We start from the raw sequence: 129,993 nt of genomic DNA, 5'->3' as shown, positions 1-129,993 counted from the left end.
TTTATCGGCAATATCCAAAATTGTTAAAGGCAATCCGACAAATGGTTAGAGGCAATGTGGTCTTAAGAGCTATGCACATCTTCCTTCTTTTTCGGAAAAAAGTCATTGGTCAACCATCTCCGGTCGATGATTTTCAACCCCATTTTTTATAATAATTCTTCTTCTTTTTCTCTATCTTCTTCTTCTTTATCTTCTCAGGAATCTCAGTCGGTGAGCCCCTAAATAACAATTATACATGGACCAAAGTCCCTCTTCAAATTCTTACTGTTTTCATCTCTCTCGCTTACAAAATTTCTCTCGAATTAAGTCAAACCCTTATCATTTTCTCCCTTTCTAGCTCTGAGCAAATAGTTAATCTCTCTCTCTTTCTCTCTTTTTTTTTCTCTCTCTCTCTCCAACTATTCTCTCGCAACAGAGAACAATTTACAAGAACAACTAGTTAAACTCTTTTTTACTCTCGTTTTAAGAAGGGAGGAACTTAAGATTTCGTTTTAAAATTTAGCGCATCAAAATCAAGTAAGTTCATGTTTTGTTCTTCTAAAATTATACTATTTGAGTATATGGTTTTGTAAATATGATTTTGTTAATAATGTATTAGTTAAAAAAAGTTACTTCTTAAATCAAAAAAAATTTGGTTAGTTTTGACGTACTTCAGTTTTTGGATTAGAATCTTTTCGGTTGAATCGTATTAGGTTAGTGTAAACAGTTGATGTTGCCTTAATGTTGTTTGGGTGATCCATTAACTCTCCAGAAGAGTCTTTTCTTAGTTAAAGTCGTCGGTAGGTGGTTGTTAGGCGACAATTTTTTGTCGGTGAACCAGGAAGATGGGCATGCCTACAACCATACTTGGTCAACTTGTTTTAACCAAAATTTGAGTGAAAATGCGTTATTTTTAACCAAATTTTGCTAGCTTGGATGCTGGGTTGTTTTGAGCTCTGTTGATGTAGGAGAACTTGATTCTACTGGACTGCGGAATGAGATTTCTGACCTGTTGAATGTGGACATGCCTACAACCTTTGTATTAGCTTTATCATCCATGATCACCAGGCTCAATTCATGAAGTCAAAACGACAACACTCAGAGCTAGAACCAGTAAAGAAGGTGAAGCAAGAGCTATTTTGTTTGGTATCTGATGCGCAACGGCAAATAACTACAAATATGTTACTATAGAAAGCTATAATCAAAGTCTGATCCAACACTTGCACGATCCCAAAAAAATAATACAATGGCAATCGACAAATCATATTCAACATGTCAAAAATATCATTCGGCAGTTCAGTAGAATCAAGTTCTCCTACATCAACAGAGCTCAAAATAACCCAACAGACAAACTAGCAAAATGGGTCAGGGCAATAGATTCTGGAAGTACATTCCACATTTTATCTCTAAATTGTATTGTAATCACACGCTTCGTTGTTAATAGTATTTTCTTTTCAACAGAAAAATAATAATAAGCTTTGAACTAAGCCAAAAAAAATTCATGGTAAGATGTCAAAATGATAAATTGGAGTTTTCTTAGAACAACTGTAAAAGTTGCTTTCTGATTGGATTGGTTTTGTTATATATTTGTCCTGATTGGGTTTCAACCATGTATCACAAGATCCCACATCAATTAACTGGTCAAAAGTATAGGATCTTTAAAGACAAGAAACAAAACAAGAATCGAAAATTTCAGAAGCCAAGGTACGTTTCCTAACTCTGATCATTGAAGAATTCATTTTTACTCAAAGTAACTTTTTCAAGTAAGATATAAAGTTTTTGTACATTCAAATGCTGATACAGGGAAACCTTGTACAGTCCTTTACACTAAAGGATATTTTAGTCTTTTCACATGTCGGAAAAAGAAAAGAAGAATGAAAATACTTATTTGGACAAGGGAGTGGTAGAAGGAGGATATTTTATCATTTTCCTTCTACATTTTTACTCTCATCATTAACAAACATAAGAAAAAAACAATTGCCATTATTAGTTTAGTTAACTTACTCAAAAGATTGCGCCAAAAAGGCCAATCAGAGAGCACATTGCAACAAAAAGAGGATTGTCATGTCCATTCAAAATTTTCCATGACATCTAACCTCAACATTATTTTCTCCCGTGATCTCATATTAAGTTTCCTTTTTTTTTTTTTGTTAACTTTATCGTAGCCACAAAAACATTATGCTTCTTATAGGAATTTTGAAAGAGATTCCAAGAAATTCAGATTTAGTGTCATCTGTATCTAGTGGTTGGCCTAAGTCTAGGCAAAGCCAATTTCGAGCATCTCCCACGAGAAGAAGAGCCAGACTGAGTGGATCAAAAGAAAAAAAATGGTGTTTTGATTTTTCATGGGGTAATACCTATTTAAGCCAAAATGACATTCAAAATAGATAAAAAAAAAATAACAAAAAACTAATTATTATTTAGCTAATATTTAAAATTACTAAAATATCCTTTTGTGTAACTAATCAGTTTATTTTCTCTTTCAACTTTAAATATATATATATATATATATATATATATATCTTTTTCAATAGATATTATATTTCGATAAAACTTATATATTTAGGAAGGATTTCTCATTATCTTTCTAACAATATCGAGATTCATTACTATTTTCTAAACAAAACCCAAAAAAGTGACATTTTTTGCCTTTCCTTTTTTACAAATTGGGTTTGCAAACTTGGTTCACAAACAAGCTTGTTTAGTGATGCCTTTCATTGTTAAAAAAATGTGTTATATTTCTTCTTGAATTTTGTAGTTGTCTTGTTGTTGAAGATCTGATTTTCATATTTATCAAGTTTAAATCATCAAAATCCAACAACGAAAATCGACTCGGACACCTTCAAAGTCAACTCGATCTTTATCTTCAAAATCAACCCAAACCAGATCTAAACAAACAATGAACTAGATCTGCGAAGGAAAGTAACTCCAACCCCATCATCTTCATCGTCTTTGGTAAAACGTTGATCTAAACTAGAAAAAGAACATGATCTGTAATGATGTCAAAAAGTGGTTTTTTGTTATCTTCTTGATGATGAAGGATCAATGATCAAATGATGAAATTTCATTGTGTGATTTGATGAAACAATGCCTACAAAAAACTAAAAAATCAATCAGAACTCAAAAGTCAATAGGGTGTTTTTGCAGTTAAAGGAAAATGAACTCAAAGTCTGAGTTCAAAATCAACAAGAATTCGAGAGATGGAGATGGTGGTGGGGGAGGTAGTGGGCAAGATGAAGAAATTAAACAGGAATGTAAAAAAATTTGATGATTATGTAAGCAAAAAGAATTAAAATTTGATATTTCTTTCCAGTGTGTTACTATATCAAATCATCAAGCAATTTGAGGTTTAGGATGGTTGAATGTCCTTAGTTGTTTGAAATTGACTTTTTAGGGTTTTGTCTTTGTTTTTGTTTACGGATTATAGGGAGTAGTTAAATGCATGTTTTTGTTAAACGAATTTGCAAGGGTTTTCAGCTGGTTTTTTTGTTTCTGTGAAACAAATTCTTGTTGCTGCTTAAAATTCACTTTTTGGGTATTCAACTTGTTTATTGTTAAACAAAATTTCTGTTAAACAAACTCTAGAAAGAGTAAATTAAAAGCCTTTCCAAACAGTTTGCAAACCTTTACAACATCTTTTCAATAGTTGCAAGAGCTTCAAAATTTAAGCCTTTGAAAGAACTCGCAAGAGCCTAACAAAAGCTTTGCAAACAGTTTGCAAGAACTTGCAAAAGAGCTTGCAAACTGTTCGGAGAGCCTTTACAAACAGTTCGGAAGCAGTTTGAATCAAAGACATCGGTATTAAAAATATAAAATTTTATATTTTCGCTCTTTGAAGTGGCAAGATCAACTTCATAACAGAAAAACAGACAGGAATCTTATATCTAAGGTTTACAAGTCATTACAATCTTTCTTTACAAAGCATTATAAACTATCGTAACTCTGTCACAAAAGATTATAATTAGTATCCCAAGGATTGCAACTGTTGTTGCAAAGTATTGCAAAGGTTCACAAACTATCGGAAAACCTACTGCAATGCATTGCAAAGGTTCGCAAACAATTGCAAAACCTACTGCAAAAGTTCGCAAACCATCGCAAAACTCACTGCAAAGCAACGTAAAGGTTCACCATCACAAAACTTACTGCAAAGCATTACAAAGTGTTCGTTAACTATTCAAACTGAATTTAAGATTAGGTTCTTCGTTTAAGAGTATGAAAATGATTTAGGTTATCTTCCTTATGATTCAACCTTCAATGTTAAGGTTTAAACAAATTCGTATAAGAGGTTATCTTCCTTATGATTCAACCTAAAAGTGATTTTAAAATTTTGAGGGAGATTTGTTATTTGGACCCCCTTTAGTATAATTGGTTTGTTGTTTGGACTCCCTTTTTTCAGTGTTGCACTTTGGACTCCTTTTCGACGGAATCACCCGAGAATATTCCGTCCCTAAAGTTATACTTTAAAAAATTCCAAGTTAACCCTTGTATAATCAATATTGCACTTTTAACCCCCTAGTGCATTTAACTCATCTTCTTCTATCTTTAACTCATCTGCTTCCTCACAACCCTTAATCATTTAATTACCCAAACTAAATAATAAACTTACGTGTATTTTCTTCTCTGAGTCTTGCTTGAGCATCACTGTTGGGTAATATAAACTTAGGGAGATTTACACAAAATTGCACTAGATTTATGCAGAAATAAATCTAAAAAGCCCATCTTCTTGCTGGATTGTAACAAAAGGGAAAAGAATGGCAACCACCCTAATGATTGATTTTAAGGTTTACATTCTTACGCTAGTAAATGGAGGATAAGTTTTCTCTCACCAATTACAACATATGCTTTCATCTTTGTCTCTCTAGATGTCAAAAACCAGAACTCTTCTTCTACCATCTCAGATTTGAATGTTTCATTCAGAGCATTTCCATTGGAAAGTGATGTTTATCACTTGCTCTCCACTGTTCATGTTTCTTCTTTACTTTAATTAAATGGAAGTTTTCTGTGATGAAATTTATATGATGTTGTTTTGAATTTTGGGGTTTGTTTTGTTTTAATACTCCATGAAATACATGAAATGGGTTGTCAAAGAAAGTAGCTATTAGTGGTCATCTTTTATATTACATGTTATCACTTGCTCACAGTGTTCATGTTTTTATATGTTTGTTTTTTATCTTCTATTTGTCCTGTTATTTATAATGTAATTGCGAAAAGATTAATGGCAATTTGACGAAGAAAATGAGGGAAAATTAGAGGAAACTAGCTTGTGCAGTATTTTTTTATTTTGTTTAAGTTGTTTTTAGTGTCACAAGTCCTAATGACCCTTTTTTTTGTTTTGTTTCAATTGTTTTTAGTGTCACAAGTCCTAATGACCCTAAAATTTTAATTGATTGGAACCCCCAAAGCTTCTAAATTGGAATGATAAAGGAGATGATTCATGTGGGTTCAGTTAACTTGTGGGTTATGGTTGGATTAAGTTAAGTAGAGGGTAAAATAGTATTTCTACCTCTAGAACGGCTACATTTAACTTGTTTTTCTGAAAAAGAGAGCACAAAAAAAGGAGTCCAAACAACAAGTGAATTATACGAAAAGGGGTCTAAATAGCAAATCTCCCAAAATTTGAAGATCAAATTCTTACCTATATTAGAAAATCAAAATCGAAATGAAAATCAATAATCACTATAAATTCGTTCAATTTTATAGAGAAATCACGTTCGACATAGAAAAGGAAACTGACTCTCAAGGTTATTTTTGTCTTTTCACTAGAAAACATTAATGGTTTTCTTTTAACTAACAAAAATATTTAAGGGAGATTTGTCTAACCTAAACAAAAAAAAAAAGGAGATTTGTCTAATCTTAACAATAAAAAAAAGGAGATTTGTCTAATTTTCTCATGAAAAACACTAATAATTCTGCCAAATTCTGCTTCCCTTAGTTAACAACTGTATTTGGAAACTTCACAAGATTTAGCCTATCCCAATACACCGACAAAGACTTCCTTGTTTTTGCACTATTTTCTCATGCCACGCATAATACCAGTCCTTGATAATTCATTGTTTATACATACTCCGTAGCATTCATTAGTGCAGGAAACAAAATATGTCCAACTACTTAATCCAACAAGAAAATCCATTAAAACATCTCTGAACCCACAGTAAAACAGTTCCTTAAGTTTCATTCTTACAGTCCTCTAATAGCTGATTCCAAGTGTGCATTTTAAGATTTTGAAGAACAAGCCAGTATATGAGACTTGAACTTCTCCAGCTCAGCTAGAACCTCCTCTTCCGGCCTGTAAATCAGATCACTCATCCGCCAAATCTGTTCCAAACGTTAATAGATAACAAAAGAGTCAGTCCTGATTACAACTTTTTCAATTCTAACATAGATGTAGGTCGAGTCGAGGTTCAGTTAATCTTTGTATTTTAAAGGAATTTGTACCTGTAGAGTCCCACCACCACCGCTACTTTCACAATCATCGGAGACGCTAACAATGGTCCATGGATCAGATGTGTTCCAGTGGAAGTCGACTACTTTATCCCTACATTCATAAACAATAGAAACGTCATCAACTACAGCAAAAAAAGAAACATACTTACCTATCAGGAAAAAAGAACTTCAAAAAATTAAACACTGAAGGGCGGATCCACGTCCATAAGCTATCTAGTTAAGTTCCAAGTACCAGGCTCGAGACCACAAGCAATTCGGGGCGGGGATAGGTTCGGGATTGGTCAAGGGCCAATCTTCAATGCCCATTTTAGGTGTTGGGCATTGAAGAGGCAAGCCAGGATCCATGGATTAATCATACAGTTACATCTATATAGAACTGGGCATGCTGAGCAACTTCTGCATCGACAAATAAGTACTTGAGAATTCAGAATACCAGTTCTACAACGCATATTTTATTCTTCCCCTCGTCACAAAGGATCATTATCACTAACAAAGCAGCCTCAAACGTCAAACTGATGGAATAAACTTCAATACCTACCAGTCCCTTGTTTCGTGTTTCGGAGGATATATTTACTTAATGCTTTTATATCCTATTAAAGATTAACCTATGACAAAAGCAGCCTAACTGATTTATGGAACCAACACAAAAGATAAAATATGGATATGAATGCACAAAGGTATTGGATCTCCTGAAACCTGTGGCCGGCATGTTGGAAGAATAAGCCTGGAGGAGAATTCGGCATCCTAGTTCCAACACGTTCCTTCTTTTTCCCAACCTGGAAGTGAGGAGTAAATTCAAAATTGAAACAGTCATGATATATAATTAATAATAATACTTAAATCTGCAGAATAAAAGAAAAAGTAATAGGAAAATGAAAAAATAATGGTGTACACTACGCAGTCTAATTCGGCTGACTCGCGCGAGTAACTCGGAACTCGGTTCAGGCTCGGGGGTAGCCCGGTTGGTCCTGGCTGAGTCATCTTGACTCGTCAAGCCACCGAGTCGAGGTGAAACTTCTTTTTTGTTATTTCCTTCTTTTTCTTCTTTTCGAGTTATTTTCTACGTTTGCCCTCTCGACTTCTTCCTTTTTTTCTGGTTTTCCATCACAGATTCCTCTTCTTTTTGTTTTTGTTTGTCCTCCTCATTCTTTTTAATTTATTTTTTCTTCTTTCTTTTTCTTTCTTTTGTTAGTTTCTTTCGTTCTTTATATTCTTTACTTCACTTTTTTTCCTTCTTTTCATTCTTTCCTTCCAGACTACTATCCCTTCTTTTCTTTTCTTCTTTCATGTTTGATGGTCTCTGGGTTCTTTCTTTTCTACTTTTTCTCTGTCGTTTCCTTCTTCCTTTGTTTCCTTTCTAATTTTATTCTTTCCAATCTTCCCTTCATTTTTTTTCATTTTTAATGAAATTGAGGGTGTGATTTGAAAATTGTGACATATATACATAAGAGAGTAACATGTATATACTAATATAAAACTCAGCTAGCTTAGTTTGAAGCATATGCATGAAAATTACATAAGAACTAATGTGCCATTATATGGTCAAATTTGATCTTTAATTGCATATAAACCTGACGGGGCCTAACTCGTCCAAGTAACTCGGCTCGACTCAGCCTTGACTAGGGCTTGGCCCTTGGCTGATCCCGAGCCGAGTCCATAACAACTTGGACGCTACATCAAGAGAAGATTAGGAGAACAATAGAACATAGACAGGAAAATGCAGAAACCTATGCAACAACAGCAAGAACAGCAAGAACATACACAGATGGGTGGCCTATGAAGTTATTTGATAATGAGGATCATGCTGAAAACGGGAAACTAAAACTTCTGATTTCCGAATAAAAAAAAAAAAAAAAAACTTCTGATTTCCTCAGAACGGGATAGCCTATGAAGTGACACTAAATGCTTCAAAAACCTTGTTTGATATATCTAACACTGGGAATCTCCCTATATATGTTCCAAACTAATGCAAGAAAAAATAATAACAAAGTAGCCTTGCACCTTCTCGTGATCCCACACATTCAAAAAGCCATCCTCAGCAGCACTGCCAAAGACAGAAGCCTTATCTGGACACCACTGGACAAAGAACGAAGTGTTATTTAAGTTAAAGACTAAAAGGAATCCTACAGAAATACTTCACGATAAAATAGAACACGGAAAACTTCAACAAGAAAAAAGAAGCAAAAATCTAATTGCATGCCTGAACGCAAAGAACAGCAGCTTTGTGTCCTTCAAACTTATAAATTGGGGCACCAACGCCACCAGAAGTGAGATTTCGCCGATCAAACATGCGAACAGAATTGTCGGCCGACCTGATATAAAACAGCGGCATTAGTGTAACATTTGCAAGAGAACAGGTGGTTCAGGTAGCTCCATCACTTCAAGCTTTATATTCAATTCTCGGATTACACAATTACACCCCGTGTCCATTCTGAAAGTTCAAATTAACATGTTACTGAAATAAAAAGATGAAGAATCACATACCCTGTTAAAATAAGGTTTTCATCAAGGGGATTCCAATCAACACAGTGCAGGTCAGCATTATGAGCCTTCTCAACCTACACACTCAAGAAGGAAAAGAAAGCAAGACCCGTCAAATCTAGAGAATCCATACCAACTCTTCCCATAATGCACAAGATCGGTATATCTCTGGCAATTTAACACTACAATGTGGTTGCATTGGTGATTGAAAAGGCTTACAGGAACGAATTCATTCTTTTTTCAAATATAAACTCTTATGCAAGACTGTAGTGTGATGCATGGAAGTGTAATCCAGAAAGAGGATCTGATATGCAAAAAAAAATTGATACTAGATATATCATATATGTACTAAATAGGAGAAGTATGTGAGTTAGAGAATCAGAGATGAGCCCACCTAAGTCCTAACCCATAGTCATGTGATTTTTTGTAGTCCATTTACACTTAAGTAAATAATCTAGAACTGGTGTAACATAAAATCGAAGGAATCCTATAAAGATACTTCACAAAAAAATAGAATTCCTTCTAGTCCAATAAAACTAAAGCAAAATAAGAGCCGGACCGCTGGATTTCAGGACTTCAAGGGATCTCAGTAAAGAAAAGTAGCAATCAGGCTAGGTACTATGAGCTTACCATGCTGAATATTTCTAACAAGCATGGTTTTGGACGAACACCAAAATATACAGATTTTCACCTCTTAATTTTTACAACAGAAAAACAATACAATGCCGTTGATAACCTTTCATATGACTCGGGTCTACTATACATAATAAGGGTAAATTAACTGAAAGTTTTCACAAAAATTAAACCTGCAAATTTGGGATTTGTGTAATTTTATCAAAATATTGCCGTCTTCGCTGAGACGGTGACAAAATTTGCCTGAACTAAATACTGCATACCCTTGTCATACACCAATTTCTACCCGCCTAAAAGTGTGAAATCTGATAGGCTCATAGCTCAGCTAAGACCGGAGGGTTTGGCACAAGATAAACAGATATACATCAATATATTTTGCTCATCAATATTATTAGCTTAGCTTGGTTAGAGAACATTAGCAGAAGTCAAAGACGTGGTGAAAGTGGCAAAGGGTGGCATTAACCTTGACAGCAGGACTTGTGCCTGTACGAGCATCCCATAGAATAAGGCATGAATCGTCACCTACACTGCAGAACTCTTGTGCACTGCAACACAATTAGAAGATGGAATGTTAAAGAACAAAAGCATGTTGAAGTATCTGAAATCTTATGAAAAATTTGATAGACACAGAAGGGGATCCATAAGTGATCTTATTTATGAGAAATTAAGCTAGTCACCTTGAAGGACAAAACTGAACATCTTCAACAGTATCATCATGCCCTTGGTAGATACCACGTGGTCCAACAGAAAGGCTTTCAGATTTGTCGCCGCCAACCTTGGAAGGTTGTTTAGACCCTGGAGATTTAGCAGCCTCTTGATCAACTGCTGCGGCAGAGATATGATCTTGTATACTCCACAAAACAACTGACTTGTCTTTCCCTGCCATAAGAGAATCCTGATCAGAAGATGTCTGAAGGATAAGTGAAGATCAAGCTGAGAAGCCCAGCTGAAATTAGTAGGAATGAAGCTTTGAACTGCAAAGAAGTTTTCGGCATCTACTGTTCAACTAAGTCATTAAATTTCAACAAATGATACCGCATCTAAATCTAATGATCCAGAATCTTAACTGAAAATAGTTCAGGCTCAAACAACAATATTAGAGTATTAGACTGTGTCTGCATTCCATTAAAGAACGCAAAGAACTTTTTTTTCACTCTTGAGGCTAGTTACTACCCCTAATAAAATGATAATGAAGATAACGTTAAAAACTTCTAAAATGTGGCAAAAGCCAAAGGCTAAGTTAACATTATAGAGCAGCATTATTACGTTGTACACAGATAAAGAGTAACTATATCATGCCTTCCATTTAATAGAGTTTCAGTTGACCAGGCAATCAATAGACAAAAAATAAGATTCCACAAGCTATTTTTATGGAAATTGCAACAAAGCACAAATTAGATCTTCTAACCTCCAGATAATACAAATGGTTCAGTTGGGCACATAGCAAGTGCAAATTCTGCATTGTCTTGATGGCCAGTTAATATCTGCAAGATGGTGAAATATGAAGTTAAATGGAGATGTACCTTTAAAACGAAGTTATCATAGTGACTGTCACTTAAAAGCTTCAACGTTTACAAATCATAATCTCAAAGTTTGACTTACATAGAAGTACAAATGAAAAGATTTTTTGAGAAAAACTATGAAGTCTGTTATGGCCAAGTAATCTTTTACAACAGTAAAATTAAGATGATCATGTATTTTGCAAATACCAGATCAGGTCGTGATTCTGCAGCTCCCAGGACAGCATGACGATTAGGTTGGGCATCAACATCCCAAATTAGGACCTGGTTTTAGAGTCCCCACAATTAATAAAAAAAAAAAAATAGTTACTCAAAGTTGATAGAAGGCGGTGATATTATCACCTTGTTAGCTTGGTAGTAGTAGAAACTAATGGAAATCATTAATCACATGGAGTACTTACATCGGGACTGTCAGTATGAGTAGCAACAATCTTACTATTCTGAGGCAGTTCCCTGATCCTGTTGACCTGAAAAGGAAGTCACAGATTGAGGCGGGGACAGCTAAAGGAGAACAAATAATGTTTGCTTAAAACTCAAAAGACTAGATTGGATTTCGTCCATTGTGCCGGCAATCTATATAACTGAATGTCATTGCACTTGATCAGATCAATGGATATGCCAGCCAAATTTAAATTTTAACAGAATGAAAGGCACTTCTATCATTTGTTAGAATCATATTCATATTTGTCTCATGAACTCGGGAGCAGATTACTAGGATTACAGCGCAATGTACTTGAAATCAGACAATTTAAGCATTTGAATATCAAATAAATTGATAGACAGAACTAGTTAATACCTCTCCAGGATGAATAATTGTTTTGAACTTCTTCACAAAAGGAGAACGTGCTTCCTCATTGAACTGCAAAAGCAAGAAAGAAAAAAGAAAATATGGGGCATAAAGTATGATATTAAGAAAATAAAAATGACAAAGCAACATAAGAAAACAATAAAGCAGCATCACCTGTGATATGTGTTCAGCAGCTGCCACCCTTGGTTTTACAACTTCACAATTTGCAATTACAAGAGTATTTGGAACACTACCATCAGTCTGAAAAAGAAACCTATTATTTTATGTCGAGAGTAGATAAAGCAGTAAAGAATGCACAAAAGTCTATCACTTGTTCGGGAAGTAAAAAATATATTATATCAAGGGTTACATTAACTAAGATTTGAGAAAACCATGTAACCCTCCACTTCCTTCATACACTAGGATATGCAAGTGAGATGTCTGGAAAACACATGGAGCTGTAGTGATTAGGAACAAACTAGCTTAACAACTCTACACTTAAGTAGGGCAAGTTGTGTGGGTACCGACACCACACCTACTCAATGTGAAGCAACAAAGCTATATTTTTACTGACAACCCATCATTATTCTTGTGAAACTAGATTAACCCTCATGACATGATCATCACGGGTTGATAACGCACATTTACGGAGAAATTCAGGTGAATGGTTTAAAAGAAATTAGCATAGTCCATCATAGAATGCATGAATCTCAAATACATTAGACTAGAACTTGAGTCTATCCCCTAAAAAGTAAATAACTTAGAGAAAAATCAACACAGATAAGGTCAGGTGAACCCCATTTCATTTGGTGAAAGATTTAGACTTCAAATAAGTCAGATTAATACAAAAATGAACACATAACTACGTAAACGAAAATGAGAGGGAAAAAAAACTAAAACCAAACGATGATTTTGTTTGAACTGAACGAGAAGATTGTAAATTTGCCTGTTCAGAAAGGTAAAGACGCTGACGGTTCTTGTAAGTAGCTTGCTCGAGCTGAGGACCCCACCTGATAAATCATCCAAACAAGTTCAAAACAAGTGAAATTTGTGTATGAAATGACTAAACTCAAATTCATAGAAAGGAAATCTCAAAACAAGAATTTATCAGTTCTATGATTTCACAAGTAAAAGTAGCAAAAGAACAAAAAACAAACTAAAACCCTAAAAAGAACGTACTTGTTTTAGTGTTAGAAAAAGAAAGATATACGAAGAAGAGAAAGTAAAAGGTAAAGAAGAGAAAGAAACCCTAGAAATGGAGAATGTGTTTAGAGAGAGAGAGAGAAACAAACCGGCAAGAGAGTGAAGGCCAAACAAGGTTGTGGTTAGCGAGCCAGTCGTAGAGGACTGGAACCAGCGACTTCCATTGTGTGTATCTCTCGTCTACAGATGGCTGCCCTTTCCCTCTCTCCCTCATTCTCTCTCTCTCTCTCTCTCTCTCTCTCTCTCTAAACCTCTCTCTTTCTCTCTCTAAACCTCTCTCTCCCCTCTCTTTTGTACGTTTAGGAATCTCAACGAAGATGGTCAAAATTATTGATCGATGCTTTTGTTGTCTGAAGGGCAGGGAATCATAAATGGGCGGGCAAAAGTTGGGTGAAACCCCAACCTTGAATGATGCCCGTTAAATACCCACGAAACCAATAAAGCACTGGAATATCTATGTAAGAGGGGTTGGGCAAAAAGCCCAAAATCAGCCCAACAATATGTATCAGGCCCACTGCAGATAAAGAATGAGGGGCAGGTCCAAAAAAGTCAGGCTAGGGGTGGAATTTCCGAAACACCCTTCTTCTTTTTGAAATTTACGAAACGACCATCGAAAAATTCCCGGGAAACTCGAAAATTTCTGACAAGTAATCTGACACGCCTCCCATCAGACTGTGTACCTTCCATAAATTCACAAAATTGCCATCGAAAAATTCCCGGGAAATTCGAATTTTTTTGGAAAATAGTCTGACGCACCTGACATTAAACCTTGTACTTTCCATGAATTTACAGAATTGCCATTACAAAATTTACCAACTTGCCATTTTCGTTCTTTTTTCCAGATTTATTTCTTATTTCTTTTTTATTTTCTCCCACACATATTTCTCTCTCCAATCTCAACAAATTTCGTTCTTTTTTTCCAGATTTATTTCTGATCTCTTTCCAATCTCAACAAATTTCTTCATTTTTGGTAGTATTTCATTGATTTGTATAAAGAAATTTTCTTGTGTACCGGGAACTATTTAGTGTACTGGTCATTTTTTAGATATGTACTACACATTTTTGTACTGGGAATTTTCTTGTGTACCGGGAATTGTTCTGTGTACAAGCCATTTGGTTATGTACTAGAAATTTTTGTAGTGGGAATTTTCTTGTGTACCGGGAATTGTTCTGTGTACTCGTCATTTGGTTATGCACTAGACATTTTTGTACTGGGGAATTTTCTTGTGCACCGGGAATTGTTCTATGTACTGGTCATTTGGTTTAGTACTGGACACTTTTGAACTGGGAATTTTCTCCTGTACCGGAAATGGTTCTGTGCACTGGACATTTGGTTATGTACTTTGATGTTTTTAGAGATGAAGAAGATAAAATGTGAAACAAATAAGAGTGATGAAGAAGAAAAATAAGAACATAAAACTTTTAGAGAGAGAGACAGAAAACTTTGATGTTTATAGAGATTGAAAGAGATGAAGAAGATAAAATGTGAAACAAAATAAGAATGATGAACACCCAAAAATGAGAACATAAAACTTTTAGAGAGAGTAAGAACAGAAAATTGATGTTTTTAGAGATTGAAGGAGATGAAGAAAATAAAATGTGAAACAAAAAAGAATGATGGACATCCAAAAATAAGAAAATAAAACTTTTAGAGAGAGAAAGAAAAGAAAATTTATGTTTTTAGAGATTGAAAGAGATGAAGAAGATAAAATGTGAAAAACAAAATAAGAATGATGAAAAGAAGATTTTTGGATGTATAAATAAGAAGAAAGAAGGAGTTGAAACAAAATATAATGGGAGGGATCCAAAAAAATTGGCTGAAATTTCGTCAAAAAATGGCGCCATTTTTGAATTTTCAGAAAATCTGAATGTTTCTCTGACATGACGTCATGTACGGGGAATTAATCGATTCGCTGTCGTCCGTCAGATTGTCAGAAAACACAGAAATTTCCCGTGGAGGGGTAAAAGAGAGATAAATAAAATAAAAACCAGGAAACTGTGAGCTGTCCTGACAATTTGGACTGGGTTCTAATTTTTTTTTTGGGCTGGGGGTAATGCTTATTTACCCTCCATTTTTTGGGCCTCTCCCTCAAAAATCCTCTATGTAATGGGTAGGGGTGGGAATTGAGACGGGTACGGGCGTCCATGGGCACCAAATTTCAATGACTATTAGGGTAAGCGGGTTAATCAGGCAGGCAATTTTGAAATTCGCTTTGCCCATTACCCGCCCAAGCCCATTAAGAAGCTCGGGTAATTCGGGTATGGACGGGCGGGTAGTGGGTAAGCTCATGACTTGATTAAATTCACTTTTTCCTCTCCTTTTATAAAGTCTCCAAACACTTTCCCTAATTCTAAAGAGACAATTTGGGACTAAAACTAAACATTATTTGTGTTGTTCTTTTTAGAAATTTGATCTAACATTGATAACTAATGAAGAATTCTCGTGAGATACAATATAAATTTATCCCTATCCTTGCTCCTTCAAAGACAAACACTACTTCAGTAACCTACTAGGAATTCTCTTGGGTCATTGCAAAACAATGCATTGGGTTCGTATGGTTGCTATTAAACATATTGTTTACCATCTTAACTAGGCTTAGCAACATGGGCAGTTGGGCTTCATCAACCCAAAAAGTTGATGTAATTTGGTTGGTTATCATTGGGCGACGTTAAATGGGTGCGGGCATGGGCGGGTGCACGGGTAAAGGTTTTAACTCATGCCCGCCCACTAAAACTTGGCGGGTTGGGCGGGTTGTGCCCGAGACGGGTGCGGGCTCATGGGCAGAATTCCCACCCCTAGTAATGGGTATGTAAAATTTTGAATTTTGTGAAGAAAATCAAAACGACTGAGGGTAATTGGTCATATATTCATCTAATAGAGATTTAAAGCCCAATGAAAACCTAAAACCGAAATGAGGTCTAAAAATATGTTTTTGTGAATCTTAGCGGAGGTGGATCTAATAGTAGACCAGCTTGGACGATTGCCCAGACTGAATTTTCTACTTTTTGAAGCAAATTTTGAAGAAAGAGTAGGCAATAGTGAGTCTTTGCCCTGTGTTTTGTCGGTACAAGGATTAAGCCCTTTGGAAAACTACTTCACTTAAATATTTTCGTTGTGCTTTTCAATTAGGTTCTGTTTGATAGCCAATTTTTTCGGGGAAAAGATAAACAATTTCTCTTAAACAAGAATTTTCCAAGTGTTTGATTCACATTACAGAGAAATGGAAAAATGGTCTCACGTGACCTTTTTTTCCGACAATTCCCCGAAAAGATGATAATTTTTACCCACTGACGCAGCGGAAAACTAATAAAAGAGTCTTAGATCTTCGTCTAAAGACTATAGAACCAAATTAAGAAGATATAATACTAAAGACTGAATTTTATTGATTGATAAACTTGAATGAATGACTTGAAACAACTTCTAAGCCCTCTTTATACAGGCCTAGGGTTTCCTAATCTTAGTCAAACTTAAATAGCAACTTCTAATAAAATAAAATACTAGAACAGTAGTAACCCTAAACTGAAAACAGTTACCAAAAGATAGAAAAAAGTAGTAAAAGTCCGTTTTGAGGTCCTAAATGACGGAATTTGCCCCTCAAAGTGGTTCCGTTGTGGCGAAGGGACAACGAATGACCGGAACGCTATTTCGCGTCATCCCTCAAAGTTTTGTTCGATACCGACACCCGTAGCTTCGGTTTTGGCCGTTTTAGTCTGTCACCTTTATACTTGGCCGCTTTCTATTTCTTCCATGTATTTCTCGGCCAATTCCTCAACATCACCCACCTACCATTAGGGAAACTTTTTCTCTTAGAGTTTGTTTGATACATGTGAAATTATTTAGATGTGAAAACCATTTCTTCCTCATGGGAAAGAAAACATCTTTTTTCATATGAAAAGACCATTTTTTAGTGTTCGGTAAGGGTGGGAAGGTCTGAGAGAAAATACTAAGGGTGTCGGCCATTATTGCTACAAACACCTTTTTAAACCTGGGGTGAGGGTAGGGGTGGGAATAAAGCCCGCGGGCCCGAACCCGCCCGCGGGTACCCGTAACCCGTAAGCAAATTCGGTACCCGATGCCCACAATCGGGCTTTACCCGCCCGTACTGGTTAAGCTAAATGGGCGGGCTCGGGTTGGGACCTTGTGCCGGCTACCCGCCCGAGCCCGTACCAGATTGTTGGCCTATAGGTGCCCGACTTTACCCGCCCGCATTTTATAAAACCCACCTGAGACCTACCTGATACAAATCAATAGGTGGCTTCACCTAGACCGATGGATGAGTTTCAAAACTTTTGATGCCTTCCCAATCCAATTCCAACCATAAAACCCTAAGTCACTAAGTCCTTAACGCCTCTCTTTCTTCTTCAACCTAGTGACTCTCTTTCTTCATCTACAAGTCTACAACCATAACCCTAACAGTGCCTCTCTTTATTTTTCAACCTAGTTTTTTTTATTCAAGTTCACTCTTCATCAACTTCACTTCACCTTAACTTTTTTTTTCATCGAAAAACCCTAAACCGTAATACTATTACTAACGGTTCTCAAGCATCTTCACGGCTTCACCGACTATCTTCGTCGACAGTCTGCACCAACTATCTTCATCGGCTTCCTTCAACGATTCCATGGAATAGCTTTCGTCAACAGTGATAAAGAAGGTTTGGGTGGAGGTTATATGTAGTTCTCATTTAATATTGAATATTTTAGAACTGATTTCGTTTTAGATACTTTAAATCTGACTTTTGTTTGACGTATTATTAAATGTTTCAGATCTTATTATGACTACATATTATAGATCTAAAATATCTACATAGTTGTATTATTACTTCTGATATCTTGTTAGTTGTGTGTTGTTACATCTTAACAAGTTTAACAAGGCTTCTGATTTATTAGATCTAAACTATCTAAATATGTTGTTAGTTGTATGTTGTTACATATTATAGATCTGAAATATCTACATAGTTTTAGATAGTTTAGACCAGACTTCAACAGTTAAACAAGTCTTCTTAATTTTAGATATGATTTACTATTAGCTTTTTAGATATGATGTATTGTTAGATATTTACTTCTGATATGTTGTATGTTGTTACATCTTACATGTTACATTGTTCATTTATACGCTATTATATACTGATATTTTGATCTTTTATTTGCAGGTTCCTCTTAAACTCTGATTTCCAACATAAACAGTTTAACAAGTCTTCTAGCTCTGATGGTTTTTGTTAGTAAAAACTGATCTTGCATGAATGTAGAACCATGGTCTTCCCGTTCTCTAATCTTGTCTGAACATGTTATTACTTTGATTAATCTTATTCATATTACTCTGAAATATTATTTCTTAGATCTGATTTGTGAATATTCTTAAAAAAATACTTAGATATGTTTAGGTTATTTTAGATATGGTACATGTTACTTTAGATCTAATATTATAGATATGATCTGTACTTTTTTTTAATGAATGTTGTAAAAGTTTTCCTAGTCTTTTATGATCTGATATGAACATCTTTTGGTTGCAGATTTGTTTTGGAGTCTTGAGTCAGATGGATCAAGTCGAAGGTGAATTGGTCATTCGCAAAAGGAAAATGACTGCCGAAATATGGAAAATGTGGGACATAGTTGAAGTATCGGATCCTAATAATGCTGAGAGAACAATTGAAGTTGCGAATTGTAAAATTTGTGGTGAAAGAAAGATATACGATTATAAGAATGGTACGGGCCATTTCTTTAAGCACACTCAAATTTGTTCGAAAAAGCACAAGGTGGATTTTGAAACAATCTAACGGTGTTTGTTGATGTTCATTCAATGATGTTAGAATAGTGAATTTCTCATGAATCTGATATATTGGTGAAGTCGACGATGTGAGGTTGCTCTAATTTTTAGTTCTATCTTTTGTCGGCTTTGTACGTAATCTTAAACTCATGTATTTTGACTGACATCGTTTAGGTCAGTGGGTGTATTATGTTTGTTTTATGAAGGTCAGTAGACTCAGTACTCAGTAGGTGTATTATGTTGAATATTATTATATTTGAACTTGGAAAAACAATGATACTCATCTTTCGATTCGGGCTACCCGACCGTTGGCCCGAGTTTCCCGACTCTTTTGCCGGGATCGGGCGGGTAATGGCGGTCTAGAATTTACATTTTGCCCGCCCGGCCCGTCCGAATACCCTAATGGTCAGAAGACTAAGTTACCCGACCCGCCCGTGCCCGACTATTGCACTGCCCGCACCCGACCCGCCCGTCCCGATTCCCACCCCTAGGTGAGGGCGCCTATGTCAGTGATTTAGGGGCGTCTTTAGAACAAATCACAATTAAGTTGCCAAATTCTTCTCAATCCCTCTAGTAGATCGACCTTGCTATTAGGGTTTGTAGTAAGCAAGCAAGATCTTGTAATTAGGGGTTAGTGTGATGCAAATGGTGAGCAATATGTCGCACTGATTCTTGTAGTTAAGGTTCATGAGAAGCAAATCAAAAACAAGAAATTGAGGTTTATGGAAACTACAAGCTTCATCTCCTTGCTTACTGTTTCTCTTCTCTCTCTATGGCTTCCTCAACCTCCATTCCTTGATGTTTTGGGCTCAAGCTTAATTACTTGTTCCATATTATTCATCTCCTTACTTTTCTTTATCTCTCTAGATCTCTAATAGGTTGTAGTCTCCATCTGTGTGGGAATCAGAGGTGAAGTATTTTGTTTGGCTTGGTGGATTTTGAATCTGATTTTTTTAGTTGATCAACCTGAGTTTGTTATTGAGTCTGATCTTCTTTAATGAATCTAATTTTTTTTATTGATTTTCTTTGTTGAATCTAATTTTGTTATTGACTTTCTCTGTTAAATTTAAATTTTTTTATTGGTTTCCTTCATCGAATCTGATTTTGTTATTGAGGTTGATTTTGTTATTGGGGCTGATTTTGTTGTTGATATGTGTAATCTGATTTTGTTGTTGATTTGTTGAATAGTTGTTGATTTGTTGAATCTAGTTGTTGATAAAGAGAATAGTAGAGAGAACGAGAAAAAGTCTGAGAGAAGGGGAGTGAGAGACACGGTGAAAAGAAGAGAGAGCGCAAGAGAGGGAGTGAGAGTTAGAAAACGGTTTTACCACCTTTTTAGTGGTAAATCTTTTCTCTGTTTTCGCACCTATTTTTCCAACGAGAATTCGACTTTCCCATAATTTTTGTCCAACCAAACAACAGAAAATCGATTTTCGTAGAAAAATCGATTTTCTCGGCCTATTTTCACATGTATTAAACAGACCCTTAAAGTGTCTTGTATGCGTATTTCATGATGGTTCCTGTAGATGCCCAGAGGCGGGCCCACATAGGGGTCCGTGGGGGCCTGCGCCCCCACGGCCCAAATGTGAGATCTTCTAGTAGTAGTAATAGAACAAGGCTACAAGGGTGCCTTCAATATTATTTTATGACAAACTAACCCAAGACCAGCCCATTAAATTAGTTATTGAGTAAATATTCAATGGCCCACCACTATTACCACCACTATTATTTACTTTAGCTGAAGAGGTTGTCACTTTCCCACTTGAAACTTTACACGTCATTAACCTTTATCGAAACTTAAACACCTACAGATTGACCGTGTAACTGTTGCACCAATCCAATAAGGCAATAACCCCACTTACCTCCTCCTAATCATTAAATATTAATTAGAACGTTTTTCTCAAGTCATTATTTTTTTTTCTGGAAATTCTTATAATTATTTATAGTTAGCTATTTTATTTTCGTTTAATCCTAGATTCTTTTTTATCCTAATAAAAATTAGGTTCACAATCTACTGTTATATACCAATTCTAATTCTAATCAAATAAGAAACAAACAAAGATACAGAAGATTTAAAAGAAAATAAATGTGCATATTTCGTTCACTGATTTGCTCTTCAGTTTCAGTTAGCTGTTGTTGATGTGGCGAAGAACCATACCGAAACTAACGATTTATTTACTTTGGTTGCTAATGTTATTAATATTGTTGGAGCATCACCAAAACGTCATGATATTCTTCGCGAGAAGCATGCTGATGTTATTTTAGAGGCACTAGGTAACACTTCCAGTTTCAACTGCTACAGTAGAAAGAGTGTTCTCTGGTATGAGTATTATGAAAAATAGATTACGGAATCGAATGGGAGACAAATGGATGAGTGATAATTTACTTGCATACATTGAGAATGATGTATTTGATACTATTAGTAATGAAATAATTATGCAACGATTTTAGAAGATGGAAACTCGTTGAGGACAACTATAAATATGTAAATAAGTAAAATACTTGTGGATCGTTAAAAGTCATCTTTTTATAGCATATAAAATTGTTATTTCTATTGACTTCAATGTGCCCCCACATCAAAAGAATCCTGGCTTCGCCGCTATATATGCCCACAAAAATGTGGCCCGATCTCTTACACATGTATAGAGATGCTGAAACACGAGTGGGTTAATCCGAAAAACGGATGAGTTGTCTAGGGTTACAACTTGGGTCTGAGCGCATGTATTACTGTAAAATTTATTCATGCAAATTCTATATAAATTCATGTGGTAAAATACATAGTAGTTCTCCGCCTATGTCAAACATTTGGACTACACCTTTATATTTATCTTCAGGAGACTTCACGTGCAAATTAATGATGGCTTTAATGTTTATCCTAACTTTTTAAATGAGAATGTTTTAAATTCTTTTAATTATTCTCTTATTTTCTTCTAATATCAAATTCCACAATCTTGTTTACTTTGATAATACAATTCCTAACCACAATGTGATGCAATTAATTGAATGATGAATCAAAGCATTAACCAAGTTACATATCTATAAGTTCAAAAAAAAAAAAGTTACATATCTATAGCAATTTTATTATATATATTGACTCCCATTTATCATAACTAAGTAACTAACATATACTTACACATGTAAATCTCTATACAGAGTGAACATTGAGTGGAGGTGCTTATAACAATAACCTGCACTAGTATACCCTATGTCAACTCTTAACTGTTGAGAGAGAGAGAGAGGGAGGAGACACCCTTTTTTGTTGAAAGGAGGAGAGACCCTAGTTCCACTATTAAGTATTGTTTATTGAGAGAGACAGATAGACAGGGAGGAGAGAAAGGAAGTACTAGTACGATACTTAATTTGTGAAAGAGAAGGTATGCCCCATTTTTTAAAATGAATAGTAATAAATGAAAGAAGAAGGTGGACCCCACTTTTTGAGGATGAATAGCAATAATTAAAAGAACTAATGGGCCAACCTTTTTTGTTTCTCACATAATACGGGTCTCTGTTGCGTTGTTTATAAGAAAACTTATAGGCCCTCTCTTAAATGTGGCCCCATTTTGGCCCTATAATTTGGTGGCCCAAAGCGAGCAAACCCCATTTTGGCCCTATAATTTGGTGGCCCAAAGCGAGACTTTGCTCGCTTTGGGCCAGGGTCGGCCCTGCTTCGTCCTTATCAAGGTTCTTTTTTACTAATGTTTTCCATTGTGGTTCACTAAGATTCCTCTTCCCTAATATTTTTTTTTTTTATTAACCATGGCTTAGAGGTTTTTATCATGTCAGACCAACTATGTCTTTTTTTTTTTTTTTTTTTTTTTTTTTTTTTTTTGAACTTACTATGCATTAATTAATTAAAATGTTATTACAATATTTATCAACTAAAATACAAGGGACATTCTTCCACTTTTTGCTTCTATTCTTCTTTCTTGCCCATTTTGCTAGCTTGTCTGCTTGCGAGTTGAGTTCCCTTCTGGTGTATTTGAATTGAACCGCATCGAATTCTTTCCTGATTTCTCGTATTCTCCTGATATGGATTAAAGATTGCCAGTGCACCGAGTGATGTTTATTATGTATATGGTTGATGAGATTTATGTTGTCACTTTCTATTATAATTGACTTGTGATTCTGTTCTTTCGCCCATTCCATGCCATATAAGATAGCCATAGCTTCACTTTCTTCGCTATTTCTTGCTCTCGAGGATTTCACTTGAGCTTCTATGAATTTAGACTCTGCATTATGAGCAATTAAGCTAATTCCCGTATTAGAAATTACATTCATAAAAGATGCATCAACGTTAATTTTAATGTACTGATTTTCTGGTGGTTGCCATTTTTCTGTGTGGTTTTGTTTGTTTTTCTCAGGTTTTTTGTTGCTTTTCGGAAAAGTTTTTATCATTCTGATGATCTGATGAAGATCATTTATTTCATGCTGGAAACAGTGGTCACATCTTACTTTCCATAAAATCCACAAAATACTCGCAAAATGAATATTCTCTATGGTGTAACAAAGATCAGCGTTTTCTTCCCATGAGAAGATCCAATCTGAAATCGATGTAATGTTCTCAGATATAATATTGAAATTAAACCAGATGTTTTTTGCCATTGCACAGTGTAAAAGAGCATGTTCAATAGATTCAGTGTTCATACAATTTGGGCAAGTAGTGTTATTGTCGATGTATTTTCCGATTCTTTCTCTAACCGGGAGGGCTTTAGTACATATTTTCCAAATGAAGATTTTAATACGCGGAATGGTTGGAAGAGACCAGATGAACTTCCAGTTCTGAGTATTAAGATTTTGGATGATATTATTAGTGCTAAGATGTTGGTACATCGAAGCAACAGTGAATTTACCCGATTTGGTAAGCTTCCATTTGAGCTGATCTTTGCCTTCACTATTCACAGGGATAGCTTTGATCAGAGTTTGAGTCGTGGCATCAAAATTGGCGTTGAGGACTTCGTTATTCCAGTTGTTATTAGTAATAAGTTGGGCCACCTTGTTCAAACTGGAATTATTGTTGTTCGGCACTGGTCCGTTGATATCTGGGATCCAATTATCATTCCAAATGTTAATATCATTACCTGAGTGCACTTCCCAGGTGGCTAAATCTTCAATGAGATTGTAGTGTTTCCTGATAGTCTTCCAACTCCAGGAATGATGGGATTTTGCTGGACCCGGTTTCTCAGAGTGAGGGAAGTATTTAGCTTTGAGGAATTTAGCCCAAAGAGCTTCTGGTTCAGTTTTGAGCCTCCAAGCCAGTTTAGAGAGTAAAGCGGTGTTGTCTAGATCTGGCAGATGGATCCCTAGACCTCCAAAATTCTTTGGCAGGCAAATATATGACCATGCTTTGGTGCATATACCCTTCGACTTACCCCACCAGAAGTTCCGTTGAACGGACTTGATGCGTTTGCTAACTCCTTTAGGAATAGCAAAACATTGCATCTGGTATCGGGGTACGGCTGCAGCTATGGCCGAGATGACCACGGTGCGACCAGCTTGGGAAAGAAAGGAGTGATTCCATTTATTGAGTTTATTCTTGATTTGATCGAGGATATCATTGAAAACTTTTGTTTTTTGAGCTCCAATAAAGAGTTGGGCTCCCAGATATTTCTCAGAAGTGGAGGCATATTTGACTTTAAGGGCACGCATAATGAGACGTTTGAATTTAGGATGCGAATTCTTAGAGTAGAAGATGTTGGATTTGGTGTAATTTATCATTTGGCCGGAGGTCTCGCAGAAATCTAGAAGAATCTTCTTGAGGTTGTGGATGTTATCGATTGTGTTCTTGCCGAAGATGATGCAATCGTCAGCGAAAAGGAGATGGGATATCTCAAGATCCGAGTTGTTGGTCGGAAAACCCATAAATCTATCTTGGCTATTATTCGACGTCAGTTTACGACTAAGACCTTCCATGGCCAGCGTAAAGAGGAAAAGGGAGAGTGGATCGCCTTGTCTAATACCCCTAGAAGGATAGAAAGCATTTCCCAGCCGACCATTAACAAGAACTGACATAGAAGATGTAGAGATACAAGTATGAATCATCTTGATCCAATGATCGGCGTAGCCCAAATTTCTCATGATGTCCACAAGAAAACTCCATTCGATTCTGTCAAACGCTTTGGACATGTCCAACTTGAGACCAAAATAGCCAGCTGTACCTTTCATCTTTTTGAATGAGTGGATGATTTCTTGTCCCATGATTATATTGTCGGTAATCTGTCTCCCAGGGACATAGGCTGCTTGGAAAGGGGATATGATGGGGTTCAAGGTATGTTTAAGTTTGTCAGCCAACAGCTTAGTGATGATCTTGTAGGTGGTGTTTAAGAGGCTGATGGGTCGGTAGTCTGCTGGGGTTTGGGGGATGGGTGTTTTGGGGATGAGACATATGTGGGTATGATTAATCTCAGGGGGGAGGTAGGCTGTCTTAAAGAAGTTCTGAACTAGATCATAAATGTCACGATTAACCGTCTCCCAATTAGACTGAAAGAAAAAAGGGGGGTAACCATCAGGTCCTGGGGCTGCGTCCTTCTTAAGACTCTGAATAGCACGATCAATATCTTCTTTACTGGGGATGGCTAGCAGGTCCAGGTTTTGATCATGGGTGATAATAGAGTTGAAAAGGTTAAGAGTATTCTGGTCCTCCTTTGGGTTAATAGAGGTGCTAATGTCAAGAAGATGGGAGGTGAATGTCGCTTGGATATCTTTGAGGTCTTCCTTCCAATCTCCATTATTATCTTTAATAGCACAAACTTGTTAGTTCTGTTACGATGAATAGCTTGAGAGTGAAAGTATTTGGTGTTTTTATCTCCAAGAGAGATAAAGTTGTTTCTCGATTTTTCCTTCCATAAACTCTCTTGCTGGCTGTATAGTTCTTCAAGCTCGAGATTAAGGCGGATGTACTCCTCTTTGGAATTACTATTCTGAAGTTTTTCAAGAAACTGTGGCATGGGAAAACAATTTATCTTTGCAAAAATTTTGTATATTTTCTAGCACTATCTTAATTCTAACAGCATGTTTACGTTTTATAATTTTCTACCTTATTCATTAAATCATTTACATTTTCCTAATTTTCAACAGGGTCGTGTTTAAGAGAGGGCAGATAGGGCGCTCGCCTTGGCCCCCCATAAAAAAAGAGTTCATTTCCTATAAAGGGTCATAGTTAAGTCTTCTATAATTAACAATATCTAGTCAACCATGTAAAGTTTATTAGTTTTACTGGTAAGGAGTCTGGCAGCCACTCAACTGATGCGGATTCGAGTCTTATTTCCTAACATATTGTAGTTTGTTTTCTTTATTTTTTTGTGGTTGAGGGTAAGAGTATAATTGCTAAATCAATCTTTATTTTTGTTCCACAACACTTTTTCTTAACCATTTTTTATTTTAGGCGCATTTCTTTCATTTTTGAGGTGTTTCTAAAAATATAAAGCTAAATGTTTTTTTCAAAAATAAAATCCAACAATATACATGTGAATCATCTATGGTTTTGATAATCTACTAATAAATCATCTTTCATTTTGTTCAATTTTTCGCTCGTAACTTTTTTTTGTACAAAAGGTACATAATCAAATTTCGCCCAAGGCCCTCAAATTCTCAGTCACGACTATGATTTTCAATGAGCGAGTTTGTTTAGTATCCGACAATACCCTACAACTTCTTGTAGAAGTTCTTTGATTTTATATAAATTTTGGTAACTCTACCACCATTATCTAAACTCTGAGAAAATCCAATGTACTTTACAAACTTAACAGACCAGATTGTAGTTGTATGTGATCTTGCACATGGTGAAACTTATGGTCAAATCTAACTATAAGTATTTTCCACACGGAATCCCAGTTGAAGAGAGAACAGTAGAAGCATAGTGAAATTCGTTGAAAGAACTTTTGGTGCGGTTACTAGATGATTAAAGGACAAATGGTGAAAAAGTCTTTAAGTTATTAGTTGTTGTAATGAATTATGTTCGTGATAGATTATGTTGTAATGAGTTTCTCTTAAATTGTATCACTCTAAGTCTTACTATAGATGTCGTGAAATACATCATAAATGTTGAGAGCTAATGGAAAGATATCACTGAAATGCATACCACAACATTGTCGACAAAACTTTTGAACTCCAACAGTAGTTTTTGAGTTTCTACAGATTCACCAAGGTAAACTATAACCTAAAATGATACACATAAACCCTAAACCTTAAGCCCTCGGTCATAGATCCTCAGGGGAATAACTTTAAGTACCTCCATACACACAACAAAGAGAAACAATCAAGTTACTGTTATGTGGTTCGACCAAAATGAAAGAACCACCAAAAAGATGTTTACAAAAGTTTTGGAACTCTAACAACTTTTGGACCGTAAGCCACAAACCTTTAATAAAATCTTTGAGTACATCCGTATATACAAAAGGGAGAAAAAAATCATGTTGTAGCTAAAGGGGGATTAAAATGCTAGAAAATCCTAAAGATGTGAACACAATTTTCGAACTCTAACAACATTATTGAGTATCCACAGAAAATCACTAACGTGCACTATAACCTACGACGACATAAACCCTACACCTTAAGGTACAAACTTTTAGGAGAATAACTTTAAGTATCTCCATACATGCATAGGAAAGTAAAACTGTAAAAATAAAATTAAACAAAATGCTGAAAAAATACATAAAAGATGAAGTAGAAATACAAATAGCTAGAATATTAAGAGCAGTTGGCAAAATGCTCAAGGTTTAGTACAAAATGCTACAAACATTTAGCGATGCTCTAAACGCATCCTTAGCTCTAACAGCCTACATGGGCAGGGGTAGAAGTGACCGTGGGCAGCTTATGCTCGAGCTCGGGCAGGTCCAGTAGACTAGGTCTTTAGCTATTAGGGCAGTCGGGTATATCAGGCTGGTAATTTTCACTCCGACAATGATCAAAGCCCGCCCATACCCATTCAGAGACTCGGACAAGTTGGGTTCGGGTTAATCGGGTGTCGGGTAAATTCCATGACACCTCAACACAAATATTAAAATTAATTTAATAGATCTTGTTTATGCAGTCAACAAGTCTGACTTAATAGTACTAACATTTTATAAGATATTCAACACCATTCCCACTAGTAAATGAACAATGTGGGACTATGGAAAGTTTAAGTCATTTTTAAGTTTGAGGAAATAGTGTCACATTGAAGAGAATGGGTAGAACTTCCATCGGGTTGAGATTATAAGTAAATAACTCTACTTCTTCCAACCAAGCCGCGACTTATAGGGAAACACTTCCAACTCAAGGCCATTGACTGATGGGTTGGGAAATTTAGTCTTTAAGACTACATACTGTGTTGTTTAATGCCCAATAGTTAACATTACAAGTTGCGAGTCCCCAATGATGAACTTGGCGGACTCGGCCATGGACGAGACTGCGGGTGAGCCTTTCCACCCGAGCCCACCCACTCTTTTTTGTCTGGGTGGGCGAGATGGGCCCACGTTGGGCATGGACGCCCACAGACCATTTCGAACCCGAGACCTACCTGATACAAATCAATAGGTGGCTTCACCTAGACCGATGGATGAGGTTCAAAACTTTTGATGCCTTCCCAATCCAATTCCAACCATAAAACCCTAAGTCACTAAGTCCTTAACGCCTCTTTTTCTTCTTCAACCTAGTGCCTCTCTTTCTTCATCTACAAGTCTACAACCATAACCCTAACAGTGCCTCTCTTTATTTTTCAACCTAGTTTTTTTTATTCAAGTTCACTCTTCATCAACTTCACTTGGTGGATTTTGAAACAATCTAACAGGGTTTGTTGATGTTCATTCAATGATGTTAGAATAGTGAATTTCTCATTAATCTGATATATTGGTGAAGTCGACGATGTGAGGTTGCTCTAATTTTTAGTTCTATCTTTTGTCGGCTTTGTAATCTTAAACTCATGTATTTTGACTGACATCGTTTAGGTCAGTGGTTGTATTATGTTTGTTTTATGAAGGTCAGTAGACTCAGTACTCAGTAGGTGTATTATGTTTAATATTATTATATTTGAACTTGGAAAAAAAATGATACTCATCTTTCGATTCGGGCTACCCGACCGAACCCGCCCGTTGGCCCGAGTTTCCCGACTCTTTTGCCGGGCTCGGGCGGGTAATGGCGGTCTAGAATTTACATTTTGCCTGCCCGGCCGTCCGAATACCCTAATGGTCAGAAGACTAAGTTACCCGACCCGCCCGTGCTCGACTATTGCACTGCCCGCACTCGACCCGCCCATCCCGATTCCCACCCCTACCTATGCATGGGTGAGAGATAGGATCTCGTGACTCTTTCTTAGACTTTTTAACTATAGGGTAGATTAAGTATTAAGATATAAGAAAATGGTAAGAGTCAATTACTCCTAAAGGACCCAAATCCTATTTCAAATGATCTTTGGTCTTTTGACCGATTTACCCTATGATTTTGGACCAACAACCAATCCACCTTAAAAACATTTTATTAATAATGCTTTGTAAAGAAAAGAAATCCTTTGAACGTAAAATTCATTTATTATATTAATGAATATTTTGTGGTAAATATTTAGTTTATTGTGGATGACTACCATACTTTGAATCTCCCAACATTATGAGTTCTCCCCCATAACTATGCATTCAAGCACTATTAGTTTTATAATGCTTGTATTAGATGCGTAACTCTTTAACATACATACATAAAGATGTCTGTAGCTAATGAACATGATGTACCAAAGTAGATATATAATTTTTTACAAACATAAAAATAAAAGGCTGGTTTCTTCTTGTTTATTATCTGTCGATTTATATTTTCTTTTTTCTTCTTACTCACGTTATCATCACGATTCATTATAATGTAAATTGGTCTTGAGAGGGTATGCTTTAAACAATCCCACATCGGTAGTGAGACGAAGCGGGTTACTCCTCTTAAGAGGTTAAACACCCTTTCCCTAGTAAGGCCTTTTAAAATTGTAAGGCCCAAACGTGTCAAAGCGGATAGTATCACTAGCAGTTGGAGGGCTAGTCTGCATCATCCTATAACATATTCAAATTATTACAAGTAAAAATACGGTCGGCAATGTTTGAGGTATCCAGGATCTAACCATACTGTAAAATAGGTGAAAAAGGTGTAAGTTCGTAGGTGACATAATTACAAGTTCGAGTAATAAAAAAATTGAATGGATTAAAAAAGAAGGTCAAGTTCACAATTGTATTACCATTGTTTTGATGAAACTCACTTTGGTTGAGTGGTCATAGGATCGACCCAAATATTTGGGAGTTCAATTAAATTTTGGGGCCCTATATAGTATATGTTAGAAAGATACATAAAGTTCGAAAGTGTTTAGAAGAGTACTTGAACACCTTGACATCTTGAACACGATTTAAACTCTTAACCACTAAGCTACAACGTAAATTATGTAATGTACTAGATTAAAAATTAATTATTATTTCGAAAGTGACATACAAAATTTGAAATATGAGATACTTGATTACGTTAGGGCCCAAAACACTCTACTTGAAAGATCAAAATTAAAACTTAATATTTCATAAAATAAAAATGTACGCGAATATTTGTTCGAAAGGCGAGGCCAAGGGATAATATTGTCGTTGGTTGTAATGCTTTTGGTCATAACTTTGACACCACTTTCAAGAACGTTGTTATAACCTTTCTGTAATTATTTTAACCTTTCTGATATCAAACACAACCTAAATTAATTTGAAGTTGTTATTTTCAAGTCTTTCTTCCATTGTGCTATAAAGTTTATGTCTTCAATATACATTAAGTTGATTATGTTTCATATTCATTTATATATCTATATTTTTAGAAGTATATAAATTAATAATTTTTGTCAGAAATTAATGTCACTAAAATTTTAATAATAGAAATATAATTATTAGTTTTTTTCACTATAAAATATATATATATATTAATAAGTTATTATTTAAATATAAATAATTAGATTAGAATAATTATTTAAAATAATTTTGGAAGGATGATTGGTATTTCACCCATGAAGTGAAGCTCCGAAATATACACCTATTTTTGGAAAAGTACTATTATGGAGGGGCATATGGAGAGATCCACCCTTCTGCACGCTCTGGTATGAACCAAACCAATAGATCAAAAATATTTTCACTACCCAAAAGAACCAGAAGAAGACAAAATATGAAAGGTATTTTTCATACATGGGCAGATGGTAGGTCCAATTTAGGTTGGTGAGATCTAAATTGGTGTAATGGTAGAGGGGCTCACCTTTCTACTAAATGAAAACCTCATTAATAGTATCTAACATTTTCCTTCTATAGGCCATAGCAACCTCAAGTCATTTTCGGACCGCTAAACGAGTTCATCACTTTCTCTATTGGGGCTCTTAGATGGAGAGACATAGATCTAACTTTAATTGGGATAATGTATTAGGCAAATACAAGAGATATGAACTTTTAACTCAACTATAAGAAATGATAAACAAACAAGTCCAAATATATGAACTAGCATAGTTCAACAAGACGACAAAGAAGAGTTAAAATATACTTTCACCTAAACCCTTGTGAGAGTTTGATAGACCAATAGATAGATATATAGGTACAAATTTGATAAGTCATACAACTCTATATGATGAATTGATGTTTCGAGAAATTTCGATTCTTGCGTTTAAGTCGATATCGTATTTGCACAATCACACAATTAAGACAAATCAACCCAGGCCTAGTTTAGTGGTAATACGTATGTGTTTCCACTAGTCTACAATGATTTGAACCTCGTTTCTAAGAACAAAAAGAGTTAATTCTATTTTGCCCCTTCAATATGAATAATTCACTAAAATCACCCCTCAAAGATGACAATGGTTCTAAAATGACCATCTTTTCCATTTTTTCCTTAGTCATGTTTCCTCTTCTCTAACTATTTCTCGTTCTTTACATCTTCTTTCTCTCGTCTTCTTTATATGTTTATCTTTCTTTACTTCTCTTAATGTAACCTAACCTCGACAGATCAGATCTGTCAAGGGATTAAGAAGACGAAGGTGAACATTCACCTTACCTTCTCGTCAAAGTATAACAAAACATACGCTCTGCCGCGATGAAGACTTTTTTTTTCTTTTTCGTTGCGGTTTATCATACTTTTGTGATGGTGTAAAGGTATGATCCTAGTGGTGCTCAGTCGAAAAGTGTTGGGAGCAGAAGAAAGGAAGAAGAGAAAAGGAACCATCTCTCGGTGAAGGGTCACTGACCATTTGGCAATGACCACTTACGACGAAAAAAGAGAGATAACATAAGGTAGTTTTGGAATGAAAGTTAAAAATGAAAAGAAAATATTGACGATTAAAGTTACTAATTTGGAAGCTAATCATGGGGCAAAATGTAATTAACCTCCCAAAAAATCTAGGGGGCTCCCCGGTTTTTCTTTTCTTCTTGAAGCCTAATATGTTTATAGATAGTCTTTAATTCCCTCTCTCTCTCTCTCTCTCTCTCTCTCCCTCCTTTGGGTCTATCTTCCTTCTTGTAGGTAGAGAAGGTCTAGGAATTTCATCTCATAGCTATCTATTTCAATAATTTCTCACTCGTATTCCCCACAAATCCTCTACCTACTATGGGTACGTCTTACTTCCGATCTCTCTCTTAAAACTTTGCTGCATTTTCTGATTAATCATGCATGTTCAAGCTGTATTTTGATGGAATCTGGTGTTTTTAGATGATCCAATGATCTGAGTTTCATTCTAATTAAGTATTCACTCTTCAATTTTTGGGTTGTTTATAAATTCTAAAATGGGTAGTGTATTAATGGGTTTTAGGTTTTCTGAACTGTTCAGAGTATTTGTTAGTTTATGAGCAAATGGCTACTATTTTTGTGACTTCAAACTGTTAAATCATATAGTTAGATCGAATTTTTTTCTTGCTCCATTGAGGTGTGGACTTTACCCTTTGTGGATCAACTGTAACTAGAACACCTCATGCAATCAATTTTTGATTTTGGCATTTGGGTATGAAGTTTTCAATTATTGATTGAAAATATTTATAAAGACTTAGAATCCAGAGTAGACATGGGGGGAGGGAATAATCCTACTGCATGCAAATTTTCTTAAATGAAGTTAAGTTTGTAGACTTGTATGGTAATTGTGGAGAGTTGTTTGAAGATATTAGAGCTAGTTCTAATGAACTAGCAAATGATTATGGAATAATTATTTGATCCCTAGAAGCAAGAGCACCAAATTTCTTACTAACGGGATTGCCTCGGATGTTACGGTTCCGTTATCAACTTGAGAGTCTCTCTCTCTCCCTCTTACATTTCCAAGTTGAATTGTGAAGATCCTATCATTTTTTCTGGTGTTTTATTTGATCTATTTATTAAAGTATACAATTTAAGCTTTTAGAAATGTTTTTGGGCTACTTTTAATATGATTCTCTTTTTCTTTCAGAACAAATGGATGAATGTTGCTCCACCCATCTAATTGACGGAGATGGTACATTTAATGTCAGTGGCCTTGAGCAATTCTCCAAGGCAGTTAAACTGGGTGACTGTGGACTTTCTTACGCTGTGGTTGCCATTATGGGTCCACAAAGTAGTGGTATGCACCTACCAATTTTGAAGTCTCTTACTGTTAGCACACAACAGTGGTGTTTCTTCCCTTATTCATCTCGTCGTTACTTTAGGGCAGTCATCTATTTATGCACTCAAATCTTAGCTGTCTGTTTTTATTTTGTATGCGTTGTATGTGAAGCTCTTGCCTTTAACCACACTCCTTTCGCCATTTCACAATTTAGAAATTAATCAGATGTTTCTGTAAGCATGTTGTCATATCTGCCAGTTAATATGGTTTTATATGTTTGGACTCCGTAGTTAGCTTTTTGGCCCAATTATATGTGGTTCAGTGTTCCATTATTTCCCTTCGTTTCTACAATTTACATATGTAATGGTAAAATGCATGTTCTCTTTTGTGAATTGGACAGGAAAGAGCACACTCTTGAATCATCTCTTTCACACCAACTTTAGAGAGATGGATGCTTTCAGAGGCAGGCGAGTTACAGAAACATTGATTCTAGACTATGTTTATTTTATTATTTTTCCTCAGGTTTACCACAATCACAGTTTTTATCTTCAGATCTCAAACTACTAAAGGTATTTGGTTGGCAAGATGTGCTGAAATCGAGCCTTGTACGCTTGTCATGGATTTGGAGGGTACTGATGGGAGAGAACGAGGAGAGGTGTCTTTGCGAAACTCTAATTATTAATTTTTCATCTGACTTTGATGTTTATTTTCCCCATTTTTCACCGCTCTACTTGACGCTGCTCTATTATTGACTTTATCGATGAACACCTAATTATCCATTTGCTAGTAAGATTGCCAGAATTTCGTAACATTTAAAATTCCACTTTTAACGGCTTGCCTTGTTAAGCCGTGAACTTTGCAATATTGACCAGTGACCGCCAAGCATCGCTTTGATTGAGTTTATTGTTGTATATTTGGGTACAACCATATAAATCAATTTGTATTAGTCCACATTGAAATATTCAATATATTTGTCTTAAAAATTGCTATGAAAATTATCACCTAGTTCTAACCCAAGAAACAAAAGTCTGAGAAGTATTAATTAGGTAGACTAAGAAGGGACGCAGAGAAAATGGACCGCGGAGCCGTATGAGGTAGGAAACTCTCAAGTGAAGTACTAAGGGGAGCAATTGACCCACCTATTTCGACTGAGGAGAATATGACATACGATATGGATATACGGAAGCTTCGCTCGACCAAGTTTCTGATGCAGCTTTGGCAGATCATAACAAAAACACAATACTTTGTTTTTCTTCGTTTTGATTGCGACACTTTTCCATGACATAATTGATTTCTAAGATACTAACTGCATATTGACTCACTGTAGCAATTAGAGGCACCACCAAAGTGTATCGTAAGCTTAACTTGAGCCGTAAGCAATTGCGAATTCACTTCATACCAAGCAGAGCCTTAAGGCCAATATAGTGAAAACTTATTAATTTTCCTTGTAATATGGCCACATATGACAATTTTCTCTTTTTCATTTGTTACTCTTCTTTATATTGATTTTTCAGTATTGAATTAAAAATTGAGCGTTGTACATATCCATCCTTGGATCCTTATGCATTCCTCCTAATTATTTTGCAGGATGATACTGCATTTGAGAAGCAGAGTGCACTTTTTGCTCTTGCAGTATCAGATATAGTCCTTATAAACATGTAAGCTCATTGATTTACCATTCCAAACTTCTTTTTGGTGTAGACTAGCTTTTATCTGTCTATGGTTTCCGTGTTTGAGATCTCAAACTTTATAATTCTTAGGTGGTGTCATGATATTGGTCGCGAGCAAGCTGCAAATAAGCCTCTCCTAAAGACTGTATTTCAGGTGCTTCTCGTGTACAGTTAGCGGTTACTTGTACCAGCAAGTAGTATTGTTTGAATTTCGATTTCATTCTTTTGGCTCTATTTCTGTAACAGGTTATGATGCGGCTATTTAGTCCTCGTAAAACTACTTTGCTGTTTGTCATACGTGACAAAACAAGGGTGACTTTCTGAACTTTTAAGGACCTACTTAGAATTTAATAATTTATTATTGAAGGATCTATTTCGTTTTTGATCTTTTTCAGTCCAATTGACACTGTTTGACCTTTTTATGCAGACTCCACTGGAAAATTTGGAACCAGTGTTGAGGGAAGATATCCAGAAGGTATGCAAGCTACTGATTCTCTTTCTAGTGCGGATTGATTATTCTTTGTGATAGCTTCGTTTATCTGACATTTCTTTTGCAGATATGGGATAATGTTCCTAAACCTCAAGCACACAAAGAAACCCCACTTAGTGAATTTTTCAATGTAAGACACTATGACCTAACTCCATAGTTGTTAGTTGTTAGTTGTGGTTTTGTGTTATTACTAATATCATTAAAATACTTAAGCTGCAAATTATCATGTGTGACTACTTAATATTCAGGTTGAGGTTACAGCTCTTTGTAGTTATGAGGAAAAGGAAGAGCATTTTAAGGAACAGGTATCCATTAAATAACAGGAGTTCAGGACTACTTTCTGTGAAATATTTCTTACGTGTACTACTCTCTGTGATTACGGGTTTCATCTAAAGTCTGGCTTTCGATCTTTATTTCCAATATGATAAGAAGTGGCCTTCAGGTTGCAGGTGATCTTCAACACTGCTGACTTAGTTGTTCTTTGTTTGTAATGAAGGTTGCTGCTTTAAGGCAGCGTTTCTACCACTCGATTGCTCCCGGTGGACTTGCTGGAGATCGACAGGGTGTAGTTCCTGCATCTGGGTTTTCATTTAGTGCAGAACAGATCTGGAGAGTTATTAAGGAGAACAAGGATCTTGATCTTCCTGCTCACAAGGTGATGACACGAGTAATCTCTCGTTTTGTACCTACTTCTAAAACGGGGTAAACCTAACCTCCATTATGCTCATTTCATCTTGTTTGGTAGGTTATGGTTGCTACTGTCCGTTGTGAGGAAATTGCAGATGAGAAGTTTGCTCATTTAGCAGAGAGTGAGGTACTTGGTGTTAGTCATCCATTGTTTCTCATTTCCCCTGGCCTAAACTAGTGTGATGGATCATGCTCTTCATTCACGCTGAATGATGTTAAAATCGCATAATTTACGATAACTTATCACTCAAGCAGCCAAGCACAGTGAGCCGTGATCCTGAGATTTCTGCTTATTTGTTTATTTTTAGTTTTACAGATTGATTGCTTCACTTGTTTTTCTTTAACACAGGGGTGGTGTCAGTTGGAAGAGGCTGTACAATCTGGTCCTGTTTCGGGATTTGGAAAGAAGCTTACTTCAATTCTTGATGAATGTCTAACAGGGTGAGTACTTCTTCGTTGCTGGACTGCTGAAATGAATACCGTAGGATCATTTCATCTAGTAATATGTAGGCTTTGTATGTGATACCTAATTATACGAGGTGTGATATAAGTTATACCACCATGTATCTCAATACAGCGTGGGCTCCTTGACCCAATAGCTTTAGACTCCTAAGCTGTATTCCTCCTCTAACCTTGCGAACTTCTCTCACTCCCCTTTTGCCCCTTTCGTTTAAGCTCCTTTATTTTACTTTCTATAGTTTGTTGTGGTGCTACTTCAAGTGTTTCTTCGTTTTACGCAGTTCCAAAACAAATTCAGAAACACTTTTGGAACTTCGTCATTAAGATGTTTTAACTTTTAATATTTAATAAATCATATTTAGACTCTCGCTACTTGGTTGCCACCTTTTTTACAAATATTGAATAATGTCTCTAGGGTTTCAGAGTGACAGTTCTATTTCAAAATTTTATGAGCATGTTGTTCTTATTGTAGGTATGATGTAGAAGCAATTTATTTTGATGAAGGTGTAAGGAATGCAAAGCGCCAACATCTCGAAGCTAAACTGCTGCAAGTATAGCCTTATTTTCTTTGAGATTTTAGTTTACATACTTAATTCTTTAATTCCATTCTTCACATAATAAAGCAGTAATTACTCAATTGCTGTAAATGGTTTTTGCTCATTTGAGGTAAAATGGAAGATACCATTTTTTTTCTAATCAAACTGAAGGGCTAAAGTAGCTAAGAAAAACCCAAAAGATTGTTTGACCTCTGGAAGCAATTTATTTTGATGAAGGTCTAGGGAATAGGGAATGCAAAGTGCCAACATCTCGAAGCAAAACTGCTGCAAGTATAGCCTTACTTTCTTTGAGATTTTAGTTATCATACTTAAATTACATGCTTCACATAATGAAGCAGTAATTACTCAATTGTTGTAAATGATTTTGCTCGTTGAGGGTAAAATGGAAGATACCATTTCTTTTTCTAATCAAACTGAAGGGCTAAACAAAAGATTAATAGTGAAGTTTTGGAACCAGCCATGATGTTGACAAATATATGCCTATATTTGTTAGTAATTGTCCTTATTACCATGCTAGTTCAACTATGTAATCAGTTAACATGTACTTCTGAAAATAGACGATATCGTCTATATTATTGATAATTTCTTCAATATCTCTATCTCTTTTGTTATTCTTTTTTTGTAATTGTTTTTCACTGGTATCACTTTCTTTCTGTTTTTACTTATTCTTCTTGATTCTTGTTGCACGTGTTCTGCTCGATCTTGTTAGCTAGTCCAACCTGCTTATCAGTCCATGTTGGGACATCTACGTTATAGAACCCTAGATAATTTCAAGGAAGTATTCGATAAGTCTGTGAGCGAAGGGGAGTCATTTGCAGTGGCTGCTTCTGATTGCACAAAATCTTTTATAGCTGTATTTGACGAAGGATGTGCAGGTATATCAAAATTCTTTTGTCTTCTACATTTTATGCATAAGAAATGAACCCAAATGTGACAAAGAGAAGTACGGGTAAACCAAATTTTCTATGTGTCAGAAGAAGGCGGGAAGGCAACATAGGGTTCTTCAAATAAATACTTGAGACGTCATATTCTGTTTTTTTATCCCAGACTGAAGGTTTTCTCTTACCCAGTGATATGATTCATTTCATGAGGTCATAGAGGTATAAATGTGCATTGTCAAACGTGAAAATTGAAAATATTAGATTTGCGCAAAACATGGACCCATTGTTTTGATCATGTAATCATTTTACATCATATCTTAATGATGCTGATTTCAGACAAAGAACACAGTATAATTGTATGACTCATTGACTCGTATGGCCTTTTGGACATTCCACGGAGTTTACGAATGTGAACTAGCGTATATTCTACTTTTCCTAAATAACTTGGTTGTTGAATTTTTGGAAAACTTTGGCGCTTCATTTTGTAGGTTGGTAGTTAAAGAGTGCTTTTGAAACCATTATTTTGGTCAAGTTTTTTTTATAGTATGCTGATACTAGAAAGGTGACAGATGCGGCTATTAAACAAGCAAACTGGGATGCATCCAAAGTCCGGGACAAGTTTTGCCGTGATATAGAAGCACATGTTGCCTCAGTTCGAGCTGCCAAGCTGTCCGAAATTACTGCTGAGTATGAGGTATTGAAATTACTGCTGAGTATGAGGTACCTTCTACGATAATTCTTCTGGAGGGGTTAGTTGTTTCTTTATGGCTATTGAGTTTCAGAATTGGTGTAAACATATTTATGGTTGTTGAGGTATTGCTGTTCTTAACACTGAGTTCGGTAAATGGTCATATAAGGTTATTGACATTCTTGCAGGGAAAACTGAACAAGGCATTAGCAGAACCTGTCGAAGTCCTTCTAGATGCTGCTAGCAGTGAAACATGGCCCTCCATAAGAAATCTTCTCCAGCGGGAGACGAAAACTGCCGTTTCTGGTTTCTCTGGTGCACTCTCCGGCTTTGACATCGATGACCAATCCCTGGATGAAATGGTCGAGAATTTAGAGAACTATGCAAGAAACGTCGTTGAAACAAAGGCAAAAGATGAAGCTGGAAGAGCCCTGATCCGGATGAAGGATAGGTATGTCCTCATAATATCTGTATAAATGTAATTTCTGCTGCATCGTGCTTCCAATTATAGGGATTAATATATATAAAAAATGGGCGCAGGTTTGCAACATTATTTAGCCGTGATTCTGATTCAATGCCAAGACTTTGGACCGGGAAAGAAGACATTCGGGCAATTACAAAAACTGCCCGCTCTGCAGTATGTCAGAAGCCACAACTCTATTATTGAATTTCATTTTCTTACTGCTTTTGGAAATTAAGAAGTATCTTGTTTATTTTCTTTTCAGTCCTTGAAGTTACTCTCTGTTATGTCTGTGATCCGGCTTGATGATGACGCTGATAACATTGAGAAAACTCTCTCTGTAGCTCTAGGGGATACCACCAATAGTAATTCTAACAAAAGCATCACACCATTTGATCCGCTGGCTTCAAGTACTTGGGAAGAGGTAACAACTTTTAGTTTTTCACTGGTCACTAAAAGCAATATGAAGTTGCTGAAACATGGCAACTGAGAGTAAAAATTTATTATTGTATCCTGCTACATGGCTTGTCCTGTTTATTTGAAAGTACATTTATGAAATAGTAAAAGGCGATGTCCTTTAGAAGGAAATTCAAATGCTAGTATCTGTATGATGAATTTCTGTTTACCTTGTCAACTATGTCGTAAGAAGCACAAGGCGACCTTAAATAGACTTCTTAAGTTTGAATTTTCAAGGAGATAATTGGGTTTAGACTTTTGTTGGATGATGAATTTCGACGAAGGAGATGGAGAGTCGAGCTCATTTCTTCTCCTTCCTGCTGGTTGAACTAGAGAGAGAAACAAACTAAAACTTTGTTTTACTATCCTGTTAGATGCTAAAGCCGGTTTCCTAGATCGTTATCGACGAGAGCAGTTATTAAGTTTAATATGTTTGTCATAGATCGAACCACATCTTTTTGTTATTACTAACTCCATTTCCTTAGACTCCTGAATTTGAAGTTTGGTGATTGCATCTTACATATTACTATCTCACGAAACCATGCTCCCTTTTTCCAACTTATTCCCGGTACTCTCATTGACTATCAGTTCACCCCTATTCACTACTCAAAAGCTTTATTTGCGTACTAATCCTTCTGGATATATATATATATATATATATATATATATATATATATATATATATATTCTGCAGTTATATTTCTATTTTGTTTTATAGACTAGAATCGGCACGATAGGACTTCATGGTTCAACTTATTTTTTCATATCCTCTATTTTGGAAGCAAATTAAATAGTATCTGGATGAAGGTGTTATGATGGTTTTCTTTACACTAGTGTATGCTTATATTTTTCTCCAGGTTTCCACTTCAAAAACTTTGATAACACCTGTCCAATGTAAATCACTGTGGAGGCAATTCAAGACAGAGACAGAGTACAGCGTTTCTCAGGCAATTGCTGCTCAGGTGTGCCCTCAGAGATGGCCTCGAGTGCCCTTTTTTGTTTTATTTGTTTCTTGCAATATCTATGATCATTCTTGGTCACATTAGGTAGTATCTATTCACACTTTTTTCTTGATACAAAGGTTGACTGGTTGTATCGATGAATGTACTCGTGTCTTCTGAGCCACTGACTCAGTTTCATCTTCATGAGTGAGTTTTGTTTACATCTAGTCAAGGGTGTTTCACGCAACAACTGTGCCTATACTAGACACGTGATCCACGGGAACGACCCTAGGCCCATTGAATAGCCTAGTTCCACATGGTATAAGTTATTTCCTTACGTGGGCCTGCCTTAGACCCACGATATTTCCCCACATGGCCACCTTATGTGTGAAGCCCATCAAAAGGCCTAACCAATATGTAAAACAAGGTGGTGCCCTACAAATTAGGTCTGGAAGGTCTTCCAATGCGATGCAAGACTAAATACGATCCACATGAACGAGCCTTCCGCTGAAATTAGTAGCTGACAAGATTCATTGTAAATTTACTGCTTTTTTCAGGAAGCAAATAAACGGAATAACAACTGGTTACCACCTCCATGGGCAATTCTTGCTCTAGTTGTCTTGGGATTCAATGAATTTATGACACTTCTAAGGTATTTTCTCATCACTATCTCAGTGCGCTGAGATTGTATTGTGTTGCAAAATTCCAAATGTTACCATTTCTCATACTGATCTTTATTTACTTTTCAAATAGGAACCCTTTATATCTTCTTGTTATCTTTGTTGCCTTTTTACTTTCCAAAGCTCTATGGGTCCAACTCGACATTTCCGCCGAGTTTCGCAATGGTGCTGTAAGTATCAAACCTTTTGAACACTTTGCAGTATCAACACTGATTATACACAATAGAGCATCTATTCTTTATCACAAGAACTTTCCAACTTGTCCAATTCTTACTATTTTCTCATATGCAGCTTCCAGGACTTCTTTCCTTGTCTACCAAGTTCCTTCCTACTGTCATGAACCTCCTCAAAAAACTAGCAGAGGAAGGCCAAAAGCCTACAGCACCTGGTCCTCAAAGAAACACTCCACTTGAATCAAGTTACGAGAATAACATGCATGGACAGAACGATTCTGCATCAAGTGAATTATCTAATATATCAGAGAATGGGGTTGAACACTCGAGCTCCTTACGGCAACGACAAGTCGAGATGAACTGAGCGGTGTTTACTTCTGGTGGTTGGTTTAAGGCCATGAAAGAAAAGAACGCCCATTTTTGTTGGGCTCTATAGTCGAGGGGTATACATACCTATTATGAAGTAAGTCTGGTGACTGCGATTATTATTGTGTTTCATCGTGTTCTCTTTGGGTCTACAAGCTTTGTGTGCGGGAGTCATGGTTCCATGGGTTTGTACCCTTCAAAATAGTTTTATGCTTTCTTTCCGTGATGTTGTTCACTCGAGGCTGATAGGAAAGTTAATTCACACTTCCTTAATCATATTGACATGGCATCTTAAACTCTTTATATAAGTCCAATTTTGTGCTCTTTTTTGTTTGCTAGGGTTTGCCTTCAGATCTTCAGGTCAAGCAAAAATGTTTGTAAGCTATGTTAATTTTTATCAGCGAAAATGGTCATTACTTGTTCATTATTACGATTTCTATTAGCGGTTTGAAGTTGTTATTGAATTATACCGATTTTATCGTTGTTTTGTATATCCTCTACCGAAGTTCTACTTGACTCGTCCCTGAGCATGTTACGAGATATACCATCATAGTCAGAGTTTGTTTCTCAACTAGCCAACCAGCTGTTGCTCTATCAGTCTCTGATAGATATGTTTTATCTCAAAAGTTTTGAACTCTAGATCTAAAGAATCTTTTTGATAATGTCCAGCATTGTTAGTGTAGATCATGGCGAAGCCTTTCTTGGGAGGTTTCCATCTGCACATTTTAGTTTTCCGATTTCCATAGATAGTTGAGAGCCCCAACCTTCAAGAGGGTTACTTGCATTATAGCCTAAGCTTAAAGCGTTGGCGCCATGCTTCTTTTCTTCTTTTTAGGTGGACTGCTACCATGTCTCCATCTCCAGACATGGTGATGGCGGATTCGGGTGTTTGAATGTTCTGAAGACTGTTGGATTCGCAATGACGAATATATGGGGTCACTGAGGTGACTTGCCCTTCCTCTAGCGCGAAAGTCATGATGTCGGGAACTGGTTTCCCAGAAACCGTCTTTGTTACCTTCAATTCGACCGCTCCTCCTTGACGTCGATGGCCAAATGAGATGATACCTGCAAAGACACTCTGACATCAAGTCAATTCAGTGTTGCAGGTTATATGTCAATGAGAATCCAAAGGTGAATCGCCGACTTAATGGAGGCCACATGGCAGGACCGTTAATAAAATCTTTCTGATCATAGTTAGTATGATCATATCTCTGGATATGGCAGGCAAATTTTTAACACTATCTGACCTTCCGCGTAACCGACATTTGTCTAAGGTATAGCGAAGATCGAGGTGTCGAGTTTACTTTTGCAGACCCCACGTTCCAAGACTTAGGTTGCAGAGCTGACTCGCATCCACCCTTTCGCCAGCCTTTAGGTCACGACAGAGATCAAGGTGACTTGTGCAAACCTCCCGTTTCAAAGTTCAAGTGACAGAGCTCTTTCGGGTCCACAATTCTGTCGGTTCTATCGAAATCTCGCTTGTGCGTATCCAGAGATCTGACACGTGCGCCCAAGTCAATCATTTCTTGACCAGGCTACTCAATATTTGGCTCAACACTGCCAACCATAACATATTCAAATCCTTTATAAGGCTTAGAGTGAGAATTACCTTATGATCACTGGTCATCTGGTTAGATGCTAAGCATTTGAGAATTTTGTGCCCTACTACACTCTTCAAGAACAACAAGGTTGCATTCTCCATGACAAGTTTGCTGATTTACTTCATTTTGAGAGTTATCATCTTCTTCAAAGTGAAGACCAACAAAATTCTAATGAACTGAATTTTTAGAAGGTGTGTATCTGAATCTACACTTGCTAGCTTTGTGTCCCCATTTATGACAGTTGCCACAAGGAATAGAGGTGAAGTCGAAGTTAACATTCTTTTCGTTATGTGCATCTTGTGAATTTATGACAGTTTGTTTCTGTTATGATTTGAGGTGTTTTGTTTATTGTTTTGGGTAGCAGTATTTGTTGTTTGTAATGAGTTGAAGGTTGAGATTTGTGTTGAAATCTATTTGAGACTTCTTTGACATAATAAGTCCCTTGTTCATCAAGTTCTTGGGATAAAAGCCATTGTCGATGATGGAGCAAGCAAAATTGAAGCTCCAGAAAAGTGATTGATCAGTTCTACTACCAATTGAGGCAACACATTGGTAAATTTTTATCCCTAAACATAATAGCACGATCACGATCATCTCTTTGTCTGTTACTTTATCTTTTACTGCAGTTAACAAATTAGACGAAGACTCGATCTGCCTTAGATATTCATTCATGGTAGCCTTTAGACGAGACTTTACAAAACTATCCTTCTTCCTCCTGAGCAATGAGGCAGGATTTACAACTTCATTGTCGTCTTCGGTAACCAGGGTCTTTAGTTGTTTGATAGTTCCAAGGAGATCATTACGAATTAAGATCATTTCGGCTTGATCTTTGCACAGAAGAAATTTCGACTCATCTAGCTTGTCTAATACGAATTTTTTTTATATGAAGTGTTGGTGAATGATTTTCAGAAAAAAAAAGATGAAGCTGAAATTTTTGCATGTGATGTTTCAGTAGACACTACGAATATCAATTATAATATAGAATAGCTAACCTAGATGTTCTGATACCATGTGAGAATTCGAATGGAGACTGACGAAGGAGAGAGACAGAGAGAGCAAGGTAAAGATTTCATGTATTGATCATCGAGGAGAACTCTCTATTTATAGAAGAAATAAACGGAGTTCCACAAAGACGAAAAGAGGGAAAAGATGAGTAAGAAAGTTTGTTATCTCTACAAGAAACCATGAACATAACTTTTATTTGTAATAAGAGAACCACACCAAGATAAATACATCCCAAAATGACAATGAGAGGATGAAAAAGAAAATAGAAATTACGACAACCCAATAATGGAAATACACTTCTCCGACCGCCTTCATCTCCATTCTTTTTCCCAATTATCTTCACAGGCAGAAGATATCGTGAAAATAAACGAAAAGAAAAAGGAAATTGTGAATTCTTGAATTGTGCTGAATCGTTTAGCAAGCAAACAAATGAAAACAAAAGAAAAGAATGAATCAAGCCCATATAGCAAGCAAAGACATAGAACCAGCACCAAGAAAAAGAGCAAAATAAGAAACAATTTGTAATCTTAAATTACATCTCATTCTCTTACTAAGAAAATCAGCTGCAATTAAATCAACCAAAGCCATATAAACAAGAATTCCAGCTGATATTGAATCCAATATTCCTTCAACTACTAATGCTCTTGGACTGTTTGGGTTGTATAGTGAAGCAATTCCGGCACCGATACCAATCCCTGCAGGTGTCGTTATAGCGAAAAAACACGCCATTATTATCGTCGAAACCTTCTTGAGTAGAGCTTGAGAAATGCAACCTCCTAAAGCAAAACCTTCAAAAAATTGATGGAAGGAGAGTGCTGCTATTAATGGCCTTATTGTACATGGACTATGTGATACTCCAAGTGCTAGCCCTATTAGTACTGAGTGTGATACAATCCCAAGTTCTAATATCTGCACATAAATTCATTCCAAATAAGAATCAGTCACATATAACAAAGATTAAAATTTACAAGTACTTCAAAACCTCGAACTTGTTCTTTCTGAATCTGACTCGTATAAACCTGACTTATTTTTACTTAACTTAGACCCTTGTTTCGGTTTGCGGCACAATCGTTATTTCACTAAATTTTAGACCGTGGTGTCTTAGTTTAGACTTATTTTTGTATAGTTTAAATATATCCAAAATATATATTCAACACAAATTAGAAAAATCTCACAATAACAAAAAATAAACTTTCTTAAATACGTCGCTTCCTTTTTTTGTTTGTTTGAGAAATCGACTATGATCTACGTTAGTCGTTACAATGCATTGATACATCATGAAGATGTCGCTTCCTTTATAAATGTGAAAAGGTAACAAAATCGGTTAACTGGGCAAAAACAACATGTTAGAAATACAAAACAATAAAGAGATGGTAAAGAAACAACTATAGTGAAGAGATGTCATTTGCAACAAAAAAGAAGAAGAAATTTCAACAAAAAAGAAAAACAAAAAAGAAGAAGAAGGGAGGCCAATTATTATACACATAAATAGAGAGCCTATAAATTATTGTGTATTTCAAATATATAATTGAGAAACATCAATTGCCACATAAAACCCACAATTATTTAGATTATTATGTGTGACTAGTTTTTCATGGAAACACGTTTCCCTCACTTATGTCCTCATTATTAGAGGGTTTGAGTTTGATTTGAATATGACCTATCAAAGACGTGAGGGCTTTTACTATTATACTAATAATAATAATGTAAAAACAAGACTTTGTAGAAGTAAGAAAAAAAGTTTTAATAATTTAGGATTGAGAAATGTTATTTCCCCATTTGGCGGCTGACGTCAGGGTGGGATCTTGCGTGGCCTGCCACGTGGGACCTAATCGCGTTCTCTTTCTTAATAAGTCTGGTAGATTTATGACTTTAGAGATAAGATAAACACAAAATTCTAAAGGAGGCCGGCCACATCTCGGTCAACCAAATCAGACCACATAGCGTTTTTGTTTAGGATTTACCTGTGAGACAACTACGTGCCTAGCACTTCCTTCGACCTCATCATCTTCGTCATCAGAAAACCCATGGGAGTGACCATGGCCGTGCTCTTCGCCCATTTGCTTCCCATGCATGCTGTTATGTCTATGTTGTGCCGCATGGGCATGAATCCCCACAATGTGCATCCCATCGTTCTCATCTCCCACCACCGAACCGCTTCTACTCACCGATTCAATCACCGAGTCACTAACGATTCCACTACCAACTCGTCTTTCCTCTTCTTTCTTCTCATAAAACTGAGTTCCAACAAAATCGGCTACCAGGGTTGCCAGTGCAGCCATCATTGCTACAAACCCAGAGAAAGGAAATTTCGACCATGGTGACTTAGGCAGACACGTGTCAGTAAGTGCTGACGTGCCACTAGGTAACATATGAACAAATCCAGTCGCGAGAATAACTCCTGCGGAAAATGCTTTCGCCGCGAAAAACAAATTACTATCGGTTCTTAAAAACCGACGGTCTTTTCCAATCAGAGGAATTGAAACTCCCGCGATTCCAGAAATTAGAATTGCTCCGAGTGCTATCATTTTTAAAGTGAAAGCAGCTGAATCGTCTCTACACTCAGTTGAGGTAACTCCTTCACAACTCTTTGTTGAAATGGAAGTTGTAATCAGCTGCCAAATGTTCTCTGTTTTTTTTTTTGTTTTTGCATAAAATAAAGAATACCCATGATTTAAAAACCCTAAATTACCAAAACCCATATATCAAAATTGAATTTTTATGAGGATTATACCTGAATTCATTTGAGCTACTGCTGCTTCAGTAAAGGGTTTGATGTAGATTAAAGAACCATTATCCTACAAAATAAAGTTAAATTAATTAAATTAAGTTTCTGGAATGGAATTGAGTTAGTAAATTAGAAATCTCTCTTCTTTTTGTTTCTATTTGTATCTAAAATTTAGAAAGAAATCCAAACCTCAATAGTAGACATGGCGGGAAACTTGGGATTGTCTAAGAAGGAGAGAAAATCAAAATTGTGTAAAGATAGAGAGATGGTAGTCGGAGTGGTGTTTGGATATTTATCCAAGAAGCAGTTTAAATGAAGAAGAGAGAGAAAGAAGAGAAGACTTTGTGAGTTTGAATTTTGAAGTTATAGGCTCTATTAAGAGAGAGAGAGAGAGAGAGGTGTGACCTGGGTGAAGGCTGAATCATGTCGACATTGTTTAACAAGTAGAAGAGAGAAGTAGGATGAGCGCGAAGATGTCAACATTTTGCTTTCATTTTCTTTCTCAATTGTTCATTACTTTATTTTATTTTTGTACTTCGAATTTGTTTATTTATTTTATTTTCCAATAAATTATACTTTCTCAAATCTCTCTATTATTACCCATTTTCCGTTGGCCTGATTTGACAAATTGTTTGGTTTGTATGTGAGCCAAACAAAATATTAGCGTGAGGCAATCATCAGTCTCAAAGCTAGTTCGACACAGTACGAAGTTTTGGCATGTATTAAGCTCATAGATTTGGTTATATTTGTAGTATTTGTTCTATTGAAAAAAAGTTACAACAAGTTTAAATTAGATTTTTTCAACAAAAAAAAAAGTTTAAATTAGATTTACCATGTAAAAGTTAAATATACGTTGGCAAATTAATAACACAATATTCCATGATTGAATATACTCCAGCATTTAAAAGATTGTTTTTACTGGGAATGGGACCAAAAGAGAACTTCTAATTCTTACCAAAAGAAAATGCTTATCACGTCTGTGACATAGTCAATTTATCTACAAAAAAAAAGAATAAATCTCTTCAAATTCTCAAACGAAGAAACTTGGTGCAAAATTCTATATAATCTGATTTTTGTCAAATTTTAATTTATTCAACTTAAATCGGCTTCACAAGTAGACAGTGTTTACAAAAAATGTCAAATCTTTTTAAATTTATTAAAAATTAATTGGACTTTGGAGAGTCTAACATTTCAAGAGTTTAATTATATTTTGAAATTGAGCCGAATAACTTTTACCCACCTAAACTTTTTATCTGTCTATATATTACCCACCACTTTTACCTCTTCTTACCATCAATCAACCTACCTCTTCTTTTTTGTTTAGTTCATCTCTACTAACATTATTAGAAACGAGGAATACTAAAATATCATCCAAAGTTGGCAGAGACTTGAATTTTGGATGATATTGTAGAGAGCTAATATTATCAACAATAGGGTAATAATTGGAGTACCATTGTACTTCGTGCATATGTTTATCTTAACCATGTCTAGATTAAAATATCTGTTGTTTCTGTTATATTGCTAGTATAATATAGGGGTGGGAATTATACCCGAGTGTCCGATACCCGTCATGGTAACCCGAGTCCGGCAAAGCCCGTGGGTACCCGCGCCCGAAGACGGGTACCACCCGCCCAGCCCGAAGGTTTTTCATGGGCGGGCTCGGGTGAAACTCTCTGCCCGACACCCCGCCCATACCCGAGCCCGACACATTCACCCGATGGGGTGCCTATAGATGCCCACCTTCTGGGTGTCCTTTATACTTCACTAACTATAGAGCCCAAGGGTAGTAAAACGTAATTTTACCCAATAGATTTAGGGTTTCGTTCAAGGTATATAAGCTACACCTTAAATCAACCTATTTTGTCTTTGGCAACTTGGGTAACAGAGAGAGATAGAGATTCCAACCCATATCTCTGCTCTTTCTCTCTCTTTCTTTAAACATTCTTCTTCTACTAACCTTTCTCCTATACCAGCCTTCTTCTACTAAATTTATGTAGTCAGTAACAGATCGCTGTAGTTTTGTCGCAGATCTGTTTAGATCAAGGTTGTTTATCTATTTTCTGTAGCAGATCTGTTTAGATTTGGTTGAATATGTATTTTATGTTGTTGATTTGTTTAGATATAGGTTGTATAAGTATCAATAGTAAAGATACTGATCTATATCAGTCGCGTTCATAGTTATTTGAGTATTTCATTCATGGTTGATTTTATAAATTTTGTTATCAATTTTTTTTTGTCTTGAAATTTTTTAATCAGCCCGATACCCGAACACCCGATGCCCGTTACACCCGGTGATTCTGACGGGCTTGGGCGGGCTTTGAGCAAGAGAAATATGTGAGATGCCCGCCCGAGTCCGCCCGAATAGCCACAAAGGGAAGCTACCCGAGCCCGACTCATAACTACCCGTGGGTGCCCATACCCGCCCGATTCCCACCCCTAGTATAATATATCATTGAAACCCAATAATTAGTATTAGTGCATGATTTTTAATCAACTCATGTTACGATTTTGACGCGTACATCCAGAAAAAATGTTGGTTGGAAACTTGAAAAATATTGTTTTGTTATTACATGTTTAGGGAAGCATGGATATAGGTTGTTAGTTTTTTGAGGTTTTAACTATATAGGTCTATCTTATAAAAAAAAAAGTTATATAAGTCAAAATAATATAGAAAATAAGTAAAAAAACAAAAGCGTTTCAAAATTATTATTCAAGTGAAGAAGTATACAAAGACTAAACTATTTTTTTTTTGTCATTTTGTATAACTAAATTCTTTTATTTTTCTTCAAACTTTAAATCTATGTAACTTTTGTTTCAAATGTCGGAATTCTATAAAAATTAGGGAGATTTTATAGGCAATGCCCAAACTTGTTATAGGCAATGCTAAAGGCAAGTCCTAATTTGGCTAGAGGCAATGTACGGATAGAAGGCAATGCCTTGGACATGTTTGACCTGACGACGTTGTTAGTCAAATGTTAAGTCAATAAACTTTGACTTAAGTCATCCCTCCCATTTCACAAGAAAAAATGATCGAGACTGTTCCAAAGAAACGGAGAGGGAGAAAGAACCATGTCTCCTCTTCGTTAATCTCTCCTACGGTTCTTCAAATTCGAATCTCTCTCCTTCTGTCAATCGACTAGTAGGGGTTTTACTTCACATTCAGCTTCTTCTTCTTCTTCAAATCCAGAAATCTATAGATTATCCATTAAACCCTAGAATTTGGGCAATCAAATTTCTGTAAAGTCTTGGTTCCAAAACTTCATTTCTTTGTGTGGGATTGCTTGGAGTCTTAATTGAAGCGTTTATAACGGTCATTTTAGTCCGAGAATTGAGGCAATTATTTGGAAGAAGAAAATCCTCAATTTTAAGGTAAAACCCTAAATCTCTTTTGTTTTTGCTCAATTGATCTTAAATTATGTGTATATATGCTTGTATGAGTCTAAAGATGATTTACAAGTTGTTTAATGGTTGAATTTTTGGCTGTTTTTGGTTGCTTAACTGATCCAACATTTGAATTGAATTCATAGTATAGTTCCTTCTTTATTTTGTTCAAATTTCAATTTTGTAGTTGAGGTGTTTGATGAAATGACTCAAGTAGAAAGAGAAACATAAAGTCTTTTAAAGAGAGAGAAAAAGATAATTTGGGTGAAGATAACCCCCAAAACTTGATTATTGTAGGCATTGTCTTTAAAGAAATATAGTCATATTGAATTGACCAAGTCATAAGTGGAAAATACATTGCCTATAACAAGTTTGGGCATTGCCTATAAAATTTCCCTAAAAATTATATATTTATAAATCATTTTTCATTAGCTTCCTAACAAGATCCACTTTCCCTGTAGCACCCTCACTTTAGAGGGGTGCCACCATAAAAAAATTAGGGGACCAAATAGCATTATCCCTTTTAATTCCTAAACCCTTCACCCCTCACAATCCTTTCTTTTCTTCCTTGTGTAGCAGCCCCTGAGTTGTGAGAAGGGATCTAGAGTGAGAAAGTGAGGTTTTAGAGAGAGAAAGTGAAGAAGGAAAAGGAGGATCTTGAAGGGATACACTAAAGGGTTTAGTTTCTTCTTATTGGTACTACATCTCAGGTAGGTTTCTTCTTCCCTAGGGTTTACATAGCCCTCTTCAATTCTTAACCTAGTTTTGAATAGTAGGACTATAATAACTTTGAACCATTATTGTTTACTAGGTTATGATCAACTTAAACCAATTAGTGATACAATAGACATATACTATGATTAGAAACTAATTACAACAACAATATGGTAACCCTAGACCATTATAGTTATATTAATGGAGTATATACATACCCGGACAGCAACCTAGGTTATTTAGGTTATATAAATATAGTATAAATACACCCGGACAACATCCTAGATGCTAAGGATTATTTGTTTATGTCATTAAAGTTGATAATTGATGTTTGTGATCAATTAGATGTAGTATTTTGCATCTCTAGACATATTTATAAAAGTAAACTCATCGTAATAGGTTATAGTGATATTATAACCAATACTTATCATGTTTGACTCGTTTGATTGTATGAGATTATATGTATGATATTGGAGCATAAGTGCTATCAATCATAGTTGTGTGTGATATATTGCTTTAGGTTGTTAACCTAGAAAGCATAGGCTAGTCGGAACCAAGAATGGTTGGCTTGACATGTGGGTCGATTGCAAACACTAGTTACTGATGTGATATTAGATAACTTGGTGGACCATGATCTTGAGTTTCATTAATGGATTGAACTAAGACTGGTTGGCTCGACGTGTGAGTCGATGCAAACACGGGTTTGTCAATGTGATATTGGACAACCCAGTGGACCAGGGGCTTGAGTTCTAATATGGATTGACGGTTGTAATCCATAGGTAATCGGTGGTTGGCTCGACAGGATGATCGATACAAACACAAGTTCATTCTTGTGGACCACATACTTCTAGGTTGAGAAGTAATTTACCAACTAGAGGTTGGCTCGCCTCCTGCTCATATGTGAAGTGCTCGTGTTGCACTGTGCTCGTGTTGCACTGTGCTCGTGTTGCACTGATCCCCTTTATGTGTGGTATCCCTTGTCTATTGAGAGGTTTAAGTCGATGCAAACACGGATGGCAAGTGAAGCTATCTTGTGGACCTCAAAATTGGTTATGCCCCTTTAAAAGGGAACTTGTATTGTTTGGATCTTTTCAACTGTGTAACAGGTTGACTTTAGTGGTGTTGACACGAAAGGTGTAACTCAATGGACTATGTTATTGTTTTTCTTCTGTTTGATACTTGATTTTGTTGTTGAATTGGTCTATTTAGACCTTAGGTAATTAGAAATCTACTAGTTGGGTTCTGACCCAGCCTACTATTCTTCAGGTGATAGAGATCGGGGAGCGCCACAAGTCTGATCTCAGTTCGTCAGCTCAGACTTTCTTTCTTAGTTTTCGCTTTCGAGATTAGGTAGTTATTTGGAGTTTTGCCTTCTAGACAGTTATTTCTTTCATTCGTTATTGTCCGACCTACGTGTCGATAATTTAGAAACATTGTTTGAGTTAAGAAAGTTTAATGGATTTCTTTTACATGATTTATTGATTCTTATGAGCTTCACATTTGATATTATTTGTCTCTTTTGATGGATATATCGACTATGTTTACTGTTCTGCGGAGAAATGCTTTGAGTTTAGGTTTTCATGGCGGCCGACGTGGAAATCTAGATTTGGGGTGTTACATTCACTACTTTTTTTTCAAAAAAAAAAGAAACTCGAAAGAAACGGCGGTTTTTTCCTTACGTTTTTCTAGAAACGAGGTATGCAATTCTTGCAAACTGTATTTGCAGAATGTAAACTGGAAACTGTATTTGCATAATGTAAACTGCAAACTGTGTTTTCAACATTTAGATTGCAAACATGATTTCGAGCCCTGATTTGTCTAACCTATTATCTGTACTTATTTCGAGCCTTGATTTGAGATCGAAATCATTACTTTTCAGAGATTGAAGAAGAAGAAACCCCAAAAACTTTTGGTCAACAATATGTAGCGAGTTACATAAATAAGGAAGTTTATTTCGAGCCCTGATTTGAGATTGAAACCATTTAGAGATTTATTTTTCACACTTGACACATAGGATTTTGTCTTAGTTTATTTGAATTACATAAATAAGGAAGTTTGGTCAAAACTCGCTACATATTATTTATTTAGGGAAAAAGGATCAGTCAATTTTTTTTAGTCTTCAGCTCCTTGATTATTTTTCTAATTTGTAAATACCTGCGACAACTTTGCAACCCCTTGCGACACCTTTGCAACGCCTTGCAACAACTTTGAAAAAAATATTGGATTTTAAACCAAACAAAATACAAATATTTGAGTTTTTAATGAAAGAAATTCAAATTTTAGGTTTTTAACAAAAAAAAAAAATATAACTTGTCTTTTTGACTAATTTTTTTTTATCGTTCCAAAAAAAGACTAAATTTTTTTTAAAGTTGGATCTTCGGCCAGTTTCCTGTATAAATAGTCCAAAAATAGGTCTAAATTAGTGATCGGGAATGTTTGAACTCCAAACCAATTTAATTCAGTAAGATTGGACGTTTTTAGGACGATGAAATACTACATATCGCTTTGTACGAAGATATACGATAAGACAGTGTTGAAATACACTACTCATAGTTACAGAAAAAAGAAATTTCATGCAAAAGTACAAGTTTATATAAACATAAGTTACAGGAATGAGCCTTTCCCATTTTACTTTAAACATACAACATTTCCTCTCTGTAATTTAGCAGTTTTCTCTCTTCTCACAATCTGATGAAAAATCTGATTCAAATTTGCACAGAATTAAATTGGAAATACGATCTTTACCTTATCATTTTGACCATTATTTTAACATGATTCACAAGTACCATATCCGAGGCATTTCCTGTAGTTCTGAGCATCTGCAAGATTGCAACCAAAAATTTGAACTTTCCTTGACCACTTGAAAAATCTAAACACCTTTCACCACCATAATGAACCCCATTTCTCGTACAATGAAATTCTTTTGTACTTGTATGTACTCATCGATGTATTTATTGGAGTGATTTTCGTAACAGAGAAAGAACATTGCTTTTATGGTCGAGTAATCGAACTTAATGAGAATCTTCCCAAAACTTGAAAGCTAATCTGTGTTCACTCATGCTACCCCTAGAAATTCCTCTCACTCTTTCCCAAAACTGTGTGCTCTTCCCTGTTCTTAATGGGCCTGAACTAGAATGCCTTCTAAATGAACCCGATGTTGACCTACCAAACCCCGGTGAACTATCAAACACTTCTGAAACTGATAAAGGCCTTGGAGTTTCGTGACTGGAATCATAATCGATCATACGATAGTCAGCTCGTGAAGATGCTTGATGCTGATCAGACCTTGTACTGATTCGAACTTCAGTTCCTAGACGAGTCAAGTCCTCGTGGCTACAACTTCCAGATGATGCTTTTGTTTCGTCCGATTCATCAGAGACTAGTTTTAATGCCTGAACTACTTCACCCATAAAAGGACGATTTGACACTTCTGGTTGTACACACATTGAAGCTATGGCAGCTACTTTGGCGATAGAATCTAATGGAACAGAGCCGAGAAATGGGTCAATAATCATCTCTAAACTTTCCATATTGCTGAGAAGTGGTCGAGCCCATGTAACCAGATTTTCTTGACCTTGCGGTCTTGACATGTCCACAGGTTTTCTTCCTGTTAGAAGTTCAAGAAGAACTACACCATAACTGTAAACGTCACTCTTGACAAGTAGATGACCTGTCATTGCGTACTCTGGAGCCACATACCTGAAAAATGACGAACAATGTATTCGTGTTATCGTTGAAATGAAAAAGGAAAAATGTAGATGCAAATAATGCTGATTGTAGCATTTCTCGTTTACTGTTTTATCTTTAGAAAAAAACAAAAGTTACAACAGTAAAAAAACGAATGTGAAGCATAAAAAAGGCTGCTGTAACAGTTATAGGAGCGGTCAATGTGGCAAAAGATATTTTATTATAATAACAGAGAAACTGTAGAGTTGGCAGATTGTTAGTGGAAAAGGCTGTTATTATCGTTATTCTGGCCGTTTCTGAACACTCAATATATATCGAACACTACGTATATTTGACTAGTTTGTAGTTGTACATAAAGGATTTGGCTAAACATGAGAGAGAAGGAACGCATACCCGAAAGTTCCCATAATGTGTGTAGATATGTGTTTGTTTGCCTCGTCCAAACCTGTTCTAGCCAAGCCGAAATCGGACACCTTGGGAGTAAAATCATACTCCAACAATATGTTACTGGACTTGAAATCTCGATGGATTACACAGGGGCTTGAATCTTCATGCAAATAAGCTAATCCGCGAGCTGCACCAAGTGCTATCTTCATTCGCGCACTCCAATCAAGTGGTGCAGTTTTCTTTTCCACCCCTGGAAGCACAAAAACAAGAATCACATAAAGATCATCTTTCTAAACAAATCAACTAATTATAAACACATCAAATCCACTTTACACTTTATAGTATAAACGTGAAGGGATGTTTGTTTCTTAATTTTCATATCTGAAGTTTAACCTAAACACCCTCTAAGATATGAATCATAGTATTACCATGTAAATGCAAATCCACACTCCCGTTCGGAATAAGTTCATAGACTAAACACCGCGCTTGATCTTCCACGCATATACCAATCAATTTGACCAAGTTTCTATGATGTAGACGACTAAGCATCTCAACCTCAGCCAAGAACTCCCGTCCACCTTGCTGATCATTTCGTTTAAGAACCTTAACCGCGATTTCCTTTCCATCATCAAGAGTTCCTCCATACACTAGCCCAAAACCACCTTCTCCGAGTACTTTTGATGCGTCGAAGTTATTTGTAGCTTTTTTTATATCACCTGCACTAAAAGTCTTTGCAGATCCTGTATATGCTGCAATACTAGAACCAGATGCAGAACTAGGCCCACTTCCTAAAATCATCGATCTGGCAGGACCTGCTAAAATTGGGGTTTGCATTATTATTGTGAAGATAAAATCGCTCCTTATCATTTCAATTTATGTTATTTTGAAAAATTTACCTGGTGGCTTTCCAGATGGAGGTAATGAAGTTTGAGGAAGTTTGGAAATATGATTAGTATTCTTCCCAAATTTACGCGATAAAAGAAAAGCAGCTCCAACACATAATCCAATGGCGAGGCACGAAGACAGAATAATGATAGCGATCACGTTAGAACCGACTACTTTCTTTTTCTTCCTTATATCAACAGCTAGAGGATGCATCGTCCTTCCGTTACCACGGACGGAGTTTAACCCTTCGCCTATGGAAGTAATGGAGGGAGCCGAAGGTGGTGAGGGAGGAAGACCTGAAGAGATGCAAGAAGCCCGAAATTCAGGCGGTGAAAGAAAAAAAATGTGATCCCTAACAGAATATCTGCATGTAGTACCTGGATATCGAACATATAATACTTCATAATCACCAAACGAAGAAGGCTTTATGAAAACCTGTTTGTTCCAAAACCTTTGATAGGTAAAATAAGCTGATGAATTATCGAATTTTTCTCCACGTGGTACTAGATCGACGAGAACGGTGGTCTTATCCAATTGCTGACCATCTGCATTTGCTCCCATTATGCGAACTTGACTTTGTTCCATGAAAACTCCAATTCCTATTTCTTGGGCTAATTGTGTGACTAAGGGGAAGAAGGTATATAAAGCAACGTCAAAACGGAGTCCGACTTGAATTGGCCAAACACAGCCGCAAAGTGATCCTGGAGGTGTATTCACTAATGGCTCTGTGCATGTCAATGATGTGCAGTCTACAAGTAGGATTTAATTTAATGTCAGTTTATGATATTAAATCAAATAAAAAAGGCTCAGTTAATAGATTGTGTAACAGAATTAGTATTTACATACCATTATTAGGAGGTGGAGGTGGTAGTGTTAGGACTTGTGAAGGAAATGGAGTTCTCGGTTTCCTTCGGAAAGGCCCTGAAGTAAAAAATTATATAAGGTTAGATGAATTTAAACCATTACCATATATAAACAAGAAAAACGAAGGACGAAACCATTATCATACCTTTCATTCGGTTTGATGCAGTTGATAATGGTGCAGGTGCAGGTGCAGGTGAACCCTGACTCGACGTTGAAGGTGAAGGAGATGACTGAGACATCCAAGGGTCTACAAAGTATGAATAAGATATTTAGACAAGTAGCTCATCTGTAGTTTCGAATCACTGATCTCTTATCACATGAAAAGCTTGACTATTTTAAATATTTTTACCTTGCTTCTTGCGTGGAGAGCTATGGTGTCTATGTCTACCTTTCTTTGGAATTGCTGTTGGAGGTTGTGAAGCAGGAGGAGGGGCAACCGAGCCTTCAAGAGAAACAAAATGTAAGACAAGACAATATATAATTTTAATAGTATCAATTAATTAGACTGTATATTTAGACCACATTTCGATCAAGAAAACATTGTTTAAGAATATTCGAACCTTGGCCACTAGAACTAGGATATGGATAAGTTGGTGCGGGAGCAGGTTGGTGTGTTTTACTTGCATAATTGTGGTTTTCGGATGAGATTAGAGGAGAAGATGCGGGTTTGGGAGACCAATTTCTTTCTGGAATTTGAGGAGATGACTTGAAAGGGGGAACTAAATTATCAGAGGGACTGCGAGTCGGGGCATAAGAACCAGAAGGGAAAGAACCTGCACAAAATTCGAAGTCACGGGCAGGCTCTAATTCTTTCGTTCATTAGATATCACAAACTCTCATCACTTACTGATACTCGGAGGAGAAGCTGATTTTGACGGATCAGCAGGAGTACCTGTATATAAAATTACGAAAACTTATCTAACGATCAATCACAAACGTTTCCCTAAACATACTGGTAAATGTCGAAACTGGAATTGAAAATCTGAAACTATGGACACCCAATGCTTAATAGGTAGTAAGTACAATTGCTTTGGAATTTACACAAATTAGCCCAGATAAATCTATCCATGAGAGGAGCCTGCATAAACCATCTCCCCCTCCCCTCACTAGAATTCCTGGTTCCCCCCCTGATGATAGATAGGCGATCAATAATATACCTGGAAAAAATGGCGGAGAGATAGGGGCACCAATAGTTGGCGATCTTCTATTAGAAGAAGCAGTAGGTGGCATGGATGGTGAAAGCCCTTCAAGGATAGGAGGTGGAGGTGCTAGATTGTATTCTGTCGACATTGGGGGAGGACTCAGTGGCATCAATGCACTTGGCCCTTGGCTATTCAGCGGCATAGGAGCAGTCGCCGCTGTTGGAGAATGTACATCACATCCTTAATTGTTAAGCCACAAACTTGTTTATAAAAGAATATTGAGATTGAAACAGCAAATGCATGAGTGCAAGAGAGGTACCATAGGCCGAAGATGCTGGACTCTCCACTTTGGTTATCATAGGTTGATATCCAGGGGGTATCGGTGATGGAGATATATTGTCCCCTGGCAAGATTTAAAAGATAACGATTCTTTGGTTAATATTAATACACAAATGAACTAGAAATGCAGCAGCATTCTATACGAGATTTTAATTCATCAAAAAAACATTGCGCATATTGACCTTTTACCAACTAGAACGCCTTTGTATATCGTACTCTCTTTGCATATTCTCGACATTACATGTAAGTGTTCCGACAAGTAATAAAGAGACCAGAAACGAAAAGTGCGAAACACTTTTTTTGGTTCATGAAAAGAAAATGAAATAAATGAAAAAAAAATCTAATTTTCCTATAGAAAGATCAAACTAATGAACTATCCTTTATAAACTTTAAAAAACAAACTTCTATTATGGCTTTGAAAAGAATGCTGATATTTTCGTCGGTTTTCTATGAAGGTGCCGATTAACAATCCTCTTGATAAGGATGCATAAAACCCCCTTTCACCTCAGATTAAGCTAAAGAGAGTTATGTTTGGAAACAGAATGGCAAATTTAATTGGGTTTTGAATGGTTATTCTCTGCAATTTATACATACTCCGATTATCGAAATGTTTCTTTCCTGAAATAAAAATCTTATGAAAGCTCAAAACTAGTCTAAACTTATGGGTTTCTCGCATCATAAAGCACAATCTCAACTAGAAAATGAAGAGAACTCTAAATGCTATCTCAATAATATCAAGTAATCATCTTTGGGTAAACTTGGAATCACTTTCTAGGTAAGCTCAATTTCAGAGTAACTAGCACAGTTCTGCTAGAAATTACACTAAAAATATAACAAAACCTGAACCTAGTATTGCTCCATCATTCACATTCCCTTTTGTTGTTCAAAGTGAGCATACATTTTCTAGCACAGTTCTGCTAGAAATCACAAACTTATATAAACATTTATTAACTAGAATCCAGATCCCCAATCTGTCTTAGAAAAAACAAAATCATCAATCCATTAAAATTCATCTCATTATGAAACAACCCAAGTTGAGCAACATTATGAAAATAACAAAATCATTCCAAAAATGAAACTCATTACCTGCAGATCCATGAATTGTTGATATGAGAATGATGACTACAAGTAGCATTATCTTAAGAAGAATTATCATCATTCTCATCTAGAGAGAGAGGGAGAAAGAGAGAGAGAGAGAGAGAGACTTAAAAATCTTGAAACCCACAACCTAACTACAAAAAAAAAATGAAGAAGAAGAATAAAGAATGAGGAAGAAGATAGATTATTCTAGTAAAAACAAAAGATGGGTAATCTTGAAGGAAGAACAAAATGGAAGCAAAGATTGGAGAAGACCCACTTGTAGTAAGTGACAAGCAAAGAAAGAATGTTTAAGTTTGAGATACAAAATTTGGGGGTTTAGATGGAAAAATGCAAATTCTTTTTTTATTTGTTTTTCATGAATACATTTGCAATGTTTACAGGTATTCATGCAAGAGATAGAGAGAGAGAGAGAACAGCCGTTTCTAAGTAACTAAAGACAATTAAAAAGCAAAGCAACAGCAGAAATAAAGACACTTAATCAAAAAACTGACACAGACCCATTTTAGGAGAGAGAAAGATAGACTGAAAAAGAATCAAATTTTAGTCAGTAAGAAGGTGGAGATTAACTGATCATTAAGATTAGGCAGACTGTACACACTTAGGGTTGCAATGTGATTCTTTGACTACTTTTTTTGTAATGATTTTGATAATGGTAGACAAAGTTGTCCATTTGAGTCAAGAAGCATTGACAACCCATACTTTAACATTGGATGCAATAAAACTCTTTTAATAATTATTTGAGTTAATTCCTATATGGCCCCCTACTTTGTGCCCAGCTTCCTTTATGGCCCCCTTTTTTTTGTAAATTCAAATATGGCCCCCTATTTTCAAGTAAATGTCATTACTACCCCTTAATTCTAAATTTAAAACATTAACAAAAAAGTTATTTCCACCTCACCCCTCTCTCTCTCCACCTCATCTCTCTTTCCAACTCACCTCTCTCTCTCTCTCTCTCTCCAATTCACCTCTCTCTCTTTCCAACTCACCTCTCTCTCTCTCTCTCCAACTCACCTTCATCTTCTCCGTTTAAGGTCGCCGGCCGGAAAATTTTCCAGCCGACGACCTCTAAAAAAAAAAAAAATTCCTCTCATCTCTCTCTCTCTCTCTAAAAGCTCCGGCGAAGGGGGTTTCCCTTCGCCGGAGCTTTTAGAGAGAGAGAGAGATGAGAGGATTTTTTTTTTTTTTTTTTTTTTTTTTTTAGAGGTCGCCGGCCGGAAAATTTTCCGGCCGGCGACCTTAAACGGAGAAGATGAAGGTGAGTTGGAGAGAGAGAGGAGTGAGTTGGAGAGAGAGAGAGGTGAGTTGGAAAGAGAGATGAGGTGGAGCGAGAGAGGGGTGAGGTGGAAATAACTTTTTTGTTAATGTTTTAAATTTAGAATTAAGGGGTAGTAATGACATTTACTTGAAAATAGGGGGCCATATTTGAATTTACGAAAAAAAGGAGGCCATAAAGGAAGCTGGTCACAAAGTAGGGGGCCATATAGGAATTAACTCTAATTCTTTCTATCCACCCTTTCAAACCAAAAGGGTTATTTTCCAAATAGCCCCCAACTTTGTGACCGGCTTCCTGTCTAGCCCCCTACTTTATAAAAAATATCTAGATGGCCCCCTTTTTGAGTTACGGTTATAACACCGTTAACTAGTCATCACCTCTCTCTGCTCCATCTCATCACCTCTCTCTGCCACCTCATCATCTTTAGCGTCGAAGGTCGCCGGCCGGCCGACCAATTTTCCGACCGGCGACCTTCAAACCTACAAAAAATAAATTCCTCTATTCTTCCTCTCTCTCCTGTTTTCTCTCTCTTTCTTCTCACTCTCTCTCTTCTCACCCTCTATCTCTTCTCACCATCTCTTTCTCTATAAACTGGCCGGCGAAGGGGGGAACCCTTCGTCGACCGTCCGTCTGAGAAACCAGGGCAACGAAGGTCTGGTTTTCTCAGACCTTGAGATCTTGGGCTCTTTCCATATCTGAAGGTCTGGGAAAACCAGACCTTCGTCGGTCTGGTTTCCTAGACGGACGGACGGCGAAGGGTTCCCCCCTTCGCCGACCAGTTTATACAGAGAGAGAATGTGTGAGAAGAGAGAGAAAACAGGAGAGAGACTGAGAAGGGAGAGAAAACATGAAAGAGGAAGAAGTAGAGAGAAAAAACATGAGAGAGAGGAAGAAGAAGAGAGGAAAAAAAAATTTTATAGAGAGAGAAGAGATGAAACTTAATTTTTTTTAATGTTTGAAGGTTGCCGACTAGAAAATTGGCCGGTCGGCGACCTTCGCCGGTGAAGATGATGAGCTGGCGAGAAGATGAGGTGGCAGAGAGAGGTGATGACTAGTTAACGGTGTTATAACAGTAACTCAAAAGAATCAATCTAGATATTTTTGATAAAGTAGGGGACCAGGCAGCAAGCTGGTCATAAAGTTAGAGGCTATTTGAGAAATAACCCCAACAAAAAAACTCTGCATCTATGTACAAACTTCTCATTGAAGATGACAGTGTCGCCTATTAAAGAACGAATTGACTCTACTACTACCCATGTTTACTAGGGAAAACAAATCTCTCATGAGAGAAATTTGTACGCACAGATAGATTTCGATCATTACTACGCGTACCATTATATGTTTTAAGCTTGATCTTTTCCTGCAAGTGGACCCAAAGGAATGTGCGAGCACATGTGGTTTATTTTAAAATTGGGTGAGAGAAATAAATGTTAAAAAGTCTAATTTAATTCACCACGGAGTTACGAATTTACAAAATTTCATTGTACTATTAGTAATATTTTTTGGTTTTCCCTCCAAGTTCTAAATTATGTAATACCATTGAAAATTGGGAAACAAATACTTTGTGAAATGGGATTAGTTTTTAGGTAGTATTTCTAGGTGAATTAGACAATCCATTGTTTCCGGATGAGTGTTTTCCTCCACTAGCAAGCAATGAGTACATTCAATCATACTATTGATACTTCTAAATTGCATTATACTCGAATCAGATTCTAATCTTGGGGTAATTGTTTGTTTAGTTCATGACTTCATTTAACTTTTTTTTTTGTTGAAGAATGACTTCATGTAATTGGAGATTGGAAAAAATGAACAGATAATTGGAGTAGCTCTATGAGAGTTCATAGTGTTTATTGGTATATGTTGTTGATAATGAATACAGATCAAATTTCTATTGTACTAAACATAGTCCCGATCGAGTCAAAATGCACTCTTCATAAAAACAAAACTAAAGAAAGTCGTGTTCTGCTAGCAAAATATGTAATACATCTTTTAGATTGAGAAGATACTAAAGTTTGCTGTTAAAACTACGAAACCTAACCGAAGATTATTGGAATGTAAAGGTAACGATATACATGTGTAAGAACTTGCTTTACGACTTAACAACATTAAGATGTAGCTTAGTTGTTGTAAAGGCGGTTTAGGATTCATTTCATAGAATAGTGTAAAAAACCACTACAACTTCAAAATGGCGAAAAAAAACACTAGAAATAAAATTACCAGAAGGACAATAACGAATCCAACCAACACCAGTTCATATACCAATTTGTCTCGGACAAACAAAAACAATGTGAAAGTGCTTGCACTGAGTAATGGAACTTAATAAAGGGTGATGTGATCGAAAAAGGTGAATTTGTATTATGAACAAGCTATATTTACAGTTTACATTAGGGTTTGAATATAATTACAATTATAAAAATAAATCATTTGAGCTCGATGTGTTTGGTGCGTTAAAAAAAGATTGGGTTTACAACAATGTGTATAGCCGCTTTATTGTCACAGAAAATCAGAAATGATTCTAGAATAAAAATGAGAAGATTGTGAAATAAGTATTTCAACAATTGGAGCTTTGTAGTAAGAGAAGCGATAACATGGTATACAACCTGAGTAGAAGACCGAGAAGCGGTTGGCTGTTTCTTAGACAACCAGACAACGGACTATTACCAAGCATGATGCAAAAATCAGTTATAGAACGACGATAATAAGGCAACTTGCCCAATTAGAGTATCTGGATACAGGGACGGAATAAGGAATCAAAAGCAAGGCGGGCCAAATGTACACGTGCAATTGAATAACTTTCTCTTTGATCTCTATTTTTTTACATATTTTATCTAATTATCGGGATATTTGCACACTACTTACACCAAATCATGGTAATAATGTAACGAAAAATAAGAATTAACTCTTAGGATGATATTTTTGTCGTGTCAATCACACTAAAAGTAGATCACTACAGCGAACTAAACCAATAGATAATTGAAAATTCAAATCTTCAAATCCTAATGTTCTTTTATTGTTTCAAAGAATTAAGATTTGAAGTTTTATTACTATGGAAATAATTGTTCGATCAAATCCCTTTGAATACGAAAATTTCAAGTGTATTTTTTGTTTGAAATTTTGAATAAATATTTACGAAAGAAAACTACATATATACAAGGGAAAGGGAAGGAACTATGGAATCTCTCATGATACTCAAGCCTCCCAATGAACAACTACATCCAAAAAGTTTACATTTGTAAAGCTATCCAGTTTTCTAATCCAGGAATATAGCATTCCTTTAACATCTTTAATGTCAGCCAAACCAAGTCCGAACACAAGCATGAAAAGCAGTAAACATGAAAAGAGAAGCCAACAATAACGTGGAAATTTTATATAAACTTGTTATTTTTGTTATATACACCTATATCTGCTTTAACTTCAGAATTGGCGTGACTGTAGATAACAAAAATGGTGAGTGCATTTAACGTTTCCCATAATAATCCCATGGGAAATTTTAAAAGGCCCCCCCGTTTTTTGTTAAAAGGCCTCCCCGCTAAAAGCGCCCCTCATTATAACCCATTTGGTTATAGGGCCCCCCCTACAAAAGAGCACCTCCTTCATCAATATTTGACCTAACGGCAAAGTTAACGCCGTTAGGTCAAACTTAACCCAAGACCGGTGATGTTGACCACGCCACATCATCATCTTCTCCGGCATGGTCGCCGGCCGGCTAAACTTCCGGCCGGCGACCTTCAAATTTTTTTTTTTTTTTTTTTATTCTCTCTCTTCTCTCTCTCTCTCTCAAAACAAAAAATTTTTTTTTTTTTTTTTAAACTCTTTCTCTCTCTCTCTACAGATCTAGAGAGAGAGAGCGAACAGATCCAAATGGATCTGTTCGCAGACCCATTAGAGGTCTGCGTTCGCAAACCTCTAATGGGTCTGCAAACAGACCCTTTTGAGGGTCTGTTCAGATCCATTGAAGGTCTGTTCGCAGACCTTCAATGGATCTGCTCTCTCTCTCTAGATCTATAGAGAGAGAGAGAGAGAGTTTAAAAAAAAAAAAAAATTTTGTTTTGAAAGAGAGAGAGAGAGAATAAAAAAAAAAAAAAAAAATTTGAAGGTCGCCGGCCGGAAATTTGGCCGCCCGGCGACCATGCCGGAGAAGATGATGATGTGGCAGAGAGAGAAAATGAGATGGAGGAGAGAAAATGTGGGTGAAATACACCTTTAAAGGGGTTTTTTTTCACCCATTCAAAGAGGGGGGCCCTTTAACCAAGCTAAGTCAAAGGGTTTTTACTAAGTCAACGAAATCATGGGGAGGCCTTTTAACAAAAACGGGGAGGCCTTTTAAAATCTCTCTAATCCCATTTAGACTTTAGTAGTCGCATGCTCAAGTAATTTGTTCTCCACATATATATAAGGGCACCCATCAAGTATCCCCATTTAGGCTTACCCAGTTGAGGTTGGAGGGGCCATGGCCCCTGGCCTCAACACAGATACATCCGTACCCGGATAAGATAAAAATCCAGTGTATATAACTTCGCTATTAATTCAGATAAAACCTGAGTTTTGACTAGCGAAGTAGGCGCCCACCCCACTGAGATGGGCTAAAGTGTAATTTTCCTTTCCATTGTTCGGAATGAAGAGAATGTGAACCATTTGTCATCAAATGAAGGGTAAGAAATAAACTTAGCTTATTTTTTAGCAAAGTAGTATGTGAAATCTCAACCTTTTTACTTTTTTGTTCTCTATTAACTATGGAAAATGAAGAATGTTACGACGTTAGCCAAGAGGAATCTTCCACATCTGTAGGAGGCGACGGAAACCTAGTCAATAAACACAAAAGCTCGATCAAGTTTTATTGTGGTCATAGCAAAACGGATAAGTGAAGACATATCGAAGCTTTATATAATGGTTTTCATTCATGAATGACGGAGGTACCATCTTCTTCTTCTTCTTCCAAAGATCTTACAGTTTTGGTTTTGGATCTCTAAAGGCAAACTCATTTTGTAGTTGCAATCTCTTTTTGTACTTTTATCTATTTTGAATATTATTTTGACTCAAACATGTAAGGGTTATTTTCCAAATGGCCTCCAACTTTGTGACCAGCTTCCTGCCTAGCCCCCTACTTTAACAAATATTCCTATATGGCCCCCTGTTTCCGTTATCTTTAACTTTCCGTTACTCTCACTCCTCCATCTCCTTTCCTCTCTCTGCCAAGTCACCTAACACGCCACATCATCATCTTCTCCGGCATGGGTCGCCGGCCAGTGACCTTCAAACCTATTTTTTTCTCTTCTTCTTCCTCTCTCTCTCTCTCTCCTGTTTTCTCTCTCTTCTTCTTCTTCCTCTTTCTCTAAATTTTTTTTTTCTTTAATTTCATATCTCCTCTCTCTCTAAACTCCGGCGAAGGGGTTCCCCCCCCCCTTCGCCGGAGGATGGGCAGACCTTGAACGTCTGCCTGAACAGACCTTTAAGGTCTGCCCGACCTCCGGCGAAGGGAAACCCCCTTCGCCGGAGTTTAGAGAGAGAGAGAGGAGAGATGAAATAAAATAATTAGAGAGAGTGAGTGAGAAGAGAGGGGAAGAGAGAGAGAGAGAGAGGGGAGGAAGAAGAGAGAGAAAGCAGGAAAGAGAGAGGAAGAAGAAGAGAGAGAAAGCAGGAGAGAGAGAGGAAGAAGAAGATAAATTTTTTCATTTTTTTTTTAGGTTTGAAGGTCGCCGGTCGGCGACCCATGCCGGAGAAGATGATGATGTGGCGTGTTAGGTGACTTGGCAAAGAGAGGAAATGAGATGGAGGAGTGAGAGTAACGGAAAGTTAAAGATAACGGATAAAGGGGGCCATATAGGAATATTTGCTAAAGTAGGGGGCTAAGCAGGAAGCTGGTCAAAAAGTTGGGGGTCATTTAGGAAATAACCCAACATGTAAAACCCCTTAAGAAAGATTGTTACGAACATATTCGTATTTTGATGTATTAAGAGCCAATACGCGAAACGATCTTATTTAAAAAACCAAAACAAACTAATAATTAAGGCAAATATTAAATCAATTCCCATATGTGAAAATATCACTTACATCATAAGACATGGATTGATGGACCATGGCAAATGATTTGGCCTTATGTACCGGGAAGATTAAATATATTGTATGGCCCATGAGGAAGATATGTATTCATTTACCTTTCATTACTCTTTTTTTTTTAATGAAAGAACCTTTCATTACTCTACTCTTTTTGTTTTTAATTGCAAGGCGTAGGGTGATGTAAATGTTTAGATCCATCATAAAATTTCCTGTAGATTCATAAAAACATGGCAGGCTGTAACCAAGAGATGAGAGAACAAGGTCTAAAAGTGTAAAAATATTGATACTGTGGTCCATGTGTTTAAATTAAGAAAGAAGTTCCATCCCAGTATTCAAAAACCAAAAACAACTGTCTGGACGTTTTTTTTCTTAGAACAAATTGAGAAGTGAAAAGATACAAGATAACTCTCATAAAGAGAAAAACAGTTCTTAGAGGTCAATATTTGGGCTTTAGGCCCTTTTACTTCTTGGTTTCACTTAGATGGTTCTCGTGCAAGACCGGTTCCGAAGAAAAGAGAGCAAACTCTTACTTTGGGCTCCTTAAACAAAAAATTACTAAAGTGTCACCTAATCTATTGTAGCTTAGTTGGTGGAAACATGGTGAAATGACCCAAGTTCAATTTCATTTGGAAGTGTTATTTTTTCTTTTAAATTATATTTGTTTTTCTCAATTTTTTTTTTGTTTTTCTCAATTTAGTTGGCACTACTTAGGTATAGTTTGCAAACAGTAAAATAAGTAATTTTTAAAGTTCTAAATTTTCACAACCGAAACTTTTTTGTCTTTGTCCACTCTTTACTATACAACCATCAAATTACTATACAACCATCAAACCTCACTGAGTCTAAATGCGTAATTACGAACATGAGTTTTATGTGTAAACTCCACATTTGCCAATACAACTTTTTTTTTTTTCACATGAAACGCATGTTAGGTCACATTCTTAAAATTCGCTTCGGACTTCCGATATCTTAAGACCCGCTCTGTTATCGTGCTTATCACATCTTGATGACATATCAATGTCTCTTAATAACCAACGTAGATCATAGTCAATTTCTGGACAAAAAAAATATATATATATATATAAAAAAAAAATATTACTGTCTGATAGAGAAAAATAAGTCGAATAACCCTAAAACAGTAATAATTGATTATGCCTGGCCCTTGCCATGATGGATTTCCCACGTGCTTCGGCCATTTTATGTGGTTACCACCAAATTGAATTCCCCACCGACAAAAAAAAAACAATCCATTATTTGATTCATCAGGATGATGATAATGATCTCACTCCTTTCAACTGGACTCATATTGAGAATGACAGACACTAAAATATACACTAATATATTCTTGTCAGATCAGTTATTTTACGTCTGATATTCTAAAATACGACGGACATTTCAACGATAAATTAGTAAGTTCAGAAGAAAAAAAAACGAGCATCTACAAGCACCCCTTACTCTTCGCCCGTCTTTACTCTCAGCACGGACTAGGCTCAATTCGAGTGCCCTCAGACTGGTCAATCCGAGATCCACAAAGAGTGCCAAGAGATGGTGGGCTAAGAGAAAAAATATGGGATGCCTTTAGAGGCTATATATATGTGTAGTACACTCACCATAATGACCTTACTTACACTAACACTTTTTTATAGGCCACGGCATTCAGAAAGTCACTGAGAATCTGAAAGGCAGGATGCCGAAATATAAAGTAGATTTTGATCCTGGTTTAGAACAATATGTCAAAGGAGCCTCGTCTATGATATAGTTTGTGATGCCCGCATAATTCCTGCCCTAAAGGAGAAAAAATGGCTTGTATTGCTAATTTAGAGGGTAGGGTACACATACATTTCCGCTAAACAAGACAAAAATCCTCTAGCTCCCATGACCAGACAATTTAGTGTACAAAATATGCTCTACTGTTGGTAAATCTGGAACCGATAAGAGGTATCAGAATGAGGGTTGATAGCAGCGTTACAGAAATCATCTCAGAGATAATCATGGAGATGGATCGAACTTAGCAAACCGTTTTTTGAAATCTTCCACCATTTTTGTTTCTTCCTCCTTGGGAAGCTTACAATTCCTCCAATCAGCTTTGTCTGCAATATTTAGTAATCCTGCCATTACCTGAAAAAGTGATCAAAACAGATCTCAAATTTATCACCTAGAAGTTAGAATATAGAACTCGTGTTTACTTGTAACGTTTGATTGCTATTTACAAGCCAACCATCTCGGAAACTCGTTTTACTGAAAATGTTTAACTTATAATGGCTGCCAAAAAAGAAACCAGGAAAGTACTTCACAATATGGAAATTATTCATTGAAGTTCTCTAATTCGTTAGACATGCAACTATCCGCACTAACCACGCCTGCCAGATATAAAGTAGGTATTTTTCTTCAAAAGAACAAAAATGGCGAAATTCACTCCTTATAGGACAAGAGCAACCTATAAGAAAATGCAGTTAGCGGTTTACGATCTAAAGAACTGATCATGAATGAAGACCACTCCACAATGTCAAAGAATTTGTCAGAAGAGGTGATGACAGGTTGGTAACTATATTAACTAAGGGTTTCACTTTCCATCTATAAGAAACCATGAGTAATTTTCAACCACCATATCAAAATCCTAGGGTCAAGAAATAGATAATAAAATCACTGCAAAATTGTTAACAAACAAATTTACTGATAAGAAAAGATAATCACCTCACGCCCAAACTGAGCAGGGAACTTCTCGTTTTCGTCAACAGCATGCGACAGTATGGTCCCATCAGGGAGTTCCACATAAAATATACTCAAATTTTTGTCGTACTGTTCCGCCAATAATTTTCTTCCTTCAGAACTTCTGCTATCTATATTGAAATCAATACAAAAAACATTTAGAATGAGAAGAAACTAAATATTTCTATTTACAACACGTTTAATGAACAACGATGTTGTGAAGCTACAACATGTTTCTCTAATATAGACAAAACTGTATACTCAAACTGCTCATATTTTACTACTACGTCAATTTTATTTATTTATAATAATTTTGATATAATATTATAATGCTATGGAAGTGATCCAACTCAAACAGGACTCTCGCATATGACAAAACTGACAGTTGCTTTGCGCCCTCGGAGTACTTGAACTTGTTGAATTCAACTATTACATCATAATGAACCGGACTACTATTACTAAATAGTGTTTTATATCATGTCAAATCTCAGAGTGAAAAATGAAGATACTAGTTCTTTAGTTATAAGGAATGCTAAAAAGAGAAATGATATGTAGCGATCTAAAAATCAACTTATACCTGATTTAATCGTAACAAACGAGAACCCTAACTTTTCAGCTGCCATATTAAAGATCCGTTGAACAATAGATGCTTTGGACAACGGAATAGGGATAGCCTGAACATAGAAGAACCAATTACGTAAGCAATCGAGGTTAATTACGGATAAATCCAGGTTAAATACGGATAAATCAAATGCTTAGGCATCTTCACGAACATTTTGGAATCTTTACCTGGAGATTAGCATGAGTTCCACGCTTGAAAACCCATTCAAAATAAACAACTTCCTTGTCCTGATTCTTGAAATACATCCTGAGAGCATTTTGGAATTTTTCTAGTTCGGTCACAGATTTTGGATCTCGAGAAAGAGTGTTAGGCAAATGTTCAATAGGTATTATCAGTACATGCCCTTCGACAAGAGGTCCTTTAGCAAGAGCAAAGTAGTAATTTTCTCCAATACTAAGGAGAAGATGTGATTCCACGGCAGGACTTGACAAACAGAACCAACAGTCTTTGGACCTGAAAATCAACGTAAAGGACATTTCTCAGCGTCAGACACGACAACGTATAAACTAGGACAACAGGACCCTTGTCTACTAATATATGTTGACATGGCCCCTTCTCACTGAATGTTTAAATTATTATGTTAACAAAGGGAGCAATGAAATACTCGTTGCCTACCTCTATGATGAAGTAGTTACCGAGGAAATTATATGCATGACTGCTAAAGATCAAACCATGGACTACATGGTTGCCATTGGAGCAGTAATACTTGGAGAGTCATTTTAGTTTGTTGTTTATATGTTAGTTGATCAATTGCTCACAGTAGCCTTTCCCCGTCAGTACTTGCTTCAGTAGTTAGTGTTATTAAGAAAATCTTAACTCTTTAAACAAGTATTAGCTAGGGTTTGGTTCCCTATTTTAGTTATGACACTATGTTCAAAGAGAGAACTAATAAAGTTCAATTTTTTTTATTCCAGTCTCCAACTTGTGTAAATTTTGGAAGATCAGTTCATCATCTTCACAAGCGGACATCAATGTGATCTATACAATAAAAGCAGAATAGTAATAGATCACAATGAAAGAAACATGGGTCGAGTATCTCAGGAAAGAACATGAATATCCTTTAGTATACTACCTTCAAAATATGATAGTACAGGAAATAAGAAACATGATTCATAATAAATTCACCAACCTGCCAGTGTTCTCAGTTCTCTGGCTCCTATGAGAAGTCTTGTCATCCTTGTCCACTAAGCTATGCTTAAAGCTGCAATCAGGACCTCGTTCACATTTTCCTTTGGCAAGAAAATCTATGCAAACACCTCTCCGACATTGTTCTCTCGCATCCATGTCATGCTGATAGTTACATTTTTCGCCTCGTGGACAAGAACCAGAAGAAATAAATGTGAAACACAGCTTCTCTCCATCCCCTACTCCCTGTCTCCGCCTTTTTTGGGATACATCATAACGCCAGTATTGTTCATCATCAGCACTATTGCTAGGTCGTTTTGATGAGTCCTTAGCATGAGTTTGTTTCGATACGACTGAATATGGAAATAATGTAGTGTTTGGCGGTCTAGTAGATAGCTCATCAGCAGACATAGTCGTTGCTGGAGTAGGAGAAATCGCATGAATAAATTTCTGAAGAGCGTTATTAATCGATCAGAAGCTGAATCTAGTGCGCACCAAATACCATATACTCAAAATGTGTTGACTTAATATTTTTAAAAGCAGCAGTAATAAAAGTTGACTAAAAGCTTAGGATCGAAGTAATTAATTTGCAGTTTTGAGTAAGTGGAACACTCCTAAATTAGGTCAGAAACCAAACTGACCTGTTTATCCTTGTTACCAACAGAAGCAAGACCCAAGAAACGTGTCACATGTACAGCCTCGTCATTAGAGTATGGTTCACGGGCATAATATATGCCTTTGCTACCCGCAATATGATACCTATCCTCCCAAAAAAATAAACAAATTCAGCAACTAGACGTAATTGTTCGAAAAATCACGGACAATATACTATTACATATTTACATCTAAATTTATATGAACAAGGAATTGAAGAGAAATAAAACATGTGCCAGAAACCAAACAAAGAAAAAGTAGTAGGAAGCCACCAAAAAGACCAAGTTATGAAGTTTACACATTCATGGTAACTGCTTGCAGGTTGAACGTTAGATTTGTTAACTAAGAGCATCTCCAATGCAAGACTCAAACTCTAAATCTTAGGTGCCACATAGGATTTTTTAGAGTTTCTCTTTAAAATCCATCTCCAATGCAACATTTCACATGGATCTCTAAAATGGGGTGGCAGTAGTTATTTTTGAGATCCTTACGAGGACACTCTAAATTTAGAGTGTCCTCTTGAGGATCTCTAAGTGCCACATAAGCAAATGAGTTAATTTTACTCCAAATATACGTTTAGTTCCTCTTCAGTTGCGTTGGAGAAGGTTTTCCAATAGAGTAACTCTAAATAGCCAAATAGGAAAGAGGCCATTTAGAGATCCATTTTTCACACATGAGACATAGGATTTTTAGAGTTTTTCTCGAGTCTTGCATTGGAGATGTTGTTAAGGTCTGATTCAGAAGTTAGGGATATGTTATGTATTAAAGCCTCCCAATTGAACACAAAATTGCAGGTCTCAATTTGCTGTCTTTAAAGCAGATCCCGAAATGCATCAACAGATAAAATTCCTGTGATGGGTAAATGAGGAAAAATAGTCACAAAGACACGAACCAAACAACTATGATTTCTAGGTAAATACAAATGTATCACTATATCGGTCATGAAACTATTTTTACGACTTGAGTAGCTATTTTGCAGGGTATTGCGTTTTTGTAGACAAAGAGTCCAACTGCATATATCGTGCAATTAAGATTATCGGGAAATGAAGATATCAGCCATTTGAAAATGAGAGTGGTCATATAGTGTGAAGGAATGATCATACAAGCATTATGACACTGCTCATGACTAACACATTTTAGATAAAGAATGACTGACGTTCTTTAAAAAATCGATCACATCTCCACCAGCTACTTTCCTCTAGTCATTACTCAGTTTATGGGAAAAGAAAAAGTTTAAGCTTAAATATTCTTACTTCATCGAATTACGAGAAAAATAAGTATGGTGGCTATCTCTTTCAAGAGAAATGAAAAGCTAAATTAACTGCCATATAATATGAGTCATGTCATCACTCACCGGGGTTTAATCTCCGCAACCAATTTTGTTATAACAGGATCAGTCCCTGACGGATCTGAAACTCCAGTCGGAGCCTCCTTTATATCAGCTCCATTTGTAACCCCACTCGGCCATTCATTAGTAGTTATATGTCAAGGAACACAGATAAATTAAACCAACAAAAGCAAGCATCAAATAGAAATCATACGGTTAAATTATGGACCACATGATACTGGGGTTGGGAAAAGCATATTAGTTGTGTGCGACACTAAAATTGTCGGCTGCACGCGGCACAATATTGGGTTTAATTGGAAAATGCTCTATGATTTGTATATCTTTTGCTTACCACAGCAGTGGGTGAATTAAATGTAACTATCAATCATGAACAAACTGACCAAACAACTTCAAATATTTCTTTAGTCGTCTAAAAAAACATCGAAACCCAATTCAATTAAACAAGGATATGTTAGGAATAAATCAACAACTCCGGGTTCTTCAGCCCAAGCTCGTAATGCATCAACATCATCTTGATTATAAACTCCAATCGGTTGTCGTTCCAATGAATGTCTACCGGATAAGTAGACCAAGGATAAACCTAAAAAGTGTTTAGAATTCGAGTCAAATCATAAAGTAGCAATCAAAAAATCCATAACTGTAATAAGATTAGGAAAGCAACAAATATACCATGAAGAGTGAATTTCCCACTGCCTTTCAACCAAAAAAGATTTTCACAAATTTTCAATCCATCCATCTTAAACCCACGATTGGTAGGATCATTGGAAGCAGTATTGAGAACTTTGGGTGCACTAATTCCGTAATCACCAATGAAGTAAGTTGGTATTGGGATTTGAGAACGTCCTTCAATGTAGTCGAGGAATTCTTCAAGGCGATCCGGTGAGTCTGGGAAAAATTGTCCAACACAGAGAAGTACATCAAATGGACCTGTTGATTTGTTCACCTATACAAATTCAGAGAGAATGTTGGAAAATCAAAGGAAGAAATGATAAAAGAGGGGGAAGTTAGACTCAAGTTTGATTATTATTAACCCTAGAGAGAGAAAGATACCGTTGAGACTCGCTTAAAGAGCTGATTAAGACGACCTAACACGTCGCCGCAGAGGAGAATCCGAGGAGGAGCCATGAGAGAGAGAGAGAGAGAGAGAGAGAGAGAGAGAGAGAGAGAGAGGGTTTAAGCTGTGCTAGTGAACTGGGGAAGAAGTTAGAAGCTCTCTAGAGTGGGAAATGGAAAATTTTATACACACCAGAAATGTTCTTTTTTTTTGTGATAATACACGCAACAAAAAAGTTCAAAAAAAAAGAAAAAAATACACTCAACAAAAAAGAGAGGGAGATTTTATAGACAATGCCCAAAGTTGTTAAAGGCAATCTCGCTAAATGCAATCTCACTAAATGCAATCTTACGTATGTTTAGAGGTAATGTAGTCTATTGAGGCAATGCCCCAGTTATGTTTGACCATTTTCCTTATCCTCCTGCGATACACATCTTTCCTTCTTCTCTCTCGAGCCAGAAAATATAGGAGCGGATTTAGAGTTTGAAACCCTAAATCTAGGAGAGAAATCTATTCGTATAGAGAAAACTTCTTGAGCCTGCACACGACCACAGATTAGTAATCCTCATAAACAACATAACTATTATCTCTATTATAGTTCATATTATCAGTTATTTGCAACATATTTCTTTCATATAATAGGTATGATTTCAATAACATTAGTCACAAGACAAGACCTTTCATCAAAAAAAAATCACAAGACAAGAAACAATGTTGAAGTTGCCTACAAATTTCCTTTGGACTATGTTCATTACTTCATTCTCATGGTATTCTCAATTTTACTAGTTAAGTTCAGCGGAAAGACTGCCTGAATAAACCATTGTGTTTGGATATGATTCGACGATTCAACCCGGGGATGTATAATTTATAGGCCCCGCAACAAAGATTTGAATGATTAGGTGTCTTTTTCAACATGACTTTAGTGGGGATATAACTCGAGGCTCAAAATTTCAAGAGACTTATTTTCTTCCAAGGAGTAGGGTTGTACTCGAGTCGAGCCGATGTGAGCAGTAAGATGTTCAAGCTCGGTTAGTGTCCTTGATTGTTTGCTTAAGCTCGACCTCAGGCTCGATTGAGTAACTATCCACTTTCTTGAGCTTGACTCGTATATGTTTTAAAGAGCTCGAGCTCGCATCGTTTTAAGCTCGTTTATCAAAATACTTCAATTTAAAACACCTTCCCAAATTATCAAAATACTTCAATGATCATTTGTCACACACAACAATAATGATTAATGATTCACATTCCAATAATCTTTTGATGGTTGGTATTCAGGTACAAGTTTCAATGTAAATACATAATTATGAACTACACTAAAATAGATAGTATGTTAAACGAGTTGTTTCACGAGTAGCTCGGGAGACATTAAAGAATGATCAAACTCGACTCGTTTATGTAAACGAGCATATTTTGAGCTCGTGTTAAGCTCGTACTCGTTAATTTTCGAGTCGAGCAGGAGCGATAGTCGAGCAGGAGCGATAGTCGAGCAGGAGCGATAGTCGAGCCAAGCTCGAACAACTTGTTATATGCTCGACTCGTGTACACCCCTACCAAGGAGTATATTTGGAATTAAGGTTAGGAATGACAAATATGAAAATAACAGAGGAACCAATCTTAAGGTAATTTTTGGGAGAGCAAATGAAAAAATATGGATAACAAACCCTAGATCAGGACCAAACTCCGGCGAAAGGGAACCCCCTTCACCGGAATAGAGGGTGGGTATGATGAGAGTAGAGAAGTACAAGGAAGAAAGAAGAAAAGAAAAAAAATTTGAGTTTAGGTTGCTGGCCGGAGGCTACAGAGCGACGACATCTGGTCGGAGAAGAAGGAAGATGGACATTGCCTTTAACCATACTTGGTCAATTTGTTTTGACCAAGTCTTGGACGAAAAATACATTGTCTTTAACAACTTTGGGCATTGCCTATAAAATCTCCCAAAATGAAAACCTCGTTACATTAGAACCTCTTTAACTAATACTCGATAAAATAATAATTTCGTTAAAATAATGTATAGAAGTTTTTTTTTGTTAAAGAAATAATGTACAGTTGGTAAAAGTTATAAGATACTCCCTCCGTCCCATTTTGTTTGGTTGTTATTCCTTTTATGGATGTCCCAAAAATTTTGGTCACTTTCCTTTTATAACATTCATTTCATTATTAAAATGATGAAACTTCCAAGACTACCCTTTAGTTTGAATACCATTCATGGTTCTAATTGGTTCTACGCTTCTACCAATGTTCTAATTAATGAAATACTCTATATTAAATGAGGGTAGTTTAGGGAAAGTCTTTATATTTGCCAACAATAAATACCGTTCCTTAATCAGTTGAATTCCCCAAAACTACAAACAAAATGGGACGGAGGGAGTAATAATTATTTCAATGTCTTGTAGTTCATTTGAGTATGTAAATTAATAATGTTTAAGTACATATATTTCCATTATCTTCTTAATTGTATGGCCTACAAAACGAATTTCAAACGAACTCTTCCTTTTATACATATCATGAGGCTCAGGGACAGAACCAAAATCTTTGTTTAGGGTCGAGGGGGACCATGTTTTAATTATTCGCATGGATAAGGAAACCATGGCCCTTCCTGGCCCTTACATGGGTACGTCCATGATGACGCCTCACCATCTTAATTTAACTAGAACGAAACCAAACAATGGAGAAAAAATGAACGGTGGATCTTAGAAACACGCCTTTTCTAATTATGTTATATATCAAACTTTTGTCAAATTGATTCACTTCAAATCCAACCCCTTTATACTTACAGAACAAAGAAAGAACCAAAGCAAATCCTAAATCAATCTTTAAATGCACCTCTCTTTTGGTTCTACTTCTAACGTTAAATATTTTGTAAACATGATTAGCAAAACTAAGAATGACACAAAATGATCCCATGATCTATATTTAAACAAACCCTAGATCTATAAAGGTAAAAATAAAAAATATTTAATTTCTCTAATGAATATGTAAAAAAAAAAATATTTTTGTGGTGAAAAAGTTATATCTCTCCGCTTTAATTTGATGATGTGTTATGATTAAAATCTATGATGATGACTATGTGGTGTTGATTTGATCTAATAAGTATATATATGTTACAGTTATTTTATTTAGTTTTATTTATTTTTACGGGCATACCCATTGTTCGAATAGCCTGAAGCCCGCAAAGCTCACCATGTTCAAGCGCCCCGTGTCAGGCTTTGAGCAAGATAACGTTGATTTTGCCGAGCTCACCCGAGAACTCCGATGGTTTTCAAAATTGTTAGAATTCAGACTGAAACATCCGAACCTGGGTCTAAGATACTAACAGGTACTTAAGTCGGGCCAAATTTCCACCCTCGTGTTGTACGCACACAATCTTCTTCCACTATTTTGGTCGGAGTTATTCGCTGGAAACTTGCATCATATGTATGAGTTTAACCAAATATTGGTCAACCTTGGCAAGTTAAAGAAGTTAGTTAATTAACCTTGGTGGAACATGTCAAGTCCCCTGAATATGCACGAGCGAGATCTTTCCTAAGCCAATAGAGAGGTGGATTTGAAATAATTAACTCTATCACCTTAGCTCTAACATGGAAGATCTGAACGAGTCCCCTAAGCACCTTGAACTCTGTCATGGCCTAAAGACTAATAGAAAGGTAGATTCAAGTCAACTTAGCAACCTGAGCTCTAGAATGAGAGGTTTTGGAGAAGTATACTCTGCACCTGGATCTTTGTTTTAGGTGAGAGGAATATCGGTTACGCGAAACGCTTGCTGTGCGCAGAATATTCTTGTGTGATATCTAAAGATACAATCATATCTACAATGATCACGAAGATTTAATAATGGGCCTCCCACGTGGCCTTCCGTAAGTCGATGATTCACCATTGTCAAGCCTATGTAAACAAAACAGGTTTGCCCCGAAAGGAAGTCGCCGCACTGGGTAAGATGTCGAAGGCTACCGAAGGGCTCACAAGCTCAGGGTGTTTGACGAAGGCGTTAAAGAACTCAATGTTGAAGCCTCGCCCCTTGGAGGTGCAAGAGAACTATTAGAAGTTTGCATACACGAAGTTGAACTATATTTAGTTGTAGACAATGTAATGGTGGTGGATGTGGCAGTTCCACTGTCATAGATGAAAAGATGGGCGAGCCTAATGTGGAGCTAGTGGAAGGCGAAGCACAAGAGACGATGGAGAAAGCTGTCATAAAAATCACGATGGTACCAGTACAGATCGCAGATCCTCAAAGGGAGAGGTCACTTATGTGGGCAATACACTAACTCAACCAGTGAGGCAAGAGTTGATAGAATTTTTGAGGAATTATCAGCATATCTTTACCTTCAGCATAAAGGACTACCTTGCATAAACGCCTTTGTAATCTACCATATATTAAACTTAAATCCGAAGCACAGATCAGTGAAATAGAAAAAGGTAAACTTCGACCAAAGCAGAGATTGTCATACAGGTAAGGTAGCTTCTGCCGTCAAGAGTTAATGAAATAATGTTCGAGATAGGAGACATCATTCAGAGGAAATCCAAGTTTGTGAAGAGGCTCTCGGAGGCCAAATCCGTAAATGGCAATGACCGTATAAGATAAAAGAGATTATATTCCCATGACCGTACATCTTGGAAGAAGCAAGTGTGTACACCTTACCCCCGCTCGGAACGACGAGCATTTGAAAGTACAAATGCCCTTAAAGGCTCACATGAAATTTGCCACTTGCTTGGAGTCATGTATCATGAGTAAAGACATTTTTGCTTATCATTTACTATTAAATATTAAAAGAATTGTATTCCCATGTTATGGCACGTCCCGTCCCGAGCTGAGCGCGCTTCGTCCCGAGCTGAGCTCGCTTCGTCCCGCGCTGAGCGCGTTTCTGACCCTGCTCCTAATGCGCACCAGATGTTCGACGAAATGACTCAGTGGGACTCGGTGCTTCCGTGCTCCATCTCGTGTCAAACTCGGCCTCTTGGGGCGCTCCGTCTCGTGCTTCCAATGCTTCTGGACCGTACTTCCAATACATAAAACGTGTTCGATGAAATGCTCGAGCGAATTTTGTGTTATGCACGCTCCGTCCCGTGCTAAGCTCGGCCTCCATTAGTTTGGCCTATGCCTGGTCGTGCTCAAGAAGCTTCTGGCCGGAGCTCCAATGCACACCAGTTGTCCGATGAAATGCCCAAGCGACCCCCAAGCTGCTGCTCCTTCTTCCAAGCTCGTTGGCCCTTGCTTCTCCTTGCTTGGCCGGACCAGTGGAGTTTTTGCCCGGGCTAAAGGCTCCTAGGTCCGGCCAAGTCCTTCCTTCTCTCTCTCTTGTTCTTTTTAAGCTCAAAATCCTAGTTTCTCCTCTCTTTCCTCTCTCTCTCTCCCTTTTCCAAGGTAGAAGATGAAGTGTAGAGACCAAGTTAGGGTATTGTATTTCTATTTTTACCAAAAGACCATTTTGCCCTTCCTTAGTAGTCAGCTACTCATTTTGATTTCTTCAAGCTATTTTAACTTCTTCTTAGACTCCAATTAGCTTTAGCTTGACCCATAGACTCTCTAACTTGACCCAAAGTTGTAAAATAACCACTTTGCCCTTTATGTCTTAACTTGCTCATTTTTTTCTCCTTTTCATCTCTAGTCTTCACCAAGGTGACCATCATGCTCCTAAGACTCCATAGACCTTTTTAAACTCTCTTTTGACCCTCTTAGGTACAAAATGACCAAAATACCCTTCGTGATCTTTTCTCTCTCTTTGCCTCATTTTTGTTCCTTAGGCTTTAGGGACCTCTTCTTAGTTTCTTTTAAGCGCTCTTGACGCTTCTAGGGGTCTATATAGCTCATTTCCTTGCATATATCTTTTATTGTACCCTGTCATGAATATAAACAAAACTTATTAGATTTGAAGCATAAAATGAACTAACTCCTCTAAAGTAAGTGACATAAATGTGGTGATTTCACACCACATCACTTAGCCATGCACAAAGTAAGCCCTGTCCCGACAAGCCACAAATCAACCCTTAAAGAGAGCTCTGCTTCGACAACCCATAAAGATAACTCTGCTCCAAACTGCCCCAAATTAACCTTTGGTTCAACAGACAACCGATTAAGTCTTGGACAAATGTTCCCACTTTTTAGTTCATATGTATTGTGATGGTACACTGCTTAATTAATGATAAGTATTGTTCATAAAAAAAAAAAGACAACCGATTAAGTCTGGTTCCACATGCATGAGAAATTGCACCATCACCAACAATCAAAAGAAAAAAACCTGCCAGCTATATTTTACTTTATTTCCCCTCATAAGTTACGTGGAAATAATACTAGCACGCCATAATTTATTCAATCTGTCAATAGTCTTTGTTTGGGGTGTTTATTAGGTTATTTTTCACCTTTTAAATCTCAGATTGGAGACACAGATACTATATTACTTTTCCAAAAAAAGATAATAGCTCATTGCGATTTATTGCAATTATGACACTTCAAAATGATATGGTTATGCTAACATCTTGGGCAAACATTGCTATAGGCTCTCCATTTCTCAAGTTGAAGACTTCATAACAAAAGGCACCCCTAGACATAAGCAAGTCAAATTAGAAGAAAAGAGATGAACACAAAGTCTGCAGCATACTACATGGGTTTTTAAATTACTAATTATATGTTACACACTAGGTCAAAGAAAACAACAACTTCCTACCAAATCACTTTATTGATTATTTTTACTTATTAAATTAGTAATTAAAACACCACACTTTGAAGGGAATCATTATAGGTGTGTGATGTAAACACCTACACATTTTTTTTTATTTAAACACCTACTTATTTGTTTTTTTTTTTTTTTTTTTTTTGTTGAAAGACCTACTTATTTGTTAGTTGTCATGAATTCCAACTGAATGGGTCAATAGAAACATCTATATCTTAAAGCACAAATTAAAGGAGCTCAGATTATCATTTCCCAAACTTAGATTTATAGATTTACATATCTAGTACGCCACCAAGTTTAACTTTTAAAGAATATGATGTTATGTGAATTTTTTATACATGTAATTTTCCTGATTTCTACTTTTAGTAATTTTAAAGTATTTTCGAATCGACTACGACATCCATTGTTGGTCTCAAGTTCCACAATGTTAACTCTTCCTTTTAGGAAATTGTGGATGTTGTCAAATTTTCGGTGGCGACAAAATTCTTCTTGCTCATCATCTACTCTCTTCTCTGCCCACCACTGCTCACTCTCTCTCCTATCGTAATTTCCAACTTAGGGTTTTAGTCCCGTAAAGAATCGAAAGATCTAAAAGGTTTGACATATCCAAGAGAAAGAGAGAGACAGAGGGTGGTAGGACGTAGTGAATGGAGGAGGAAGAGGTTGAGACAAGAGAGAAAAACCTGAAAAAAAAAATATAAAAGGTCACGGACTATGACAGTGTCTGACGAACTTTATCAGCGTGGAGAAAATGGTAGTAGGGGGTTTGAGGAAACAAAAAAGGTCTTAGTTTTGGGGAATAAAGAAAAATTTACTGGACATAAAGAATTAGTCAATAAACATTGATTTAGATGTCACATTCTTCTTTTAATCTAACAATTGACTTGATCAAACATTGTCTCCTAATCTGAAGGGAATTATACCCTTATACTAGTGTTTATAGTGGATAACGACATCTAATGTCTAACACTAGTATCCCCAAGATTATCATGCAAAACTAGTTATTAACTAATAGGAAGATAGTAGATTACCTTAATTGCTATTTCCCTCGAGCTAGTTGAATAGATTAAAGAAGACCAAGAGCTTCAAACGTAGATCCTCTACTTGGGACACCGAACGGTGTATTTAATCTCCCTCCTTGAAAGCTCGCTAGCACTCCAATGGTGGTTTGATAATAAGAAGACCTTCTTCTTGCTTGACTAGAAGATAGCGTGGGAATTAACTCACTTTCTCCTCTCTACTTGATGTGGTAGAGTAAGAAAGCTTAGAGAGAAATTCCACACCTTATTCTCTTCCCTGAGAGTGTTTATATAGAACCCTAATGAGAATACACCTCCTTAAAGGTTTCCTAACACACCCTTTAGAATTAGATTTAGGGAAATAGTCGAAAATAGCAATTAATAATATTTTCTCAATTCCTTAAGGAGGAGGTGTCCAAACACCACGAAATTTTGCGTGCATACTACTGGGTATGTCAGAAACTCACCTTCCAAAATTCAGCCTAATCCGAGTCCCGAAAGTACCCGACCCGGCCTAGGCCCAAAACCCTTATTTCGGGCCTTTTGCTATCTTTTGCCCAAATTCTATTTAGGCATGTAAGATATGTTTATGGGGCATTCCCAATGTTATATCACACTTCCACTAGTCATATCATCCGATTAAATATCCATTCTTATGTGTAACCCGATGTAGGATCCGATCGAAGTTAGCCGCGAATTACTTCGTAATTCGACGATCGTAGTTGATTTCTAGCTAAACACTACGACCCCTAAATCAATCGGACTTGATGATATTCTTCATAAATTGTCCTAGCCGACATATTGCTCGCATTGCCATCTTGGTCGAAGGACATCTCCTTCAACTCCTTCAGACTCCCACTTGGACTTAGAACAAGTGCAATGCCTCGATTCCGTGTCAATTTAGTATCCCATCTGATACGTCACATCATTCATACTTTCTTGATCTCCGAGTACAACTATAAAAGACAAACGATTAATTCTTAATCCGTTTGAGCGCGGCCACGCATTTTCAGTTGTCACTCATCAAGTGGCCTTGAGACACTTTTGACCTAATGTGATTAGGATGACACAATCCATTTTTGTGCTCCCTCTTAACTTCATGTCTATCCTGTCCTTCCCAGTATCTGTCTTTATAGCCTCCTTTTACGGCGCGGTGTTTGACGAAACCAAAGTCGGACATTCATTACATAAGATGAGTGGAGCACTCATGTTTTGAGGAATCTCTCAAATCTTGTCTTTTGAGAAGTATTTGGCGTTCATCAAGAGTGATGTACTTCTCATTAGAGGGTTATCCAGTGTATAAACCTTTTACACACCCACGTAGTCGAATCGAATACACTATTCCTATAGTCCATGAAACTGCGCTATCCCATCGACTCCCGTACTAGTCTTCATGAGTCATTGTTGTCCATGCAATGACCTGGACTAGGGACTTGACAATAAATATTCCAAGTTCACTTAATAGGGTTTCATTCATCAGATCACGTATGTGACAAACCTATTCGGAATGTTTTATCATCAATGGACTGTCGTTTAAACACTAAACCAAATTTAGACGACTTGTGAAATAACTCTATTATTTCTGATAATGAGAGTTGTAAATCTGAGCCTCTTCCGTAAAACTCTTTTTACCCACTCAGTTTTACTTGTGAAGGTTTATTCTAAATTTACCTCATGCCTTAGACTATGTATGAATCTCATACTATGTCTTAGGTGACAGTTTAGTTTGACTACCGTGGTAGTCGGTTTTAAACTTTGGTTATTATCAATTAATTTGAAGATTGTTATCTTCAACCTTGATAATATCTAGTAATCTTTACTAGAGTTAAGGCTTTTAATTTCTTATGTAGAATTTGCAACGGTTACGGCTTAAACACTTTTAAGCCTACTTTCCTTCCATGTCTGGAAGTTTGCTACGATGACTATTTGTACTACTTTCATCCTTTAGCCTTCTAGGATGTTTCAGTAGTGTTTCGGGTTTCCGATCTGAATTGGATGTCTAAATGCTAATCACGTTCAACATGACTTGACTTTATGTTTTCAAACATACACGTCTCTCTCATGCGTGCTTGCTCATCGGTGTCTTTTCAAACTCCGATTTGGCAACGCTCTTTGTCATGAGTTTTGGGTCGAAATTCTTTTAGACTTTTCCGAGTCTTAGATTTTCTGTTTCGGATCTCAAGCATCTCAGCGTACTGAGTCTCTCTAATCCTATCATCTTTTTGATCTATGCTTATAGATCTTCAGATGCCCAAAATGGCATTTCATCCTTGTGTGTGGTCCTTTTATTGGGTCAGTGTGTTCACTGTTACACAACATCTTATGTCGTACTCAATTTTTTGTATGTACTCTCCATACGGACCCGGAAGGTTTGTTTCTCCCACTTACCTTCTTGAAACTCGTGATTCAAGATTTTTCTTCATTCCTCAGGAATCAAGCTTCTTTGAATCGAAGATTCTAACTCTTGTGTGATTTTAATCCGTCGATGGATTTCTGAAGCATGCCTATGGACATAACTTGATTGGAAGAATCTTATTCTCCTTGTCTAGTTTCGGGAAACATGAATGTTTCCATCCTTCTCAGTTTTCTACTTTGAAAAACCAATTTAGGTCTTCCGTTGACTTAAATTATCAAGCTTCATGTCTTGACGAGATATGGATTCCATGATGATTTTGGCTTCTAGCCAAAATCTAGAGTCAGTTTCCATTTCTGCGCAGATCTTTTATCTCTTCAGAAATAACCTTTATTTTCTGAGTCTTTGAGATTTTACTTTTGACCTTTTAGGGCTTTTGAACAACAGCTTGGAATTTTCTCAACTACTTTGAGATATTCCTTTAGAGACACTTTCACTTGCTTTGAGAGTTCTCCTGCGAATGACATTCGCTTTTGTGCGGTGGGTTTATAAGATCATATCTTTAACCTTTCCTTTTCCGAGGAGCCGTAGTTTGTTGCTCTTGGTCGAATTTAATCGTCTTGTACAAGTTTCATGATTGTTCTTCATGATTCTTCATGATTTTTCTCATGATCAAATTAAATCGACTTGTACTTTTCTCCCACTTATTCTTGTAATAATTAGTACTTTTCTCTCAGACTACTAGGTGTGCTAATTACTAGAAGAATACTATCATGAGCAACGAACACTTTGTTCTCTTGATTGGTTGTGGAAGAAGCCCAAATTTCTTTCAAAAAGAAATTGCGTCAGATATTAGCTAGTTTTGTAACGCTTTTTACAAGTTTTAGCTTTAGACGGAATTTTGGTAGTTTTGTGGGAAGCTATGTCTAGACTAGTGGATTTTGGAGGATAGAGTTTGATTCTTGTTCTTCATCTTAATCCTTATGGACACTCCAAATATGGATAGGTTAGAAGTACGTTTGAAGATCAATCTCTGTTTCTGACTCAAGACTTTCTTTCTTGTCAGTTGATTCATGTTTTGGTTATTTGAACCTATCTTGTAGGTGTTTAACCAAGTTTAGAATCCATAGGTATAGATTGTTTAATTTAGCACTTTTAATAACATCTCAATTTAGAAATGAAGTTCTTTATTGATTCTCCATAATACTTAGTACAGAGATGATGTTAAAAACTAGAAAAACGCTTAATCTAGATTAGTGCCTAAAGTAGACTTCGATTCCTTTCAGCATCCTTAGCAGTCGAGGCTTCTGGTCCCTCTTGGATCTTGTCTTCCTTAGCCAAATACTCAGTTCCCAGCTGCACCTGTACATTCACAATGATAGGGCAATTTTAGGTATCATATACCAAAGTTTGGGAATTTTACAATATTTGATAAGTTAACTGTTTATACCTGAATTTGAAGCCACTGTTCCCTTCTTCTTGACCTCCAAGAACTTAGGGCAGTTTCTTTTCCAGTGGCCCTTGCCATCACAGTAGAAACATTTGGTGTCAGGAGGAGGACCTTTGTCTTTAGGTTTGGCAACCCGTTTGCCTTTTCCTTTTGACGCGGGTTTCTTCTTCTGTTTTCCACCTTTCTTGAACCTTTTGTCCTTTTGTACCATAAGAACGTCCTTCTTAGTCTCTACTATAGCGACGCCCTTTTCGGCTATTAGAAGCATAGAATGAAGTTCCTCCAACGTTTTATCCCATCCATTCATGTTGTAGTTCATCTTAAACTGATTAAAACCACTATGGAGGGAGTGAAGGATAGTGTCGGTAGCCGTCTGTTGACTATAAGGAAAACCTAGTTTAGCCAGCTTGCCCATGAGCATGATTATTTGACGAACATGAGGGCCAACTGGTTTTCCCTTTTCAAGGCGCATGTCCATAATTGCTTTAGAGGTTTCAAACCTCTCCAAACTCGACTGTTTCTGGAACATTTCCCGAAGTTGTCGCATCATGGAGTAAGCATCCATGTCTATGAACTGCTCTTGCAGAATCGGTTCCATGGTTGCTAGCATTAAGCAAGTTACAGGTTCTACCTTTTTCCGCACACTCCTTTCTTCATCTATCTCTTCTTTAGTCGAAGTATCATCCAATACAGGAATTGGAGTTTCTAGTACATGTTGCTTGCCTTCCATCCTGAGAACTATTCCCAGGTTCCTCTCCCAGTCGAGCAAGTTGTGCTCATTCAGCTTCTCCTTGTCGAGAAGTGAGCGGAAGTTGAAAATATCTTTTGTCATCTTTAAACTACATAAAAGAAATGGCAAAGTTTTAAAACTCGTTATCATTTTGGAAAACTTAGTTTTCCCACATTATTCAATAAAAATCGTCCCCGATTGAATAAGTGATTCCAAGATCCCAGTTCTTCGGAGTAAAGCGGACGAAGGCCCTACCCTTTGACTCCATCATTCCGGGTGAGTGAACTACTTCACTGATCATACCTTATGACTCTTGGTTGATAGATTTCATTGATGAATGACTAATCTATCCTTTTGCCTCGAGTATCCAAGACTCTCTTGCTGATCTCGTTGAGTAGAACCATTTAGACGTGTAGGCATCTTCTATAGACCTACCCGCATTGTCCTAAGGTAGAGGAGGTACTCTGCGAAGGCCGACCCACCTTCCTCGAACAAGGGCGCAACGAGTGTCTTAATCTGGATAGACGATTACTCAAGATTACGTATTGGGGACTTTTACGCTAGTCTGGCGTTTGTTATAGTGAACTATTTAGCCTAACTAACATCCACGACATAAAGCGTAAATAAGTAAGTAAATGCGCGCGAGAAAATCAATCAAGCAGGCATGGATCCTAGTATGGCCCCTAACCTAGAAGATCTAATCTCCTTTGGTTTGCTTCTTGTTTCGCCTTTTGGTTCGTCTAGATCTCCATATTTGAACCTCCATTGATTTCTCCCACTCGCCTTTGGATTCCTTCCTTGAGTTTCTTCAATGGACTCATAGACCCTAAACTCTAATTACAAGACTTTAACGATTCGCAGATCGTATAAACTTGAAATTAAAATTAATTGCAAATATGCACCCATCCGTGCTTAAAACAAGAATATAGAAACAAATCTATGGTCATACTAGTTTCCCGCATTTACATCACAAGCATTCATATAATATATTAAGGCTAAGAATTATATATGCATGATTAGCTTGGGAGATACTTTTGTCGACATTACATGTCACATTACGGACCTTAAGTCTAAATTCAAAGAATTCGACTAATGGTGCGTTCCGGTTTTATCTTTTATGATTTCTAAAATCAACTTCAAGAAAAACTCCGTTTCGGGTTTTGAAAGCCCGGGTCAATTTCGGAAAAAATATTGGTCGATTCTTAATGATTTCATAAATCAATTTAAAGAGAAATCAGTTTTGGCCTTCTGGATGGCCCGGATTAATTTTGGAATTATTTGGTTGGAATCGGATAAGCCTGGGACAAGTCCTAGACAAGTCCCGGCCCAAGCCCACAAAAGGGCTCGGACAAGGTCCGGACATAGCACGGCCCAAAGGGCCGGCATGTCCTGGTCGAGGCTTGGTCTCGTCCTGGCCGGAGCCAGGACGCTAGTCCATGTACCAGATGCGTCTGGTGCTGGACCGGACCAGCACTAGGTGTCTCGGACCTAGTCTGAGACACCTAGAACCTCCCAGACGCGTCCAGGAAGCTACTTGTGCAGCTTCTGGTCGCGTCCTAGACGCGTCCAAGTTGCTCTAGACGCGTCTCCAAGACGCATCCAGATGCTTCCATCGCAGCTGGTGGTCGCGTCCTAGACGCGACCAAGACGCGTCCCAGCTGTTCTGGACGCGTCCAATAGCAATCTGGTTGCAGTTGCTAGACGCGTCCAGTAGCAATCTGGTTGCAGTTGCTAGACGCGTCTCCTGGACGCGTCTCAACAGCTGCTCTGGACGCGTCCAGCAGCTTCCAGGCCGGACACTAGGGTTTCCAAAACCCTAGTTTCCAAATTTTTTTTTTTTTTTTGCAAATCTCTATTTGCTATTTTCCAAATTTTAAACTCTTTCTAAATTTTGAAATCCCTTTTACAACACTTCTAAAATTTCTCAAAACTTTTAAAATTTCCAAACTTTGTTTTTGGGAATTTCTTAAAACTCAAAAACAATTCTTTTTAGAATACTTCTAAAAGTTCCAAATTTTTGTTTTTTTGGGAGTTTCCTAAAACTTAAAAACAATTCTTTTAATCAACCAATTTTGGATCAAAATTCTAGGTTTTTGAAACTTTTTCAAGAACAATTTTGAAAACCAATTCAAAATCAATGAAATTCAATGTTTTGAAACACTTTCAATCATCAATTTTGATTCTTTTAATTTGAAAAACTAGTTGCATCATATTCATTGTAATCAAATTGTGAGTTTGAAGTACTTTTAAAACACTTTTAATATACTTTTATAAACTCAATCTATTAAACTATCAAGTATATCAAATATCAATTAGTTCGGTTCTTAGCAAAAACTAGTTAACTGCAAGAGGCTCTGACGCCACTGAAGGGAATTATACCCTTATACTAGTGTTTATAGCGGATAACGACATATAATGTCTAACACTAGTATCCCCAAGATCATCATGCAAAACTAGTAATTAACTAATAGGAATATAGTAGATTACCTTAATCGCTATTTCCCTCGATCTAGTTGAATAGATTAAAGAAGACCAAGAGCTTCAAATGTAGCTCCTCTACTTGGACACCGAACGGTGTATTTAATCTCCCTCCTTGAAACTCGCTAGCACTCCAATGGTGGTTTGATAATCAGAAGACCTTTTCTTGCTTGACTAGAAGATAGCGTGGGAATTAACTCACTTTCTCCTCTCTACTTGATGTGGTAGAGTAAGAAAGCTTAGAGAGAAATTCCACACTTTATTCTCTTCCCTAAGAGTGTTTATATAGAACCCTAGTGAGAATACACCTCCTTAAAGGTTTCCTAAAACGCCCTTTAGAATTAGATTTAGGGAAATAGTCGAAAATAGCAATTAATAATATTTTTTCAATTCCTTAAGGAGGAGGTGTCCAAACACCACGAAATTTTGCGTGCATACTACTGGGTATGTCAGCAACTCACCCTCCAAAATTCAGCCCAATCCGAGTCCCGGAAGTACCCGACCCGGCCTAGGCCCAAAACCCTTATTTCGGGCCTTTTGCTATCTTTTGCCCAAATTCTATTTAGGCCTGTAAGATATGTTTATGGGGCATTCCCAATGTTATATCACACTCCCACTAGTCATATCATCCGATTAAATACCCATTCTTATGTGTAACCCGATGTAGGATCCGATCGAAGTTAGCCGCGAATTATTTCGTAATTCGACGATCGTAGTTGATTTCTAGCTAAACACTAACGACCCCTAAATCAATCAGACTTGATGATATTCTTCATCAATTGTCCTAGCCGACATATTGCTCGCATTGCCATCTTAGTCGAAGGACATATCCTTCAACTCCTTCATAATCTTCATCTTTCCTTTCCCCACTGTCTTACTTACGATCTCTCTCCTCCCACTATCTCACATTATCTCTCTCTCTCTGTCTCACTATCTTTTTCGATTTCACTAACTATCTCTCTGTCGCTCTCACTTTAGATAGTTCTCTCTCTTTGATTGTATGTCACTCTCATCTCTCTCGATGTAGACATATCTCTGTAGATTAGTTTTTCTTTTTCTTTATCTCTCTCTTGCATCTCTTTCTCACAGTCTCTATATCTCCCTCTCTCTCGTGCAGTTTGTGGAGATGACAGAGTTTGTGGCCATGAAATGGTCAGGGCCACAAAATATTTTGTGGGGTTTCTGGCGATATCCTCGAAGGTTTTCTGGCGAAACTCTCCTCGATGTTTGGTTTCAACAAGGAGACACTTACCTTTGCCGAAACTTTCTCTGTGAGAGAGAGAGAGATAGAAACAATGAGAGATCTATCAAGAAACAATGAGAGATTGAGAGAGAAACAGTAAGAGATCAAGAAACATAGATAGTGAGAGCAATATAGAGAGACAGTGAGGGAGAGAAGGAGAGACCGAGAGAGGGTAACAGTGAATGAGAGAGGAGAGATAAGAGGTGACAATGGTGGTCGTGGGAAGTTGTGGCGGTGATAAAGAAGATGAAGATTAGGAGCAATGTTTGATCAAGTTAATTTTTTGGTAAAAAAATAATATGCCCCCGAAAATGTACAAAAAAACATGGATTCCTTTGAGAATTTATTCTGGGGAGATTATTCATTATGCCCCAAAGCCGCAACCCAAAAAAAAGGGCAAAAGTTGGATTTGCTCGCATTTACAAACTACTTTTGTGGATTTCGCGAACCTTGTTTGCGACCTTCTGCAAACACAATTTTCAAGATTTTCTAGCCCATTTTCAGTATGCAAACTGAACTTGTTGTTTACAAATTCTGTTTTGCATTTGCAAATCGAATTGCGAGATTTGCTAACCTAGTTTGCAAAATTTGCAATTCAATTTGCAAGAACAAAAATTAGAAGAATAATGAAAAGAACCATTTTTCTATATATTTTTTCTTTCGTAAAATTCTTTCTAAATTTATAAGTTTTACCGAACACCGTAATCTAATGAGATATATATATATATATATATATATATATATATATATATACATTAAAAAAAAAGTTACTCGAAAAGGTAGTTTAGGATATATAAATAATTTGACCTAAATAGTAATAATGAAATGTTTGTTGCTTTTTCGTACTTAATTATATCTGACTCAAATAGCTAAAACCCCTTAAACAAAAGTATTGGACGATATGCAAAAACGAAATGAATTTGTTGTTATAGTAAACTTTGAGTTTAGAAATTTGTAAAATTCTGGGTCCTAGGTATTTCCTTAATGTGTGGAGAAATTTATGTTGAATGCAAGTCCTGGATATTCTTCAGAAAGATGACGATCTAACCCCGTAAATCATCGGGTAAGAAAAATTTAAGCTGTTTCACTTCATGGTTGTTAAAAACATTTTGATGATTAATCGCAAATTGGGAGAATAAGGAGTTTTAAATTTAATTTCTTTATCGCCTAATTAAGAAGCCTTACGTTTGGGCCACCAATTTGTGACCAACACATTGTTTTGGCCCCCATAAGTGTCCATCAGTTCGATTTATCCCCTGAGGGCCAAAAAATTCCAACTTTTTCTGGAAACACAAGGGCACCTCACCTCCTCTTACTTCCTCCACTTCATCAATTTATTTCATTTCACATCCATGTCATATAGTCATCTCATCATCTCCTCTATAAATGTCGTCGGCCGGTCAATTTTTCTAGCCACCTCAAAAAAAAAATCTTTCTTTCTCTTTCTCTTTCTTCTTCTTCCACTCTCTCCTTCTTCTTCTTCTACTTGCTTCTCTTTTGTTACTTTCTCTCTCTACCTATTACCTAGCGAAGGGGGGGTAGGATCCCCTTCGTCGGATGTCTGGTTTCAAAACCTTCACGGTCTAGAGACCAGACTTTGAAGACCTATACCTTCGTCTAGAGTTCCAGATCCAGACGAAGGTCTGGAAAACAGACCTTCACGGTTTGTTTTCCAGGCTTCAAAGTCTGGTTTCTAGTCAGTAAAGGTCTGGAAACCAGACGTCTGGCAAAGGGATCCTCCCATTTGCCAGACAGTAGGTAGAGAGAGAATAAAGAAGGAGAAGTGAGATGAAGAAGAAAAAGAAGAAGAGATTGAAAGAAGAAGAAGAAGAAAAAAGACGAGAGAGAAAGAATGAAGAATTTTTTTTATGTTTGAAGGTCGCTGAAAAAATTGACCGACCGACGACCTTCATCGGAGAAGATGATGAGATGGTCATATCACATGGAAGTGAGATGTAATAAATTGATGAAGTTGAAGAAATAAGAGGAGACGAGGTGGCTTTGTGTTTAAAAAAAATAGAATTAATTCTATTTTGACCCCCAAAGGGTGTTTCCGAAAAAAGTTGAAATTATTTTGGTCTTTTGAGACCAAATCGAACTGTAGGACACTTACGGAGGGCAAAACGGTTAGTTGGCCATAAATTGGGAGCTAAAATAGAATTAACCTAATTAAGAATTCTCAACCCTCATTAACCATTTGACAAGATAAAAGTATAATTTGGTAGCACCTTCATGCATATTGGAGTAGTGATCGTAGTAAAAAAAAGGTAAACTAATATAAAAGGCCTGGTGATCTGGTTTCGTCTGGAAACCAGACGAGTCTGGTTTGTTCTTCAAACCAGACCAGATCTGATTAGTTCCTCAAACCAGACCAGATCTGGTTAGTTCTTCAAACCAGACGAGCTTCGGCGAAGGGGCTCCTCTCCTTCGCGCGGAGACATTGAGAAGAAAGAGAGAGCAAGAGAAGAGAGAGAAGAAAGAGAGAAGAGAGGGAGAAGAGAGAAAAGATAGAAGATGATGAAGTTGCCGGCAACATCCGGCCGGCGACTTTTTTCCTGCGACATTAAAAGGGTGTTTGGTTTAACTTTTTTTGTTTTCCACCGTCTTCTCCGAAAACTTTAGTGCTTTCCCAAAACAGTGGTCATATAAAAATGTCAAAAGTGAGTAAAAAAATTGAGTTTTCGTCGTTTTAGCCCCTTAGATTTTAGATTTCCCTAAGGATTTTCCTAATTTACATAAACTGCTTCTAGAGAAATTGATTCCAAAGGCTTAAGAGGGGTGCCCAAGTCCCAACTATCCTCTTCCCTGTTTACACTAACTTCATAAAAGTGTTCAACAAAATTACCTCTTTCTTTCATCAAAAAAAAAATTACCTCTTTGACAACTACTCTCTCTTCCCTCTTCGCACTAACTTCACAAAAGTGTTCCAACAATATTACCTCTTTTACATGCCCTAATCTCCTCCAAATCATTGATTAGTAAAGTATCAAATATATTCCAAATCAATGACTCTCCATCAATCTTGATCATCTCAAATAATCATGGGTCCCATGTCTTCAACACCCAATTATGTATAGGAAATGAGTTGTTTATTTATTAATATCATATTTGTAATCATCTTTTCTTTAGTTCTCTTAAACACTTTCTAGAGAGAGAAAGAGACTCATCACAGATCCCCAATTACAAACTACATCTCTTCTCTCTCTCTCTCTCTAGTTTCTCTCTGTCTGTGTGTATAAATCTTGTCCATTTTCTTCATCCCATTGAAACCCTAAAAAAAAGAAAGAAAACCCCAAACAAATGGCAGAGAGGATCTACCCATCCTCAAAACCACTCTCAAACCCACCTGGCCAAACCCTAAACGGCAATGGCAACACTAACCCAGCATTCCCACCAGTCAAATCTCAGATGTACGGCGCCGCCCGTCCAATGTACCGTCCTCAACCAAAGCGCCGCCGCTTGAGTTGTTGCTGTTGCTTCTGCTGGACTCTTTTAATCATAATTCTTGTACTAGTCTTAGCTGCCATTGCTGGTGCTGTTGTTTACTCAATCTACCAACCAAAACGACCAACTTTCTCTCTCTACAGTCTTCAAATCTCTCAATTCAACATTACTACATCAAAAGATGGTACTTCTAATCTCAATTCCAAAATTGATCTCACAATTTCAGCTAAAAACCCTAACAAAGATTTGATCTTTTACTATAATCCTATCAATATTTCTGTTTTTTCTGATGGAATTGATATTGGAGATGGATCAATTCCTTCTTTTACTCATGAAACTAAGAATGTTACTCTTCTTAAAGTTTCAATTAAAAACCCAACAAATCAAGTTGCCATAGATCCTGCTACTTCAAATTTATTGAAATCAGATCTGAAGAAGAAATCTGGGTTACCATTAAAGATTCAATTGAGTACTGAAGTTCAAGTAAAGATGGGTGGATTCAAGACTAAAAAAGCTGGAATTGAAATCAATTGTGATCAAATCAGAGCTGTTCAAGTTCCACCAAGTGGAAAATCAAATTTAACTACTTGGGCATTTTCTGATTCATCTCATACTCCTAAATGTAAGGTTGATTTGAAGATCAAGATCTGGAAATGGACTTTCTGATCTCAATATCAATAAATTCCTCTGTTCTAGTTTTTTTTTTCTCACTTTTTTTTTTCAATAGTTTATGAATTTTATTCTGATTTTATATTTATTTTGTGTTAATTTGTTCTTTTAATTGTAAATTTATTGAATGAAAAACTCTGAGATGGGAAATTTGATATAAATTAAATTTATTTTTAAGGCTAATTCCCCTTTCTTTTTTAATCTCTTTTTTGAAGTTGCCTTAATGGTGTTTAAAGTTGATGCTATTTATTAATTAGTATTTTTCTTTTATAATGATGATTAAGAATGAATTACCTCGAAATTGAGCCGTTAAGCCGCTCCATTATCAGTAATGAATTGTCAACTTAATAAAGAAAAAGAAAACAGCTGTTTATTTTTTTTTTTTGATGAAGAACAGCTGTTTATTTAGTAGCTGCTGAGGCAGCTTTTATGTTTGTAATATTTTGTTATGGGTGGGTGGTTTGGGGATGTAGTTTTGGTTGGGGTAGGAAGACTTTGGATCAATTTTACTTTACCTTTTAATATTCATCTTCACGACCGCTCTTTGATTGGCAATAATTCTTTCGCCAACACTACGTTCGATCTTAAACGAAAGAAAACTGTGGAAAGTGTTTTGATTCCCTTTTCGGACGAATGAAATTTCAATGAGAGAATTCGTTCTCTTTGCAAAAACAATAAGGGAAAGAACTAAAAGAAAGATAGAAGAAAATGAGAGGAGAAGAAAAGAGATAAAGAAAAACGAGAGAGACAGAGAAAGAAAATATTGATAGTCGGGGGTGTTGATCTTGGTTGGAGGTGGTGACGATGATCAGAAGTGATAGTGAAAATGAAAATAACGGTCAGCGCTTTGGGGAAATCAAAATAGTTTTCAGGGTGGAAAATTTTAAAGGGAAGATGTGAAATTTTGGAGATTTTGAGGGAAACAAAACATTTCTTCTTCCTCTTCTTCTCCTTCTTCATCATTTTCAACTCTGGCCACCACCTCCGGCCACAACCACCAAAACCATTTTCTCCTTTTATTTCTTCCTCCTCTCCTCACTCCATCTCTCTCTTATAGTTTGTCTCTATCAATCTCACAGTCTCCCTCTCTCTCTCTCTCTGTCTCTCTCTCTCTTACAATCTTTTTCTCTCTCTCATACACAGTTTCCGCGAAGGAAAGCTTTTCCTTCGCCGGACCAAGACCTCGAAAAAGGTTTCGCCTAACCCTCCTCGAGGGTTTCGTGGTCGACCGTTTTCGTGGACAGTCGACCCACGAAATGGTTCGTGGGCCAACCGACCACGAATTCTGAAACTGCGAGAGAGGGAGTTTAGGGAGAATGAGAGTGAGACCGAGTATTAGGGTTTGGTGATCGGAGAAACCGAGATACAATGAGAGATAACGAGACATAGTGAGAGCGATAAAGAGAGAGAGGGAGAGAAAGAAAGATGCAAATGATGATGGTGGTGGCCAGATTTTGGTGATGATGGTGGTGGCCGCATTCCGACAATCCTTGCTAGAATGGAGAAGAAATGGTCAACAAATTTGTTTTTCTCCTAATAATTAGAAACATACTGGTTAACTAAAGTTGACCAGTTTTTGACAAAGTCTTCACATCCCGCAAACTATTTTGATTCCCCAAAACGCTGCCCTTTGTTAATGGTTGGGAATCGGTTCGGACGGGCAGTCCGCGGGCAGACTTGCTCCCGGTCAGGGCGGAACGGACAAAACTCCGCGATGACCACTCGGGCTGGCGGACTAAACGGACGGACTAACCGGAATTTTTTCCTCAAAATGTCTGCCCGTGTCCGTTTTATCCAATCGGACATGCCGGGCACCGGTCGGTCGGGCGTCGGGTATAGTGTTAAAATACCTAAACAAACGCCAAAATTCAAAATTTACTAAAGTAACAAATTTACATAATTATAGTTATAAGATTAGAACTTAATCTCTAAATGAATTCAAAAATTACAAAAGTTAATATTCAAATCAAGAAAGTCATAAAAATGACAGTATGTTGCATAAGATAATGACAGTAATGTTGTTGTATCCTGAAAAACAAAAAAAGAAATCAAGTAAGAATGACTTGAACAAAATAATAATAATGATTTAAACAGATAAAATAATAAAGATTCAAAGTTAAAATAAAAACAAACAGAGAAGAAAATCTCTTCTCGAGTTTAGATTGAAGATGAGTGGATCGAAAAAAAAAATGAATAGATTGAACTGAAAAAAGAGAAGATGAGTAGATCAAACAAAAAGATGAAGAAGATGAGTAGATCGAACAAAAAGAAAGAGAAGATGAGTATATCTTACCGAGTTGATCGAACGGTTGAAGCCTTGAGGGTTGAAATCTTGAAGATAAGGTGAAAAGTTGGAGACTAAAGGTTAGAGATTTAGGGTTCTTCAAACATGTGTCTCAGCAGTCATACCTACATTGAGGGGTTGAGAATTTGGGAATGAGAAGAGAAGTGGCCTGGAGAAGGGTAAAATAATTTTAGGTTTTGTTTTGTATTTATATATAAGTCACTTGCAAATCTAAAGGCTCAAATATAACCCTAAGAAATCTAAGGGTCAGTAATCTTTCGGGCTAGAGGCGGGTAATCCGGACGGGCGGACGGACCTTCACTTAAGCGGTCGGTCACGGGCGGACCTCCTGGTAGGCCCTTTTGTCCATGACCGTCCGCTAAAGCCTTCTCGGTCGGACGGGTCTTGCCCGATTCGGTCACGGGCGGTCCCGGTCCTTTGCGGACGTGGGCGGACGCGGGCGGATCCGGGTTTTCGGACCAAATTCCCAACCCTAGTCGTGGCTTTGGGGAATAAAGAAAATTCTCTGGGGAATAAAGAATTAGTCAATAAAAATTATTTTAGAGGGCATATTCTTCTTTTAATCCAAAAATTGACTTGATTAAACATCGCCCCCTAATCTTCATCTTCTCTCTCTCTCTCTCTCTCTCACACCATCTCTTTCACTCTCTCTTACCATCTTTTTCACTCTCATTGACTATCTCTTTGTCGTTATCACTCTAGATCTCTCTCTTTCATTGTAGATCACTCTCATACTCTCTTTTATTTTGGATCACTCTCATCTCTCTCTTGTTGTAGACATATCTCTCTGTAGATTAGTTTTTTTTCTCGCAGTCTTTATCTCTCTTGCTCGCAGCCTCTATCTCGTCCTCTCTCTCTTGCAGTATGTATAGATCTCTCTGTGGAGATCACAGAGTTCGTGGCCACGAAATGTTTTGTAGTCACGAAACATTTTGCAGCCACGAAACGGTTTGCATCCACGAAATGTTTTGCAACCACGAAATGGTCAGGGTCACATAACATTTTGTGTCCGTGAAATGTTTAGTGGCCACGAAATACTCGAAGAGTTTCGCCAAAAATCCTCCTCGAGATCTGGTTCTGGCGAAGGGAACACTTCCTTCGTCGGAACAGTGTCTGTGTGTGAGAGGGAGAGAAAAACAATGAGAGATCAAACAAGAAACAATGAAAGACTGAGAGAGAAACATCGAGAGATCGATAGACATAGATAGGGGAAGCAATAGAGAGAGATAGTGAGAGAGAGAGAGGGTAAGAGTAAGTGAGAGAGGAGAAGAAAGGAGAGAGAAGAGGAGGAAATGGTAGTCAAAATGGTGGTAGTGGAAAGTTGTGGTCGTGATGGTGATAAAGAAGATGAATATTAGGGGGTAATGTTTGATCGAGTAATTTGGGTTTAAAAATAATATTCCCTAGAGAATGTACAAAAAAACATGAATTCTCTAGAGAATTTATCCCCCAGAGATTATTCTTTATGCCCCAAAGCCGCGACCTTGTTAATTTGCTTTCTTGGGGGTCATAAGCAATATAGCCAAAATTGGGGAGACCAATAGGATGGCTCCAATAGCATTTTCCAGGGCGCTTTTAGATTGACCGATTTTATTATCTGGACAATAAAAGATGGAAGCGTGTGGACTTGGGTAGTTAGTGGGTCAATCTGAAATCTAGACCGTTGGATCTTTAGACCGAGTCACCGACCGAGTCAGGGAACGAGTCACCGACACTAGTGGTTGCTGAACTTGGAACATGGGTATCCATCATCTTCTTTTTTACTTTTTTTATTTGTTTCAAACTTTCAATTGAGAATACTGAGGAAGGTCTTTCAACAAAAAAGGAAAGAAGAAAAAAAGAAGAAGGTTCGAATTTGCATCTTCTTTTGATCTTTTAAAATTCACATTAACTTTTATTTGCATCAATTACGAGGTATATTTATACTCCAACACAACCTAATGTCCTAACACCAAAATTAAGTAATATAAATGCAAATTTTGTTAGTAGGTTTTTTCTCCAAAATAGTTATTTGGGTCAAAAGAGTTTTTTTTGTTGAAAGAATTTGGGTCAAAAGGGTTGTTAACAATAAAAAAAATTCTATTAATTACAAGTTAGTAAGATATTATAGATAATGATACATAAAATTTAAATTACATATAGTTATTAAATGGGTTATTTTCTGTTTGATTCTCGAAATATCCTTACACATTAAAGCTAATTTTTTTCTCAAAAAACCTAGAAATTTTTTGGGTATGTTCTTCTTTTTTTCTTCATCGGTTCTTCTCCTTTATCATTCTCTCTCCATCTTCCATTAAAACTTAGATACGAAATCGAGTTTGCGAGGTTTATTGATGAACCTAAGTTGCTATGAGTTTATGTTTGCTAATCGAGTTTATAGAGAATATTATTGGTGAAGCATCATCACGCCAGTAATGGCGTCTCTATACATATAGAGAATATTATATGTTTTTTTTTTATAATGATAAGCGGGAGAAGCCCGAACCGCATACAAATAAATAAATATAAAACAGCAAAGAAATCAAGTTACATCACATCATTAGCCCCTTCCTTTCCTCATTCTCACTGTTCCTCTAGTATCCGCATTAACAATATTGACTAGTTCCACCGGAAGTTGATTAATATTCAAGTGAGTTACCCCCTGTCCGAGCTTCATCTTCGACAAGAATATTATATGTTTATCATTTAGATTCACTCGAGAGAGAAAGTGCGAGAGAGTTGCATGGAGACTGAACTTGTAGATCTATTTGAGTTTGTAGATCTATTCGAATATTTAGATCTTTTTGAGTATTCTTTCTCTGAATCTGTTCCCCGGACATTGAAGAACTACAAATCAGTTTTATTCTTCTCAAAGTTGTATTTTTGTTATAGATTTGCAAACTAATTTTGCGAGATTTGCGAATAAATTTTGCGAGAACTGCAAACTAAGTTTGCAAACCCATGTTGCTGGTGCAGACCGAGTTTGCAAAGCGAATCGAGCTTGCATACCTAGTTTACAGTTGCAAACCAAGTTTGTAGGAGTTTGCAAGATATAAACTTGTGTAAACTCAGCTTGCAAAACGCAAATCCAAAATGAGTTTACAATATCAAAAATGCAAACTCAGTTTGTAGAAGAAACATTGCAAACTTAGTTTCCAGAAGAAATAAGGTAACAGACGCTGTTTTTTTTTCTAGGATTTTTTTAGAGGACAATTGCCTTTGGTAGTCGCATTTAATTCACGTACGCCAAACACAACCTTGTGTCTTTGTCAAAAACAGTAAATCTAAGGGCGTATGCTCAATTACCCATTATTGAGGGGGTAAACTCAATTACCAATTAGTTACGAGGGGTGGTAAGCTCCGAAAACCCATTATTCATTTTCACAATGAAATAAGTTGGGTCCATACTCAACTCAACCTAAACCATGGACCTAATCTGTATAAGAGAGTCCGATAAGAGGAAAATATAGTGTTTCAAATTTCATAACTAGAACGTCAATGTCAACCGACACGGTAAAAGATTATCAGAAATATGCGGAAATAATCTGCAGTCAGTCAAAATCTTAGTCTCTACCCTGTCGTCTGTGCACAAGACAATACATAAGATATTCATAAAGTACATAAACCAGTACATATATATATGGATTAGGACCCTCAAGAACCAAATATAAAAGCAAACCCAAGTACAGAAATACCAGTACAAGCAAATAATTCTGTAACGACGATGACTATAAAACTCCTTAATGTTGAAATACCAGCAGAAGATTTATATCGAGAAAACAAAGATCAGTTTTAAGATTAGGATAAGATAGTAATCAATCTTATGATGTAAGGATAGGAGGAAGGTAGTCAGATTTAGTACCGAGAATACGAGCTTTGGTATCAGGGAAGAACTCCATTCCAGGAAGTTCAGTGATTTCTCCATCGTATGTGACTCCAATCGGGTAGGCAAGAAGATGCCCTGGTAGATCATGATCGAGTGATTCACTTGCGTATGTTTCCCAGTACTTGTCGGCAATTCTGTTCACTTTGCGGACACATTCCTCGCTGTTAGGTTCGAGGAAAGAATTGTCGAGCATGCCTAGGTGTTCATACCATAATGCCATTCGGAATCCGTGGATTTGGCCTCTGGCTGGTTCTCTGTTAGCAAGGTGAGATGGTTGGTAACCTCCCATGGCTATCTCAGAGTCCCTGGCACCATCCATTGATCTTTGGTTTATGTTGGCCGATCCAACAATTATGTATTCATCATCAACTGTAAATACAAACATCAATACCGATCAGTTTGTCATACATAGTGCAAATTTATTATCTTTCTTACCATCAGAAGAACAATAGGCAGAACTAAGTAGTACGGCTGGGGAAGGGGCTTGCCCTTGACCAGGAACTTGGATAAGCAATTTTTTTCTTTCAAAAAATAGATACTCCCTTAAGATTCTTTTAATGTAGAGAAAAACTAAAATGTGTACTTATTTTACACTGCTTTCCAAAGTACAGTAGAAATAAAATAAATCGAAGACGAAAATATATAACAAGGTGGGTGGGGTTTGCGTCAATTGAGTTCCTAGGCTACCCCTTAGGCCAGGCAGACTTGCGAACCCAATTAGATAGAGCCAGAGATGTCCTGGTTGTTACAAGTTGTGGTTTACTTTATAGAAAGACCTAACTGAAGCAAATCCATTATCAAATCAACCGATCCTAAAACCAAGTAAAGATAATCGAGCACGTCAGGAACATACTCGTTTAGCTAATAACTAGTTGAGATGGGGCGCACTGGGTGGGCAACTAGCTGGTGTTTAGGTGCTAAATTTAACGTTTTAAAATTAAGTTCAAATCTTACTATATAAAAAAGGTTCTGAGTTAACTCAAAAGCAGTGACATACCTATCATCATCTTTGTATGGACGTAGATCATGAAGCGGCGAGCCTGCTGAGCTCTACTGTAATCTGAATCAGCTTCTGGTTCTTCTGATGGTACGTATTCTCCTTCTTTTTTCACCTCCCGATTTCCAAGACAAAAGAACGTTAAATAATCTTTTAGGTTTGCTTCGAGTCCTTTAGCTTTAAGGGCCTGAGATATATCTGTATACATCATCTCCAGTGTCCTTCTTTGCCAATCTAATATAGCCTGAACTGATGCACTCTCGGGAATGCCCTCTGGCCACATAGGAACCACGACATAAACGGTAAATCTCTCTCCTGCTTCAATCTTGCTAACAATCTTTAGCGAGAGTTCCTTTGGGATAAGATGCAAAGCACCAATATCTTCGGGCTTTATTCCATCTGCTCTCCAACAATAAGAACTTCCTAAGAAATACTGATTTTCAATGTAAATGAAGTCTTTTGCTCGGCGAATTGCATTTATATAAGCATCTTGAATGCTTCGGTCGATAATGTTGTCTTTTCCACTAACAAGTCCAGCTCTTGCTGCATCCTCAGGTTTATCGGGGAATCCAAAAGCCGCCCCACCATCAATTGATCTGAATAACTGAACATTCCAGGTTTCGGGGTCTTCTGAAAATGTGACCGGAGAGGGAGTAATAATAATTGAAGAAAGATCTCTTAGGTTAACCAATATATCCTTCCCCCCTTGCTTCCTCCATCTTTGCTCAAAATTGTACAGCACATCCCAAGCAATGGGTCCTTCTAGCCTAGAGTGAACGTCGTGCCACGGCTCCCTCGGCCCACCTTTAGCTAAAGAACCACCGGTGAAGTTAGGCTGATGGAAATCATCATGGTGTGCTGTGTCTAAGGTTCTGAAAAGGGAATGAAACTGAGTATCATATCTCCCGTCACAAAGATCAAGACCCCCAACGTAACTTACTAATCTTCTTTGTTGTGATCCTGGATTAGGCATCTCGGCATCTACCACTACGATCTTTTGGTGATGAGTAAACATGGTTGAGATCTGTAAATTTTGAACAATGCTTCCTCCATTATCAGGATTACGAGGGCACAAAACACAATGCACCTCTGTATCACGGAAGTAATTAGCAGTGTCTTCATCATGGGTAGCCATCAGTCCGTCTTTCTTTAATAAACCAACTGAGGTCCTGTCATCCCAAACAAGCATAAGAACTGCAACACCTTCGCTGGCCTTTTTCTTTAGAAGCTCACCAAGAGTAATATCTCCTCCTGGTTTTTGCCTCCTCGAGTCCCTTATCAAGGTGATCTCAGTGTAGACAGACCACCCAGTAATATAAATCAAGTGTTTTGCATTACTGATGGACTCGAAGATATCTTCCCAGCATCTGTGTGGCTCGTAGTACTTGCCTCCAGCAAGAGGAATCTTGGGAATAAAGTCATCTGGGACATGAGCATCTTGGTACAGAGAAACTTTGCAGCCCCTTCTCTGTGTGAAGAATGTGTATGGAACTCCAGGGAATTTAGGACTAATTATACCCCGAGACCAATTACGGTCATGAGAAACATCAAAATATTGGAGCTTCACACGGATCTGACCACCTCCTTGCACAGGGTTACGATTGTTATCTAATATTTCGAGCCATCTATCTACTTCTTGCCCGTTTAAGATTTCTTGAACAGGTACATAAGCTCTTCCAATTAGTGTTGCTCCAATAGGATTATCATCTTTAACAGTGATGATAACATTAGAAGCCAAATGAGCGCAGTAGATGTGAAAAGATTCGTACCAACGAGGGTTAGTTGAATCATCCTTGAGAATTCGGGTTCTTCCTACTCTTGCCTTCTCAAGATCGATTGAGGCATAAAGTCTACTAGCACCTTTTCCAAATCCAACAGTTTCCTCAAGGTTTTCCACAAGCTGCAACAAGAAATTGTAGGCGTAAATTGTAAATGATAAGCAGATAACAGATGCATTCACAAAGTGATTTAAGCAAATGAGTTCATTAAGTATTAGTACAAAACAAAACGTTACTGGTGTTAGGAGAAACAAAGAGAAATAGGAACAGGTGGAAGATGAAAGATAAGTTGAGACATGATATGAGCAACATGATTTGAGAAAACGAAATGAACAAGAAAGCCTCCAGAAAGATGTGACACATGTTTTTAGGAACAAGGCGTGCTTCATGGAATAATTTAGAGAAAATTTTGTCAAATACAATCTTGACTCCTGAGAAAAACACATTCTCAGAAACTAAGGACCACCAATTTGGGGAATACTATTCTGGTTGTGGAGCATACAAGAATTTGGGTGGGAAAATCTGATTGACCAAGTTTTGTACGACCAAGTTTTGTACGCCTCATCACCATTTGTTTTACTTACACGGAGAAGGTTCACGGGCAAACTCTCAACCACCCATTGCCATCAACCGTTCATTAACAAATTTAATTTTGTTCTTCTTTTTCTTCCTCCTCTCTTCCTTCCACCACTCTGTTCTTCTTCTCTCCTCTCTCTTCTTTTCTATATCTTTAAGCTTCATTGAAGCTTCAAGATTTCGATCGAGACTCCGATTGAAGCTTAAAGGTTTCGATACCTAGCTAAAACTGAAGCTTCGATTACGGAGAGAGAGAAGGTAGAGAAGAAAGAAGAAGAAAGAGATGAAGGTGGAGTTGGTTGTCCGACAATGGTGGTGGAGGGTGGAGAGGAGGATGAAAAGGGAAAAAAGAAGGAAATTTTTTAATGAAGGGTCGTCAGCGATGGGCGGCTAGCCATCTGTCCATGACCTTTTTCCGGTGTAACAAAGAGAGAAATCGTGATGGGGCAGACATGACTTGGTCAATCAAATTTCCCACTCAAATTCTTGTATGCCCCACAACCAAACAATATTCTCCGAAGTGGTGGCGAGATAAGATGTTATTTTCTTAAAATGCATCCAATAACACTTATATGGGAACAAGCGAAAAAGATTTGTTTAAAACATTTGATTGGGTCTTGACTCTTGATCTACAAAGCTCCCAACAAAGATAAAACTTACAAGCATAATGTACAAATTTCAGTTAGAGAACCTCCGTTTGAATCACACTACGTTCGAGATTAACTTAAGAGGCATCATTATTGTTTCGTTTTTTTTTTTTTGGTAAGTCATATTGGCCTTTCTTTCAAGAACTGCATTTCTAAGTAAACTTAAGGAGCACCTCAAGTTTTGTTGCAGAAGTGCTTTATTACAAAGATAATTATCTAAAATCAGAAGAAGTCTTTTAGTACTTACAAATACTGAATATTATAGTTGATTCAGTCCAAGATACCTCACTCGAGATATAAAATCAAAATTGGAAGGGAAACTTATGAAGAAAGAAAGAACAAACATTGATCAAAACATTTCTGTCTTCTCACTAGTCAAAGATTTCTAACTGGAAAAAGCGAGCCAAATTGAAAATAGTCATAGAACCAAATCAATAGCTAAGCTATCATAATATGTTCCAAGTATATCAAATTCGAGTAAAAGACTTCAATTTTCACATATTCTTTAAAAAGTTTGGATCCATAAGACTAGAGGAACTTATGGATCTTCAAGAACTAAAAAGGAAAGCAAATCATATAATCGTATCGAAAATAACTATTTTCGCAGAGTTTTAATTGAAAGAAAATCATAAGAAACTGTACAATTATGACCTTAATCATTTTTTAAATCAAGAAAAGAAGAAACACGGATCAGCATCTATTTTTCAGAAATAAACAAAATCGAGTAAATAAAACACCAAAAACTGAAAACAGAGAAATTTTAACTTTTACTAATTAAAAGTTCATTTTCTTTATAACTAAGCTCAATTAAGATTATATACCTTCCGGAAAAACCTAGGCGCTCCTCCTGTAGCTCTATCAGGGTTACCTACTGCCCTAGCTTCGAAAATCGTAGCATGAAGAGTTCCATGAAGTAATATCATCGCCATTTTTTTACCTGAAACTGCATAAACTTTGATATTAAAGGTTAACAATTCAGAGAGATTAATCAAGTAAAAAAGTCAAATTCAAAAACAGGAAAGATCTAAACAAAAAAAAAATGAAATAGAAGCGAAGAAAAGAATGATCTAACATTCTGATCATACTAACTACTAAAATTACATGAATTTACAAACTTCGTTTAGAACCTAAAATCACTTCAACGAAGAGAAAATACACAGAGAGAACTTACAGAGATAGAAGACGTGTTAATGTTGATCGGACGGAGTTTGGAACTTTAGAGAGAGAAAGAGTAGAGAGAGAGGGGAGAAGAAGAAGGAAGACGGAAGAAGTGCCGGCGAAGGGGAGAATAAAAAAGGGGGAAATCTTTAGACCCGAAAAGTGGAGAATATCGGGAGACAGATAACACCCGAAACCGGTGGAATTAATCAATGAAAAGGACGCACCTTCTATTGTGCCCGAAGTTCTACCGAATTTAAGTTTGAATTTTCTTCAATTCGATTAACGAAAGAACGGACAAATCAATCGTGGAGTCGTGTAACCCAAAATCCCGCGTTCAAATATTTTGTCGGTAGGATTTTTTAGTGACGTGGATAGATATTCTAGTGATTTACTTTGACTAATGGGGCTATGAGATACAAAATCAATGATTTACCTCAACTTGAAGGATGGAACCAATCTAGACTTTGGTTCACATTCAATGACCTTAGATCCATGTATATATTTATTGATAACAACGTGTCAGATTTTTATGGATGTTCCTTATAAACTTTATGGCCATGTATATTTTTATTGACAATAGAGAGTCGATAAGTTTTTTTTGTAGATAAAAATATACTACTATCCCCAAATAAGAGAAAAAAAGTTATCCTTGGTTTGTCGAGAGAAGAGAAAATTGTTATTTATTGCAAAAAGATTTTTTCGCTCAGATGTATATTTTTGAATAAGTTTACTATTATTTTATAGAAAATATATTACAGTTTTTTATCTAAGTGAATTACTATGTTTTAATATTACATTGATCAATAACACTTCCGAAAAAAGACATGCTTTACGAGCTATTTACAAAAAAGATGATGTTGGTGAGTGAATAGTTTTAATGAGCAATGATAGTAGTGGTATATTATTTTTGATAAAATAGAATAATAACAGTTATCACATAAAATATGTTGGAAAAATGGCGTTTAAGTTGAAATGGAAGGTGAAAAAATAATCGATGAATAAAATCACGTTGATCACTAGACTTCAAAGCTCGATAAATCGATTCTTTTAGAAAGTAATTCGCCCCTTTCTGGTAAGAAACCACGAGTATACAACGGGTCAGGAATTATGCCTTCAGGATACGATGAAGCCCTTCAACAACTGCTTGGTTCAAAGTATGTACGCTTTGACCAAAACCAAAAACACTCTGTATTTAAAAACTGATAATGCCAAAATATCGACTCGGAATTCGCCACATAACTTGATAGATGAACCCAAGATAAAATTCACTGTTTATTTAAAATAGTAGACGATTTGAGAGCAAAACATAAAGACAAAAATAAGTGAAGAGATGGAAGCTTCTCATCTAGAGGGATGCATCTACTGGGTACACCAGTCCAAAAAAGATTGAATGGCATTACACCCGTTCATTCTTTACGGTTTATAAAGATGCCACCTTCCACCGCAATGCCCTTCACGGCCAAATACATCACTTAAAATTGTTGAAAATTTCCAACAAAATATATATTTTAACAATATAAGAATATATAATATTGTTATTACTATTACGACCGACTGGATTCCGTCGGTTTAAAACAGGGCGGGTTAGCTCGCCATCATATATCGACAAAGATGACGTAGAAGAAACGAGAGCAGAGGGGTTAGGGACAGACAACGGTTGCAATGATGGTGGCAGTCAGGGAATAGTGAGTGGAGAACGCCCCGGCCAATTATAGTTTGGATGGTTAAGACGTGTCATGTGTCGTTGGTGATAACTTCGAGATCTTGTGGAAAGACGTGGTGATTGCCGGTCGAGAAGGTTGACGAGTGGTATGTCGACCACGATGAGAAGAAAAAGAATCTTGATCACAACTTGGGGAGGGAACCAAGGGAGCATCAGAAAGCCAATATTCAACCGTATGACGAAAGCTCCCAAACATGAAGCTCAAGAAAAAAAAAACTCAACGACAAAAAAAAAAGGTTTCTTATGTGTGTAAAGAAAGAAAAGTAGAAATTAAACCCGGACGAAATTTATATAAAGAACAAAAGATTTATTATAATGATGAAGAGGTCGTAGTAAAGATTATGACGCGTGGAAAAACCGCGTGCCATTGAAAAGAAGAGTTAAGTTATCGAGAAGATCGTGGAGCATGCAGACGGTTTCAAGATGGAATCGCCTTTAAAAAGAATTATATGAAGATCCCAATGTGTTACATTTAGAGGACGAGTTGATAAAGCATAGCGCAACTCACTGCTCTGACGCAGACACACATTTCCTGTTATAATTTGATATTGTAAAATTACGCGGCTAAATTTGACAAGTAGGTGACCACAAGTTCTTTTATTCCCTTAGCTTCTTTACATTCGGCTAAAGGAGGGAGGACTATTGCTAAGTCAAATATTGGTCAATTTTGACAAAGCCAAGAAGCCAACAAATTGACCAAGATGCACATGAGTAGTCCCAGTCAGAAGCCATTAGTGGGTATGGATTCAACTGAATTCTGCCACCTGAGCCCAAAGACCCTGAGGCGGACACGAGTGTTCTAAACACCTTGAATCATGCGTTAGCCCAAAAGCAAGTGAAGATGAGGATCTGGGCCAACTCTCGTAAAAACCTTGCTTAAGTGGAAAGAGGTCTGCAGAAGTCAACTACGCACCTTGCGCCCTGCTCTGCCTCGAGGCGAGAGGGAAGGTAGATCCAAGCTGAAAACTGAGCTTGATCTGATTATAGACTAAAGCAAAGAGGTCGACTAGAGTAAGCTTTGTTCCTCGAGTTTAGCTCTGCAAGCTGAGCTTGATTTGATTATAGACTAAAGCAGATTTTGGTCACCCGACGACCTTATAGGAGAAGATGATGAGTTGGCGTGATAGATGATGTGACAGAGAGAGGTGATGAGATGGAGGAAAGAGAGTTAATGGGCATTTAAAGCTAACGGGAAATGAGTTATCTGGGTATTTTTGATAAAATAGGGGGCTATGCGGGAAGCTGGTCACAAAGTAGGGGGCCTTTTGGGTAATGACCCAAAATACTAAGACGATATTTAACGTGTGGAAAAAGAATACGACCACCAATCATAGTGATAGGGTAATGTGATTTTAGTAATTGTGGAGTAACATTTTAATTTAGTTTTTTATCTAGTCTTGGATATGGTTCGCAAAAACTTATTTTGTCCGTAGATTATTTTATTTAGGATTTCAATTCTTTTACACCAAACATGACTTTAGTATTTTGTCTTAGTAAGTCCAAAGGGATAAATTCAATTATCAATTACCGAAAGGAGTAAATTCAATTACCAATTACTGTTGAGAGAGCAAACTCAAAAAAACCCAAAATTAAAATACCCAATGGGAGATAATCAATTTTAGATACACGAGAGACAACAAATAGTTGGAATGACAAGGTACAATGGCAAAATGTACAATCTTTTTATGTCAATGTCTAGAAAGTTTGAAGTTGTCTTATTCCACTATTGGTCTGGTGACTATTTACTAAAAACACGTGTCTCTAAAAAGTCATGAGACCGTGTATGGGCTGACGCCTACCCAATGTCAGAAGCTCAAAGAAGTTGGTGACCAGATGAAAGTAAGCCCCAGTAAACGACGACTTTAACTATAACGGTCCTATCATAGTGAAATCCTTGTCGGATAAGTTCTGATCCGCACAAAAAGCGTAACGTTCTGAGTACTGTTTCGACAAGAGGCTCAGTGAATCAAACATATCTCTGAAGATGCGGACTATCTACAACCGGACAGAAAGACCCTATTGAAATTTTACACTAATCCTGACTAGTAACTCTACTAGTCTACTACATAATTTAATTCATCCCTATTGATGGCGGCCATCCCACTAATGGGCCTCACGGCCAACCCAATAACGGGCCCAACGACCAAGATCTTATATTAATATAAGTTTCTAGTTTAGTATTTAGGGTTTCCATGTTTAGAGTCCTAACAATCAAGGAAAGTATTATTAGTAGTTATCTTCTTTCTTTATTTGAGTCCAACTAGGAAAGTATAATCTCTCTATATAAGAGAAGTCTAGTCTGTCTTAGAACAGACAATTGAATTGAGTTATAAACAAATCCCTTGATTGCATCTTCTTTCTTTACAGTTATTTAGTTTATCTTTAGTTATTTCTTCTCTCTCTTCTTAATTCTAGTAATGGATTCTAATGTTATTTCGCTTTCGCAACAATCTACATCAGCTGGTATCATGAGCCTTCAAAATCCTGAAATTTTTTTTCCAACAAATCATCCAGAAAGGAATAAGGTGTTCAAATCAAGACTTACAATCAATAAGAAGGTATGTGATTTCATCATCGATAATGGTAGTGAAGAGAACATGATTTCTCAACGACTTGTTAATGCCCTTCAACTACCTACAACTGAACACCCAAATCCTTACAAAGTTGGTTGGATTTCTAATCAAAAGGAATTATCGGTAAGAACCCAATGTACATTCCCGTTCTCCATTGGCTCTTATTATCGTGATTCAATTTGTTGTGCCGTCGTCAATATGGATAATTGTCATCTTATTTTCGGAAGACCATGGATTTTTGACGTCGACGCCACATATTATTGTCGGGCAAATATATTCGAGTTTTCTTGGTCGAACCGTACCCTTAAACTATTACCGTTAACGGAGAAAACCGATCTCTCGGTTCAAACTTCCAACACGGAACCATCACGGCAAGCCAACAAACCTATCACCGATTATCACAAAAAACAACCGCAACCGACCACCACCAAAACACCACAACTCCCATCCACTACACCACACCGAGACCACACTATCACCGACCGCCACCACCAACAACAACCGAAACCCACCACCGTAACACCGCAACATCAAACACAGCAACCACCGACGCCTACCCCTACCGAAACCGCACCACCAACAGCTCCGCTTTGCGGCTTTTTGCTAGCAACCAAAGATACTTCATCCACCGACCGACAACCATCCCATATTCTAGTCGATACTGATGAAGGAGATGTTCTTGATAAAATAAATACTAGTTTTTCAATGATGGGAAAAGAAAATTTTCCTAAGACGAATCAAGAAGAAGAAATTCAATTGGCTAACACAAGCCCAAATAATTTGTTTGATCCATATATGATTCCGGGAGAAGAATTCGTTGTTTCGAATCATAAAATACTTCCGCCTCAATTTGTGTCGTCATTGGTTTTATGTCCTAATAATCATAAACTAAAAGACGACGATTCAAACCTAGTAATCACGGTGAAATACAGAGATACAATTAGACGATTCGGTGTAATTGTCAATAGCAATGACTATCTTGATATAAGTACGGCTGAACTTCCGGCAAAAACTCGTAATATCTTCAAGTTCACCTTTGATGTTGATATCTCCTTTGCATACAAGGATGAAGACCAAGATATGCTAACAATGATTGATGATGATCATCTCCATGGCGCCACCGAACAATATTTGAATCCCCTGAAGCTAAACGTAGAGATGAAAACAAATGGCTTCATTAACTTTGACACCAAATCAAGTGGGTTGTCTGCTCCCAAAAGTTTGCATCAAGGAAAGGTTAATCCACCATCCCTTATAATTTCTGGTGTTAATGAGGCATTCAAATCTTTTCCAGCCCGATTGGGCGATTTACTATCAAAAATCTTGTCTGATTTTGTATCCAAAGTTGTGTCTTCTTCACCTATACTTGTTGAACTTCTTGAGCAATTCGTTAAGTTTACTTCTCGTCCCGATGGAAAACTTCTTGCTACCGGTGGAGAATCAGGTCTTGTTCAAGTTTTCGATATCAAAACTCGATCTTCTCTTGAAAAACTAAGAAGTCATCGTCGTCCAATTCGGTTCGTAAAGTACTCTAAATTTGATAAGCTTCGGTTATTTTCTGGTGGTGATGATTCTCTTGTTAAGTATTGGGATGTTGCCTCTGAAATGGAATTTTTAAATTTTCATAGTCATAAAGATTATATAAGATCTGGGTATCCTTCACCTATTAGCTCTGATTTGTTTGCTGCTGGTTTTTATGATCATACTGTGAAGTTATGGGATTTTAGGGTTTCTTCTATGAATAATGTATTAACTAAAGAAGATGAATATGGAATACCCCATGTTCTTAGTAGTACAGATGGTAGTGGTAGGAGTAGAAACGATTCCAAGTTGCAAACCGTAGTTTCTTTTCAAGCTTTCAAACTCTCATCAATGGCTGGAAATCGTAATATCCATCTTAACCAAAGCCTCTTCTCTACTCTCTCCGCATCTACAACAGAAAAACCCTCGATCTTTTCATTCCGAAAGGTAAAATCATCTATGAAACATGAACCTGATCCTGAAAAACTCGCTGCAAATTTCCAAAAATCATCAAATTTCTCTCGCGACCGAGCTTTAGTTGATCGTTTCGTGGACAAAACATCTACACTTCAACGTTTTGTTCTCATCGAACAAATATTGAAGTTCCAGAAATCATCACTTGTTCGTACATCAGAGGGCTTCTGGATTCGAATCATGAATTCGTATTCAAAATCCAAAGTGGTTGATCAAGCTGTTAGTATATTAACTCAAACTGAAGATTTCGGAATCAAACGAACTGCGAAATCACTTGGTGCACTCCTTAATGTTTTCTTGGAAAATCGTCAATTTGATAAGATTTTGGAATCAATCAAATCAGTTCTTTGGAAAATCAGTGTGAAACCAAGAATTGTTTCGTATAATATTTCTCTATTGTCTACAAGCCCCGAATATTTTATGTACAATTTTGTGGAAAGGACTATCCCAAGATTAATGGTTTTTGAGATTTTAATGTCTAAAGAAATTACGGGGAAGGATGACGTATTTTCACTCCTTTTGTTCAAAGAGGGTAGCACATGGTACTTTCAGGTTCATAACAATCACTTCTTAAACGTTTTAGATGGGAGGACGACATTCATTGTTTTCACAAGAACAAAGAAGGTAGTATATGTGGTTTGTTTCGTCAAACTAAAAGACGACGGACGATGTCGCAACTTATTGGACGTTTATACGACGACACCAACTTGGGACAAGTTGTTCCACAGAGGGGGAGTATGATGGCGGCCATCCCACTAATGGGCCTCACGGCCAACCCAATAACGGGCCCAACGACTAAGATCTTATATTAATATAAGTTTCTAGTTTAGTATTTAGGGTTTCCATGTTTAGAGTCCTAGCAATCAAGGAAAGTATTATTAGTAGTTATCTTCTTTCTTTATTTGAGTCCAACTAGGAAAGTATAATCTCTCTATATAAGAGAAGTCTAGTCTGTCTTAGAACAGACAATTGAATTGAGTTATAAACAAATCCCTTGATTGCATCTTCTTTCTTTACAGTTATTTAGTTTATCTTTAGTTATTTCTTCTCTCTCTTCTTAATTCTAGTAATGGATTCTAATGTTATTTCGCTTCCGCAACAATCTACATCACCTATGTTACTGTAGATTTGATTTATGTAAAAAAGAAAACATATGGAGGAGTACTAAATTTCAGATCTGAAAGTGAAACCACCACTAAAATTTCAGGTGGACTCCACAGCCTATTAAGAGGCCTAAAATAAAGTTTTTAGACCCATTTTTTCCTAAACACTTTCCCATTAGTAGGCAGCATTTATGTTCAACAATTACTTAATTTGATGGATAGTGACAACCATTTCTGTAAACATAGAAAGGTTTATAAAGACCAAAACACCACACCTAACTCACATTCCTTTCAATATTCCCCAAGAAAAAGAAATTGGATTAAGGTAGAAAAACAAAATCGAGTAATTAAAATTGACAAGAAAAATCATCATCTTTGCTCTAGAGTCTAGACTATGATATTTTAGCAATTGTATGGACAATCCATTAATCAACCTTTAGGCTTAACACCATCTCTGTTGTAAGCTCGTGCAATTCATTATCTATGTCAAATTATGTGTTGGTGTTGTAGGAGTTTATCTACAGTTGTCTATATTTAAAATGAGAACAAACATAAACAAATTACTATACTTGGTCAATTAATGACCTAAATATGTGAAATGAGGGGTGAGATATCACAATAATAAAATATTTATATCTCCTATTGGAAAGGTCAAAATCTTCATCAAGTGGTAGGTGAGTTTTCTAAATCAATAGTGGGATGGTAGGTAACACGGAGAAGTTTTTATGGGATTCATCTACATAGGATGTAAATCTTCATCCTATTGTGGCCAGAAATTAAGATACCTGTATTTGTTCTTTTTCTAAATTAATTTATTAGACAAACATTACAAAACCAGCTTTTTTTTAACTCTATTAGAGACACCTAAAAAAAAATTATCTTTTAATTTTTTATTTGTAGTGAAACATTAAAGGGGGAATTTTTTTTTTATAGGATGTAAATCTTTACCTTAACTTTATAGGGAAAAAATTTCAGTGGAGATCTTTGTATGACAGATTTATCAGAGGTTATAATTTTTATGGGAGTTACAGAAGTGTTTTGTCAATATCCAAATTCAACTACTAGATCGAGGTATTGTAGATATGACAATTCATTAGTTCGCGACAAAGAAAGAAAAAGAGGTTCGCCACCCTTAAAAATGTCTCTCTTTTTTTTGTTGAACTAGCTTTCATTAATTAAATCACAAAGTTTCCAAGACTTCAAAAAAAAAAAAAATTAAATCACAAAGTTATTACAATATTTATTAACTAACATACAAGGCACATTTTTTCATATTTTACTAGCATTCTTCTTCCACGCCCATTTAGTTAAAGTGTCTGCACTAGAATTGAGATTTCTCCTTGTGTACTGAAATTTCACCTCCTCGAATTCTTTCCTGCTTTCCTTGATTCTCCGGACATGTATCAGAGATTGCCAGTGTATCGAGTGCTGTTTATTGAGGTGTTTGATTAGATTGATGTTTGTCGCTTTGGATTATTATCTTCTTGTGGTTGTTGGCTTTCGCCCATTCGAGACCGAACAAAATCGCCATTGCTTCTCCTTCTTCGCTGTTTCTGGCTCTAGAAGATTTTACATTTGCTTCTATGAATATCGATTCTGCATTGTGGACAATAAAACTGATTCCTATATTGGATGTTAGATTGATAAAGGAAGCGTCTACATTCATCTTAATATAATTCTGAGGCGGAGGCTACCATTTTTCATTTGAATTTTGTATTATTTTCTTGCTTTTGTTATTGATTTTTGGACAATTTTCAATCATTTTTATGATCTTATCGAGATCGTTGATTTCATGTTGGAAACAGTGATCACACCTCACTTTCCATAATATCCATAATATGATCGAAAAGTGGATATTATTTGCAGTGTAGCTAAGATGAACATTTTCTTTCCATGAGAAGATCCAGTCAGAAATAGACGTTATATTTTCAAAAATGATATTAAATTTAAACCATATGTTTTTTGCCAGAGCGCAATGTAATAAAGCATGTTCAGTAGATTCAATATGCGTGCAATTAGGACAAAGATTATTATTGTCGATATATTTTCCTATTCTTTCTCTAACCGGTAGAGCTTTGTTACAGATTTTTCAGATGAACATTTTGATTCGAGGAACAGTAGGGATAGACCATATGAAATTCCAGTTCTGATGATTATTATTGGTGTTGCTATTATGATTGCTGAGGTGTTGATACATAGAAGCGACTGTGAAGTTACCCGATTTGGTGAGCTTCCACTGGGATATATTTGATAAGGTTCTGGGTATGCTCGTCGAAATTAGCTCTAAGGAGATCGTTATCCCATCTATTGTTCGAGATGAGTTGAGCCACTTTGATTAAATTGGACTGGTTATTGTTCTGAACTGGTCCATTGTTTTCAGGGACCCAGTTGTCAGTCCAGATGTTAATGTCATTTCCCGATTGTACCTCCCAAATAGCCAGGTCTTCAATGAGGTTATAGTGTTTTCTGATCGTCTTCCAATTCCATGAGTGATGAGCTTTAGCGGGGCCCTGGGTGTCATATCTCGGGTAATACTTGCTTTTAGGAGTTTAACCCATATTGCATCTGGTTACGTTTTGAGTCTCCGTGCCAACTTAAAAAGAAGAGCTGTGTTGTCTAGCTCTGGAAGATGAACCCCTAGACCTCCAAGTTTCTTAGGAGTGCAGATATATGACCATGCTTTGGTGCATATACCTTTTACCCCACCAGAAGTTCCGTTGAGCGGCCTTGATGCTTTTGCTAATTCCTTTTGGGATGGCAAAGCACTGCATCTGGTATCGGGTACGGCCGCCGCTATGGCCGAGATGACCACAACGTGACCAGCCTGGGATAGGAACGAATGGTTCCACTTGTTGAGTTTACTTTTGATGTGCTCTAGGATGTCCTTGAAAACTTTGGTTTTTTGTGCTCCGATGAAAAGTTGTGCTCCCAGGTATTTCTCTGATGTGGAGGCATATTTAACTTTCAGTGTACTCATTATAAGTCTCTTAAATTTGGGATGCGAATTCTTCGAGTAAAAAATGTTGGATTTAGCATAACTTATCATCTGACCCGAGGTATCACTGAAGTCCTGGAGAATATTCTTAAGGTTGTGGATGTTCTCGATTGTGTTCTTTCCAAAAATGATATAATCATCAGCAAAGAGGAGATGGGAGATCTCAAAGTCTGCGTGATAGGTCGGAAAACCCAGGAATCTATCTTGACTGTGATTCATCATCAACTTGCGGCTTAGGCCTTCCATAGTCAATGTGAAGAGGAACGGGGAGAGCGGATCACCTTGTATGATCCCTCTAGTAGGGTGGAAAACTCTACCTGGTCGACCATTAATAAGCACCGACATAGAAGAAGTGGATATGCAAGTATATATCATATTAATTCAATGCTCGGCATAACCTAATTTCCTCATGATACCCGTGAGAAATTTCCATTATATTATATCGAAAGCTTTTGACATGTCTAACTTGAGACCAAAATAACCGGTGGGTCCTTTCATCTTCTTGAGGGAGTGAATAATCTCTTGACCTATAATGATGTTATCCGTGATTTGCCTGCCGGGGACGTAAGCCGCTTGGAAAGGGGAGATAATAGGATTTAAGGTGTATTTAAATCTTTCAGCAAGTAATTTGGTAAGGATCTTGTAAGTGGTGTTCAGGAGACTGATAGGTCGGTAATCCGCCGGGGTTTGGGGAACAGGGGTTTTGGGGATGAGACAAATATGAGTGTGATTAATATCAGGAGGAAGATAGGCTGTTTTGAGAAGTTCTGCACCAGATCATAAATATCATCATTGACTGTATCCCAGTTTGATTGGAAGAAGAAATTAAGGGGGTATCCGTCTGGGCCCGGGGCGGCTTCTTTCTTAAGGCTTTGAATTGCCCAGTTGATTTCTTCTTTATCCGGAATAGCTATCAGATCTAAATTCTGACTCTGGGTGATCGTAGGTGTGAAGAGGTTAAGGGTATTCTGATCTTCTCTCGGATTAATCGTGGTGCTAATATTAAGAAGATGGGACGTGAAAGTGTCTTAAATGTCTTTCATGTCTTCTTGCCAGTCACCATTGTTATCTTTGATAGCGTTAATCTTATTTGTCCTGTTGCGAGTAATAGCCTGGGAATGAAAATATTTAGTGTTTTTGTCGCCTAAGGTGATAAAGTTATTTCTTGACTTCTCCTTCCATAAACTTTCTTGTCGGTGTTAGAGCTCCTCCAGAGAAGTATTGAGATTGTGATCCTCCTCCTTAGAATTACTATTCTGGAGGCTTTTAGTAATCTTTTTTATGTTATTCTCTATATTACCGAAGACCTTTTTATTCCATTTAGAGAGCTGCTTACTAAGCTTTTTAAGGTCTTGCTGGATATTATTAGGATTTTGATATTTCTGATGTGATCCCAGTTCTAAGCAATGAAGTTGTAGCAATCAGGATGGGTCATCCAAGTTCTGATAAACTTGAACGGCTTAGGGGAAGTTTGACTAGGATCCTTGTTGTCAAGAAGAATAGGCAAATGATCTGAACCAACAGTATCTAAGTGAGTGACACCATAAGAGTGAAATTGGTGAATCCATTGAAGGTTAGCTAAAGCTCTGTCAAGCCTCTCTTGAATAAGATGCTCCCCTAGTTGCTTATTACTCCAAGTGTAGGGATTACCTTGATATCCCACGTCCAATAGTCCTAACTTGTTGATAATATCCATAATTTTAGGAATATTAGAATTGGAGCCTTTAGTGCCTCCACTTTTCTCCATGGGGTCCAGAATGGAGTTTAGGTCGCCAATTATCATCCACAGGTTGAGTTGGTTCTGGTTTAGATGGCTCGGGGTTTTCCAAGGCTTCAACTTATTTTTGTGGTATGGAATCCCATAGAGTCCGGTGATTATGATGGGTGTGGGCCAGCTAGCATTACTTACCTCCGCTTGGATAATGTTGTTGTCAGAGTATTGAACTTTGAGGTCTAGGTGGTGCTTCCAGTAAATAGCGAGACCTCCTGCTTTATTAATAGGATCCACAAAATGACTAGCGTAATTTCTGGAGATAGGAATGTTTTTGTTCATGTTGTGAGATTTGTTTTTAGTTTCCGAGAGGAAAATAATATATGGCTGGTTTTTCATGATAATGTTAAGCGCGTGTTTCTTTGTGAGGAAAGTCGAGGCTCCCCTCACATTCCAACTTAGGATGGATGGGTTTTCCATAAAGAGGGTGAAAGGAAAGTCTAAGGATTGACTGGCTTGGCCAACTGAACTGGCCTGACCTACTGAACTGGTATGCTGACTAACAACACCCCCCGAAACTAAACAAAGAAACAAAGCAAAAAAAGAAACACTAACAACATAGAGAAGATATAAGCCACTATAAATCCTATAACCGAGAAATATAAGACTACGAAAAGAGATTAAATTGAAGCAGACTGAAATTATAACTAACCACAAACTATACAACTATATCAAATATCAAAACAAAATGCTAATACCATTAAAACAGTCCAATTGAACTTGACTAGCAACAGAGAACAAGATATCACAGAAAGTTCAGGAAAGCAGAGCAAGCAAAAATGAAATAACCTATTCTCTCTATCTTATACTAGAGAGAAATCTAAGCTACTGCAGTAAATCAAAAAAGCTAGCCAGACTACGCAGGGATGAAGACCTTGCTGAAAACTAACATAAACAGGACTACGTAATACTAGGACAATAAACACTAAAAACACAACTGCTAGGCTATTTAATAGACTTAGACTGTTCAATTCGACCTTCATCTCTTGCATCTGAGTTATGACCAGGAGAAACAAGCAACGAATCAGCAAACTTATGCCTCAATCTCTCCTCTTGACTATCAATAGCTTCTGGAGGGGGAGTGTAGTACCAGCTAGCAGGAACAGTAGAAGAACCACCCATTGAATCAGATGAGCTATTTGAGACCCATTGAATCTGTTTCCCCTCATTAGTTGAGCCACCTACCATTCTATCCTTGAGTTTTTTCTGAGAAGCATATCTAACCTCACCTTCTTCTACCTTTACTTCAATAAGAGCATGATGGTCCTTCCTTTTGCCTCTCTGTTGAAAGAGGTCATGGGGTGGGATGGGGGAATTAGGAAGAGAGGAAGGGTTGGCTACAGCTAAGGCCCAATTTGCAACATGGGTAGAGTGGCTAGAGCTGGTGTCCATAGGAGTGAATACTGGATGAGGGTTCGCCCTTATGCATGGTGTGATAGGATGCTCAATAATACGACACACATGACAGATTGCTTTCGGGAATCTAAGATAGCTGAAGTTAACTGTATTATGATGTAAGGGTTAGTAACCATGCTGAAATTCTTAGGTTGTATCTGAATGATATACCCCATGCAAGAAAAAATTATCTCAAGGTCATGTTGGTTCTGGATAGCAGAGGGCAAACCTGTGAAGTTGCACCACATGGGTTCCTGCATTAACTCTGAAATCTCACCTTCATGTGGGAAGTCTATCTCTTGCATAACAACTAAAAGACCTCTTATGATCCATGGTCTTCCATGATTAATCTCATTCATCACTGTCAAATTTGGAGGTCTGATAATGAAGTGATTGTGACCTTTTTTTCAGTGGTGTAATCTTACATTCTCTGAAGAACTTGGACTGGTGTGAAAGGTGTTTCTTGATAAAGCCTATGTCGTACTCATAGTGGCAGACTAACCTAGCAATAAAACCAGAAGAAATTTCTTGAAGATCTTTGCTCTCTAAGGGCTTTGGATAGGAGATGGTTAAGTTACCATAGTCTGATAACTTAATTGCAGTGCCATATTATCAGAGAGGTGGTTAATATCTATATCAACATGGGCAGACGGCATGTAAAGAAGGAGAGTTAGAAGGATGAAGCTATTGTTTAAAGGGTTATGTATAGTACTATGGAAAGGAATAGGAACAGTCGATTTCTGGTTGTAATTATACTTAGCTGAGTTCCACCTTCTAACATACCAATAAATCTTGAAGAATCTGCAAACCATTATTAAGCTTAACTCTACACGCATAGATCTGACTGACATCATCATAAAGGAACCACGCTTCTCGACTATCGATGATCTATAAGAACACTTGGAGGCTCGAGGGAGATCCCACCAATCCCCAGCAGCCAAGGGGATAAGTGTAAGCGGTTTGTTGCATGCAAGAGTTGAAAGGGATTGAACAGTCTAAATCTAATAGATTAGTTGTTACACATGTCGAAAATGCAAAAAGAGAAAGATTAACGAGTTAAAAGACAAACCTTGGAATATGTTTATTCTCTGGGTTTAACTCTGTTAGCTTGTAGCTGATTCCCAAGGCGAGGGCTCTTCGTCTTCCTTCTTTGCCAGTTGGTGGTCTTGTGGTTTGGTTGAACACAAAGTGGCTGTAATTCCTTAATTTGATCGAGGTGGCAGTTTTTCAGCAACTTTTCTTTGCTTTCATTGGCTACCGGAGGATCTGGGTGTGGATTTGTGTAATGGTTCCATGGATTCTTGAGAGATCTTCTCTTTCAGCGTATGAAAATTAGGGTTTCTTTTGGGGGAAAGGAGAGGGGAGAAGAATCGCCTTGCTTACGTCATGCGGGTCTTTCTCTCTCCTCAAAAACCCGTTCGATTCTTCTTAAAAAGGTCTCTCTTACTTTACCAAAAAAAAAAGAAAGCGATATTTATTGTATCTCCCAAGTGTTCGATGTAGGTGTTATTTTTTTCACGAAGTCTCCTTTTTTTGTCTTTGTTAAACAATAAATGTCTTTTTTTAAATAATGAAGAAAATGTAGAATACCATTGTCTTTTAACACTTTTTTATATTCAAGATAGAAGATTTTTTACTGTTGCACAACTCATCACGAATAATAAATGGAACGAAGATATCGTCTACGATAATTTTGACGCCGCAACACAAAACCTTGTCAAGGCTATTCCTCTGATCAATGAAGGTAAAGATCAACTTAAATGGACTCTCACCGAATCTGGCAACTTCACAGTGAACTCTATGTATCAGCATCTTAGCATGAACAACTATACTCCGCCCTCCGCTCCTCCTAAGTGGAACTTCATCTGGTCCATTCCAACCATCCCTAGAATTCAACTTTTCATTTGGAAAATTTGCATTAAGGCTCTCCCTGTGAGAGATAGAATAGGTAAATATATTGACAATAACATCACTTGTCTGAACTTTACGAAAATAGAATCTATAGAACAAGCACTTTTACACTGCTCGATTGCGAAGAATATATGGTTCTACTTCAATATTATATCTGAGAATATTACTTCTTTAGCTGACTGGATATTCTCGTGGCAAGACCCAAATGATATTCACTATGCTACCATATTATGGAACATATGATATCTTCACAAATGATATTCACTATTCTCGTGGCTACACCTCTAATGATATTCACTATGCTACCATATTATGGAACATACGGAAAACTAGATGTGACTGTTTCGAACACTCTATAAATGATATTAGCACCGTGATCAACATGATTATCGCATTCCCAAAACACAATAAGAAGAATGTGAAAAGCAAACATACGGCGATAAATGGCAATCGTCGGTTGAACCTTACCTAAAAATTAACGTAGATGCTTCGTTTACCACAGTTGAATCTAATATTGGCATAAGTTTAATCGTACATAATGCAAAATCTAAATTCATGGAAGCACAGGTTTTAACATCCAGCGCAAGAAACAGTGAAGAAAGCGAAGCAATGGCAATTCTCAATGGCCTAGTGTGGGGAAAAGAACACAACTACAGGTCAATAATCATCGAAAGTGACAACATAAACATCATCAAGCATATTCAAAGCAAAAGACATCCAGTTCAATGACGATCCTTGTTACACCTTCGAAGAATTCTAGATATCAGAAGAGAATTTGATTGTGTCCAATTCAGACATACCAAAAGAGAACTAAACTCACAAGCAGACAAACTAGCGAAATGAGTTCGAAAGAAGAATAGAACCAAGACGTGGAAAAATGTTCCTTACATTTTAGTGGACTTGTATTGTAATAACTTTTTATTATATTAATGTAAGGAAACATCTCAACAAAAAAAAAGATAGAAGATTTTTTAGGCCCATTTTTTCCTAAACACTTCCGGATTAGGACGAAGTCTTTATCTTCAACAATTACATAATTTTCTCATAAAAAAAAAATTACATAATTTGATGAATAGTGACACTCATTTCTGGGAACATAAAAAGGTTTATAAAGACAAAAACAACACAACTTACTCACGTTTCATTCGATGTTCCTCCAGATAAAGAAACTGGATTAAGATAGAATAACAACATGTCAATATCGAGCTATAAAAAGTGACAAAAGTAATATCGTCATCTCTACTCTAGACTGATATTTTCACTATCGTATGGGCAATCCATCCATTCATTAATCAACTTTTAAGCTTAACACCATCTCTGTTGTAAGTTCATGCAATCCTTTATCTACCGATGTTTATATTTAATATGAGAACAAACATGAACATATACGCTCCAAAAGAATATTATTTGTTCAAAATGTATGAGAAACCAAGTACCTGTCGAAAATCCTTCAACAAAACCTAAAAAAAAGTAAGAAATGGGGGGTGAGATGTCATAATAACATAGTTTATATCTTCTATTGAAAAGGTAAGAATCTTGGTCATGTGGTAGGTAAGTTATCTAAATCACTTTAGTGGGATGGTAGGTAACATGGAAAAGTTTTTACTCAATTCATCTGCATAGGATGTAAAATCCTCGTGGTATTGTAGCCAGAAATTAAGATACTTTCAATTTTTTGTTCTTTTTGTAGATTTATTAGGAAAAAACATTACAAAACCATCTCTATTTTACATTTATTAGACACACCTAAAATAATGATTTTTTTTTTTGTAGTGAAAGATTTAGGATAGACTTTCCTTTTGATGTACAGGATGTAAGTTATTACCTTATTATATAAGGAAAATTTCATTGGAGATTTTAGTGTGACAGATTCATGGGAGGTTATAAATTTTATGGAAGATATAGAAGTGTTTGGTTGATCTAAATATGTTGACATAACAATTTCATGGTCTACAACAATGAAAGAAAATTGATTGGTCACACTTTTAGACTGTAACAACAAAAATAATATGTTCCTCACCCTTAAAAAGGTCTCTCATGCTCTACAACAACAAAAAAATTGTATTATATCCCACGAATGTTCAATGCGAGTGCTATTTTTTTCGCGATAACTTTTCTTGTCTTCGATAAATAATAGATATAGTTGTTAAGAATAACTAAGAAAATTTAGAATACCATTGTAACACCTTTTCATATTTCACAATATATATTCTTATAATACACAAGGGCGTAACTCGTGTCTGTCGAATATAGACAGTTCTATCAAATGCGTAATCCCAACCCTGATAATTTTGGAAAGTGTAATCTCAACCATTGATGAAGGTTTGAAAATAAGTTCAGGAAGTATAATCTCAACCTTTTGGGTTAAATTTGAGAGGTGTAATCATTGTTATTAAAAAGAGTTTGAAGATAAGTTTCATAGATATAATCTCAACCCTTGCAGATAAATTTGAGAGATGTAATCTTAGCTATTGAAGAAGATGGTATATTCTAAAAAGATACACTCCTCTCTTATTATATAGATTATTAATTAATTTTATATTCAATTAAATTATTCAAATATCTTATTTCAATTTTCTTACTCACATAATGAATTACATTTTCATTAGGATTCTAAATATTTTGTTCATCTCAAGATATACTTTCCTTTTAAAGTAAGTTTTTTTTCTTTAAATTTTCAAGGACACTATTTCTTCAATGTTTATGAAATCTTTACTTCATAATATTCTTCTTTTGAATCTCGATCAGACGTTTAAATCGAAGTATTGAGATCTTCAAATATTGTGGTCAGTTTATTGCATTAAAAATCTCAACCATCCAAATTCAAGGTCTCAAACAAAAAGATTTTAATATTTAATTGCACCAAATGTCACTATAAAAGACACTAGAACTCATCACATCAACACAACTTATTGAAACTTCAATTTTAAGGTGGGAAGAAGAAAAATGTCTCAGATTCATCAAGAACAATCAGGTAATACTAATCCAAATTTTCTGATTTTCCCCCTTTTTTGATTCATATTATTTCCACATTTATTTAGCAATTCTGTTCGCAACTTCGAATTGAAACCCAATATCATATTATTTTGAAAAGATGATTTCGAGAAGTCATTGATATAGTGTTGTTTCTTGTTTAAATGGAAAATGTGATCTAAATTTTGGGATTCAAGATAAAAAAAAAATCTTTTGGTATTTCGATATCAATAATACGTTGATTGATGGTATAGATATATCTATCTTGACAAAGGAATTTTTCCTCTTTAACGATTTCATGGATCCCTAAAAAATTAAAGAACACAATTAGATTCTCGGCTGACTAAAAATTATGTCATGCATGCATGAATTCAAATAGGATTTTTTCATCGCTCATTTTAAGAATTTCTAAAGAGCCTTTGATTTGAGAGTGAATCAGTACGGTATTTGTGAAGGTCTTTGATGGCTCTTCTTCGCTAGTTTTCCTTTGAGTGTGCCCAAACACAAGGGAAGAACCGTATCAGAATAAAAAGAAGATTGACAAAAATGGTAGATGGAAACTAAAATACACACTTTAGTAAAGAAATACATTTTGATCCCTCTTATAAATAGAGAAGGAAAAATACATTTTGGGTTTTGATGTATGTGCATATTTTTGTGTGTTATGGTGATTCAAGGGCAAAGAATTCATATTGAAAATAATTATGGTGAAAAGCTTGTTGGTGTTTTACATGAAAGTGGTTCAGCTGAGATGGTAATCCTTTGCCATGGATTTAGAGCTTCTAAGGTTGGTAATATTATCCTCAATTAAATAGCTCTTGATTATTTTAGATTTTTTTTTGTTAAATATTGCTTTAAAAACAATCATGATGCAAATATGAGGTAGTTTTACCATACTCATTTTACCATGTGATAAAACAAAATCTAAGTTGGGAGAGCCTATAGGCGCCTTTACAAAAATTATTCTTGTCCCGCTTCTCTTTTGCGCTTTATGGACTAGGACAGACTGAGGGTCCTCGGACTAGGCCTTGTCTGTGCTGGACTTGAACTACACGGACTCAAGCAAGTCGGAATGTCCTCAAACTATTCCAATTTGTGAGTTTCAGATGCTCAGTCCAAAACCTACTGGAAGTGCCTAAGAGTGTGGGTTCGCCTGAGTAATTTTAAATTTTGTCTTAATAAAATGAGTTTCTATAGTTCAACAAAAAAAAAAGAATGAGTTTCTAAATAAAGCACCAATCAGGCAATCACATCATTTTCGGATGGATTTTATAGACCTACATATAAAATATCATTCTACCATACTATTAGGGGGAATTCTATTATTAATGTTATTAGGCTATCAAACAACCCTAAACTCTACACTATTTTTCACATTTTTTTCTTTTGGAAACCTACACTATTTTTCACTTAAATATGTTTTAATTGGATTTGCAAATTATTTGTAGTGCGACAATATTTTAATGAAAATGTGTCTCTCTATATATGTAGGAAGATCATACTCTTGTGAAACTAGCTGATGCGTTAACAAAAGAAGGGATTACTATATTCCGATTCGATTTCTCTGGAAATGGGTAAATAACTCTTTTTTAGATGAACTTGTATTCGTCAATGTGAGACTATTTTCTCCGTAATATCATAGTATATAAAGTGGTATGGTTGTTATATATATTTTTTTTGTTGAAATGGTATGGTTGTTATATAGGAAACTGTTGTTTTTTCTTGTAGAGAAAGTGAAGGTTCATTTGTGTACGGCAACTTCGACAAAGAGGTTGAGGATTTACGTGCCGTGGTCCAATATTTTTCTGGGCTTAACCGAGTAATCTGTGCCGCTGTTGGGCTCAGTAAAGGTAACCTAACACCCGATAATGGGTTTCCCATTTCTATAGGCTTCCCACTTTATTGCTATTTTCCTCTATTTTTATATACAGGTTAATACATTTTCATTCATATGATTATATTTAGGAAAATGCTACTTGGTCCGACAAAAATTGAAATTGAGTGCTAACGTCATGTTGACATCACGTTCAATTTTTCTTAGTCGGACCAAGTAGCACTTTCGTCAAATTTAATAGTTAAGGTTATTAACAATAAAATATTTTGTCACAGGGGCAAATGAGGTGCTCTTATATGCTTCTAGGTATAACGATGTGCCTGTAATTGTAAATATCGCCGGGCTTTACCATATAAGCAAAAAAAATGAGTACATTTTGGGTGAAAATCTTCAAATGCTCAAGGAAATTGGTTACATCGATGTCAAGGATGAACACGGTATTTTTTTTACAACTATGTTCCACTTAAAACATGAATTAACTTTTTCGACTTCCAAGAAAATTGGTATTCATATACTGATTTTTCTCTTCGTACATTTTATTGCTCTCACGTGGCGCCTAAATTAAGATTGATTTGTAGGGAACGTGTTGTATCAAGTTACTGAAAAGAGTTTAAGGGATTTCCTCAGTACTGATATGCATACTGCTGCCATTTCAATTCATAAGAATTGCAGGTTAGCATGCATTTTCCTCGACTCGTTTTATCATAATGACTTTTATCGTGTTCCGACCACATATATCGTTTGACTTGACGTTTGAGTCCATTTGAATTAGAGTTCTAGACCTTGTTTGTTATTTCTAACTCTTACGAAAAAAATTTGTACAGGGTTTTAACTGTTCATGGAACAGAAGATGAAATGATACCGGTTGATAATGCTTTTGAGTTTGCAAAACTCATACAAAACCACAAATTGCATATAATTGAAGGAGCTGATCATGGTTTCAATAACCATCAAGCTGAGTTAGATAAGGTTGTTTTGGACTTCATTAAGGAACCTTTGGCTCTGGTTAACTAGGTTAAACTTAAACAGTACGTGCTATTTATTCAGTGACATTTTTCTCAGACAATAAAAGTTATTCCGAAAAATTAAATAGTACGTGTTATTTACTATGTATTTTATTTTACTGTGCTAATAATTCATAGTGTTTAAGCTATGTTTGATAACACCAGAAAACTTCCAAAGTTGTCTTTTATTTTACTATGTATTTTCTTTTATTCTTACAAACAATGAGTTGTATATAAAAATGAAAATGAGGGAATGAGAATTTACCGGGTCCCTTCCACGGGTATTAAAGCCCAGGGAAAGGAACAGGTCAATGAGTGGCTGTTATAGGCACCTCATGGTTACTTCTAAACCCCACAGCAGGGGAATCTAATGGGGCAATAACTAAAAAGGTCAAAATAATATTGAAAATGAGTAGAAAAACACAAAACATTTGAAAATTATTATTCAGGTAAAAAAAGTATAAGAAAACTATAGCTAAAGCCACCAACAAATGAAAAAAAACATATCCAAAATAAAAATCTGCAAATCCAAACATGATAGGCCTGAAAGGAGATATTGGAGAATAACCCTAAATAGCAAGATAAAGGTTAATGGAAGTACCACCCAAACCCTAATTTTAGCAAAAATCTGGACATGATCAGAAAAGGGTACCTGCCCAAAATGGAGGAATCCCACATAACAAGATATACAAGATAACACCAGCACTTCATATATCAACTTCTGGTCCATAATTCCTTTTCAAAACCTCTGGTGCCATATGATAAGGACTTCCACTATCTCTGAAAATCTCTCACCTGTATCAAACAAACAAAAACCCTAGATCAAATTTCAGAATCTAAACCAACCCAAACCCATATAATTCTCAAAAAAAATTGAATCAAAATGACTTGCCAGGTCTAAAGAACGCAGAGAGCCCAAAATCAATAGCTTTAAGAGCAGCATTTTCTCTCTTATTAGTCTGACTTACCATCATAATGTTCTTCCTAGCACACCCCATGCAATCAACTCCTCCGGCAACCAATAGTACAAATGCGTGAACTGAAACAATACATCCACAGTGTACTCGCTGCAACATACATTTCATCTTTAGACGAACAAAGAGTGTAAACAGACAAATGAAAATGAAAACAAAAGGTACTTGCATCTTCAGTCAGTACTCAGAAAGCATAAGCAAAAATTCCATGTACCTTTCCGCAAGACTCACATCACCTCCATCCAGCAGCCCCACCATGAAATGTATCACGGAACCTCCCTTCTTCACTTGCAGAACTAGAGTGACACAACGAAATCAATGAGCAACTAACAAAATTCAACAAATTTTTGTCTCAAATTTCTTCTCGTAAATCTAAACATGAAATGAACATCTCTTTCAGACATTTCATCGAACATTTTGCGCCCACATTCAACAAATCCACATTCAACATATATATGGCCATTGAAATTCATGAACCATTATGAAAACTAAATTATAGTAAAGAAGATGAACTTAAGAAACGAATGTAAATAATTGATGAACCATTGATATTCAGATTGGAAACTATTTTCCACAACTCGATACTCAAGAAAAGCCCTAATTCTTTGTATAGAACGAACAATAAGAGAAGAAGAAACCCTAAAACGAAATATTTACCTCAGAACCACGAATCACGGCGGAATTATCCTCTTCTCAGCTCCTAATCGGCTTCCATGGAAAATCTCTTAGGGTTCAGTCAACTGCCATAATGTAGAGTGAGAGTATAAAATCAGTACAAGGGTAATTCCTATTTGACCCCCTACTTTGTGACCAGCTTCAAATATGGCCCCCAAAATTCTGTAAATTCGAATATGGCCCCCTTTTTTGATGTGATTGTCCTAACTACCCTTCCTTTAAATCCTTTTTCAAAATTAAAAATAAAAATAAAATCTTAATTCCACCTCATTTCCCTCTCCACCACACATCTCTCTCCATGTCAACTCCCTCTCTCTCCACATCACCTCTCTTTCCAACTCACCCCTCTCTTTCTCCAACTCACTCCTCTCTCTCTCCAACACACCTTCATCTTCTCCGATTAAAGTCGCCGGGCGGAAAATGTTCCGGCCGACAACCTAAAAAAAAATTTCTCTCATCTTTTTCTCTCTAAAAACTCCGGCGAAGGGGGTTTCCCTTCGCCGGAGCCGTGAACAGACCGATCTGGTCTGTTCACGGCTCCGCCGAAGGGAAACCCCCCTTCGCCAGAGTTTTTAGAGAGAGAGAGACGAGAGAAAAAAATCTTTTTTTTGGAGGTCGCCGGTCGGAAAATTTTGAAAAAGATGAAGAGAGAGAGAGGGGTGAGTTGGAAAGAGAGGTGATGTGGAGAGAGAGAGGGAGTTGACATGGAGAGAGATGTGTGGTGGGGAGGGGAATGAGGTGGAATTAAGATTTTATTTTTATTTTTAATTTTGAAAAAGGATTTAAAGGAAGGGTAGTTAGGGGATTAACTTAAAAATAGGGGGTCATATTTGAATTTACAGAAATTTAGGGGCCATATTTGAAGCTGGTCACAAAGTAGGGAGCCAAATAGGAATTAACTCTTAATAATTTTCCATATTATTTAAACCCTAATCAATTATTAATCTTCATATTATGATAACCAGAATTAATTCTGTCTATTTTGACCAATCTGGTCTTTGATAATATTCTTCGATTCTTACAAGTTTATCGGAGGATTTCGGTATCCGTTGTAAATGAAAATGGCTGTTTGGGGAAATAAGAGTATTTTCTGCAGTAGAAAATTTTAAAGGCATAATGTGAGATTTAGAAGATTTTCCGAGCAAACAAATTTAAGAAACAAAATCTTTCTTCTTT

At 36.7% G+C, this 129,993-nt stretch overlaps 8 protein-coding genes across 27 annotated transcripts; 3 read left to right on the top strand and 5 right to left on the bottom strand.

The window, feature by feature from the left end:
* Nucleotides 1–5,997: 5,997 nt before the first annotated feature.
* FVE (Transducin family protein / WD-40 repeat family protein) lies at nt 5,998–13,324 on the bottom strand. 2 transcript variants are annotated; one of them, XM_086673250.1, is made up of 16 exons: nt 13,299–13,324; nt 13,137–13,268; nt 12,791–12,854; nt 12,019–12,105; nt 11,854–11,916; nt 11,459–11,524; nt 11,247–11,321; nt 10,946–11,021; nt 10,215–10,416; nt 10,001–10,082; nt 8,908–8,981; nt 8,624–8,735; nt 8,425–8,499; nt 7,120–7,199; nt 6,415–6,514; nt 5,998–6,294 (listed from the first exon to the last, which is right to left on the bottom strand). In XM_086673250.1, exons 2-16 carry the CDS (start codon nt 13,259–13,261, stop codon nt 6,193–6,195), a joined length of 1,383 nt encoding a protein of 460 aa, XP_086529376.1. In that variant the 5' UTR covers nt 13,262–13,268; nt 13,299–13,324; the 3' UTR covers nt 5,998–6,192. The 2 variants fall into 2 exon arrangements, with proteins under 2 accessions (XP_086529376.1, XP_086529375.1); XM_086673249.1 differs by lacking the exon at nt 13,299–13,324 and having other exon boundaries at nt 13,137–13,288.
* Nucleotides 13,325–32,080: 18,756 nt separating this feature from the next.
* LOC147543704 (protein ROOT HAIR DEFECTIVE 3-like) lies at nt 32,081–42,256 on the top strand. 2 transcript variants are annotated; one of them, XM_086673244.1, is made up of 23 exons: nt 32,081–32,370; nt 33,193–33,342; nt 33,725–33,791; nt 33,877–33,979; nt 34,912–34,982; nt 35,085–35,148; nt 35,241–35,306; nt 35,422–35,469; nt 35,552–35,614; nt 35,733–35,789; nt 35,981–36,139; nt 36,230–36,298; nt 36,521–36,612; nt 37,103–37,181; nt 37,897–38,062; nt 38,638–38,762; nt 38,945–39,207; nt 39,297–39,393; nt 39,482–39,640; nt 40,530–40,634; nt 41,171–41,265; nt 41,367–41,463; nt 41,585–42,256. In XM_086673244.1, exons 1-23 carry the CDS (start codon nt 32,367–32,369, stop codon nt 41,828–41,830), a joined length of 2,445 nt encoding a protein of 814 aa, XP_086529370.1. In that variant the 5' UTR covers nt 32,081–32,366; the 3' UTR covers nt 41,831–42,256. The 2 variants fall into 2 exon arrangements, with proteins under 2 accessions (XP_086529370.1, XP_086529372.1); XM_086673246.1 differs by having other exon boundaries at nt 32,360–32,501.
* A 2,348-nt stretch (nt 42,257–44,604) lies between these two features.
* LOC147543703 (zinc transporter 4, chloroplastic-like) lies at nt 44,605–47,670 on the bottom strand. The gene is made up of 4 exons (XM_086638349.1): nt 47,356–47,670; nt 47,173–47,236; nt 46,403–47,067; nt 44,605–45,347 (listed from the first exon to the last, which is right to left on the bottom strand). The coding sequence occupies exons 1-4, from the start codon at nt 47,368–47,370 to the stop codon at nt 44,892–44,894; spliced, it is 1,200 nt and encodes a 399-aa protein (XP_086494475.1). The 5' UTR covers nt 47,371–47,670; the 3' UTR covers nt 44,605–44,891.
* Nucleotides 47,671–53,814: 6,144 nt separating this feature from the next.
* Nucleotides 53,815–60,388, bottom strand: LOC147543702 (Protein kinase superfamily protein). Of its 17 annotated transcripts, none has more exons than XM_086673230.1 (14): nt 60,234–60,388; nt 59,652–59,797; nt 58,546–58,629; nt 58,242–58,442; nt 57,932–57,976; nt 57,645–57,857; nt 57,434–57,526; nt 57,230–57,331; nt 57,067–57,141; nt 56,598–56,969; nt 56,232–56,516; nt 55,764–56,147; nt 55,342–55,585; nt 53,815–54,960 (listed from the first exon to the last, which is right to left on the bottom strand). In XM_086673230.1, the coding sequence occupies exons 2-14, from the start codon at nt 59,728–59,730 to the stop codon at nt 54,273–54,275; spliced, it is 2,865 nt and encodes a 954-aa protein (XP_086529356.1). In that variant the 5' UTR covers nt 59,731–59,797; nt 60,234–60,388; the 3' UTR covers nt 53,815–54,272. The 17 variants fall into 17 exon arrangements, with proteins under 17 accessions (XP_086529356.1, XP_086529357.1, XP_086529353.1 ...); XM_086673231.1 differs by lacking the exon at nt 60,234–60,388 and adding an exon at nt 60,164–60,212; XM_086673227.1 differs by lacking the exon at nt 60,234–60,388 and adding an exon at nt 60,164–60,190 and having other exon boundaries at nt 55,764–56,150.
* Nucleotides 60,389–68,782: 8,394 nt separating this feature from the next.
* On the bottom strand, nt 68,783–74,843 carry LOC147543701 (CwfJ-like family protein / zinc finger (CCCH-type) family protein). Its single transcript, XM_086636794.1, has 10 exons — nt 74,505–74,843; nt 74,124–74,397; nt 73,905–74,034; nt 73,461–73,580; nt 72,094–72,211; nt 71,457–71,902; nt 70,495–70,780; nt 70,283–70,379; nt 69,691–69,836; nt 68,783–69,114 (listed from the first exon to the last, which is right to left on the bottom strand). Exons 1-10 carry the CDS (start codon nt 74,577–74,579, stop codon nt 68,986–68,988), a joined length of 1,821 nt encoding a protein of 606 aa, XP_086492920.1. The 5' UTR covers nt 74,580–74,843; the 3' UTR covers nt 68,783–68,985.
* Nucleotides 74,844–93,420: 18,577 nt separating this feature from the next.
* Nucleotides 93,421–94,745, top strand: LOC147543700 (NDR1/HIN1-like protein 13). The gene has a single exon (XM_086637951.1). It carries the CDS (start codon nt 93,750–93,752, stop codon nt 94,557–94,559), a length of 810 nt encoding a protein of 269 aa, XP_086494077.1. The 5' UTR covers nt 93,421–93,749; the 3' UTR covers nt 94,560–94,745.
* A 5,684-nt stretch (nt 94,746–100,429) lies between these two features.
* LOC147543699 (phospholipase D alpha 1-like) lies at nt 100,430–106,407 on the bottom strand. 2 transcript variants are annotated; one of them, XM_086673247.1, is made up of 4 exons: nt 105,902–106,407; nt 105,552–105,667; nt 101,730–103,629; nt 100,430–101,101 (listed from the first exon to the last, which is right to left on the bottom strand). In XM_086673247.1, the coding sequence occupies exons 2-4, from the start codon at nt 105,657–105,659 to the stop codon at nt 100,668–100,670; spliced, it is 2,442 nt and encodes an 813-aa protein (XP_086529373.1). In that variant the 5' UTR covers nt 105,660–105,667; nt 105,902–106,407; the 3' UTR covers nt 100,430–100,667. The 2 variants fall into 2 exon arrangements, with proteins under 2 accessions (XP_086529373.1, XP_086529374.1); XM_086673248.1 differs by having other exon boundaries at nt 105,552–105,673; nt 105,902–106,362.
* Nucleotides 106,408–123,830: 17,423 nt separating this feature from the next.
* On the top strand, nt 123,831–127,327 carry LOC147543698 (uncharacterized). The gene is made up of 7 exons (XM_086633979.1): nt 123,831–124,331; nt 125,008–125,117; nt 125,822–125,904; nt 126,059–126,180; nt 126,440–126,601; nt 126,743–126,836; nt 126,989–127,327. Exons 1-7 carry the CDS (start codon nt 124,304–124,306, stop codon nt 127,176–127,178), a joined length of 789 nt encoding a protein of 262 aa, XP_086490105.1. The 5' UTR covers nt 123,831–124,303; the 3' UTR covers nt 127,179–127,327.
* The last annotated feature ends 2,666 nt before the right edge of the window (nt 127,328–129,993 follow it).

The sequence above is a fragment of the Eschscholzia californica genome, unplaced genomic scaffold, assembly GCF_041429995.1.
Source record: "Eschscholzia californica isolate CP2 unplaced genomic scaffold, dmEscCali1.0.p SCAF_4, whole genome shotgun sequence".
NCBI lineage: Eukaryota > Viridiplantae > Streptophyta > Magnoliopsida > Ranunculales > Papaveraceae > Eschscholzia > Eschscholzia californica.
The sequence above is the reverse complement of the archived record's forward strand: the minus strand, read 5'-3'. Positions and strand labels throughout refer to the sequence as shown.

Coding starts and splice junctions, on each gene's coding strand:
- FVE (XM_086673250.1), bottom strand. CDS start 13,261: ATGAGGGAGAGAGGGAAAGGGCAGCCATCTGTAGACGAGAGATACACA. Junction 12,855..13,136: donor TGGCCTTCACTCTCTTGCCG/GTTTGTTTCTCT, acceptor ATGATTTATCAG/GTGGGGTCCTCAGCTCGAGC. Junction 6,515..7,119: donor TTCCAACATGCCGGCCACAG/GTTTCAGGAGAT, acceptor TTATGAATGTAG/GGATAAAGTAGTCGACTTCC.
- LOC147543704 (XM_086673244.1), top strand. Junction 39,641..40,529: donor CTTCAAGTACTTGGGAAGAG/GTAACAACTTTT, acceptor ATTTTTCTCCAG/GTTTCCACTTCAAAAACTTT. Junction 40,635..41,170: donor CTCAGGCAATTGCTGCTCAG/GTGTGCCCTCAG, acceptor TGCTTTTTTCAG/GAAGCAAATAAACGGAATAA.
- LOC147543703 (XM_086638349.1), bottom strand. Junction 47,068..47,172: donor AGTAGCTCAAATGAATTCAG/GTATAATCCTCA, acceptor AAAAAAAAACAG/AGAACATTTGGCAGCTGATT. Junction 45,348..46,402: donor GGCACGTAGTTGTCTCACAG/GTAAATCCTAAA, acceptor ATTTATGTGCAG/ATATTAGAACTTGGGATTGT.
- LOC147543702 (XM_086673227.1), bottom strand. CDS start 59,730: ATGAGAATGATGATAATTCTTCTTAAGATAATGCTACTTGTAGTCATC. Junction 58,443..58,545: donor TCCAGCATCTTCGGCCTATG/GTACCTCTCTTG, acceptor ATTCTCCAACAG/CGGCGACTGCTCCTATGCCG. Junction 57,332..57,433: donor CTCTCCACGCAAGAAGCAAG/GTAAAAATATTT, acceptor CATACTTTGTAG/ACCCTTGGATGTCTCAGTCA.
- LOC147543701 (XM_086636794.1), bottom strand. CDS start 74,579: ATGGCTCCTCCTCGGATTCTCCTCTGCGGCGACGTGTTAGGTCGTCTT. Junction 70,781..71,456: donor AGAACTGAGAACACTGGCAG/GTTGGTGAATTT, acceptor GTTGATTTTCAG/GTCCAAAGACTGTTGGTTCT. Junction 69,837..70,282: donor GTTTGTTACGATTAAATCAG/GTATAAGTTGAT, acceptor ATTTCAATATAG/ATAGCAGAAGTTCTGAAGGA.
- LOC147543700 (XM_086637951.1), top strand. CDS start 93,750: ATGGCAGAGAGGATCTACCCATCCTCAAAACCACTCTCAAACCCACCT.
- LOC147543699 (XM_086673247.1), bottom strand. CDS start 105,659: ATGGCGATGATATTACTTCATGGAACTCTTCATGCTACGATTTTCGAA. Junction 103,630..105,551: donor CGCCTAGGTTTTTCCGGAAG/GTATATAATCTT, acceptor TTCTTGTTGCAG/CTTGTGGAAAACCTTGAGGA. Junction 101,102..101,729: donor CCATACAAAGATGATGATAG/GTATGTCACTGC, acceptor TTGTATTTACAG/TTGATGATGAATACATAATT.
- LOC147543698 (XM_086633979.1), top strand. CDS start 124,304: ATGTCTCAGATTCATCAAGAACAATCAG. Junction 125,905..126,058: donor TTCGATTTCTCTGGAAATGG/GTAAATAACTCT, acceptor TTTTTCTTGTAG/AGAAAGTGAAGGTTCATTTG. Junction 126,602..126,742: donor CGATGTCAAGGATGAACACG/GTATTTTTTTTA, acceptor ATTGATTTGTAG/GGAACGTGTTGTATCAAGTT.